The sequence below is a fragment of the Bactrocera oleae genome, chromosome 6, assembly GCF_042242935.1.
Source record: "Bactrocera oleae isolate idBacOlea1 chromosome 6, idBacOlea1, whole genome shotgun sequence".
NCBI lineage: Eukaryota > Metazoa > Arthropoda > Insecta > Diptera > Tephritidae > Bactrocera > Bactrocera oleae.
Genome location: NC_091540.1, coordinates 24,923,823 through 25,068,001, shown reverse-complemented (window position 1 = coordinate 25,068,001; position 144,179 = coordinate 24,923,823). Strand labels below are relative to the sequence as shown.

Sequence of the window (144,179 nt, the reverse complement as noted above, 5' to 3'; positions counted from 1 at the left end):
TACCCTTAAGCGCCTAAACAGTGTGACTTAGAAGAATTAAACTATCTGGTTGCGGTAGATGTATATGTGCACTTTACATAGAGATGTTTACGTCCTAAATGGGTTGAACGCAAGAGTGACAATCGGTAACCCAAAGAACCCAAAATACCTAGCAATTTCCGGCTTTGTTTTTCCGGCTAATAAAGTATGTGGGCCTAAAAAACAATATGGATCGCCCAGACGGCAACTCGGGCATTCATAATCATAATCATATAACCCCCTACCACAAACAGGAACGGGGCAATTGGTAAAAAACTTTCAATTTCACAAGTTACCCTTTAGCACCTAAACAGTGTGACTTAGAATAATTAAACTATCTGATTACGCTGGATGCATATGTGAACATTACATAGAGATGTTAACGTTCTTAATGGGTTGAACGCAAGAGTGACAATCGGAAACCCAAAAACCTCAAAATACCTAGCAACTTCCGGCTTTGTTTTTCCGGCTAATAACGTATGTGGGCCTAAAAGACAACATGAATCGCCTAGACGACAACACGGGCATTCATAAACAACATCATATACCCGCCTACCACAAACAGGAACGGGGAAATTGGCAAACAACTTTCGATTTCACAAGTTACCTTTAGCGCCTAAACAGTGTGATTTAGAAGAATTAAACGATCTGATTACGGTAGATGCATATGTGCACTTTACATAGAGATGTTTACGTCCTAAATGGGGTGAACGCAAGAGTGACAATCGAAAACCCAAAAACCTCAAAATATCTAGCAACTTCCGGCTTTGTTTTTCCGGCTAATAACGTATGTGGGCCTAAAAGACAACATAAATCGCCTAGACGACAGCTAGGGCATTCATAAACAACATCATATACCCGCCTACCACAAACAGGAACGGGGCAATTGGCAAAAAACTTTCAATTTTACAAGTTACCCTTTAGCGCCTAAAAGTGACTTAGAAGAATTAAACTATCTGATTACGGTAGATGCATATGTGCACTTTACATAGAAATGTTTACGTCCTAAATAATTTGAACGCAAGAGTGACAATCCGTAACCCAAAGAACCCAAAATACCTAGCACCTTCCGGTTTTGTTTTTGAGGCTAATAAAGTATGTGGGCCTAAAAAGCAATATGAATCGCCTAGACGACAACTCGGGCATTCATAAACATCATCATATACCCGCCTACCACAAAGAGCAGCGTGGCAATTGGCAAAAAACTTTCAATTTCACAAGTTACCCTTAAGCGCCTTAACAGTGGGACTTAAAAGAATTAAACGATCTGATTACGGTAGATGCATATGTGCACTTTACATAGAGATGTTTACGTCCTAAATGGGTTGAACGCAAGAGTGACAATCGGTAACCCAAAGAACCCAAAATACCTAGCACCTTCCGGTTTTGTTTTTGCGGCTAATAAAGTATGTGGGCCTTTAAAACAATACGAGTCACCTAGACGACAACGCGGGCATTCATAATCATAATCATATAACCGCATACCACAAACAGGAACGTGGCAATTGGCAAAAAACTTTCAATTTCACAAGTTACCCTTTAGCGCCTAAACAGTGTGACTTTGAAGAATAAAACTATCTGATTCCGGTAGATGCATATGTGCACATTACATAGAGCTGTTTACGTCCTAAATAGGTTGAACGCAAGAGTGACAATCGAAAACCCAAAGAACTCAAAATACCTACCACCTTCCGGTTTTTTTTTTGCGGCTAATAAAGTATGTGGGCCTAAAAAGCAATATGGATCGCCCAGACGGCAACTCGGGCATTCATAAACAACATCATATACCCACCTACCACAAACAGGAACGGGGCAAAATAGATGCATATGTGCACTTTACATAGAGATGTTTACGTCCTAAATGGGTTGAACGCAAGAGTGACAATCGGTAACCCAAAGAACCCAAAATACCTAGCACCTTCCGGTTTTGTTTTTGCGGCTAATAAAGTATGTGGGCCTTTAAAACAATACGAGTCGCCTAGACGACAACTCGGGCATTCATAATCATAATCATATAACCCCCTACCACAAACAGGAACGTGGCAATTGGCAAAAACTTTCAATTTCCTTTAGCGCCTAAAGAGAGTGACTTTGAAGAATTAAACTATCTGATTACGGTAGATGCATATGTGCACTTTACATAGAGATGTTAACGTCCTAAATGGGTTGAACGCAAAAGTGACAATCGAAAACCCAAAGAACTCAAAATACCCAGCAATTTCCGGCTTTGTTTTTCCGGCTAATAAAGTATGTGGGCCTAAAAAGCAATATGGATCGCCCAGACGGCAACTCGGGCATTCATAAACAACATCATATACCCACCTACCACAAACAGGAACGGGGCAATTGGTAAAAAACTTTCAATTTTACAAGTTACCCTTAAGCGCCTAAACAGTGTGACTTAGAAGAATTAAACTATCTGGTTGCGGTAGATGTATATGTGCACTTTACATAGAGATGTTTACGTCCTAAATGGGTTGAACGCAAGAGTGACAATCGGTAACCCAAAGAACCCAAAATACCTAGCAATTTCCGGCTTTGTTTTTCCGGCTAATAAAGTATGTGGGCCTAAAAAACAATATGGATCGCCCAGACGGCAACTCGGGCATTCATAATCATAATCATATAACCCCCTACCACAAACAGGAACGGGGCAATTGGTAAAAAACTTTCAATTTCACAAGTTACCCTTTAGCACCTAAACAGTGTGACTTAGAATAATTAAACTATCTGATTACGCTGGATGCATATGTGAACATTACATAGAGATGTTAACGTTCTTAATGGGTTGAACGCAAGAGTGACAATCGGAAACCCAAAAACCTCAAAATACCTAGCAACTTCCGGCTTTGTTTTTCCGGCTAATAACGTATGTGGGCCTAAAAGACAACATGAATCGCCTAGACGACAACACGGGCATTCATAAACAACATCATATACCCGCCTACCACAAACAGGAACGGGGAAATTGGCAAACAACTTTCGATTTCACAAGTTACCTTTAGCGCCTAAACAGTGTGATTTAGAAGAATTAAACGATCTGATTACGGTAGATGCATATGTGCACTTTACATAGAGATGTTTACGTCCTAAATGGGGTGAACGCAAGAGTGACAATCGGTAACCCAAAGAACCCAAAATACCTAGCACCTTCCGGTTTTGTTTTTGCGGCTAATAAAGTATGTGGGCCTAAAAAGCAATATTAATCGCCTAGACGACAACTCGGGCATTCATAAACAACATCATATACCCGCCTACCACAAACAGCAACGTGGCAATTGGCAAAAAACTTTCAATTTCACAAGTTACCCTTAAGCGCCTTAACAGTGGGACTTAAAAGAATTAAACGATCTGATTACGGTAGATGCATATGTGCACTTTACATAGAGATGTTTACGTCCTAAATGGGTTGAACGCAAGAGTGACAATCGGTAACCCAAAGAACCCAAAATACCTAGCACCTTCCGGTTTTGTTTTTGCGGCTAATAACGTATGTGGGCCTAAAAGACAACATGAATCGCCTAGACGACAACACGGGCATTCATAAACAACATCATATACCCGCCTACCACAAACAGGAACGGGGAAATTGGCAAACAACTTTCGATTTCACAAGTTACCTTTAGCGCCTAAACAGTGTGATTTAGAAGAATTAAACGATCTGATTACGGTAGATGCATATGTGCACTTTACATAGAGATGTTTACGTCCTAAATGGGGTGAACGCAAGAGTGACAATCGGTAACCCAAAGAACCCAAAATACCTAGCACCTTCCGGTTTTGTTTTTGCGGCTAATAACGTATGTGGGCCTAAAAGACAACATGAATCGCCTAGACGACAACACGGGCATTCATAAACAACATCATATACCCGCCTACCACAAACAGGAACGGGGAAATTGGCAAACAACTTTCGATTTCACAAGTTACCTTTAGCGCCTAAACAGTGTGATTTAGAAGAATTAAACGATCTGATTACGGTAGATGCATATGTGCACTTTACATAGAGATGTTTACGTCCTAAATGGGGTGAACGCAAGAGTGACAATCGGTAACCCAAAGAACCCAAAATACCTAGCACCTTCCGGTTTTGTTTTTGCGGCTAATAAAGTATGTGGGCCTAAAAAGCAATATTAATCGCCTAGACGACAGCTAGGGCATTCATAAACAACATCATATACCCGCCTACCACAAACAGGAACGGGGCAATTGGCAAAAAACTTTCAATTTTACAAGTTACCCTTTAGCGCCTAAAAGTGACTTAGAAGAATTAAACTATCTGATTACGGTAGATGCATATGTGCACTTTACATAGAAATGTTTACGTCCTAAATAATTTGAACGCAAGAGTGACAATCCGTAACCCAAAGAACCCAAAATACCTAGCACCTTCCGGTTTTGTTTTTGAGGCTAATAAAGTATGTGGGCCTAAAAAGCAATATGAATCGCCTAGACGACAACTCGGGCATTCATAAACATCATCATATACCCGCCTACCACAAAGAGCAGCGTGGCAATTGGCAAAAAACTTTCAATTTCACAAGTTACCCTTAAGCGCCTTAACAGTGGGACTTAAAAGAATTAAACGATCTGATTACGGTAGATGCATATGTGCACTTTACATAGAGATGTTTACGTCCTAAATGGGTTGAACGCAAGAGTGACAATCGGTAACCCAAAGAACCCAAAATACCTAGCACCTTCCGGTTTTGTTTTTGCGGCTAATAAAGTATGTGGGCCTAAAAAGCAATATTAATCGCCTAGACGACAACTCGGGCATTCATAAACAACATCATATACCCGCCTACCACAAACAGCAACGTGGCAATTGGCAAAAAACTTTCAATTTCACAAGTTACCCTTAAGCGCCTTAACAGTGGGACTTAAAAGAATTAAACGATCTGATTACGGTAGATGCATATGTGCACTTTACATAGAGATGTTAACGTCTTAAATGGGTTGAACGCAAGAATGACAATCGAAAACCCAAAGAACTCAAAATACCTAGCACCTTCTGGTTTTGTTTTTTCGGCTAATAAAGTATGTGGGCCTTTAAAACAATACGAGTCACCTAGACGACAACGCGGGCATTCATAATCATAATCATATAACCGCATACCACAAACAGGAACGTGGCAATTGGCAAAAAACTTTCAATTTCACAAGTTACCCTTTAGCGCCTAAACAGTGTGACTTTGAAGAATAAAACTATCTGATTCCGGTAGATGCATATGTGCACATTACATAGAGCTGTTTACGTCCTAAATAGGTTGAACGCAAGAGTGACAATCGAAAACCCAAAGAACTCAAAATACCTACCACCTTCCGGTTTTTTTTTTGCGGCTAATAAAGTATGTGGGCCTATAAAACAATATGAGTCGCCTAGACGACAACTCGGGCATTCATAATCATAATCATATAACCCCCTACCACAAACAGGAACGTGGCAATTGGCAAAAACTTTCAATTTCCTTTAGCGCCTAAAGAGAGTGACTTTGAAGAATTAAACTATCTGATTACGGTAGATGCATATGTGCACTTTACATAGAGATGTTAACGTCCTAAATGGGTTGAACGCAAAAGTGACAATCGAAAACCCAAACAACTCAAAATACCCAGCAATTTCCGGCTTTGTTTTTCCGGCTAATAAAGTATGTGGGCCTAAAAAGCAATATGGATCGCCCAGACGGCAACTCGGGCATTCATAAACAACATCATATACCCACCTACCACAAACAGGAACGGGGCAATTGGTAAAAAACTTTCAATTTTACAAGTTACCCTTGAGCGCCTAAACAGTGTGACTTAGAAGAATTAAACTATCTGGTTGCGGTAGATGTATATGTGCACTTTACATAGAGATGTTTACGTCCTAAATGGGTTGAACGCAAGAGTGACAATCGGTAACCCAAAGAACCCAAAATACCTAGCAATTTCCGGCTTTGTTTTTCCGGCTAATAAAGTATGTGGGCCTAAAAAACAATATGGATCGCCCAGACGGCAACTCGGGCATTCATAAACAACATCATATACCCACATTCCACAAACAGGAACGGGGCAATTGGTAAAAAACATTCAATTTTACAAGTTACCCTTAAGCGCCTTAACAGTGGGACTTAAAAGAATTAAACGATCTGATTACGGTAGATGCATATGTGCACTTTACATAGAGATGTTAACGTCTTAAATGGGTTGAACGCAAGAATGACAATCGAAAACCCAAAGAACTCAAAATACCTAGCACCTTCCGGTTTTGTTTTTGCGGCTAATAAAGTATGTGGGCCTTTAAAACAATATGAGTCACCTAGACGACAACGCGGGCATTCATAATCATAATCATATAACCGCATACCACAAACAGGAACGTGGCAATTGGCAAAAAACTTTCAATTTCACAAGTTACCCTTTAGCGCCTTAACAGTGTGACTTTGAAGAATAAAACTATCTGATTCCGGTAGATGCATATGTGCACTTTACATAGAGCTGTTTACGTCCTAAATAGGTTGAACGCAAGAGTGATAATCGAAAACCCAAAGAACTCAAAATACCTACTACCTTCCGGTTTTGTTTTTGCGGCTAATAAAGTATGTGGGCCTATAAAACCATATGAGTCGCCTAGACGACAACTCGGGCATTCATAATCATAATCATATAACCCCCTACCACAAACAGGAACGTGGCAATTGGCAAAAACTTTCAATTTCCTTTAGCGCCTAAAGAGAGTGACTTTGAAGAATTAAACTATCTGATTACGGTAGATGCATATGTGCACTTTACATAGAGATGTTAACGTCCTAAATGGGTTGAACGCAAAAGTGACAATCGAAAACCCAAAGAACTCAAAATACCCAGCAATTTCCGGCTTTGTTTTTCCGGCTAATAAAGTATGTGGGCCTAAAAAACAATATGGATCGCCAAGACGGCAACTCGGGCATTCATAAACAACATCATATACCCACCTACCACAAACAGGAACGGGGCAATTGGCAAACAACTTTCAATTTCACAAGTTACCTTTAGCGCCTAAAGAGTGTGACTTTGAAGAATTAAACTATCTGATTACGGTAGATGCATATGTGCACTTTACATAGAGATGTTTACGTCCTAAATGGGTTGAACGCAAGAGTGACAATCGGTAAGCCAAAGAACCCAGAATACCTAGCACCTTCCGGTTTTGTTTTTGAGGCTAATAAAGTATGTGGGCCTAAAAAGCAATATGAATCGCCTAGACGACAACACGGGCATTCATAAACAACATCATATACCCGCCTACCACAAACAGGAACGGGGAAATTGGCAAACAACTTTCAATTTCACAAGTTACCTTTAGCGCCTAAACAGTGTGATTTAGAAGAATTAAACGATCTGATTACGGTAGATGCATATGTGCACTTTACATAGAGATGTTTACGTCCTAAATGGGTTGAACGCAAGAGTGACAATCGAAAACCCAAAGAACTCAAAATACCTAGCACCTTCCGGTTTTGTTTTTGCGGCTAATAAAGTATGTGGGTCAATAAAACAATATGAGTCGCCTAGACGACAACTCGGGTATTCATAATCATAACCATATAACCCCCTACCACAGACAGGAACGTGGCAATTGGCAAAAAACTTTCAATTTCCTTTAGCGCCTAAAGAGTGTGAATTTGAAGAATTAAACTATCTGATTACGGTGGATGCATATGTGCACATTACATAGAGATGTTTACGTCCTAAATAGGTTGAACGCAAGAGTGACAATCCGTAACCCAAAGAACCCAAAATACCTAGCACCTTCCGGTTTTGTTTTTGAGGCTAATAAAGTATGTGGGCCTAAAAAGCAATATGAATCGCCTAGACGACAACTCGGGCATTCATAAACATCATCATATACCCGCCTACCACAAACAGCAACGTGGCAATTGGCAAAAAACTTTCAATTTCACAAGTTACCCTTAAGCGCCTTAACAGTGGGACTTAAAAGAATTAAACGATCTGATTACGGTAGATGCATATGTGCACTTTACATAGAGATGTTTACGTCCTAAATGGGTTGAACGCAAGAGTGACAATCGGTAACCCAAAGAACCCAAAATACCTAGCACCTTCCGGTTTTGTTTTTGCGGCTAATAAAGTATTTGGGCCTAAAAAGCAATATTAATCGCCTAGACGACAACTCGGGCATTCATAAACAACATCATATACCCGCCTACCACAAACAGCAACGTGACAATTGGCAAAAAACTTTCAATTTCACAAGTTACCCTTAAGCGCCTTAACAGTGGGACTTAAAAGAATTAAACGATCTGATTACGGTAGATGCATATGTGCACTTTACATAGAGATGTTAACGTCTTAAATGGGTTGAACGCAAGAATGACAATCGAAAACCCAAAGAACTCAAAATACCTAGCACCTTCCGGTTTTGTTTTTGCGGCTAATAAAGTATGTGGGCCTTTAAAACAATATGAGTCACCTAGACATAGACGGGCATTCATAAACATAATCATATAACCGCATACCACAAACAGGAACGTGGCAATTGGCAAAAAACTTTCAATTTCACAAGTTACCCTTTAGCGCCTAAACAGTGTGACTTTGAAGAATAAAACTATCTGATTCCGGTAGATGCATATGTGCACATTACATAGAGCTGTTTACGTCCTAAATAGGTTGAACGCAAGAGTGACAATCGAAAACCCAAAGAACTCAAAATACCTACCACCTTCCGGTTTTGTTTTTGCGGCTAATAAAGTATGTGGGCCTATAAAACAATATGAGTCGCCTAGACGACAACTCGGGCATTCATAATCATAATCATATAACCCCCTACCACAAACAGGAACGTGGCACTTGGCAAAAACTTTCAATTTCCTTTAGCGCCTAAAGAGAGTGACTTTGAAGAATTAAACTATCTGATTACGGTAGATGCATATGTGCACTTTACATAGAGATGTTAACGTCCTAAATGGGTTGAACGCAAAAGTGGCAATCGAAAACCCAAAGAACTCAAAATACCTAGCAATTTCCGGCTTTGTTTTTCCGGCTAATAAAGTATGTGGGCCTAAAAAAATATAGGGATCGCCCAGACGGCAACTCGGGCATTCATAAACAACATTATATACCCACCTACCACAAACAGGAACGGGGCAATTGGTAAAAAACTTTCAATTTTACAAGTTACCCTTTAGCGCCTAAACAGTGTGACTTAGAAGAATTAAACTCTCTGGTTGCGGTAGATGCATATGTGCACTTTACATAGAGATGTTTACGTCCTAAATGGGTTGAACGCAAGAGTGACTATCGGTAACCCAAAGAACCCAAAATACCTAGCAATTTCCGGCTTTGTTTTTCCGGCTAATAAAGTATGTGGGCCTAAAAAACAATATGGATCGCCCAGACGGCAACTCGGGCATTCATAAACAACATCATATACCCACCTACCACAAACAGGAACGGGGCAATTGGTAAAAAACTTTCAATTTTACAAGTTACCCTTTAGCGCCTAAAAGTGACTTAGAAGAATTAAACTATCTGATTACGGTAGATGCATATGTGCACTTTACATAGGGTTGTTTACGTCCTAAATGGGGTGAACGCAAGAGTGACAATCGAAAACCCAAAAACCTCAAAATATCTAGCAACTTCCGGCTTTGTTTTTCCGGCTAATAAGGTATGTGGGCCTAAAAAACAATATGAATCGCCTAGACGACAAGTCGGGCATCCATAAACAACATCATATAACCCCCTACCACAAACAGGAACGGGGCAGTTGGCAAAAAACTTTCAATTTCAAAAGTTACCCTTTAGCGCCTAAAGAGTGTGACTTTGAAGAATTAAACTATCTGTTGTGGTAGATGCATATGTGCACTTTACATAGAGATGTTAACGTCTTAAATGGATTGAACGCAAAAGTGACAATCGAAAACCCAAAGAACTCAAAATACCTAGCACCTTCCGGTTTTGTTTTTGCGGCTAATAAAGTATGTGGGCCTATAAAACAATATGAGTCGCCTAGACGACAACTCGGGCATTCATAATCATAATCATATAACCCCCTACCACAAACAGGAACGGGGCAATTGGTAAAAAACTTTCAATTTCACAAGTTACCCTTTAGCACCTAAACAGTGTGACTTAGAATAATTAAACTATCTGATTACGCTGGATGCATATGTGAACATTACATAGAGATGTTAACGTTCTTAATGGGTTGAACGCAAGAGTGACAATCGGAAACCCAAAAACCTCAAAATACCTAGCAACTTCCGGCTTTGTTTTTCCGGCTAATAACGTATGTGGGCCTAAAAGACAACATGAATCGCCTAGACGACAACACGGGCATTCATAAACAACATCATATACCCGCCTACCACAAACAGGAACGGGGCAATTGGCAAAAAACTTTCAATTTTACAAGTTACCTTTAGCGCCTAAACAGTGTGATTTAGAAGAATTAAACGATCTGATTACGGTAGATGCATATGTGCACTTTACATAGAGATGTTTACGTCCTAAATGGGGTGAACGCAAAAGTGACAATCGAAAACCCAAAAACCTCAAAATATCTAGAACTTCCGGCTTTGTTTTTCCGGCTAATAACGTATGTGGGCCTAAAAGACAACATGAATCGCCTAGACGACAACACGGGCATTCATAAACAACATCATATACCCGCCTACCACAAACAGGAACGGGGAAATTGGCAAACAACTTTCGATTTCACAAGTTACCTTTAGCGCCTAAACAGTGTGATTTAGAAGAATTAAACGATCTGATTACGGTAGATGCATATGTGCACTTTACATAGAGATGTTTACGTCCTAAATGGGGTGAACGCAAGAGTGACAATCGAAAACCCAAAAACCTCAAAATATCTAGAACTTCCGGCTTTGTTTTTCCGGCTAATAACGTATGTGGGCCTAAAAGACAACATGAATCGCCTAGACGACAGCTAGGGCATTCATAAACAACATCATATACCCGCCTACCACAAACAGGAACGGGGCAATTGGCAAAAAACTTTCAATTTTACAAGTTACCCTTTAGCGCCTAAAAGTGACTTAGAAGAATTAAACTATCTGATTACGGTAGATGCATATGTGCACTTTACATAGAAATGTTTACGTCCTAAATAATTTGAACGCAAGAGTGACAATCCGTAACCCAAAGAACCCAAAATACCTAGCACCTTCCGGTTTTGTTTTTGAGGCTAATAAAGTATGTGGGCCTAAAAAGCAATATGAATCGCCTAGACGACAACTCGGGCATTCATAAACATCATCATATACCCGCCTACCACAAACAGCAACGTGGCAATTGGCAAAAAACTTTCAATTTCACAAGTTACCCTTAAGCGCCTTAACAGTGGGACTTAAAAGAATTAAACGATCTGATTACGGTAGATGCATATGTGCACTTTACATAGAGATGTTTACATCCTAAATGGGTTGAACGCAAGAGTGACAATCGGTAACCCAAAGAACCCAAAATACCTAGCACCTTCCGGTTTTGTTTTTGCGGCTAATAAAGTATGTGGGCCTAAAAAGCAATATTAATCGCCTAGACGACAACTCGGGCATTCATAAACAACATCATATACCCGCCTACCACAAACAGCAACGTGGCAATTGGCAAAAAACTTTCAATTTCACAAGTTACCCTTAAGCGCCTTAACAGTGGGACTTAAAAGAATTAAACGATCTGATTACGGTAGATGCATATGTGCACTTTACATAGAGATGTTAACGTCTTAAATGGGTTGAACGCAAGAATGACAATCGAAAACCCAAAGAACTCAAAATACCTAGCACCTTCTGGTTTTGTTTTTGCGGCTAATAAAGTATGTGGGCCTTTAAAACAATACGAGTCACCTAGACGACAACGCGGGCATTCATAATCATAATCATATAACCGCATACCACAAACAGGAACGTGGCAATTGGCAAAAAACTTTCAATTTCACAAGTTACCCTTTAGCGCCTAAACAGTGTGACTTTGAAGAATAAAACTATCTGATTCCGGTAGATGCATATGTGCACATTACATAGAGCTGTTTACGTCCTAAATAGGTTGAACGCAAGAGTGACAATCGAAAACCCAAAGAACTCAAAATACCTACCACCTTCCGGTTTTGTTTTTGCGGCCAATAAAGTATGTGGGTCAATAAAACAATATGAGTCGCCTAGACGACAACTCGGGTATTCATAATCATAACCATATAACCCCCTACCACAGACAGGAACGTGGCAATTGGCAAAAAACTTTCAATTTCCTTTAGCGCCTAAAGAGTGTGAATTTGAAGAATTAAACTATCTGATTACGGTGGATGCATATGTGCACATTACATAGAGATGTTTACGTCCTAAATAGGTTGAACGCAAGAGTGACAATCCGTAACCCAAAGAACCCAAAATACCTAGCACCTTCCGGTTTTGTTTTTGAGGATAATAAAGTATGTGGGCCTAAAAAGCAATATGAATCGCCTAGACGACAACTCGGGCATTCATAAACATCATCATATACCCGCCTACCACAAACAGCAACGTGGCAATTGGCAAAAAACTTTCAATTTCACAAGTTACCCTTAAGCGCCTTAACAGTGGGACTTAAAAGAATTAAACGATCTGATTACGGTAGATGCATATGTGCACTTTACATAGAGATGTTTACGTCCTAAATGGGTTGAACGCAAGAGTGACAATCGGTAACCCAAAGAACCCAAAATACCTAGCACCTTCCGGTTTTGTTTTTGCGGCTAATATAGTATTTGGGCCTAAAAAGCAATATTAATCGCCTAGACGACAACTCGGGCATTCATAAACAACATCATATACCCGCCTACCACAAACAGCAACGTGACAATTGGCAAAAAACTTTCAATTTCACAAGTTACCCTTAAGCGCCTTAACAGTGGGACTTAAAAGAATTAAACGATCTGATTACGGTAGATGCATATGTGCACTTTACATAGAGATGTTAACGTCTTAAATGGGTTGAACGCAAGAATGACAATCGAAAACCCAAAGAACCCAAAATACCTAGCATCTTCCGGTTTTGTTTTTGCGGCTAATAAAGTATGTGGGCCTAAAAAGCAATATTAATCGCCTAGACGACAACTCGGGCATTCATAAACAACATCATATACCCGCCTACCACAAACAGCAACGTGGCAATTGGCAAAAAACTTTCAATTTCACAAGTTACCCTTAAGCGCCTTAACAGTGGGACTTAAAAGAATTAAACGATCTGATTACGGTAGATGCATATGTGCACTTTACATAGAGATGTTAACGTCTTAAATGGGTTGAACGCAAGAATGACAATCGAAAACCCAAAGAACTCAAAATACCTAGCACCTTCCGGTTTTGTTTTTGCGGCTAATAAAGTATGTGGGCCTTTAAAACAATATGAGTCACCTAGACGACAACGCGGGCATTCATAATCATAATCATATAACCGCATACCACAAACAGGAACGTGGCAATTGGCAAAAAACTTTCAATTTCACAAGTTACCCTTTGGCGCCTAAACAGTGTGACTTTGAAGAATAAAACTATCTGATTCCGGTAGATGCATATGTGCACTTTACATAGAGCTGTTTACGTCCTAAATAGGTTGAACGCAAGAGTGACAATCGAAAACCCAAAGAACTCAAAATACCTAGCAATTTCCGGCTTTGTTTTTCCGGCTAGTAAAGTATGTGGGCCTAAAAAAATATAGGGATCGCCCAGACGGCAACTCGGGCATTCATAAACAACATCATATACCCACCTACCACAAACAGGAACGGGGCAATTGGTAAAAAACTTTCAATTTTACAAGTTACCCATTAGCGCCTAAACAGTGTGACTTAGAAGAATAAAACTATCTGATTCCGGGAGATGCATATGTGCACTTTACACAGAGATGTTAACGTCCTAAATGGGTTGAACGCAAGAGTGACAATCGAAAACCCAAAAACCTCAAAATACCTAGCAACTTCCGGCTTTGTTTTTCCTGCTAATATAGTATGTGGGCCTAAAAAGCAATATGAATCGCCTAGACGACAAGTCGGGCATCCATAAACAACATCATATAACCCCCTACCACAAACAGGAACGGGGCAATTGGCAAAAAACTTTCAATTTCAAAAGTTACCCTTTAGCGCCTAAAGAGTGTGACTTTGAAGAATTAAACTATCTGTTGTGGTAGATGCATATGTGCACTTTACATAGAGATGTTAACGTCTTAAATGGGTTGAACGCAAAAGTGACAATCGAAAACCCAAAGAACTCAAAATACCTAGCACCTTCCGGTTTTGTTTTTGCGGCTAATAAAGTATGTGGGCCTATAAAACAATATGAGTCGCCTCGACGACAACTCGGGCATCCATAAACAACATCCTATACCCGCCTACCACAAACAGGAACGGGGCAATTGGCAAAAAGCTTTCAATTTCACAAGTTACCCTTTAGCGCCTAAACAGTGTGACTTAGAATAATTAATCTTTCTGATTGTGGTAGATGCATATGTGCACTTTACACAGAGATGTTAACGTCCTAAATGGGTTGAACGCAAGAGTGACAATCGAAGACCCAAAGAACTCAAAATACCTAGCACCTTCCGGTTTTGTTTTTGCGGCTAATAAAGTATGTGGGCCTATAAAACAATATGAGTCGCCTAGACGACAACTCGGGCATTCATAATCATAATCATATAACCCCCTACCACAAACAGGAACGGGGCAATTGGTAAAAAACTTTCAATTTCACAAGTTACCCTTTAGCGCCTAAACAGTGTGACTTAGAATAATTAAACTATCTGATTACGCTGGATGCATATGTGAACATTACATAGAGATCTTAACGTTCTTAATGGGTTGAACGCAAGAGTGACAATCGGAAACCCAAAAACCTCAAAATACCTAGCAACTTCCGGCTTTGTTTTTCCGGCTAATAACGTATGTGGGCCTAAAAGACAACATGAATCGCCTAGACGACAGCTAGGGCATTCATAAACAACATCATATACCCGCCTACCACAAACAGGAACGGGGCAATTGGCAAAAAACTTTCAATTTTACAAGTTACCCTTTAGCGCCTAAAAGTGACTTAGAAGAATTAAACTATCTGATTACGGTAGATGCATATGTGCACTTTACATAGGGTTGTTTACGTCCTAAATGGATTGAACGCAAAAGTGACAATCGAAAACCCAAAGAACCCAAAATACCTAGCATCTTCCGGTTTTGTTTTTGAGGCTAATAAAGTATGTGGGCCTAAAAAGCAATATGAATCGCCTAGACGACAACACGGGCATTCATAAACAACATCATATACCCGCCTACCACAAACAGGAACGGGGAAATTGGCAAAAAACTTTCAATTTCAAAAGTTACCCTTTAGCGCCTAAAGAGTGTGATTTAGAAGAATTAAACGATCTGATTACGGTAGATGCATATGTGCACTTTACATAGAGATGTTAACGTCCTAAATGGATTGAACGCAAAAGTGACAATCGAAAACCCAAAGAACTCAAAATACCTAGCACCTTCCGGTTTTGTTTTTGCGGCTAATAAAGTATGTGGGTCAATAAAACAATATGAGTCGCCTAGACGACAACTCGGGTATTCATAATCATAACCATATAACCCCCTACCACAGACAGGAACGTGGCAATTGGCAAAAAACTTTCAATTTCCTTTAGCGCCTAAAGAGTGTGACTTTGAAGAATTAAACTATCTGTTGTGGTAGATGCATATGTGCACTTTACATAGAGATGTTAACGTCTTAAATGGGTTGAACGCAAAAGTGACAATCGAAAACCCAAAGAACTCAAAATACCTAGCACCTTCCGGTTTTGTTTTTGCGGCTAATAAAGTATGTGGGTCAATAAAACAATATGAGTCGCCTAGACGACAACTCGGGTATTCATAATCATAACCATATAACCCCCTACCACAGACAGGAACGTGGCAATTGGCAAAAAACTTTCAATTTCCTTTAGCGCCTAGAGAGTGTGAATTTGAAGAATTAAACTATCTGATTACGGTAGATGCATATGTGCACTTTACATAGGGTTGTTTACGTCCTAAATGGATTGAACGCAAAAGTGACAATCGAAAACCCAAAGAACTCAAAATACCTAGCACCTTCCGGTTTTGTTTTTGAGGCTAATAAAGTATGTGGGCCTAAAAAGCAATATGAATCGCCTAGACGACAACACGGGCATTCATAAACAACATCATATACCCGCCTACCACAAACAGGAACGGGGAAATTGGCAAAAAACTTTCAATTTCAAAAGTTACCCTTTAGCGCCTAAAGAGTGTGACTTTGAAGAATTAAACTATCTGTTGTGGTAGATGCATATGTGCACTTTACATAGAGATGTTAACGTCCTAAATGGATTGAACGCAAAAGTGACAATCGAAAACCCAAAGAACCCAAAATACCTAGCATCTTCCGGTTTTGTTTTTGAGGCTAATAAAGTATGTGGGCCTAAAAAGCAATATGAATCGCCTAGACGACAACACGGGCATTCATAAACAACATCATATACCCGCCTACCACAAACAGGAACGGGGCAATTGGCAAAAAACTTTCAATTTTACAAGTTACCCTTTAGCGCCTAAAAGTGACTTAGAAGAATTAAACTATCTGATTACGGTAGATGCATATGTGCACTTTACATAGGGTTGTTTACGTCCTAAATGGATTGAACGCAAAAGTGACAATCGAAAACCCAAAGAACCCAAAATACCTAGCATCTTCCGGTTTTGTTTTTGAGGCTAATAAGGTATGTGGGCCTAAAAAACAATATGAATCGCCTAGACGACAAGTCGGGCATCCATAAACAACATCATATAACCCCCTACCACAAACAGGAACGAGGCAATTGGCAAAAACTTTCAATTTCCTTTAGCGCCTAAACAGTGTGACTTAGAAGAATTAAACTATCTGATTTCGGTAGATGTACATGTGCACATTACATAGAGATGTTAACGTCCTAAATAGGTTGAACGCAAGAGTGACAATCGGTAACCCAAAAACCTCAAAATACTTAGCAACTTCCGGCTTTGTTTTTGCGGCTAATAACGTATGTGGGCCTATAAAACAATATGGATCACCTAGACGACAACTCGGGCATTCACAAGCAACATCATATACCCGCCTACCACAAACAGGAACGGGGCAGTTGGTAAAAAACTTTCAATTTAACAAGTTACCCTTTAGCGCCTAAACAGTGTGACTTAGAAGAATTAAGCTATCTGATTACGGTAGATGCATATGTGCACATTACATAGAGATGTTTACGTCTTAAATGGATTGAACGCAAAAGTGACAATCGAAAACCCAAAGAACTCAAAATACCTAGCACCTTCCGGTTTTGTTTTTGCGGCTAATAAAGTATGTGGGTCAATAAAACAATATGAGTCGCCTAGACGACAACTCGGGTATTCATAATCATAACCATATAACCCCCTACCACAGACAGGAACGTGGCAATTGGCAAAAAACTTTCAATTTCCTTTAGCGCCTCAAGAGTGTGAATTTGAAGAATTAAACTATCTGATTACGGTGGATGCATATGTGCACTTTACATAGAGATGTTTACGTCCTAAATGGGTTGAACGCAAGAGTGACAATCGAAAACCCAAAGAACTCAAAATACCTAGCACCTTCCGGTTTTGTTTTTGAGGCTAATAAAGTATGTGGGCCTAAAAAGCAATATGAATCGCCTAGACGACAACACGGGCATTCATAAACAACATCATATACCCGCCTACCACAAACAGGAACGGGGAAATTGGCAAACAACTTTCAATTTCACAAGTTACCTTTAGCGCCTAAACAGTGTGATTTAGAAGAATTAAACGATCTGATTACGGTAGATGCATATGTGCACTTTACATAGAGATGTTTACGTCCTAAATGGGTTGAACGCAAGAGTGACAATCGAAAACCCAAAGAACTCAAAATACCTAGCACCTTCTGGTTTTGTTTTTGCGGCTAATAAAGTATGTGAGTCAATAAAACAATATGAGTCGCCTAGACGACAACTCGGGTATTCATAATCATAACCATATAACCCCCTACCACAGACAGGAACGTGGCAATTGGCAAAAAACTTTCAATTTCCTTTAGCGCCTAAAGAGTGTGAATTTGAAGAATTAAACTATCTGATTACGGTGGATGCATATGTGCACATTACATAGAGATGTTTACGTCCTAAATAGGTTGAACGCAAGAGTGACAATCCGTAACCCAAAGAACCCAAAATACCTAGCACCTTCCGGTTTTGTTTTTGAGGATAATAAAGTATGTGGGCCTAAAAAGCAATATGAATCGCCTAGACGACAACTCGGGCATTCATAAACATCATCATATACCCGCCTACCACAAACAGCAACGTGGCAATTGGCAAAAAACTTTCAATTTCACAAGTTACCCTTAAGCGCCTTAACAGTGGGACTTAAAAGAATTAAACGATCTGATTACGGTAGATGCATATGTGCACTTTACATAGAGATGTTTACGTCCTAAATGGGTTGAACGCAAGAGTGACAATCGGTAACCCAAAGAACCCAAAATACCTAGCACCTTCCGGTTTTGTTTTTGCGGCTAATAAAGTATTTGGGCCTAAAAAGCAATATTAATCGCCTAGACGACAACTCGGGCATTCATAAACAACATCATATACCCGCCTACCACAAACAGCAACGTGACAATTGGCAAAAAACTTTCAATTTCACAAGTTACCCTTAAGCGCCTTAACAGTGGGACTTAAAAGAATTAAACGATCTGATTACGGTAGATGCATATGTGCACTTTACATAGAGATGTTAACGTCTTAAATGGGTTGAACGCAAGAATGACAATCGAAAACCCAAAGAACCCAAAATACCTAGCATCTTCCGGTTTTGTTTTTGCGGCTAATAAAGCATGTGGGCCTAAAAAGCAATATTAATCGCCTAGACGACAACTCGGGCATTCATAAACAACATCATATACCCGCCTACCACAAACAGCAACGTGGCAATTGGCAAAAAACTTTCAATTTCACAAGTTACCCTTAAGCGCCTTAACAGTGGGACTTAAAAGAATTAAACGATCTGATTACGGTAGATGCATATGTGCACTTTACATAGAGATGTTAACGTCTTAAATGGGTTGAACGCAAGAATGACAATCGAAAACCCAAAGAACTCAAAATACCTAGCACCTTCCGGTTTTGTTTTTGCGGCTAATAAAGTATGTGGGCCTTTAAAACAATATGAGTCACCTAGACGACAACGCGGGCATTCATAATCATAATCATATAACCGCATACCACAAACAGGAACGTGGCAATTGGCAAAAAACTTTCAATTTCACAAGTTACCCTTTGGCGCCTAAACAGTGTGACTTTGAAGAATAAAACTATCTGATTCCGGTAGATGCATATGTGCACTTTACATAGAGCTGTTTACGTCCTAAATAGGTTGAACGCAAGAGTGACAATCGAAAACCCAAAGAACTCAAAATACCTAGCAATTTCCGGCTTTGTTTTTCCGGCTAGTAAAGTATGTGGGCCTAAAAAAATATAGGGATCGCCCAGACGGCAACTCGGGCATTCATAAACAACATCATATACCCACCTACCACAAACAGGAACGGGGCAATTGGTAAAAAACTTTCAATTTTACAAGTTACCCTTTAGCGCCTAAACAGTGTGACTTAGAAGAATAAAACTATCTGAATCCGGGAGATGCATATGTGCACTTTACACAGAGATGTTAACGTCCTAAATGGGTTGAACGCAAGAGTGACAATCGAAAACCCAAAAACCTCAAAATACCTAGCAACTTCCGGCTTTGTTTTTCCTGCTAATATAGTATGTGGGCCTAAAAAGCAATATGAATCGCCTAGACGACAAGTCGGGCATCCATAAACAACATCATATAACCCCCTACCACAAACAGGAACGGGGCAATTGGCAAAAAACTTTCAATTTCAAAAGTTACCCTTTAGCGCCTAAAGAGTGTGACTTTGAAGAATTAAACTATCTGTTGTGGTAGATGCATATGTGCACTTTACATAGAGATGTTAACGTCTTAAATGGGTTGAACGCAAAAGTGACAATCGAAAACCCAAAGAACTCAAAATACCTAGCACCTTCCGGTTTTGTTTTTGCGGCTAATAAAGTATGTGGGCCTATAAAACAATATGAGTCGCCTCGACGACAACTCGGGCATCCATAAACAGCATCCTATACCCGCCTACCACAAACAGGAACGGGGCAATTGGCAAAAAACTTTCAATTTCACAAGTTACCCTTTAGCGCCTAAACAGTGTGACTTAGAATAATTAATCTTTCTGATTGTGGTAGATGCATATGTGCACTTTACACAGAGATGTTAACGTCCTAAATGGGTTGAACGCAAGAGTGACAATCGAAGACCCAAAGAACTCAAAATACCTAGCACCTTCCGGTTTTGTTTTTGCGGCTAATAAAGTATGTGGGCCTATAAAACAATATGAGTCGCCTAGACGACAACTCGGGCATTCATAATCATAATCATATAACCCCCTACCACAAACAGGAACGGGGCAATTGGTAAAAAACTTTCAATTTCACAAGTTACCCTTTAGCGCCTAAACAGTGTGACTTAGAATAATTAAACTATCTGATTACGCTGGATGCATATGTGAACATTACATAGAGATGTTAACGTTCTTAATGGGTTGAACGCAAGAGTGACAATCGGAAACCCAAAAACCTCAAAATACCTAGCAACTTCCGGCTTTGTTTTTCCGGCTAATAACGTATGTGGGCCTAAAAGACAACATGAATCGCCTAGACGACAGCTAGGGCATTCATAAACAACATCATATACCCGCCTACCACAAACAGGAACGGGGCAATTGGCAAAAAACTTTCAATTTTACAAGTTACCCTTTAGCGCCTAAAAGTGACTTAGAAGAATTAAACTATCTGATTACGGTAGATGCATATGTGCACTTTACATAGGGTTGTTTACGTCCTAAATGGGGTGAACGCAAGAGTGACAATCGAAAACCCAAAAACCTCAAAATATCTAGCAACTTCCGGCTTTGTTTTTCCGGCTAATAAGGTATGTGGGCCTAAAAAACAATATGAATCGCCTAGACGACAAGTCGGGCATCCATAAACAACATCATATAACCCCCTACCACAAACAGGAACGGGGCAATTGGCAAAAAACTTTCAATTTCAAAAGTTACCCTTTAGCGCCTAAAGAGTGTGACTTTGAAGAATTAAACTATCTGTTGTGGTAGATGCATATGTGCACTTTACATAGAGATGTTAACGTCTTAAATGGATTGAACGCAAAAGTGACAATCGAAAACCCAAAGAACTCAAAATACCTAGCACCTTCCGGTTTTGTTTTTGCGGCTAATAAAGTATGTGGGCCTATAAAACAATATGAGTCGCCTAGACGACAACTCGGGCATTCATAATCATAATCATATAACCCCCTACCACAAACAGGAACGGGGCAATTGGTAAAAAACTTTCAATTTCACAAGTTACCCTTTAGCACCTAAACAGTGTGACTTAGAATAATTAAACTATCTGATTACGCTGGATGCATATGTGAACATTACATAGAGATGTTAAAGTTCTTAATGGGTTGAACGCAAGAGTGACAATCGGAAACCCAAAAACCTCAAAATACCTAGCAACTTCCGGCTTTGTTTTTCCGGCTAATAACGTATGTGGGCCTAAAAGACAACATGAATCGCCTAGACGACAACACGGGCATTCATAAACAACATCATATACCCGCCTACCACAAACAGGAACGGGGAAATTGGCAAACAACTTTCGATTTCACAAGTTACCTTTAGCGCCTAAACAGTGTGATTTAGAAGAATTAAACGATCTGATTACGGTAGATGCATATGTGCACTTTACATAGAGATGTTTACGTCCTAAATGGGGTGAACGCAAGAGTGACAATCGAAAACCCAAAAACCTCAAAATATCTAGCAACTTCCGGCTTTGTTTTTCCGGCTAATAACGTATGTGGGCCTAAAAGACAACATGAATCGCCTAGACGACAGCTAGGGCATTCATAAACAACATCATATACCCGCCTACCACAAACAGGAACGGGGCAATTGGCAAAAAACTTTCAATTTTACAAGTTACACTTTAGCGCCTAAAAGTGACTTAGAAGAATTAAACTATCTGATTACGGTAGATGCATATGTGCACTTTACATAGAAATGTTTACGTCCTAAATAATTTGAACGCAAGAGTGACAATCCGTAACCCAAAGAACCCAAAATACCTAGCACCTTCCGGTTTTGTTTTTGAGGCTAATAAAGTATGTGGGCCTAAAAAGCAATATGAATCGCCTAGACGACAACTCGGGCATTCATAAACATCATCATATACCCGCCTACCACAAACAGCAACGTGGCAATTGGCAAAAAACTTTCAATTTCACAAGTTACCCTTAAGCGCCTTAACAGTGGGACTTAAAAGAATTAAACAATCTGATTACGGTAGATGCATATGTGCACTTTACATAGAGATGTTTACGTCATAAATGGGTTGAACGCAAGAGTGACAATCGGTAACCCAAAGAACCCAAAATACCTAGCACCTTCCGGTTTTGTTTTTGCGGCTAATAAAGTATGTGGGCCTAAAAAGCAATATTAATCGCCTAGACGACAACTCGGGCATTCATAAACAACATCATAGACCCGCCTACCACAAACAGCAACGTGGCAATTGGCAAAAAACTTTCAATTTCACAAGTTACCCTTAAGCGCCTTAACAGTGGGACTTAAAAGAATTAAACGATCTGATTACGGTAGATGCATATGTGCACTTTACATAGAGATGTTAACGTCTTAAATGGGTTGAACGCAAGAATGACAATCGAAAACCCAAAGAACTCAAAATACCTAGCACCTTCTGGTTTTGTTTCTGCGGCTAATAAAGTATGTGGGCCTTTAAAACAATACGAGTCACCTAGACGACAACGCGGGCATTCATAATCATAATCATATAACCGCATACCACAAACAGGAACGTGGCAATTGGCAAAAAACTTTCAATTTCACAAGTTACCCTTTAGCGCCTAAACAGTGTGACTTTGAAGAATAAAACTATCTGATTCCGGTAGATGCATATGTGCACATTACATAGAGCTGTTTACGTCCTAAATAGGTTGAACGCAAGAGTGACAATCGAAAACCCAAAGAACTCAAAATACCTACCACCTTCCGGTTTTGTTTTTGCGGCTAATAAAGTATGTGGGCCTATAAAACAATATGAGTCGCCTAGACGACAACTCGGGCATTCATAATCATAATCATATAACCCCCTACCACAAACAGGAACGTGGCAATTGGCAAAAACTTTCAATTTCCTTTAGCGCCTAAAGAGAGTGACTTTGAAGAATTAAACTATCTGATTACGGTAGATGCATATGTGCACTTTACATAGAGATGTTAACGTCCTAAATGGGTTGAACACAAAAGTGACAATCGAAAACCCAAAGAACTCAAAATACCCAGCAATTTCCGGCTTTGTTTTTCCGGCTAATAAAGTATGTGGGCCTAAAAAGCAATATGGATCGCCCAGACGGCAACTCGGGCATTCATAAACAACATCATATACCCACCTACCACAAACAGGAACGGGGCAATTGGTAAAAAACTTTCAATTTTACAAGTTACCCTTAAGCGCCTAAATAGTGTGACTTAGAAGAATTAAACTATCTGGTTGCGGTAGATGTATATGTGCACTTTACATAGAGATGTTTACGTCCTAAATGGGTTGAACGCAAGAGTGACAATCGGTAACCCAAAGAACCCAAAATACCTAGCAATTTCCGGCTTTGTTTTTCCGGCTAATAAAGTATGTGGGCCTAAAAAACAATATGGATCGCCCAGACGGCAACTCGGGCATTCATAAACAACATCATATACCCACATTCCACAAACAGGAACGGGGCAATTGGTAAAAAACTTTCAATTTTACAAGTTACCCTTAAGCGCCTTAACAGTGGGACTTAAAAGAATTAAACGATCTGATTACGGTAGATGCATATGTGCACTTTACATAGAGATGTTAACGTCTTAAATGGGTTGAACGCAAGAATGACAATCGAAAACCCAAAGAACTCAAAATACCTAGCACCTTCCGGTTTTGTTTTTGCGGCTAATAAAGTATGTGGGCCTTTAAAACAATATGAGTCACCTAGACGACAACGCGGGCATTCATAATCATAATCATATAACCGCATACCACAAACAGGAACGTGGCAATTGGCAAAAAACTTTCAATTTCACAAGTTACCCTTTAGCGCCTAAACAGTGTGACTTTGAAGAATAAAACTATCTGATTCCGGTAGATGCATATGTGCACTTTACATAGAGCTGTTTACGTCCTAAATAGGTTGAACGCAAGAGTGATAATCGAAAACCCAAAGAACTCAAAATACCTACTACCTTCCGGTTTTGTTTTTGCGGCTAATAAAGTATGTGGGCCTATAAAACCATATGAGTCGCCTAGACGACAACTCGGGCATTCATAATCATAATCATATAACCCCCTACCACAAACAGGAACGTGGCAATTGGCAAAAACTTTCAATTTCCTTTAGCGCCTAAAGAGAGTGACTCTGAAGAATTAAACTATCTGATTACGGTAGATGCATATGTGCACTTTACATAGAGATGTTAACGTCCTAAATGGGTTGAACGCAAAAGTGACAATCGAAAACCCAAAGAACTCAAAATACCCAGCAATTTCCGGCTTTGTTTTTCCGGCTAATAAAGTATGTGGGCCTAAAAAACAATATGGATCGCCAAGACGGCAACTCGGGCATTCATAAACAACATCATATACCCACCTACCACAAACAGGAACGGGGCAATTGGCAAACAACTTTCAATTTCACAAGTTACCTTTAGCGCCTAAAGAGTGTGACTTTGAAGAATTAAACTATCTGATTACGGTAGATGCATATGTGCACTTTACATAGAGATGTTTACGTCCTAAATGGGTTGAACGCAAGAGTGACAATCGGTAAGCCAAAGAACCCAGAATACCTAGCACCTTCCGGTTTTGTTTTTGAGGCTAATAAAGTATGTGGGCCTAAAAAGCAATATGAATCGCCTAGACGACAACACGGGCATTCATAAACAACATCATATACCCGCCTACCACAAACAGGAACGGGGAAATTGGCAAACAACTTTCAATTTCACAAGTTACCTTTAGCGCCTAAACAGTGTGATTTAGAAGAATTAGACGATCTGATTACGGTAGATGCATATGTGCACTTTACATAGAGATGTTTACGTCCTAAATGGGTTGAACGCAAGAGTGACAATCGAAAACCCAAAGAACTCAAAATACCTAGCACCTTCCGGTTTTGTTTTTGCGGCTAATAAAGTATGTGGGTCAATAAAACAATATGAGTCGCCTAGACGACAACTCGGGTATTCATAATCATAACCATATAACCCCCTACCACAGACAGGAACGTGGCAATTGGCAAAAAACTTTCAATTTCCTTTAGCGCCTAAAGAGTGTGAATTTGAATAATTAAACTATCTGATTACGGTGGATGCATATGTGCACATTACATAGAGATGTTTACGTCCTAAATAGGTTGAACGCAAGAGTGACAATCCGTAACCCAAAGAACCCAAAATACCTAGCACCTTCCGGTTTTGTTTTTGAGGCTAATAAAGTATGTGGGCCTAAAAAGCAATATTAATCGCCTAGACGACAACTCGGGCATTCATAAACAACATCATATACCCGCCTACCGCAAACAGCAACGTGACAATTGGCAAAAAACTTTCAATTTCACAAGTTACCCTTAAGCGCCTTAACAGTGGGACTTAAAAGAATTAAACGATCTGATTACGGTAGATGCATATGTGCACTTTACATAGAGATGTTAACGTCTTAAATGGGTTGAACGCAAGAATGACAATCGAAAACCCAAAGAACTCAAAATACCTAGCACCTTCCGGTTTTGTTTTTGCGGCTAATAAAGTATGTGGGCCTAAAAAGCAATATGAATCGCCTAGACGACAACTCGGGCATTCATAAACATCATCATATACCCGCCTACCACAAACAGCAACGTGGCAATTGGCAAAAAACTTTCAATTTCACAAGTTACCCTTAAGCGCCTTAACAGTGGGACTTAAAAGAATTAAACGATCTGATTACGGTAGATGCATATGTGCACTTTACATAGAGATGTTTACGTCCTAAATGGGTTGAACGCAAGAGTGGCAATCGGTAACCCAAAGAACCCAAAATACCTAGCACCTTCCGGTTTTGTTTTTGCGGCTAATAAAGTATTTGGGCCTAAGAAGCAATATTAATCGCCTAGACGACAACTCGGGCATTCATAAACAACATCATATACCCGCCTACCACAAACAGCAACGTGACAATTGGCAAAAAACTTTCAATTTCACAAGTTACCCTTAAGCGCCTTAACAGTGGGACTTAAAAGAATAAAACTATCTGATTCCGGTAGATGCATATGTGCACATTACATAGAGCTGTTTACGTCCTAAATAGGTTGAACGCAAGAGTGACAATCGAAAACCCAAAGAACTCAAAATACCTACCACCTTCCGGTTTTGTTTTTGCGGCTAATAAAGTATGTGGGCCTATAAAACAATATGAGTCGCCTAGACGACAACTCGGGCATTCATAATCATAATCATATAACCCCCTACCACAAACAGGAACGTGGCACTTGGCAAAAACTTTCAATTTCCTTTAGCGCCTAAAGAGAGTGACTTTGAAGAATTAAACTATCTGATTACGGTAGATGCATATGTGCACTTTACATAGAGATGTTAACGTCCTAAATGGGTTGAACGCAAAAGTGGCAATCGAAAACCCAAAGAACTCAAAGTACCTAGCAATTTCCGGCTTTGTTTTTCCGGCTAATAAAGTATGTGGGCCTAAAAAAATATAGGGATCGCCCAGACGGCAACTCGGGCATTCATAAACAACATCATATATCCACCTACCGCAAACAGGAACGGGCAATTGGTAAAAAACTTTCAATTTTACAAGTTACCCTTTAGCGCCTAAACAGTGTGACTTAGAAGAATTAAACTATCTGGTTGCGGTAGATGCATATGTGCACTTTACATAGAGATGTTTACGTCCTAAATGGGTTGAACGCAAGAGTGACAATCGGTAACCCAAAGAACCCAAAATACCTAGCAATTTCCGGCTTTGTTTTTCCGGCTAATAAAGTATGTGGGCCTAAAAATAAATATGGATCGCCCAGACGGCAACTCGGGCATTCATAAACAACATCATATACCCACCTACCACAAACAGGAACGGGGCAATTGGTAAAAAACTTTCAATTTTACAAGTTACCCTTAAGCGCCTTAACAGTGGGACTTAAAAGAATTAAACGATCTGATTACGGTAGATGCATATGTGCACTTTACATAGAGATGTTAACGTCTTAAATGGGTTGAACGCAAGAATGACAATCGAAAACCCAAAGAACTCAAAATACCTAGCACCTTCCGGTTTTGTTTTTGCGGCTAATAAAGTATGTGGGCCTTTAAAACAATATGAGTCACCTAGACGACAACGCGGGCATTCATAATCATAATCATATAACCGCATACCACAAACAGGAACGTGGCAATTGGCAAAAAACTTTCAATTTCACAAGTTACCCTTTAGCGCCTAAAAGTGACTTAGAAGAATTAAACTATCTGGTTGCGGTAGATGCATATGTGCACTTTACATAGAGATGTTTACGTCCTAAATGGGTTGAACGCAAGAGTGACAATCGGTAACCCAAAGAACCCAAAATACCTAGCAATTTCCGGCTTTGTTTTTCCGGCTAATAAAGTATGTGGGCCTAAAAAACAATATGGATCGCCCAGACGGCAACTCGGGCATTCATAAACAACATCATATACCCACCTACCACAAACAGGAACGGGGCAATTGGTAAAAAACTTTCAATTTTACAAGTTACCCTTAAGCGCCTTAACAGTGGGACTTAAAAGAATTAAACGATCTGATTACGGTAGATGCATATGTGCACTTTACATAGAGATGTTAACGTCTTAAATGGGTTGAACGCAAGAATGACAATCGAAAACCCAAAGAACTCAAAATACCTAGCACCTTCCGGTTTTGTTTTTGCGGCTAATAAAGTATGTGGGCCTTTAAAACAATATGAGTCACCTAGACGACAACGCGGGCATTCATAATCATAATCATATAACCGCATACCACAAACAGGAACGTGGCAATTGGCAAAAAACTTTCAATTTTACAAGTTACCCTTAAGCGCCTTAACAGTGGGACTTAAAAGAATTAAACGATCTGATTACGGTAGATGCATATGTGCACTTTACATAGAGATGTTTACGTCCTAAATGGGTTGAACGCAAGAGTGACAATCGGTAACCCAAAGAACCCAAAATACCTAGCATCTTCCGGTTTTGTTTTTGCGGCTAATAAAGTATGTGGGCCTAAAAAGCAATATTAATCGCCTAGACGACAACTCGGGCATTCATAAACAACATCATATACCCGCCTACCACAAACAGCAACGTGGCAATTGGCAAAAAGCTTTCAATTTCACAAGTTACCCTTAAGCGCCTTAACAGTGGGACTTAAAAGAATTAAACTATCTGGTTGCGGTAGATGCATATGTGCGCATTACACAGAGATGTTAACGTCTTAAATGGGTTGAACGCAAGAGCGACAATCGAAAACCCAAAAACCTCAAAATACCTAGCAACTTCCGGCTTTGTTTTTCCGGCTAATAAAGTATGTGGGCCTAAAAAACAATATGAATCGCCTAGACGACAACTCGGGCATTCATAAACAACATCATATACCCACCTACCACAAACAGGAACGGGGCGATTGGCAAAAAACTTTCAATTTCACAAGTTACCATTTAGCGCCTAAACAGTGTGACTTAGAATAATTAAACTATCTGATCCTCACAATACCTAGCAACTTCCGGCTTTGTTTTTCCTGCTAATAAAGTATGTTGGCCTAAAAAGCAATGTGAATCGCCTAGACCACAACTCGGGCATTCATAATCATAATCATATACCCGCCTACCACAAACAGGAACGGGGCAATTGGTAAAAAACTTTCAATTTCACATGTTACCCTTTAGCGCCTAAACAGTGTGACTTAGAAGAATTAAACTATCTGATTTCGGTAGATGTACATGTGCACATTACATAGAGATGTTAACGTCCTAAATAGGTTGAACGCAAGAGTGACAATCGAAAACCCAAAAACCTTAAAATACCTAGCAACTTCCGGCTTTGTTTTTGCGGCTAATAAAGTATGTGGGCCTATAAAACAATATGGATCACCTAGACGACAACTCGGGCATTCACAAGCAACATCATATACCCGCCTACCACAAACAGGAACGGGGCAGTTGGTAAAAAACTTTCAATTTCACAAGTTACCCTTTAGCGCCTAAACAGTGTAACTTAGAAGAATTAAGCTACCTGAATACGGTAGATGCATATGTGCACTTTACATAGAGATGTTTACGTCCTAAATGGGTTGAACGCAAGAGTGACAATCGAAAACCCAAAAACCTCAAAATACCTAGCAACTTCCGGCTTATTTTTTGCGGCTAATAAAGTATGTGGGCCTATAAAACAATATGGATCACCTAGACGACAACTCGGGCATTCATAAACAACATCATATACCCGCCTACATCAAACAGGAACTGGCCAATTGCAAAAAACTTTCAATTTCACAAGTTACCCTTTAGCGCCTAAACAGTGTGACTTAGAATAATTAAACTCTCTGATCCTCACAATACCTAGCAACTTCCGGCTTTGTTTTTCCTGCTAATAAAGTATGTGGGCCTAAAAAGCAATGTGAATCGCCTAGACCACAACTCGGGCATTCATAAACAACATCATATACCCGCCTACATCAAACAGGAACGGGCCAATTGGCAAAAAACTTTCAATTTCACAAGTTACCCTTTAGCGCCTAAACAGTGTGACTTAGAATAATTAAACTCTCTGATCCTCACAATACCTAGCAACTTCCGGCTTTGTTTTTCCTGCTAATAAAGTATGTGGGCCTAAAAAGCAATGTGAATCGCCTAGACCACAACTCGGGCATTCATAATCATAATCATATACCCGCCTACCACAAACAGGAACGGGGCAATTGGTAAAAAACTTTCAATTTCACAAGTTACCCTTTAGCGCCTAAACAGTGTGACTTAGAAGAATTAAACTATCTGATTTCGGTAGATGTACATGTGCACATTACATAGAGATGTTAACGTCCTAAATAGGTTTAACGCAAGAGTGACAATCGAAAACCCAAAAACCTCAAAATACCTAGCAACTTCCGGCTTTGTTTTTGCGGCTAATAAAGTATGTGGGCCTATAAAACAATATGGATCACCTAGACGACAACTCGGGCATTCACAAGCAACATCATATACCCGCCTACCACAAACAGGAACGGGGCAGTTGGTAAAAAACTTTCAATTTCACAAGTTACCCTTTAGCGCCTAAACAGTGTGACTTAGAAGAATTAAGCTATCTGATTACGGTAGATGCATATGTGCACTTTACATAGAGATGTTTACGTCCTAAATGGGTTGAACGCAAGAGTGACAATCGAAAACCCAAAAACCTCAAAATACCTAGCAACTTCCGGCTTTTTTTTTGCGGCTAATAAAGTATGTGGGCCTATAAAACAATATGAGTCGCCTAGACGACAACTCGGGCATTCATAATCATAATCATATAACCCCCTACCACAAACAGGAACGTGGCAATTGGCAAAAAACTTTCAATTTTACAAGTTACCCTTTAGCGCCTAAGCAGTGTGACTTAGAAGAATTAAACTATCTGATTCCGGTAGATGCATATGTGCACTTTACATAGAGCTGTTTACGTCCTAAATAGGTTGAACGCAAGAGTGACAATCGAAAACCCAAAGAACTCAAAATACCTACCACCTTCCGGTTTTGTTTTTGCGGCTAATAAAGTATGTGGGCCTATAAAACAATATGAGTCACCTAGACGACAACTCGGGCATTCATAATCATAATCATATAACCCCCTACCACAAACAGGAACGTGGCAATTGGCAAAAACTTTCAATTTCCTTTAGCGCCTAAACAGTGTGACTTAGAAGAATTAAACTATCTGATTTCGGTAGATGTACATGTGCACATTACATAGAGATGTTAACGTCCTAAATAGGTTGAACGCAAGAGTGACAATCGGTAACCCAAAAACCTCAAAATACTTAGCAACTTCCGGCTTTGTTTTTGCGGCTAATAACGTATGTGGGCCTATAAAACAATATGGATCACCTAGACGACAACTCGGGCATTCACAAGCAACATCATATACCCGCCTACCACAAACAGGAACGGGGCAGTTGGTAAAAAACTTTCAATTTAACAAGTTACCCTTTAGCGCCTAAACAGTGTGACTTAGAAGAATTAAGCTATCTGATTACGGTAGATGCATATGTGCACTTTACATAGAGATGTTTACGTACTAAATGGGTTGAACGCAAGAGTGACAATCGAAGACCCAAAAACCTCAAAATACCTAGCAACTTCCGGCTTTGTTTTTGCGGCTAATAAAGTATGTGGGCCTATAAAACAATATGAGTCGCCTAGACGACAACTCGGGCATTCATAATCATAATCATATAACCCCCTACCACAAACAGGAACGTGGCAATTGGCAAAAAACTTTCAATTTTACAAGTTACCCTTTAGCGCCTAAACAGTGTGACTTAGAAGAATTAAACTATCTGATTCCGGTAGATGCATATGTGCACTTTACATAGAGCTGTTTACGTCCTAAATAGGTTGAACGCAAGAGTGACAATCGAAAACCCAAAGAACTCAAAATACCTACCACCTTCCGGTTTTGTTTTTGCGGCTAATAAAGTATGTGGGCCTATAAAACAATATGAGTCGCCTAGACGACAACTCGGGCATTCATAATCATAATCATATAACCCCCTACCACAAACAGGAACGTGGCAATTGGCAAAAACTTTCAATTTTCTTTAGCGCCTAAACAGTGTCACTTAGAAGAATTAAACTATCTGGTTGCGGTAGATGCATATGTGCACTTTACATAGAGATGTTTACGTCCTAAATGGGTTGAACGCAAGAGTGACAATCGGTAACCCAAAGAACCCAAAATACCTAGCAATTTCCGGCTTTGTTTTTCCGGCTAATAAAGTATGTGGGCCTAAAAAACAATATGGATCGCCCAGACGGCAACTCGGGCATTCATAACAACATCATATACCCACCTACCACAAACAGGAACGTGGCAATTGGCAAAAACTTTCAATTTCCTTTAGCGCCTTAACAGTGGGACTTAAAAGAATTAAACGATCTGATTACGGTAGATGCATATGTGCACTTTACATAGAGATGTTAACGTCTTAAATGGGTTGAACGCAAGAATGACAATCGAAAACCCAAAGAACTCAAAATACCTAGCACCTTCCGGTTTTGTTTTTGCGGCTAATAAAGTATGTGGGCCTTTAAAACAATATGAGTCACCTAGACGACAACGCGGGCATTCATAATCATAATCATATAACCGCATACCACAAACAGGAACGTGGCAATTGGCAAAAAACTTTCAATTTCACAAGTTACCCTTTAGCGCCTAAACAGTGTGACTTTGAAGAATAAAACTATCTGATTCCGGTAGATGCATATGTGCACTTTACATAGAGCTGTTTACGTCCTAAATAGGTTGAACGCAAGAGTGACAATCGAAAACCCAAAGAACTCAAAATACCTACCACCTTCCGGTTTTGTTTCTGCGGCTAATAAAGTATGTGGGCCTATAAAACAATATGAGTCGCCTAGACGACAACTCGGGCATTCATAATCATAATCATATAACCCCCTACCACAAACAGGAACGTGGCAATTGGCAAAAAACTTTCAATTTTACAAGTTACCCTTTAGCGCCTAAAAGTGACTTAGAAGAATTAAACTATCTGATTACGGTAGATGCATATGTGCACTTTACATAGAGATGTTTACGTCCTAAATGGATTGAACGCAAGAGTGACAATCGGTAACCCAAAGAACCCAAAATACCTAGCAATTTCCGGCTTTGTTTTTCCGGCTAATAAAGTATGTGGGCCTAAAAAACAATATGGATTGCCCAGACGGTAACTCGGGCATTCATAAACAACATCATATACCCACCTACCACAAACAGGAACGTGGCAATTGGTAAAAAACTTTCAATTTTACAAGTTACCCTTTAGCGCCTAAACAGTGTGACTTAGAAGAATTAAACTATCTGATTCCGGTAGATGCATATGTGCACTTTACATAGAGCTGTTTACGTCCTAAATAGGTTGAACGCAAGAGTGACAATCGAAAACCCAAAGAACTCAAAATACCTACCACCTTCCGGTTTTGTTTTTGCGGTTAATAAAGTATGTGGGCCTATAAAACAATATGAGTCGCCTAGACGACAACTCGGGCATTCATAATCATAATCATATAACCCCCTACCACAAACAGGAACGTGGCAATTGGCAAAAACTTTCAATTTCCTTTAGCGCCTAAACAGTGTGACTTAGAAGAATTAAACTATCTGGTTGCGGTAGATGCATATGTGCACTTTACATAGAGATGTTTACGTCCTAAATGGGTTGAACGCAAGAGTGACAATCGGTAACCCAAAATACCTAGCAATTTCCGGCTTTGTTTTTCCGGCTAATAAAGTATGTGGGCCTAAAAAACAATATGGATCGCCCAGACGGCAACTCGGGCATTCATAAACAACATCATATACCCACCTACCACAAACAGGAACTGGGCAATTGGTAAAAAACTTTCAATTTTACAAGTTACCCTTTAGCGCCTAAACAGTGTGACTTAGAAGAATTAAACTATCTGGTTGCGGTAGATGCATATGTGCGCATTACACAGAGATGTTAACGTCTTAAATGGGTTGAACGCAAGAGTGACAATCGAAAACCCAAAAACCTCAAAATACCTAGCAACTTCCGGCTTTGTTTTTCCGGCTAATAAAGTATGTGGGCCTAAAAAACAATATGAATCGCCTAGACGACAACTCGGGCATTCATAAACAACATCATATACCCACCTACCACAAACAGGAACGGGGCGATTGGCAAAAAACTTTCAATTTCACAAGTTACCCTTTAGCGCCTAAACAGTGTGACTTAGAATAATTAAACTATCTGATCCTCACAATACCTAGCAACTTCCGGCTTTGTTTTTCCTGCTAATAAAGTATGTGGGCCTAAAAAGCAATGTGAATCGCCTAGACCACAACTCGGGCATTCATAATCATAATCATATACCCGCCTACCACAAACAGGAACGGGGCAATTGGTAAAAAACTTTCAATTTCACAAGTTACCCTTTAGCGCCTAAACAGTGTGACTTAGAAGAATTAAACTATCTGATTTCGGTAGATGTACATGTGCACATTACATAGAGATGTTAACGTCCTAAATAGGTTGGACGCAAGAGTGACAATCGAAAACCCAAAAACCTCAAAATACCTAGCAACTTCCGGCTTTGTTTTTGCGGTTAATAAAGTATGTGGGCCTATAAAACAATATGGATCACCTAGACGACAACTCGGGCATTCACAAGCAACATCATATACCCGCCTACCACAAACAGGAACGGGGCAGTTGGTAAAAAACTTTCAATTTCACAAGTTACCCTTTAGCGCCTAAACAGTGTGACTTAGAATAATTAAACTATCTGATCCTCACAATACCTAGCAACTTCCGGCTTTGTTTTTCCTGCTAATAAAGTATGTGGGCCTAAAAAGCAATATGAATCGCCTAGACGACAACTAGGGCATTCATAAACAACATCATATACCCGCCTACATCAAACAGGAACTGGCCAATTGGCAAAAATCTTTCAATTTCACAAGTTACCCTTTAGCGCCTAAACAGTGTGACTTAGAATAATTAAACTCTCTGATCCTCACAATACCTAGCAACTTCCGGCTTTGTTTTTCCTGCTAATAAAGTATGTGGGCCTAAAAAGCAATGTGAATCGCCTAGACCACAACTCGGGCATTCATAATCATAATCATATACCCGCCTACATCAAACAGGAACGGGCTAATTGGCAAAAAACTTTCAATTTCACAAGTTACCCTTTAGCGCCTAAACAGTGTGACTTAGAAGAATTAAACTATCTGAATGTGGTAGATGCAAATGTGCACTTTACATAGAGATGTTTACGTCCTAAATGGGTTGAACGCAAGAGTGACAATCGAAAACCCAAAAACCTCAAAATACCTAGCAACTTCCGGCTTTGTTTTTGCGGTTAATAAAGTATGTGGGCCTATAAAACAATATGGATCACCTAGACGACAACTCGGGCATTCACAAGCAACATCATATACCCGCCTACCACAAACAGGAACGGGGCAGTTGGTAAAAAACTTTCAATTTCACAAGTTACCCTTTAGCGCCTAAACAGTGTGACTTAGAATAATTAAACTATCTGATCCTCACAATACCTAGCAACTTCCGGCTTTGTTTTTCCTGCTAATAAAGTATGTGGGCCTAAAAAGCAATATGAATCGCCTAGACGACAACTAGGGCATTCATAAACAACATCATATACCCGCCTACCACAAACAGGAACGGGGCAATTGGTAAAAAACTTTCAATTTCACAAGTTACCCTTTAGCGCCTAAACAGTGTGACTTAGAAGAATTAAACTATCTGATTTCGGTAGATGTACATGTGCACATTACATAGAGATGTTAACGTCCTAAATAGGTTGGACGCAAGAGTGACAATCGAAAACCCAAAAACCTCAAAATACCTAGCAACTTCCGGCTTTGTTTTTGCGGTTAATAAAGTATGTGGGCCTATAAAACAATATGGATCACCTAGACGACAACTCGGGCATTCATAAACAACATCATATACCCACCTACCACAAACAGGAACGGGGCGATTGGCAAAAAACTTTCAATTTCACAAGTTACCCTTTAGCGCCTAAACAGTGTGACTTAGAATAATTAAACTATCTGATCCTCACAATACCTAGCAACTTCCGGCTTTGTTTTTCCTGCTAATAAAGTATGTGGGCCTAAAAAGCAATATGAATCGCCTAGACGACAACTAGGGCATTCATAAACAACATCATATACCCGCCTACATCAAACAGGAACTGGCCAATTGGCAAAAATCTTTCAATTTCACAAGTTACCCTTTAGCGCCTAAACAGTGTGACTTAGAATAATTAAACTCTCTGATCCTCACAATACCTAGCAACTTCCGGCTTTGTTTTTCCTGCTAATAAAGTATGTGGGCCTAAAAAGCAATGTGAATCGCCTAGACCACAACTCGGGCATTCATAATCATAATCATATACCCGCCTACATCAAACAGGAACGGGCTAATTGGCAAAAAACTTTCAATTTCACAAGTTACCCTTTAGCGCCTAAACAGTGTGACTTAGAAGAATTAAACTATCTGAATGTGGTAGATGCAAATGTGCACTTTACATAGAGATGTTTACGTCCTAAATGGGTTGAACGCAAGAGTGACAATCGAAAACCCAAAAACCTCAAAATACCTAGCAACTTCCGGCTTTGTTTTTGCGGCTAATAAAGTATGTGGGCCTATAAAACAATATGGATCACCTAGACGACAACTCGGGCATTCACAAGCAACATCATATACCCGCCTACCACAAACAGGAACGGGGCAGTTGGTAAAAAACTTTCAATTTCACAAGTTACCCTTTAGCGCCTAAACAGTGTGACTTAGAAGAATTAAGCTATCTGATTACGGTAGATGCATATGTGCACTTTACATAGAGATGTTTACGTCCTAAATGGGTTGAACGCAAGAGTGACAATCGAAAACCCAAAAACCTCAAAATACCTAGCAACTTCCGGCTTTGTTTTTGCGGCTAATAAAGTATGTGGGCCTATAAAACAATATGGATCACCTAGACGACAACTCGGGCATTCATAAACAACATCATATACCCACCTACCACAAACAGGAACGGGGCAATTGGCAAAAAACTTTCAATTTCACAAGTTACCTTGTAGCGCCTAAACAGTGTGACTTAGAAGAATTAAACGATCTGATTACGGTAGATGCATATGTGCCCTTTACATAGAGATGTTTACGTCCTAAATGGGTTGAACGCAAGAGTGACAATCGAAAACCCAGAAACCTCAAAATACATAGCGATTTTTTAAGTTTTTTCGGTAATATTAATTTGTTAATACTATAATAACATGAAACTTTCACTTAAGCGCAAATCAGTAAAAGTGATGTTTTTCGCAAATCAGTAATTGTTTATATAATTTTGTTAATGACTTAATAACATAAACAATTTACGTTAGTGCAAATCGCTAAAATGCATGTTTTTTACATCAACTTTCACTTAAGCGCATATCAGTAAAATTGATGTTTTTCGCAAGTCAGTAAAATTGTTGTTTTTCAGTTTAAGTTAAAATCTAAGAGAGTGCTATATTTTCCAAATGCACTGGTTATATGAATTTGTTAATACTGTAATAACATGAAAATTTTACTTACCGCAAGTCAGCAAAATTGATATTTTTCAGTACAAGTCCAAATCTAAGAAAGTGCCATTTTTTCAAAATGCGCGGGTTATAAAAATTTGTTAATACTGCAATAACATTAAAATTTGACTTTAGCGCAAATCAGAAGAAGTAATTTTTTTCAGTATAAGCGGTACCTTTTTCGAGATAATAATATACAATTTACAAGAAAATCAACTTTGAGCCTAAATCTAAGAATTTAGAGACTAACAACAAAGTAGTCACTTCGTAAATACTCACTGCTAAAAACAAACGGTTTGACACATACATCCCGTTTAGAGACAAAACTGAAACCATTTTGACGAAACAGAACTGCTGGTGGCTATTAACTGATATTGAAAACTAATTCACTCCATGACACATCTGGTCTGATTTCTTGTTCTTCTTTTAACCCTTTTATATTATAAAATCGTCTATGCGTCGTTTTTTTACTTTTTCCTTGCAAACAAATATAATACAAATATATGCTATATATCTACTAAGTTAATATATAAATAATATAATTAGTTAATAAAATGTTACTAATTATTGATAGCGGAGTACATAAGAATCATCTGAAATCAAAAAATAAATAGATTCTGTTAGTTTATGAAAAGATTTTGTCGTTGATCGAAGAAATTAGTTAGGAAAATTTCACTTTTTCCCAAAATGGCACCTTCTTAAGAAATAAATAATAATTTTCGTTTGCGTACCTCATTCAAATTGAAAAATAAAATTTTGTCATGTTTTATATGCGAAAAATTGTTAATTGTAAAACAATTTGTTTGTTTTATTTCTTATTTGTATGCTTGGGATTAAAAATTTTCATTTTTATTTTTCAATCCGATAGTATTTTTATTTTCTAATCCTGTTTATGTGATAACAAAATAAAAAAAAAATTTATTCATTTAATTCAATTATTTTCTAATGCCATACATGTCTAAGTCCAGAATATCAGGAGTTTAGGCGCACCCGTAGATAAAACAGTAAAATGATCTTATGTTATGCATTTCTATAATTCCTTTCCTTTTGAACTAGTAAGTCTTGAGCCCCACCAAGGATGTTTGACAATGAACGTGGTCCCTAGTTTGTAATATTCTAGTTGTTTTATAGTAAATCGTGGTGGGAAATATAATATACTGCGTAAACAGTTATATTATAAGATTCGCATTTAACTTTAACACAGGTTGCTTGAAGTTGAGGTCTTAGAATTCCTTCTTCAATTTTGTATTTTATGGTTGACCTTATTAAGATACCTGCTCCCCCATGAGCTTTACCCTCAAGATGATCGCTATTAATAAGATCATAACCTTTAATATGAGATCGTGATGTAAAATGTGTTTCTGAATTTAGTATAGCGTCAATATTGTACTTTGAAAGAAATGTTCCTAACTCAGGGATATGGTTTACTAAACCATTTGCGTTCCATAGTGCAAGTTGTAGATTTATTTTCATGTTTATTAAATTATGTGTCATTTCTAATTGCTTACTAAATATCATTTCAATTTTGTGCAAAGCAGAATTTAGCAAATGCCGAAAATCCTCTTGTTGCATTATAAATAGTACTTTGACCAGAATGAATGAAATTCTGTTGAGTAAATGAACTTATAATTTATGATTGAGGCTATTACTTTGATTTAAATTTTTCTGTCTAATAAGTTTTTGGTGTACATTAAAGCCTCTATATATCGCTGGATGATTTTCAAGACAACACATTTTGCAGGTGAGTCTATGCTTTTAGGACATTAACGACTAGGATGATCAAGTCCACACTTAACGCAGTTGAATGGCTTTATACAATAAGTGGCGATAACATTGCACAATGCATTCGACTTAATAGGTGGCTCAACAAATACCAGCGTTTTAAATCAGTATTGTTTTGTTCTTATTATTGGGTTCAATAATTGCAAAAACAATTGGCAATATTTTTTTATGTCCTAGTATTTCCAACTGAGTTTTAATATCTCTATTATCAGTTTAATGGTGTAAATTTTTAATTACGATTCAGTAAGCTCTTTCTAGCACGAAAATTGGTGGATATTTTATGGCTACTTCTCTTTTAAAGGCTGTCTCATCACTTTCACCTTGATTGTAGTTTACTGCTTCTAACTCAGCAAATTCGTTATCATTTGATGTCATACTTACCTGAGTTGTCGTTTAGTATTTGTATATTATTTTTCTCCGATAGTTCAGTGACGATCTTCTTACATTAAGACCTATAGGTCAATATTTAAATAGCAAATATGTTTACTTAATTCTTTTCGAACGTTTCTTATTAAATAATTTACCAAAATCGATGTAAATGTTGTGAAATATTTTTCAAATGTATAGTTTAGTCGATTTATTCAATAATTCTATTTTTTTTTTTTGTTGTTGAATTTTTTGAAAAATTTATTCTAACAAAACAATTTAAAAATAAACACACTGCACATCTTCTTTCGCGTCAAACTCCATTCTGCATGTGCGGCTTCCTTTTCGCACACATAAGAATTATGGACGCCCCAGTGTTGGATCGACCAAAGGTCCCCAGTGCAGGAAGGCGTTCCACGCGAATGAATTATGAACACCCCGATGTTGGATCCACTAGTGTTATTTCTTTGAAGCGCGGCCGAAGGCTGCCAGTTTAGTATGGATGTGTGAAGTAATTTAAAATAAACTTCATTTCTTATAAAATGCACTATAAATCCGTATTTGAACATATTCTAATGTATACATTGTTATTAAGTTAAGTAAAAAATGTGTTCAAAGTGTTTTAAATATATTCATATATACAGATAAATATATAGAAATTATTGAAAAAATTTACTTTCCGATCACAGATTTGTCATCTTCACGTCAAAATAAGCCGATTTAAAAAAAATTCTAATTTTCACGGACTCCTTCGTTGGGGGCTAATTCCATACATTTACCAAATATTTTTTAAGAATTTACGTTGTCTATTAATGTATTACTAGGCATGATTAAAATAATACATAAAATTGTAACGAAGCATGACTATATTAAATTCTCTTCGATATGTTAATTATTTTATATTTCATTTTTTGATTTGTGTTAAAAGTTTGCGCAATGCTGCAAATACTCGAAAAATTCCCCACAAGATAGTTAAAAATAAGCTAACCGATAGGTTATCAGTAATTAATACATTTGTTATCCGAGAGGTTACTTTTGTTCTAGCCTAGAGAAAAAAGTAAAGGCCCATTCGCATACAACTTTCATCGTTTTGCGTGACATTTCACACTGAAACAACGAAGCGCAGAAATCAAAAGGTATGCCACAACGAACGATTTGATTTTACTGTTTCTTTCTAATAAAAATGGCGGTTGCTAGGCAAAACGTAAAAAGATGAGAGTTGCTTAAAATAGTTTGTTTGGTTATTGCTATGGTTACCTATAAGTTACAGAAAACTTGTGCATCGGTTACCTTGTAATTTGCTATGGGTTATTTCGTTGGCTATCTTGTCCTCATTTGAAACTTTTATTATATTTTTATTTATTTTTTGTATTTACATGTTTATACAATTATAGTTCTATTTTTAAAAACTTTTTGTAAATATTTTAGATTAGCTTTTAAATATTAGCATTTTTATATACATATATACATTACAATCTGAATTCCTTCTTATAACCTTTTAGTAAGTATTTTACACTTGCTTTTATAAAAAAGATATATTATTATATACTCGTACAAATACACCTTACACAATAAATTTCCCTTACATATACAGTATATTATCATTATTTTTTTGTTAACAGTTTATTTATGGTTTATAGATAGGTAATATTAATTGTACGCTAATTAATCAATAATATTCTAAATTAATTAATTTAGTACTTAATACCAAAAGGTAAATTAATTTTTTAAATCTAAACTAACGAAAATGGTGATATTGTAGTCCAGCTTAAGAACTTCCCATCGAAATTTGCAAATGTCTAAAATGAGTAAATAAGAATTTAAAAATATTTTTTTTTGTATATGTTAAAATATATACATATATTATCTTTTAAAAGTAAATGCATGCAATTTGTCTACAATTCTTTTAAAAAGTTACAATATTTAATATGCTTCTTACCGTAGATATGTTATCTATATGTTATCTACGGTGGCTTTCATGTTAAAAAACGTCAAATATTGTACTGAAATTTTGACTTAGAATTTTTCGTTTGGTTCCCGTAACCAAACAAATCTTAAGGTAACCAAACAAAGGAATAAGGTTAGTTATGTTAATGTAATGAAACAAAAAAATTCAGTTGTTAACAATTACTAACAAAACAAAAGATTTTAGATTAAAATGAAGAAATCTTCCACATTAAATTTTGTGTTAAATTGAACCAGAAGAAGAATTTTAAATAACAATTTCAATATATAAAATATATACCTACTTAACATAAAAATAGACAATATTGGCCACTTATGATTATATTATTTGTAATTATATATTATTATAATGTCAAAATATGTCCTCAATTATATATAACATCTAAAAACAGTTACATAATTTACTTACTTGTGTTCAGGAGCCGTCCACTATTTGATTGATCCAGATTTTTTGTTAACAAATCAATCTCACCCATAAACCATACGAGCGCCTTGGCCGACAGACGGCTCTCCTCCGCTGCATACTTCGTGGTCAGCCTAAAGCGCACTAAGTACTGAAACAGCAATGTGGCAATTTCAGTTTGCATACGGGGCTTGTTAAAGGTAAAATAAAGTGGTGTGCGCTCTCAATATATGAAATACAAAATTAATCATGGTTCTGCGAGCCTAAACGAAAGGCACCATAATTTTAGGTCCTAGAAATAAAATTAAAGAAGTGGAGTGAAAAACAAAGAAAGTGTAGTGACTCGACAAATACATGCACACATACATATACATATGTAGTCAAAATATAACTTTCAGTAAAATTACCAAAAAATAAGTAAAAACTAAAAAAGAGCAATAGCACTAAAGAAAAGCAAGAACAAAAAGTTTAAATTGTGAAAACAAATACAAAATTGCACAAACCCACTATTATATGTTACATGCATATGGATATAATAAAAAAAACCCACACAAGCGGGCGCAGAACCTAAAAAAAACCAAAACAAAAATATATAAACAATAAACTAAAAACATACATAAATTGGGCGCGAAACTGAAACACCTTAAAACAAAACCTAAACAAAAACAAATATTCGCGCACGAACAAATTTAGCCACAAAAATACAAACAATAAACACCAGAGGCGTCGAGAAGGCTAGAATGTACTGTGTCGTCAACACTACAATTTATTTAACAGAGGACTGTCATCTCGAAAGACCAATAATACGTAAATGTCTACTATGAGGTGAGGATAAAAAATTCGTAAATGTCTTCTATGAGATGCCCGATTTCAATCTAATACCCATTTCGCTAAGGTTGCTGCGTATCGAATTGAAATATTCCAAGTTTTGGGCATTGAGACTGTGCGTGAATCGGTTGTGACCTAATTACAGCTTACTGAATACAAGTAAGTAAATTATATAACTATTCTAGATGTTATATATAACTGAGGCCATATATTGGCATTATAATAATATATAAGTATGAATAATGTTTTCATAATAATATTAGAAATTGTTTATTCTGCTTCATTTTAACACAAAATTGAAATTAGAAACTTTCTTCATATTTACCTAAAATTTTTTGTTTGGTTAAAAAATGTCATCAGCTGAGAATTTAACATTTTGTTAGTCAATCGTTTGTTCCAAAACAATGTTAAGGTAACCAAAGGAAATGTTAAGTACCATATTAAATATTTTAGCCCTCAACCTTTTATATGAGTTGTGTATAAACATATATTTATTTTTATTTTTAAAATATAATATAGATACTTTACTTTAACAAATACAAAAGAAAATAATTTAAAATTATTTGTTATTTATTTTATATATTTGCAAATTTCGATGGAAAGTTCTCAAGCTGGACTTCAATATCAATATCACCATTTTAGTTTTTAAAATATAAAATTTAAGTTATCCATTAGTATTAAGTACTAAATTAATTATTTAAAATATTATTAGGGTGCATGTACGTGACTAATGTGCGAATATTAACAATTAGTGAATTAATGTTACTATTATTGTAAACTATAAAAGTTAAACAAACAATATAACATATCTATAAACCATATATAAGGTTTTTTCCAAGCAAAATAATTATAATGTAGTATATACATGTTTGCCCAAAAAATTATTGTAAGAAGGAATATTTAGTTTGTTGTGTATATACGTATAAATGTATAATTGCTATATTTGAAATCTTATCTAAATTAATTACTAAAATTTGTTTAAAAATTATTATAAGAAAATTTGGTCTGTAATGTAATATGCTATTAATTAAGAGCTAAACTAAAATGATTACTAAAAGTTTGTAAAAATAGAGAGGAAAAATATAACATAATGTATAAACATGTAAACTAAAATAATTTTATAAATAAAAATTAAATAAGAATTTCAATTGTTTTATTTATAAGGAAAATGGTAATCGATACGTTTGGCAGTGGTAACCAATGAATAACCAAAAAAAATAACCCATGGAAGCCGTCAAGGTAACCGATCAACCTGTTTTCTATAACCAATGGATAACCAAACAAATTACATATGAACCAGTTTTCTGTAACTTATAGATAACCATAGCAATTACCAAACAAACTATTTTCAGTAACAGATGGCTAACCAAACACATAGTCAATGAATTTAGAATTAGAATTTGTATGCGGCTTGTACCGCGACCTAGGGTTTATTGTGCCCTCTCCTCCATCACATGTATTCCCAAAGGCCCAGCACCCTGACGAACTCCTAAAACCTGCTGGGTGCTATTGAGGTGATGTGATCCTTGTTCATATAAATGGAACCGAGGGCCTTGAGCCTGCGTCTACAAATTGCTTTGCAATCTAGAATCTAGAATGTTTTGGGGTTTCCGGCTCCATGTCGCAGAAACAGCAGTTTCCATAGAATCCTGCAGTGCCCAGTGTAGAGCGCAACAAGGAGCCGGAATTTGTCTCTGGGGAAGTTGAATATAGCTTTGAACCTAACTAGGTGCTACCCTTCCTATAGCCGCTTAGCATGAGATCGCATTTAGCGCCGCTTGGCTTAGCCGCTGATTGAAGATTAATTACTGCACACTGACTTATAGCATGAGTATGGAAAGCTTGGTATGCGATCCTGCAATGCCTGTTCCAATGCCCTCCGGTGTTTTTGAGGCGTCAGTGTACCACTGAATCGTGCTGCCTCTCAACAGTGGGTCGGGTGTGGAATCACTCCAGTCCGCCTTACTGCAGAGAGGAACTTTAATAATTTTCGTTAATTCTACCCTTTTTGTAACGCCGTCTCTAAGAAGAAGGGCCAGTGGTGTATTTTCCTCTAGGGCCCTCATTTCTTCTTTTCCATACCCCTCTGCTGTCATGAGCAGCATAGTATGCTTCGCAATATGTTTAATCACTAGATGGAGCGATGTGAGCGCTAGCATGACCTCAAGTGCTGCGGTGGGGCAAGTGCGCATTGCAGGTAAGTCTTTGAAGCTTCTATAGTTAGACATATCAAAGTCCGCAATGCTTTCGAAGCCGAGACCACCGAGTTTTTAACGGGTTGATTTTAACCCTACCGTATCGCACCATCCCTTTGCTAGGCTTAAGCCCCTTTGAACTATATCGCAGAGAGTGTTCTCAAATTCTCCTCTTGCCATTAGACAATGTCGTCGGCGTACCCTTGACATCGAATTCCATTGTTCGTAAGCATCTCTCGTTGGGAGTTTTGATAGTATTTGTTCTTTTCGTCGTTGTTGGTCGCTGTTTTGGTCTTGTTGTATTTGTTATTTCGTGATCAATCTGGTTCTTATGACCCTTAGCTCAGCATGGGGAGCTTCCAGGTCTTGTCTATGTCAGGGGGAACACAAAGAACCTCCGCAGCCTTTTTTATCGTAACAAATGTTAGGTGTTAAATACCCTAAAATGAGGGCTATTTCTGATCTGGCAACAATGCAAAATGTCGCTTTCATGCCTGAAACACAATGTTATGGACAGAAATTTATCCCTGGTTTTGGAGTTTCGGCAGCCGTGACGGGTAAATTTTAGAATAGCATCTCGCGAATTCGGGGTTAAAATGTGTTTTTTTTACTTTTGTTCAATACTTTTTATTCACACAATAACAAAAGAGTTGCAGTCTAACAAATAATCAGTGTTACCTTATCAACATATTTTACGAAGAAACCAAAAGAAATAAAGAAAACAGATAACCCCAGTGCAGGAAATAAATAACACATTATTAGTTTTTCATCCAACAACTTAACACTAACAACTTAATGCCCAGTTATGAATACATAGCATTGCACTACCATACATGAGAACGATCTCATAAAGAATCTGTTTAATAGGTTTTTCATGTATTTGATTACCAGGGGCATGGGCATGACAGAGAAATCTATTGAATCTTGATTTCTGTGCTGTTTGAAATTTTTAGATAAACCATCGCTGCTCTCATTTTCTCTTTTCGCTCATCGCGAGCCGTTGATTGAGGAAGTGCGGGCATGCGACATTTTGTATAACAAAACGTGTCTCTGATACCGGTTGCCGGATAAAATGAAGGCTGCATGGGCAAACATCGCCCGAAAGCTAGAAGCAAAATTGGTAAAATTATATATATTTATGTGTTGTTATAATTGTTTACATTGTGTTTTTACTAGAAGAGCAATGTGTAAAGCATTGGCAGTCCCTACGTGAAAGATTTACTAGGAAAATACGAAAGCTTGAGGCCCTTTCTGGCCACTGCTGAAAAATATGGACTTCTTATAACCGTTTGTTAAGACTAGACCGTAAGTTCATATCTATTTACATGTAATGTATTAAATACATATTTATTATTTTATAGAAATCGCTGCACGTCAAATATATTTGATATCCAAAACTCTGTCGGCATCAACTCCAGTATGGCGGAAACGAAGAAGAGCAAGCAGCGACGATGACGGCAGTTTAAATAAGCCGTTGAATTGTACAAAGAAGCGTGTAAGGAGCGGGCTTCTCAATAAGGCGGTGAGATGGTGCAGGCATTCGGAAAAATGTTGGTGTCAATAATGACTGATATGAGCTAAGGTAAGCGGAAGAAAGTCATACAGGTGCTTGCCAAGAATTTAATGGCCATAAAAGCGGAAACAGAGAAATTTAAATTTAGCCATGTCTGATCGTCTGTTTTTTTTTAGTCTGTTGACATTTTACCGAATGCTTGCACTGTCTCGCTACCTATTCATATTTTTCATTTTTTTTGTTCCTATGTAATTGTACCTGCATATATATAGTAACTGAATTACTTTGTTCATATGTACCTGCAGAGCAGGCAATAGCTTGAAGAATTTGTTATTGAAATTATACTTATGTATATATATAGACGGAATTACTCTGTTCCTATATACTTGTATCTACATATACATATATAATATATTTGCATATATATTGATTGAATTATTTTGTTCATATTTATGTAGAGCAGGTATGTACATTTATTCATTTTTATACTCTCGCAACTTGTTGCTACAGAGTATAATAGTTTTGTTCACCTAACGGTTGTTTGTATCACCTAAAACTAACCGAGTTAGATATAGGGTTTTATATAATATATATAAATGATCAGGATGAAGAGACAAGTTGATTTCCAGGTGACGGTCTGTCCGTCTGTCCGTCCGAACGGGCAAGCTGTAAGTAAAAATTGCGATATCTATATGAAACTTGGTACACATGTTTCTTGGTACCGTAAGACGATTGGTAGTGCAGATGGGCATAATTAGACCACTGCCACGCCCCAGAAGGGCTTGACCAAACGTAGATTGCTGGAAAACTCTTTGAAATAAAATTAAAATAAGTAAATATTAAAATGTTTTAAGTCATTTAGTGTTACCTCCGTCACTTTGTCCGCCATAGCTACCAATGCTGGCAGATGTAAACGTAGTCGGCTCGCTAAGGTATTGTATATCTGCGACAAATTTGACCAAAGTATTTCGCACGTTTCAAGTACGATATTCCGCACTGTTATAATTTATGCATAGAGGCAACACCTTCAAAAGGAGTTCCGTGAGCGAAGTATCTGAAACAAAAATTAAAAATATATATGAATAAAAAAATATATATGTATATCAACATTTGTTTTACTTACAAAAATGTAATTGCCAGTCGCTCCTTCACAATAATTTAATGTTTTGATTTTTTTAAAACGGACTTACAATATTTAATAGGTGTATAATAACCGGCCAGTTCATTCTTGTTAACAGGACAACAAATCTTGGAATAAATTATCCATGTTGTGCACAAAATATCAACTAAAAATCAAATAAAATAAAAATGCAATTTCAAATTTGCGTGTTCTCACAAAAATAAAAAAATAAAAATCTGACTTCTATGCGCTGTGCGAATTACAACTGCGGCTAAGTTTCACATGCAATGTTTGTCTATGAAGTGCTGTGCTATGTATGCATAACTGAGCCTTAATTGCTTATAGCTCAACTGCTCTTTACACGGCAGCACTCTAATTAGAACTGTGTTTGTCCACAATCTAGCAGCCCTTTTATAGTACATATTTAACGTTCGCCACCAGAACATTCTGGCAACTATGCATTCGCTGTGTGTTGCTTCTGGCAATTTATCGTCGGTTCGATTTTGTTCTATCAGCCCTGCTCGTCACAATACGTTAAATCATTTGTTACTTTTGTTTAGAAAGTAGGAAAAAAGTAACACATCGCCATTTGATGTTCAATGGTTTTCTCGCTCTATATAATTGCAATTATGGCATGCTGTTCTCCCGTTTGTTAGCAAATCAGTTACCAATGTGTTACCCAAACATATACCAGAGAATGTAGATTATAAGAAGGTTCACAGTGCGGCCATTATCAAAATATTATATTTCACTTTTCGCAGGGGAACTGAAACGATGAGCGTGTTTCACCAAATGGCCACAATTAACATCAGGGGACTGAAAAATAGCAGAATTGAGCATTTTTAATGTTAATTGAGAAAAGTAATACTAATTTAAATGTTAGGAATGTACGCTTACAGATTCGTATATTTACAATGCGCAAACGACTTTGCATATAATTTGAAGATATTCTGCCTATACAGGGTGGCTAACGAATCGTGCTACAAAATTAAACCGTAATAAGTTTCTTTTTAGTCAATGCATTATATTTATTTTTTTTATTGCATAGAAAATTTTATTTTACTCAAACAATTAATTATTCTTCCATGCTCAACCACGCATATGCGACACCTAATTCGGGATTGCCTCAATTATCTATTGAATGGACTGCTCGAGTTCAGTCAGATCTCTGGGTTTGATTTTGTACACCTCTTGCTTGACATAACCCCATAATAAAAGACCAAGCGGTCCCAAATATTCTTATACACAATATATGTATAATTATGTATGTTTGTAAACAAATATGAAAGTACCCATTATAATTGTTAGAAAATCCAAATTGTGCCGAAAAAAAATTAACGAACGGCCGCCAGGTGTCACCGCTTTCCTTGCCGCCCTAACAGCTTTGCCTACAAACTATCGTAAATATGTATGTTTATATATGAGCATGCATACATGTTGACGGAGATTTTTGTCATGGAAAATTTTTTTAAAATTGAAAAATATTTTAAAGTTTTAAAATATTAAAAATCCACAAAAGCTTTGTTGCCGGTTTTGTCAACTTTTTCTGTATTTTGTGGGTTTGCGGGGTTGCGGGGTTGCAACTTTTCCCTGCTAGAGGGAATATCATAAATTTGTTCAATTTATGATTATTAGCTTTTGCCATCGTCGCGAAAAGAAGCTTGTAGGCAAACGCATGCTCGGGGAGATGAGAGGCTGTCTGTTTTTATGAATGAAGCGAGGTTGCTTGTCGAAAGTACGCCTGCGGTCATGAATGAAAATTTTGTTGTTGTGTGATTTACTATTTGGCTGACATATTGTGTTGTGACTATTGTTGTTTTTGTAGAACAATTTTTCTAGTTTTTGCGGGTGACATATTTACATGTGTACAGATATTCATATAAATGTAGGTTGGTTTGTGTTTGCATTATTTGTTCGGCAATGTTATATGTACATACATATATATGTGGACATATAAATCAATGCGCGCACATATAGTGTATTAATAAGTGATAAAATTGAGAAATGCGAACTTCTGAGCATAATTTTCATTGAATGCTCAGCTCTGTTGGACCTTCTCTATAGTTGGACCTTCTCTATATTTTACATTCTCTGCATATACATTTGTTAGCGAATAGGTTACCTATGTGTTATGCTTCAGACAGTCACCGACGCAAAGTGGTAGACCGAATCAACGGATACGACCTATCATATGAGTGCGAAATGTAAATGATTTGCCTCGATGTGTTAGCTTATTTGTTACCCATTATTACTTCTAACTAATGCATATGTGAGCGTATCGGTTGTCTTTTTGTTACTACAACAAATTCCAATTCTTTTAAATAATATACTATATTTTTTCTATTATTTCGATTTATTTAATTAAAAAACGTATTAACTTAAACGTAGTAAAAAACATATTATATAATTACACTTCTATATGCATATAAAATATGGTTTGGTCCTTTCATCCCGATAGTGCACCACATTAGTTGTGCGCGGGTGTTTTTGCCAAAAGCTCTACCACAAATGATTTAAGCTCCTGTTTCATATGTGTATCACGTTCTTCTTTAAAATGCTACATATAAACCATTACAGCATAGAAAATAATATCGGTGTGACGATTAACTTATGTCATTTCGGCTCATTTTATGCTCACAGTTTGAACGCTCGCATTCTTTGCGTTTTTTCCATTGGTCCCTTTTGTGTTGAGAAAATGTCAGCAAAACTGTTAAGGCCGCCTCTTGAATAAAAAATACATATGCATATGTAACTAAACATAGACTAACTTTCGTTAGGTATTTCCTATAGATAGATAAACAGATATAAGTCCAAGAATGGTATCCAGTCCTATTTATGCTGAGCACCAAATAGTGGTCCAATAGCAATAAAAATTATTTCGACGCGCCCAATACTTTCCGATAGCGGTGTTGTTTTTGACGATCGACGCTCCGTAAATTGTTCTTCGTTATTTGTCAACGGTGGTATGAGAATGAAGCAAAATTTTTCTAATTTAACCAATCAAAATACTTGTATCGTCTTGAAACCTGCAACAGAATTGTGTTGAAATTACACTATTAGTTGTTTTTATATTAAAATTATAATATGGTATATATTATTATTATCAGTTATGATTAAATTATTAATAATTATATATTATTATAATGCCGATATATGGCCTCAATTATACTTGTATATAACATCTAGAAGAGTTATATAATTGACTTACTTGTATTCATTAAGCTGTCATTCCTCATAAAATTAGGCCAAATGACAATAGTTCACGTACAAGCAGAGAACGTATATCATAGAGAAGGTTCATGGTGTGCCGATTGTCAAAATGTTCCTCTTGACGGAGGGTTACTCGCCAACTTAAGAGGATCTCACCACAAACAAAAATATTAGCTGATTTAACCAGAGTTTTACCTCTGCGGAGCGCAAAATAGCAGAATTGAGCATTTTGAATGTTAAATGAGAAAAATAATGCTAAATTCAATGTTAAGAAATGTACGCTTACAGATTCGTATATTTACAATGCGCAAACGACTTTCCATATAATTTTAAGATATTCTGCATATACAGGGCGGCTCACGAATCGTGCTACAAAAATTAACCGTAATAAGTTTCTTTTTATCAATCTTTTTAGTATTGTATAAAAAATTTTAATTTTATTTTATACAATTAATTATTCCTCCATGCTCAGCCATGCATATTGGACACCTAATTAGAAAATTAATGCGGGCTGGAGGGTTCAAGTCGGGATTGCCTCAAATATCTACTTAATGAACTGCTTCAGTTCAGTCAGATTTCTGGGTTTGATTTTGTACTCCTCTTGCTTGACATAACCCCATAAGAAAAGACCAAGCGGTCTTCTTATACATATATATATGTAAGTATATGTATAATTATGTGTGCATGTAAACAAATATGAAAGTACCCATTATAATTGTTAATTTGTCTATATGGAACGTATGTATGTAAATTAGTACACTCATTGTTTCATGGGAAATCAGAACCATACACACTTTTACAAACATACATCATATTCTTTGACAAATACAGTCAATCCCGGTTAAGTGCCAAAACCAAAGATGCAGATTTTTTGTGCTTTGTGGTACATAAGCGATTGTGGTACTTAAGGAGTGGTACCAAAAAAATAATTTCTATGTATTTAATAAAAAAATATAACCGTTTTCCTTAAAAAATTAAAAAAAAAACTGAGATGCAGCAAGACACAGGCAGATAAGAGGGATTGGAGGATTGATACTTAACCGGGGCTTACTGTATACATAAATCAGAGGAATATTGAATATTTTCTTTAAAAAGTTTCTTGAATTGTAAATCGACAAATATACTATGTTGTCACTTTTATTCTAAAATATTTTAATACTCATATTTGCGGGGTTGTCACTTTTCCCTTCTAGAGGGAATATCAGAAATTTGTTCAATTTATGATTTTTAGCTTTTGCCATCGTCGTGAAAAGACGCTTGTAGGCAAAATCATGCTCGGGGGGATGTAAGGGTATCTGTTTTTATGAATGAAGCGAGGTTGCTTGTCGAAAGTACGCCTTCGTTCATGAATGAAAATGTTGTTGTTGTGTGATTTACTATATATTTTAGCTTCGGCTATTTGGCTGACATATTGACTTGTGACGATTGTTGTTTTTGCAGAACAATGTTTGTATATATACATATACATATTTATATATATGTTGACATATAAATCAATGTGCGCACATATAGCAGAGAATGTTAATATATGAATATTGATATATTTATTAACATTCTCTGCATATAGTGTATTGATAAGTGATAAAATTATGATTTGAATTTCTGAATGCGTACATAAATGCGCATGTTCAGATAAATGTACATATGACTATATAATATTAATATGATAAAAGATATACAATTATATAGCAATGCATATTATGTAAAAACTATATAATATTATTAAATGCCCAAATTGACTATAAATATTATTTCGAAATTCCATAATTTAATAGATCTTATCAGTTTTGCATTCATTCATAAAAATTCGCAAAATGATATTCATTTCAATAAATATGATTGCATATAAATAAAAATATAAGCCAAAAGAGTAACATGTGGCTGTAAAATCAACGCAAGTCTCTGAGCATAATTTTTATTCAATGCTCAGCTCTGTTCACTCTCCACTGTTAAAATTTCTCCTTCCGAGTCAGATGTGGTGAAGTCCACTATTAAAATCTTGTTAGGTTTTGACAATTCACACGCTGGTCCGCAATTGAACCTTCTCTATAATCTACGTTCTCTGGTACAAGCCTGTAAAGCTGCTGCACAGCATTCATTTCCTTCTCAACCAATTTACGCACAACCCCTACACATGAAATATTTCAATTCAACATGCATCAACTAGGCAAAATGCTTGTTGGATTGAAAGATGCATATAAATAGCAGTGTTGGCCGTTACGTTTCGCAAGGTGGGGTACTTCAAACGACACAGCACATCTAGCCTTATCGACGCCACACACTCAATGTTGCGTTATTTTACGACACACCAATAAAATATAAAGAGTTAGGTATCATCTAAAAACGCTTATTGATGTGGAAAATCTACCACTAGATTACCAGCTCCGACAGCGCATTGAGAATTTTTCTCCGTCCACTGCAATTATATACTAATTAAATATATATCTTTACAAACAACATAAAATTCAAATACTTACCTCCTTTATAAACGCCTTTTGACGTTAAAAAAAAAAATTATATAAAATTATATTTAAAAAGCAAACCGGACATAGCGCAAAACTCAAAATTTTTTTACAAATAATGCCGGCCATTGTTGATGAAAAGTTAAACAGCTTTAAGTGCATCTCTTTCTAAAGCTTTCAGAACGTACGTATCATGAATGTTGAATTTAAAAACAAAAAGTTAGCTTTGAATATGTAGTGGTGTAATAGGTAAAACTGTACAAATGTAGAATTGAATTAGTTAACTCCGTTTTGTAAGGTATAATCCTTATTTGTTATTTATTTGTATTCGTTTGCAAAATATGGTAAAACTTTTATTATTTTTTGCATGCAACCCTTTTGTTAGTGTAAGTGTAAAATTCATTATAAATCAAAGAAAGGGAAAATGGTTTGGGTCCCCCAATAAAGACGGCAGCGAAAAATATAATTTTTTTTAAATCGTCTTATTTTGTCGCGAAGATTACAACTCGTGAGCGGAAAATAAATTTTTCCAATAATTTATGTATACTTTTTTATAAAAATATAAAAAACCCACTTTGCAGATATTTTTCAAATAATTTAGTTGTTGTGGAATTCAGATCATTTAGCTGCAATTACACGTTCAACGAGTTAAACATATTCTTGTGAAAAAAAATGCTGAAGAAATTTTACAGTTTTGGACCGACCAGGGTTACTTTTTTTAAGCGCCAACAACGGCCGCAGGTGCAGAAAGAACTTACCACGCGAAAGAACATGTGCAAAGTCTGTAATTTTTTGAATTAATTGTAAAATTTGATTAAAAAAAATTAAATGTAAATAGAATTATTGAAAAAGTTTGCTTTGCGGATTTGTAATTTTCGCGCAAAATAAAGTGATTGAAATACAAAAAAAATTATTTACGAGGCCTCCTTCGTTGGGGACCTAAAATATACATTAACCAAAGAAACACCCACTTCAAATAGTTGAATTTTTGAACTTTAACTGCAAATATTTCAAAAACCATAAATCAGCGCCAACTATAAATATATTTTTATTCTGAATCTGAAGAACGTAGACCAACCGTACATATTCATTTTAACCCCAAATTTGAGGCATGCTATTCCAAATTCCAGCCGCGGCGACTTGCTGCTGGCTTAAACGTATGCACAATTGTACTATAACTAATCAATTATATGTTTGCTAATAGTTTTACAGGATAATTATCTATACAGACAGACTGTTGCCAATCGTTTGCAATAAATAGCCTTTATTGACTCTGACGACATCAATAACGCTATCTAGCCAACAATTGTTGTTAGCGGAGATGATCCGTCATGCAAATCGATTCATTTTGATTAAAAATGTCAGCGGGAGGATACTGCGAGGACTTTCTAGTGTTCCAGGTAATTTATTTACAAGTACATGTTATGGTTATTTCATTGATGAAATATACTTAAAGGAAAGCATAAAACAAATGCGAGCAGTGGACGACAATATAATATATATGTTAAACACATCACTGCCAACTGAGTCTTTCAAAGGTCAGGTTAATTGCGAAAAAGTATGTACAAACTTACTTAACCAGCTGCAACAAGTCCACAAGGCGCGAGAGAAAAAAATTAATGATTGCATACTTTCGTCTGCGGAAACGTTGAAGAAATTGCGTGAGTTACGTGAAAATAACCGCGATGATGTCGAAATTGATAAAAGATTCAAATCGGAGCAGCGTAAGGTTAGTAGTAAGGCAAGAGGCTAAACTACTGTGAAAGAATGCTACTAGTAGTCGCAGTTTGTCTCTCGAAAGGTTTGTAATTATTCTTTAAACCTTGTACGGTTGTAACCTCCAAATATCAGCTTCATCTGGCGCATGCCTGTAAATTACTGACAGTGCTTTCGATGTCCACATCATTCTCAACTATTGGCTAGCAGCGCCAGGATTGCCAGCACACAAATAATGGTTTTGCGTCTCTAAATTAGTTTCTCATGCTTGTTCCATTGAAGTGGGGAATCCAGTGCGGGGACCAGATATTTGGTCTCATTAGTCATTACTAAATCCTAGAGTTGCAACGGATATCCGGACCCTGTTTGAAGGAAAGTTAAAAGTCAACTGTCATCGAAGTCTCTTCACGGTAAGCTCAGGAAACGAGCTGTTTCGATGGGTTCGGACCATAGGAAGATAGAGTTTTAATGAGTAGGATTCGTAGGTCATGCAAAGGGTTATTAGTGTCGTGCGGGGACTGGTATGCGACCTGTATGCAAAAATTCAAGTTTTCAAACTTATCTTTTTATACTCTCGCAACCTGTTGCTACAGAGTATAATAGTTTTGTACACCTAACGGTTGTTTGTATCACCTAAAACTAATCGAGTTAGATATAGGGTTATATATATATAAATGATCAGGATCCGTCCGAACGGGCAAGCTGTAAGTAAAAATTGCGATATCTATATGAAACTTGGTACCGTAAGACGATTGGTAGTGCAGATGGGCATAATTAGACAATTGCCACGCCCACAAAACACCATTAATCAAAAACAAATAAATTGCCATAACTAAGCTCCGCAATAAGATACAAGAATGTTATTTAGTACACAGGATCACATTAGGGAGGGGCATCTGCAGTTAAAATTTTTTTTTTAAAGTGGGCGTGGTCCCGCCTCATAGGTTTAATGTGCATATCTCCTAAACCGCTAATGCTATAATAACAAAATTCACTGGAAGCAAATGTTTTTAGAACCTCTACCTACAGTGTGAAAATAGTTGAAATCGGGTGGCAACTCCGCCCACTCCCCATATAACGGTACTGTTAAAAACTACTAAAAGCGCGATAAATCAAGCACTAAACATGTCAGGGGTATTAAATTTTAGCTCTGGGATGGTATGAGATGACTTTATAAGAACCGCGTTCAAAATTAGATAGTGGGAGTGGCACCGCCCACTTTTAGGTGAAAACCACCTATATCATGGGATCAGCTTAACCGATTTCAACCAAATTCGGTGCATAACGTTCTTTTCATATTTCTATGTTATATTGCGAAAATGGGCTAAATCGGACTACAACCACGCCTATTTCCTATATAACACAATTTTCAATTCCATCTGATTCTTTCACTTTCCACTATGTATATCAAGCAACAATGATTATATCGGGGTAAAACTTTGCGTGAATAATATGTTTAATGTATGCCACCTTGTGACCAAAAATTGTCTAAATCGAACCAAAACTGTTCAAGCCCCTAAGTACTGAAAATGTGGACCCCAGTGCCTATAGTTGACCTTCTACCGAAAATATCAGCCAATCCACAAAGAAATCTCAAACGAGTATACCATTTGACTTTGCGAGTGTATAAAATGTTCGGTTAGATCCGAACTTAGCCCTTCCTTACTTGTTTAATATAACAATGTCGTCAGGGTAATCTTGAAATCGAATCGCATTGTTAGTTAGTAGTTGAAAGAGCTCGTCTACTATCAACACTACAATGCGGGCATTAATATGGGCGTGAAGACTGGTTTATCGAATACGTTCAGTATAATTTATACCTTGTTTTTTAAAACTTGAATTGTACAAAATACAGTCTAATGTACCATATTTTATATAAATATTGTTTTTATTTTCAATTTCAGCTTCGTCTTTTAAAGTCTGAAGTAAACGTGGAAGATATTGTAAATCAGAGGTCATTAAAAGCATTCAAAGAACGATGTCGAACATACATCCATATCGGTGCATCATAATAGATTGTTTAAAATATTTATAAAAAAATATAAAAAATTTTAATTTCTAATTCACATTGTTCAGTTTTTTAATGTAATTGAAATAAATTTATTAAGATCAAGTTTTTGTGGACAAAAATTTACAATTTATTTTAAGTGTACATATACGACATACTTACATGTGATCGATATTTACGCAATTGAGATTTAATCGTGTATGGGCTTATGTGCATATAAATTCATCTTGGCGAAAGTTTTCGTTTTACGATCGGTGTGCACGCAAATATGTCGTGTATGGGCTTGTGTGCACACAATTGCTAATTTGGAAAAAAGTAACCAAATTAAAGTAAAAAATAAATGTTAGGATAGTTTAAATAAAGTCAAATACTCTTACACAAAAATGCTACAATTTAATAATGCGCTTGATTCTAGGCCATGTTTACCCACTGAAGGTCGAACATAAAATGGATCTGTACGTCGAGTTTGGCGAAAAGATTTCATACCGATCGAAAATATAAATGTGTCGTGTATGGCTTTTTTTCCGCTTTCAGCGCTTAAAATTAAGAGCATGACATTTTGGATATATATAGGGTGCGTTTGAGCTACGTAGTATCTGCAGCAGTACAGCTACTGTGTTGCATATTTGTGGATACTTTGCTGATGGTGCAGAACGTGATACTTTGACAAATTTGCAACACTGCTGTCGTGATTGCCATCTCGAACGCACCCATACTCCTGCAAACCACCTATCGGTTAAATCAACGAGTAAGAACCAATTAAGAATCCTAAGAAAAACTCTTGTGTACGAGTGATCGGTTATCACTTCCTGATGCAAATAGGAATTTTTTTCCTCTTGGGACATTGGTCCATCACTTTGTGAAATAAGGAAATTTTCTCAGTCCAATAAATGAACAGGGTTTTTTCATTATCGCCACAATTATATTCAGTCGCAGCGTTGCTAAATAGTTTCTTGACTGTTCTCCAAGTTATCGAGTCTGGTAGCACTGAAACGATGTGAAGTTTGGGACAAGTTCAGTGTTGCCAACTCCAAATTTATATTCAAAATAATTTTTTTTTTATAAATAATAAAATACTTGATCCTATTTATCTTTTGCTATGCATATTTACATTATATTCATACTATTTTATACTTTTAATATGTTTAGTGAAAATATATTAAAATTTAGCTCATAAGCCTGAAGAATATCTAATATTTATTGTATTTTGTTATATACATACATATGTGTATAAAGTGATACTAAATGCAATATGTGTAAAATGTACGTATACTCGTGTACCTAAAAGATGTACTCAATTAAAAATGTGAAATATTTCAAGTGAAGTAAAAACTAATTAAATGTGAACCTTTATTTTTAATTTTTGCTTATATATCGTCTAACAATAAGTAATAAAATCTGAACTCTAATTAAAACTAAGCAAGCTTAAGATTCTAACTAGTTGAGCCTGTTTGGTGAATCATTGTTCTTTAGAAGGCTGGTAGTTCTTTCCTTTTAAAGCAGGTTTGATTACAAGACTGTAGCAAGACCTTAAAAATAAAAAAACCAAACAGCTTGGAAAGCTAGGTGATAGAAGTGAAACTTCGTGGATCTCTATGGGTACTTGAAATGAAAATACTCACCTTAGCTAGCAGGTTTTATGAGATAGAAATATTTCCCCGATAACAGAAGCCAATATTCATTATTCTGGAATTTTTAAGGGTGTTAAGTTAATGAAAAAAGAGAGTTGACGTTTTCGCCTCCATTTATAAAACATCTATTTATTTACTTCCATACTTCCATGTTCAAGAAAAGATACAATTGTTTTGTGGTATGAAAAATATGATATGAAAACTCGTGATTCTTTGGGATTATTATTCATTTTAAATAAAATTTACTTACTAAAAATTGTACAAGTAGTTGAGCTTCTTCCAAGGCAAAATTGACATCAAAATCATCGCTTAAAATCATTGGCATAGTATGCAAATTTTCTCCTAATTCTGCTGCACTAGAATTTTATTATATCGTTAATTCTCTGGTTCGGAGTGATGTAGAGAACAATCATTGTCACACTCTGTTCGCTTTCTATGACATATTCGGCCGAACAAATATCTCCAACTGCAGCAGCATTCACAGCTAACCAGTTAATTTGTTGTAATTTCATATCCATATGTGGAGTGACAATATTTATTCTGTCAATGGAGTTATTGTAAACAGCTACCCCAATAACTCTTACATTGGGACGTTTGAAATTGACGACACAATCGAAGTTCGGCATATCCAAAGCTTCTTCATTAATTATCCATGTTTCCGACAGTAATAAAATATTCGCTCGTTGGGCTACTGTGTCCGTCAAGTCCAGTATGAGCCCGTAAACTTTGGCAATTTAGAGCGAATAATTAACATTAACAGTATCATTAACATTAACATGAACAGTAACATTAACATTAACATAAGTATTAACCTTAACATTAACCTTACCATTAATATTATCCCTAACATTAACATTAATCCGAATCTCTCACGTTTTCGTTTCTCTCCCATTTCTCCTTCAGCCCGACTGCCCCACCACGAGCGCCATCCCCCCCTTTTCCTGTCGCTTTTTCGTTACATTCGATACTGGAATTACAGCCCAACGAGCGCAAAGAAGTTTCACTTCAAAAAAAAAATAAAAAAAAAATTAAAATTAAATTAATAACTTGAATGTAGTTTTTGTCAATTTTTACTCAATTTGGTCCAGAAAAACAAAGTCCAACGGCAACCATCGTTGCACCGAGCAAGTGCGTAGCCATAACTCGGTCAAGTTTGCCAGAACTTAACTGAGAGATATTGCTTATCAGATATTGAGAAAACCATTTTTCAACATGTTGCCTAAAGTTCTGGTTAAGCGCTTATTCATATATTGATAAACGGCCCTTCAAATGACTTTTTAGCTAGAACAGTGGGTTTTAGTTTAATTTTTTCTGCAACTATTTTTCAAAGATTGCAAGTTTTGCGCATTTTTTCGCAACAACCACGACTTTCAATTTGGCGTTAACCATATATAACAATAATATAAATAGGTTTAGGAGGGATGTCTTAGGTAGGTAGGTAGGTAGGTAAAGTGGCTGTCACTCGACACACTTAGGCCTTTAGGAGGCCCATCGTCAAGAAACCCACGACCGATGGTTGCGATTCTTTTCCTATATAGTGCTGCACAATCGTATAGAAGATGTTTAATGGTCTCCTCCTCTTCTACTTCCTGACAGCTTCTACAATAGTCGTTATATGGCGTGCCAAGTCTACTTGCATGTCTGCCTATTAGACAGTGGCCTGTTAGTACTCCTACGAGAGTTCTTATATCATTCCTCTTGAATTTTAACAGTTGGCATGTGCGGCTCATATTCCATTCTTGCCACGTTTGCCTGCTAGTTGAGCAGGTAAGGGATTGATTCCACTGACACTCGGCTATATTAATGACATGTTTGTCGATTAGGTATCTACAAGTAGCCAGAGGCATATTTATGTCCTCCTTACCAGGGTCTAGTTGTAGGGTGGTGCCTGTTCTTGCTAGTTCATCTGCTACGCAGTTCCCAGTGATGTCACTGTGTCCTGGGTCCCATTGCAGATTTACCGTGAAATAGGATGACAGATCCGCTAGAAGATCATGGCAATCTTTCACTGTCTTCGACGAAATCCTATGAGACATCAGAGATTTCAAAGCCGCCTGGCTGTCTGTAAATATACTTCTTGTTGTGATTACACTTTTTGTTAGTACAAGAAGGCTTTCTTTAATTGCAGTGACCTCTGCTTGGAAGACACTGCAGTGGTCTGGTAACCGAAAGGCGATTTTGGTATCTAGTTTAGCCGAGAAGACACCGCCGCCTACTCGGTTATCCAGTTTGGAACCATCCGTATAGAAGCTTATCCCTGCTTCCTTGTCCACTACGTCCCTTTCACACTCCTCTCTGGAAGGGAAGGCAATATTGAGGGCCGGATTTAGGTTCAGCTCCATACGATCGCGAAAATCCGTAGTTATGGGAAGAAACGGGAACTTTCTAAGTATCATAGAATGCCCCTTGTTGCTGGCGACTAGTAGGGAGGATTCATCAGTCTCAGTGCTGACTTCGCTGCCATTTGCTTGCAATATAAATCTGTTGGCAGCAAGTGTAAAATTATGTTGAGTGTCTGGCTTGGCTTCTAATCGCATATTTCTTTTCTGTGATTGGCCACCATACTACTATACCGTAGGTCATGATCGGCCTTACAATTGCTGTGTAGAGCCAGTGAGCCACCCGAGGTGTCAGTCCCCACCTGGGCCCCACCATTCTTTTACATGTGTAAAGCGCTGTAGCTGCTTTCTTTACCCTCGCTTCCAAGTTTTGTTTCCAAGAAAGCTTCCTGTCCAAAATTAGTCCCAAGTAGCTTGCTTTATCTCCTACCGTTAGCCTGGTGCCATTTAAAAATGGCGGCGTGATTTCTGGAGTACTGTGTTTCTTAGTGAGCAATACTAGTTCTGTCTTGCTAGCATTTAAATTCAGTCCGCATGATACGGCCCATCGATTAATATCGTTTAATATTGTCTGCGTAAGGCTAGCGAGGGTGTTCGGGAACTTGCCCCTAACCGAGACTGCCACATCATCAGCGTAGGCCACAACATGTACCCCCCTCTTTTCTAGATCCACCAGCCTTTTATTCATTGTCAGGATCCAGAGAAGTGGGGATAACACGCCTCCTTGGGGTGTACCCCTTCGGATAGATCTGTGCATCGTTGAAGCTCCCAGCGTTGAAATAATTGACCTGCCCAAGAGCATCTGTTCAATTAATTTCCGGACAATATGGCCTTCGGCTGGATGTTGTTGAAGGCACCTTCTATGTCTAGGAAGGCTACGAGGTTGTATTCTTTTATTTCCAGAGACTTTTCAATCTCTGCTACCACTGAGCTTAATGCCGTTTCTGTGGATCTACCCTTCGAGTACGCATGCTGCGAAACTGCCATGTTTCTTGGGTTTAGTATGTCCTTTATATGTATTTCTATTAGTCTCTCCAGCGTTTTTAATAGAAATGATGAAAGGCTAATTGGTCTAAAATCCTTTGGATTAATGTATGAGCTTTTGCCAGCCTTTGGTATATATTATATATCACCTTAACTTCCCTCCATATCGAGGGGATATAGTTTAATTTCAGCGCCCCTCTAAACATGGTTGTTAACCAGTTTATTGTGTAGCTCAGGGACTGCTGTAACTGAACCGGGAATAAACCATCTAGTCCCGGCATTTTCTAAGGCTTGAAGCTGCCTATTGCCCAATAAACCATGCCATCTGACACTATGTCTAGCGGAGGGGACTCTGAGCCTACTTCACTCTCCATTATATTCTCCCCTATGAGGTTCTCGGAACTGTCTGGGAAGTGAGTATCCATTAGTAGGCCCAAAGTCTCTTTACTGGATACCGTCCAGCTGTGATCTGGCTTCTGAAGGTATCCGATTCTATGTTTCGACTGTGTCATTATCTTTTTCAGTCGAGACACTTCTGCCGTATTTTTAATGTCATTACAAAAAGATTTCCACGAATTTCTTTTTGCTTTTCTTACCTCCTTTTTGTATGTCCGAAGGTGGTTATGATAGTTATCCCACTTTGTATCTTCTTGGGAAAATTTGGCAAAATTGAATTGCTTCCTCCAATTTTTCTGCATGTATTGGAGACCATCAAAGAGGTATAATTCGTTCCCTACTGTACGTTAATGGACAAGCTACCTCTAGTGCTTGACGACAAGAATATGTGAATCGTTTAACGAGGATGTCTAGGTCCTCTTTCTTTTCCGGTTGAAATGGTGGAATCATAGGAATACGCTTTTTTAGCTCCTGCATGTGCATCTGCCAGTTCGTTTTCCTATGATTCCCAAATTTCTCTTCCCTAACTACATTTTCTTCAATTATACACTCAATGTAGCGGTGATCTGAGAAGGAGTGTTCCTCCAATACCTTCCAATGTGTTATTTTATCCACCAGTTCTTCCGATACCAGTGTTATATCTAATACTTCCTGTCGGTTTCTGGTTATAAAATTTGGCGTACTACTTTTGTTACATAACAAAAGCTTACTTCCTATTAAATAATTAAAGAGCAACTCACCCCTTTCATTAATATCCGTGCTTCCCCATAGTGTATGGTGCGCATTGGAGTCGCTCCCAAGTATAATCGAACACTTGGATGCTTCGGTGTCTCGTACCAGCTCTTTGAACAGCTGCGATGCTACTGCTACCTCGTCGTACGGCATGTAGCATGATGCCAGCCGGTATTTCTTCCTACCCGTCTCCCAGCTTACCACTGTAGTTTCGTTACTACTGTAACTATGTAATAAAAAGACATTAAGCTTTTTGCTAGCCAATATACATGTCCTAGGCTTACCTACACAACCATTCGCGTATAGATTATATCCTGGTGTCCTCAGACCGCAAATACGCCCTCCATTAACCCATGGCTCCTGAATGAGGACAAAGTCAGGCCGTTCTTCTGCCATGCGGTTACCTAGGGCTAGAGACGCTAGTTTGCTGTGGTGTAGATTAATTTGGAGAAGACGCATTACCTACTGAGCTGCATTATTTGGTCCGGCTGCGATGGTGTAGCCGGGATCCATACCCTTGCCCTCGGTCGGGATGGGATATCTTTCCTGTCTACCGCTACTGATTTGGCTCCGGGGTAGACCTCCCCTACCTTAGCTATTGCTGCCTTATATAGCTGGACCGATCTCTCGTCGTCACACGCTATCATCTTTATCTGCCCTTGATACCATCCAGCATCCGCACATGACGGGGGTGGCCCTGGATTGCTTAGTAGCACTTCCAAAGCCACATTCGTCAGTGCGGCTTGCATCCATTTCCATTGGGCTCTGGGGATTTTTCCTTCGGGGTCACCCTCATCCAGTACTCCAATGACAATGCGGTTTCGGGCCACATCAGCAAAAGATCTTGCGGGCGTCACGCGCTTAGTTTTCGGTTTCTTAGCTGACGGCTTAGTCTCTTCAGCGGACCTTTGTCTGTTAGCTGCCCTACTGGCGCTTCTAGCTTGAAGTTAGGTAGAACAGCTCTCGCGCAATCAATGGATTATTGGAGCTCCTTTGTGAGCTCTTATTGGTTGGCGGTTGCAGCTCCACCTTCTTCAGCAGGTATGCAGCGCGTCGCCTCTCTGCATACTTTGCTTTTGCTGGGTCGTCAATCCTAAAGGAAGGGCACTCTCTGGCTGACCCACTTGGCTACAGGGGTTGGTATGGGCTGCCTCCAGCGCTGCTGCTTTCATGGCGCCAGTCTTGGCTTCTGCCCACTTAGCATTTGCCTTTGCTCCAAGACCAAGCTTCGCTCCTGTTCTCGCTTTGGCTGTCGAGCTCGTGCCAAACGCTGCTCTTCTCTGGGAACAACTCGCTCCCTCCGGTCTTTTTGAAGGAGGTCCGGACTCCTTTTTGTTTTTGTTGTTTGTGTTTTTGAAATTTTGGCTCATAATTTTGGACCCACGAGTGTAGGGGAGAGTAGCCCCCGCTACGCAAGTAAGGCTACCTTATTACGGAGGACGCCAGGTATAACTAAGCTCCGTGCGAGACTGGGCTATTTAAGGGCCCCCAGCTAGGTTGATAATCGACACGGGTCGCATGACACCCTTTATATACCTCCTACCATGGTAAGACCTCCTATCTGGATGCTGCACTATTGAAGAGTACCGTCTTAGATATAACTATATGTAATAAAAGTGCGGAAAGTTAATATCGAAGGCCTAGAGCTTCCGATGTGCAGGAATAGGTCCCAAACAAACTTTAAAACATATGTGACCGAACTGGGTTCCTTCACAGGTTCACTTTCAGTACCTGACGCATTAAGTTCTGTGTCGGATATAGACTTACCAGTAGAAAAAGTCACATAATACATTATTGGTGCCTCTGAAACATCAAGCCCCTTCCGAAGGGAAAAACCATGGATTAATGGGAAACTAAATATCCTTGGACGGATCTCTCGCAGGGCCCTTAACAGGACTATGCGATTCAATAATTACGAATGTTGGGATGCATATCAGACTGCATTCGTGGTAAAAGAAAAACAGGTAAAAAAATTTCAAAAGTCAGGTGTCTTATGGTCTACCGAGCTGTCAAAACCAGAGAACAGAAACATACTTAGTGTACAGAAAAACTCTCTCTATCGGCAATCTGATTAAATATAAAAAAACCAATGCAGTGTCTCGAAAATATTTTTAAAAAACTAAGAGGGCTTGCATATAAAAATTTATGGAAGCTATCACCCCGTTAACAAATCCCAAGATACTATGGGCAGACATAAAAATGCTCTCCGGATCCGAATGACCCAATTTTCAACTCAAAAGATATAGCTAATAACTTCGGCTCTGTATGGTCCGATTACCCGCGCGACTCAAATTTTCATTCCTCGTTTGTAACAAATAAAAACAAGCTTCTCAGTAGAAGATACAACTCACCTGCATATATTACTGAATAAGGCATAACCATCGCTGAAATCGATTACACAATATCAGCAAAATGTCAGCCAAAACAAACAAAAAGAAAACAAGGGTCTTAAGAAAATGATAGAAATTTTGTTCTGCGCACTGACAAAATTTTTTCAGCTATGACTGTCATGTTACCCATCAGATGACCGTCACTGTTCTTGTAGGGTACATAACAAATGTAAACAAATAGATGTGTGAACTGTCAATGAAAACTCATCGAAAACACACAATGTTGGTCAGAACGACTTTGGTTCCACAATCCACAAACTGTGTTTTCAAGAGGATTTCAATTCGGTGCGAACATAGTATAAGTGCGTATGTAAATATTCGAAATTTTTGTACACACATCTGCCCGTATATATGCACATGACTTGTTGACTTTGTTTCCATTTACTCATGCCACGTTGTATATGAATAAGGGTTGATTTTGCACTTGCCATATGCGATGTATGTTTGTAAGAGTGTGTATGGTTCTGATTTCCCAAGAAACAATGAGTGTACATATTTACATATATAGTTGCATGTAGACAAATTAACAATTATAATGGGTACTTTCATATTTGCTTACATGCACACATAATTATACATACTAATATATATGTATAAGAATATTTGCGACCGCTTGGTCTTTTCTTATCGGGTTATGTCAAGCAAGAGGTGAACAAAATCAAACCCAGAAATCTGACTGAACTGAAGCAGTCCATTAAATACATATTTGAAGCAATAACGACTTCAACCCTTCAGCCCGCATACATTTTCTAATTAGGTGTCGCATGTGCGTGGCTGAGCATGGAGGAATAATTAATTGCATAAAATAAAATTAAAATTTTTTATACAATACAAAAAAAATTGATAAGAAAAGAAACTTATTACGGTTTATTTTTGTAGCACGATTCGTGAGCCGCCCTGTATATGCAGAATTTCTTAAAATTATTTGTAAATTCGTTTGCGCATTGTAAATATACGAATCTGTAAGCGTACATTTCTTAACATTGAATTTAGCATTATTTTTCTCATTTAACATTCAAAATGCTCAATTCTGCTATTTTGCGCTCCGCAGAGGTAAAACTCTGGTTAAATCAGCTAATATTTTTGTTTGTGGTGAGATCCTCTTAAGTTGGCGAGTAACCCTCCGTCAAGAGGAACATTTTGACAATCGGCTCACCATGAACCTTCTCTATAATATACGTTCTCTGCATCTACTAGATAAATGGCCCTACTTCAAAACAGCAAGGAACTGTATCTTACAGAATTCTTATTTCGTACAAAGATAAAAAATGTATTTAATACAATTCTCCATGTTCTTAATTAATTTATAACATATTATTTTTATTGTATAAAAACATATTGTATATGAAGGATATAATTTTTATTATTTAAGACCCTTATAATTCAAGCCGCGAGCTAAAAGCCTCTGAAGCTTATGCTCCTTTTAATTTGTATAGCAATAATTGAAATATTATTTCACATATAATAAACAAAATTAATAAATAAATGATAGTTCCAATGTTAAGGAATTAAGATTACATATTCGTTTATTTACTATGCAAACGACTCTGCATATAACACAGGAAAACAAAATTAAACTTTTTTAATTTATAAAGTTTATAAACTGTTTCTTACTAATTTGACGTCGCTGATTTCAAATCTACCCTCAGTTTCTAGTAGGACTAGTTTTAGTGATACACCTTACTTCTTAAAATACCGTTACTCCGCTTACTTGAATTAAATTTTAGGGCAAAAAATTACTCAATTTCATCAATAAACCGCTATGTCTACGAGTGCGTTTGAGATGGCAATCACGACAGCAATATTGGAAATTTGTCAAAGTATCACGTTATGCGTAAGTTTCTGACAACACTTGCAACAGCATTACGTTCTACTGTCACTTTTTGCGCACAATTTATGCAAATTTGGACTACTTTGGGAAATTAAAATAAATAGAACATAACTGGTTAATACGCGTCGATCTTAAAATGATAATCTTTTGGATCAGAAAGGAGGATATACCAAATACACCTGTTATAGATACTTATGGTATAGCCGAGCCAAAACCGAACATTGGACTAAAAAGTTTAGCCTTTGAGAGGGAATTTAATACCGGGTAGTATGGACGTGATGAATGCCCCTCTAGTAGGCAAAGAACACATTATACAATATTACCCCCTCTTCATGTTAGGTAACTGTTTTATCAAGTTTGTAAAAGCTCTAAAAAAATTTTAAACAATGAAGCTGGTATTATTAGTGTAGAGTGCACTAAAAAGAACTTATTTAAATGATCAAGTTTTTAATTCTATAAAAAGGGCCTATTTGAACTACTTTGGGAAATTAAAATACATAGAACATAACTGGTTAATACGCGTCGATCTTAAAATGGTAATATTTTGGGTCAGAAAGGAGGATATACCAAGTACACCTGTTATAGATACTTATGGTATTGCCGAGCCAAAACCGAACATTGGACTAAAAAGTTTAGCCTTTGAGAGGGAATTTAAGTAGTATGACCGTGATGAAGGCCCCTCTAGTAGGCAGAGACCGCATAATCAAGTTTGTTTTATCAAGTTTGTTAAAGCTCTAAAAAATTTTAAACAATGAAGCTGATATTTTTAGCGATCCTCTAATGGGGGAACTAATAGAGGACCAACATTTTACTAATTTTGCACCTGTCCTTTTCTCAATAAGAAGCTGCTCATTTGTCGGAGCGGCCGATATCGGACCACTAAAGCATATAGCTGCCATACAAACTGAACAATCGGAATCATGTATTTGTATGGGAAACTTTTTTATTTGACGAGATTTCTTCACGAAATATGGGTTATTGTCTAAGGCAACAATGTAATCTTCGAAAAACTGTTCAGATCGGATCAATATAATATATAGCTGCCATACAAACTGAACGATCGGAGTCAAGTGCTTGCATAGAAAACTTTTTCATTTGACGAGGTTCTTCACGAAATTTGGAATGGATTATTATTTAAGGCAATAATCCAATCTCCGAAGAAATTGAATAGATCGAATGACTATAGCATATAGCTGCCATATTAACTGAACAATCGGAGTAAAGTGCTTGCATGGAAAACTTTCTAATTTGACGAGGTATCAATGTATTCTCCGCAGAAATTGTTCAGATCAAAATACTATATCATATAGCTGCCATACAAATGATCGGAATCAAGTTCTTGTAAGGAACCTTTGTATTTGTGAATGGTATTGAAGCTTAAAAATTGTAGTATTTTTGACTAAAAACGTAATATGTTCATATTTCGAAAACTAGAGATGCTAGAGAACTGACAACAGATTTGGAATCAGTATGGCAAAATCATACAAAATAGTGTAAAAAACTTATAAAACATAACTACTGTTTCCCAGTGTTATTTATAGAAAATCAGTATATATTTGGTATCAAAGCACATACTTAAGTATATATGTTTGTTAAAATTTACATATTTCCATGTTTGTATTATTACCCTAACTGTTCATATATTTATACGTTTATTTGTTTTGGTTATTAAAAGTTTTGATATCTTAACTGACTAAGCGGTCGCACATATGGACATAGGTATGTATATCATTGTGTGCGTGTTATAAAATATGAAAGGACGATAGCTATAATGTTTGTAAATTTGGCTACATGCAACATACATATATATATAGTAAATAGCTGCACAATTCGATTTTCAATGTGTTTGTTCATGTACAGACTCTTTTGTAACCCAAATCGGTTTATTGTGAGCGAGGGGACGAGGAGGAAACACGAAGGGACCGTGCCACGTTGAGTTGCTGGACTCGTTTGGCTCGTGTGAACGCATAGAGCGACACCAAATAAGAATTTGAATTAAAGAGTCCCCATGTACACACAGCATTTCAAGTAATTCGTTCGTTTAACATAACTATGGTCGCCAGTGGACGAAATTCGACCAATAGAAAATACAATTTTTTAAGAGCATTTAAATTTTATTGAAGAAAATCTAAAAAAAGTAGGAGAAAACAATTTACAAAAAGAAAACAATTTAAAAAAAAAAAATAAACTGAACTAAATCTAACATTTGAATAATGCATAATAATATTTCTATATTTTATGTTACAAAGTTCTCAAAACTTCGTAAACACCCTTTCATCATTAGCCAAATGACCTTCTCCACCATGTCCTATGTAGCAAATGCTTTGATGAGGCCATGTATACACCTGCAAAATAATTAGTATATCATTCCTTGAATAATTATATTAACATATGCATTTACAACTTATACAGAACAGTGACGAAATGTACTTCTGTATACGACTGTGTTAAGTGTGACGTGAAAAGGAGAAATAACATGGACCAAAGCGCTTGTAGTTGTTGTAGTAGCTAAATTTGCGCCAACGCATTTTTATCTGTGTTCCCGTTGACGTACAACGTAACGTTGTGCAACGGCAACACTATCAAAAAGGGAGCAGGTGAGAATCTGCTATGTTTTGTTCTCAACGAGCAATTCAATGAGCACATGCAAACAAATTCTGATCTTCAATGGTGTCGCAGAATCTGAGTGGATTTTGGTCTTTTCAAACCTATGCTAAACCAATATTTGAAATTTACTAATCTAACAAAACTTGCAAATGAGTAAATTTGGAAGTGTTTGATAAATTTAAATTACTGAATAAAGTCTATTAAAGTTTACAATGAGTTCCGCTATTTTAGCTCTTATTTTATTAGAGGATATTAAAATATAATTTAAAAGAAAGATATTAAAAGATCACAGTAGTCCACTTGATGTACCAGGGGAAATTTGACTTTAATTTACTTGTATGCTTGTATACATGCTTACTTTACAGATTTATATCACATTATCGACTAAATAAAGACGCATTTGAGGGTTATATTACGTTTTTCAAATCCTCCTCAAAAATCTGAGTGTGTTCCACAAACTTAATAATTATGACATTTTGTGTTTTATTCCTATGTTTTTATATAATATAAATTAATTTCTTAACTTACATCTCAAATCTGTCTGCGACTATCCTCCTGCTTTGTTTCTGACAACAAAACCAATAAAATTTCTGTTTCGAACGTCAAACCCATAATATCTGAATCATGACACCTACTAAATTTTTTTTATCGGTTTCAATTCTGATTCCGACACCTATCAGATTCTACAACACCCCTGTATAAGTTTTAAATGATGAAAGGTAGGATTTATTTAAATTACTATTGTAATATATCGTGACGAACACAGATGATAGAACCAAATCGAATCGACGATAAATTGCCATAATCAACTAGGCAGAAAATTAGTAGTTGCTAGAATGTTCTAGAGGTGAAGTTTTGTTAAATATTGTAACGGATTTCTCGATAAATCGTCTACCTGTAACTCACTCTTCAGTTCGATCACTGGATTGTTAAATAAAAGTCCCAATTTAATGGCTACACACTTATCTTTATTTCTAATTCCAACAACTTAACACTTATTGCTCGTTATTCGAGCTTACAACTTCTTGCTTATGTCTCAATTGTTCTTATCACGACAACACTCTAACTAGAACTGTGTTTGCTGCACAATCCGGCAGCCCTTATATAGTAAATCTGTAACAAAACATTGCTTCTAGAACAATCTGGCAACTACGAATTCACTAACTAGCAACTGGCAGTTTATCGTTGATTAGATTTTGTTCTATCATCCGTGTTCGTCACACTGCCCTCCACCTAAGTCTGATCGCCTCGATTAGACATATTTGCGATACCAAACACAAAGCTTTTATGTCCCCTATCTCGTCTTCTAGGCTGGTGCTGACATCGTTAGGCGTCCTTCTCTTCTTGGAGTTAATTCCATCCGTTTTCCGGATACTCAGTTTCTGGTACATCCCTTGACTTAAAGCTGACTCGATATTCCATTCTTGATCAGAACGTAACTCCATTGGAACACCCAATCTCGTTACCCACTTGTTGATGAATGCCTCCGCCACTGGTTCAGTCTCTTGGTTATAAAGTGTGTATACTTGTGGCCATTCGTTGAAATGGTCCTTGACTACCAAAACATGACTATTTCCTAATTTATTGAGGGGGAATGGACCATCTTCACACACGCCTATTTTCTCAACTGGCGCACGCGAATTGTGCTGTTTCATCTGCCCATGATTCCTGGACCATGATCCTTTAGCTACAATGTTCTCAGCATATTTCGCAATCCTTTCTATAGCTAATTGACAACCAGTCCAATAAAATCTTTGCTTCAAATTCTCCAAGGATTTCATGTCTCTCAGGTGCCCTCCTCTTGGACATATGTACTGCACGTTAAGAACATCAGGAGTTCCAACCCTTGGAACAACCATAAGTACTCGGAAGGTTTGCCCATTTTCGCTTTTCCATACTCGATGCAAGCAGCCATACACTAACTTTAAACTGTGCCGTTCTGCCCAATATGATTTTGTGACTGGCCTTCCTGTAGTTATTTCTCCAATCGTTGTACATTGGTTCAACTCCACTTCATGTAATGCACCTTTCAATTCTGGATCTTCTTGCAAAGATTCATCCATTTCAGGTTCAATTTTATTCTGATCTTCCACCTGTGATGGTATACACGCTTCCTGCTCTTCCAACTGTAAGGACACTTGTGCTGGTATCCAAGCTTCTTGCTCTTCTAACTGTGAGGAACCTTTTACTGGTCCACACGCTTCCTCCTCTTACAACTGTGAGAACACCTGCCCTGACATACGCAGTTCCAGCTCTTTCGACTGTGGGGACCCTTGTACTGGTACACACGTTTCCTTCTCTTCCGACTGCGAGAACACCTGCGCTGACATGCACCCGTTCAGTTCTTCCGACTGCGCGGACACTTGTGCTGGTATACAAGCTTCTTGCTCTTCATACTGTGAAGACCCCGGTTCACACGCTTCCTCCACTTCCAACTGTGAGTTGTGTGCTGATATACGTGCATCTTGCGCTGCGAACTGCTCTTCCAACCGCGTTTCTAACGAGGACAATTGGGATTGTTGTGTCAACATTTGTGATGACACCTCTGCTATTTGTTGGGTTATACGTGCATCCTGCTCTTTAAATTGTGTCGACATTTGCGATATTGCAGCAAAAACCATGTTTATGTCCACAATCTTTGACAAGCATTGAGCCTCTTCCTTTTCTTCTATCTTTGTTGTCTCTTCTTCTAATTCCATGTGAAAGATATATTCCTCAACATTAATGTTTTTCGCCTTCATGGCCTCTCTCAACCGTGATTGTAATTCAGTTTTTAATTCATTTGTCGCCAAACCACGTTGCTCCAGCTCCTTTTTCAACGGGATAAAATTAAAACTGAAATGGATGAATTAAAAGATCGTCTCCGCGAGCTACAATTAAATCGGCCAATTGTGTAAACAGCTTTTGCCAAGGTAAAATCTCCATCCTTTGATGGCACTGTTCCGTTCCACGTTTTTAAGCTTCAATTCCAAAATACGGCATCTTCAAATTATTGGAATGCTGAGGATAAAGTAGCTGCATTATTCGTTATATTAAAACGATGTGCACGGGAGATATTGCAGACATTCCAAACTGCGAGGCGAGTAGTTATGAAACGTTGATGGGTGCATTAGAAAGACGGTATGGTAGTGAGCACAGGAAGCAGATCTTTCAAATGGAGTTGAGAAATCGCCGCCAGAAGGCCAATGAGTCGTGGCAGGAGTTTGCTACAGAGCTTAAGAGGTTAGCTCACTTAGTTTATGCACATAAGTCCATGGAATACATCGAGGACACGAAAATTCAAATGTCCAAAATTAACGTTTGCAGAAACAGTTTCTTATGCTCTGACACAGGAAACTGCATCTCTACTTTGCAATCAAACAATTAAAGCTCACAAAGTAGAAATAGAGGAACTCTTGGGTGAACCAATTACTTAAAAAAAATGACAACATGCAATGAAATGTTGGTGTGCTTAAATGCTTCAACTGCGGAAAAAGTGGCCATATTGCACGCAACTGTAACAAGCCCAATAACCCTGTTGGACGAAAACGAAAAACTGAGGCCAAAGAAGACATTAAGATGTCCGATTAATGACTATAATATCAGACTGGGATCCGGAGAAGCTGTGGAAATGTCAGCAAGAGGATTCAGATTTGAAAAGTGTAATACATGGATTGGAGATGAATAAACGTCCAACGAGAGAAGAAATAGCTGCAGAAAGCCCAGTCGCAAAGGCTTATTGGGCACAATGGAATAGTTTGAAATTAGTGTCTGGCTGCTTGCATCGGGTATGGGAAAGCGAAGATGGGCAAAGTTCATGAGTTTTGATGATTGTTCCAAAAGTAAGAATTCCCGAAGTTCTCAACAAGCTGCACAACGGTCCAAGTGGAGGACACATGGGTATCACTAAAACCTTGGAGAAATTAAAACAAAGATTTTATTGGGTTGGTTGTCGTCAATCAGTTACGGAGTGGATCGATTGATTTAAAATTTGGAATTAACTCCAACGGAGGAAGGAATGCTAAGGAATTCAATAGCATCGTAGAAGATGAGATGAGGGATATACATGCTATGGTGAGACAGCACACCAAAATTATGAGCGATAAAATTAATGCAAAATACGACAAGGCAATGAACTCTGAAGGTTTTATTGAAGGCGATTGGGTATTGTTATGTAACCCATAACGAAAGAAAGGGTTATATCCCAAATTACAGTGCAATTGGGAACGAGCATACTAGGTTATTAAACAACTCAACGATGTAGTGTATCGCATACAGACCATTGGAAGAGCAAGGAATAAAATGAAGGTGGTTCATCTAGAACGGCTTGCAGCGTTTGGTACGGCAAATATGTCTAAATCCATTACAAATTATCAAACATAAGAAATATTAAAAAATGAGGTCTTATTTTCACATGGACTACAAATATTGTTTTGAAATAGTATATTAGTTAAAATGTAATCAATTATGGATATTATCATAGATATTTACAAAACGAATTTCATATCAATATTCGTACATATGATTGCATATAAATATATAAAAAAAATTTAGCCAAAAGCTAACATAAATACGCTGTAATGGCAATGAATATTTCGGAGCATATTTTTCATTCAATGCTCAGCTCTGTTCACGCGCCACTATTAAAATTTTTCCTTCCGAGCTAGCTACGGTAAGACACGCTCATCGAGTTGCCCTGAAATATTTTTACGTTCTCTGCATCGTGAAGCTTCTCTATAATATACGTTCTCTGCATGCGAACTTGTTTTTTAGTTTCCTTAGATCTAAGCATTCCTCGACAACTTTCTATGGGAATTAAATCTGAAGTATTCCGTAGTTTCAGGTATTTGGACGTAGGACTTAGGTATATCCCATATTTTCCTTAATATAAAATACAGGCCCCACGCCAGACCAGAAAGAACACCCCCATACCACGATTTCCATCATTACAGGTTTTTCGGTATTAAAAGGAAATTGTTTTGGACCATTTACAAACTTCTTTATACATTATTTGTGATATTTTAATGAAATTTAGCAAGTTTTTTGACCACAATGTGGTTTAGCGTCAACTTCTCAGTAAGCTTACACATTTCCTTTACATTTATATTATCATGAATAATATTTCATCACTCCCATTCATGAATGTGAAATAGTATTGTCTCTGATGTGACTTGTAAAACTAAGAAAAATATACATTGGTATAATCATTTAATACATTTTTATCGAACCTTCTGCGTCTCTGTTTTAACGAAAACCGATTTAAATGACGATCTTATGAAGACGAAAATTTGGCAACCTATTAATGGCGGATAACCATTCAAATCTACATTTGTTATAATTCATCCAAGTAAAGTTTTCAATGTTTTATGTTAAATTAATATAAGTTAAGAGTGTCTGCTTATACAATACTTACCTAATATTAGTAAATTAAACAGATGAAAATTAATTTTTATATCTATAAAAACGGCAATACTAATATATTTGCGAGATAATTAATAAGTAAATTTAATCGATTACATCGATGCTATTATCAAAAAATTTAATTAACTTATAACAATCATTTAGTTTTCTCCTGTCGCCAAGCTTTTCTAGAGTTTTGGCAGCTTCTGCTAACATTCCAACTCGTTCTCCGGGAGAACAAATTAACGCATTAGGTAAATACTTACATGCAATATAAATTGCAGTCGCTCTTTCACGTTGAAATCCTACACAGTTATTGCTTTTATCTTTTCCTCCACATATAACGGATGATCTAAGAGTTCTATGCCGCAAACTGCGATCCAAAAGTTGTTGTGTAGGTCCAGGTGCCACTCCGGCCATAAGACGACATACAGCTTCATACAGGTAAATTCGTTGATGACCAATCTAAAAAGAAATATATATATATATATATAGATATATATATAATATATGATAAATTTGTTGTGTTTGTATCTATGTGATACTATGCCCTTAAGTCTAATCAGTGTTATAAATAAATACAAGCTCGTAGTATGACTGTATACTAATGTAGCAGAAGAGGTATTATCCTATCTTTGGCCTGCAAATAGCCAATAACAAATTTAGCAACACCTCGAAAGCAACAGCAGTGAAATTCTATAAATATATATGTTGTAACGGCCTACGAGAAATGAACTAAGAAAAGCAAAAAACATCATATATTTATTTCACAAAAAATAATTTGTAGTACAATATTTATAACAGTTTCTGAATCAAATCGTTCTTCAACCATTCCAATAACCATGGTGATTATTCCTCTTTGAAGTTAGTGGATGAAAATTTATCCATGTGTAACTTAAAATATAGAGGACTTTAAGCTGAGTATTGCTTTTTTTGGACTTTATTGTCTTCGGTGTCCATATAGCTTGTACGAAAATTAACAAATCAATTAAGCTCTTGTAAAAAGTAGGGGTAAATTTGCGATATCAGAAGTACTTTTTATCAAAAGGCACAAATATTTTGAATGACATCAGCACAAATAATTCGCTAATCCAAATACGATATATAAGAAGCCATTTTTTCATTTCAGTAAATATACTATTATATTTTAAATTATAGAATTAATTTAAAGAAATATGAATAAGAAACGTTATATGGACATTTTGCGAACAGAAAACTCGAACTTCTACTTGTGTTTCGGTAGCATACTGCGCATATAGTTCAGAAGCTGCTGCTTTATCATGTCCACAATCAATTTAAAATACCGCCACAATCAGTAGATATGAACCCCATAGATAATTTGTATCAAATTGAATTAATAATAAATATAGAGGTGAATCAACAGATTTCTATTATCTTATATATTTTATCGATCGGGTAATGTGGGCACAAAACTACTACGTTTACCTGTTTGGTTTAAATTCGCTTAACGGTTGTTAAACGGTATTATTATGATTATTTCCATTCTGTGATTGTGTGTCTATTAAACTTGAATATAGTAAATGTACTGCTTTTGAGTAAAAATGCATCAGAGCATGTTAATAAAATATCCCGCATCAGTAATTTGCCTCAGTAATCGACTGAAGAACTGTTTTTTTTTTAATAGATATATCATACCTAATCTATATACTAGACCTTCACTTATTTACATAGTAAAGATTCCAAACCTTGAAAAAGCATATTATCAAAACATGATATTAAAACCAGTTAACAAAAAAATAAAAGGATCCAATTAGATGAAAAATAAATATTCATGTTAAACATAAAATAGTATGGATTATCAAGATATTCTAATATATTAATATTATTAAAGTATGTAATCAATACCAAATTTTAACATTAAGCGAACAAACTGTTCCAATGTTAGTCAAAGGCCATAAGTCAGAAAGTAAATTCCATCCTCTCTGGGAATCCTTGGATACACTGAACATCAATTACACAAGACTGCTACAACACATAAGGTTGAAGCCACAGCTAATTGGGTTACCCTTATTTCTTTTTTTTATAAGCTGCACTATACACGCTTGCAAGTGGAAGAAGTAGTCTTACAAGTGACGCTAATTCCAAAAACAAGCGATATGAACTTGAGCAGAATAACGGTTGTAAAAAAGACGTCTGCTTGAGTGATCCTGATCTAGCGTTGTACGATTTCCGTATAAATGCAATAACCGTTTTTGCCGAATTTCACATTGTTTCGCGCTCTCCCGTGGTCGTTGTATTTTCAGAGGCCGAGAGCACTGCGGGCGGATCGTCGACCGATCCGTCTCGGTCATGAGCGGTTATTTGAGGTGGATGGTGTCGGATATGAGGCTGTTGCGGAATCCGCACTTCTAGAAAGGAGTCTGAATCAGAATATCCTTCAAATTAATACCCAGCACGAAAAAGCGTAATCCGACAATGGCTTGATTCGTCTGAAGTCTAAGAGCCGTGGGTGAGTAGTCACAGTATCCGTGGGCTAAGGACAAGAGGTAATAAAGGAGCTGGCAGCCAGCAATTCAGGTAGAATAAGAGCGTGGTTGCGAGTCAGAAATTAACTTAATATTTTTATATTACCTAATTTTAGTAAGAAGTATTTTATCATTGAAAGGCTAGAGTACAGCGTCGGAGAACTTTGGTTGGTTTCAGCCAGCCTGGCGGACAACAACTACTATAAACAAAGGAGAACCATCATTTAATTTGATTGCTATTCTGGAGACATACTTTTAAGATCAATTCTTAATTTGATTTGTAGCGAAGATTTATTTATATGTAGTAGGGAGGCGGTTCTTTACCCCTGCAACCTTGATTATAGAGTGGTGGGCGGGTTCTTAGTGACCGCTTTTTCTCCGATCATAGACATACTAGTTTTAACTTGAACGATTGATAAGTTTGTCAGGGCATAGTAAATAAGGCATGCTGCAGTTTGGACCCCATTTACGTGAGTTTTGTCAGATTGTGGGATATTACTGAGGCTTAGAAACAGGTTATGAGTACGTTGATCCTGAAAGCTCTCATGTTATTGCTAAGACCTTCGAGCCTATAAGCCTCTGTCTCCTTTTTTTGAAAACGATGGAGAAGCTAATGGACCCGTACGTTATGGAGAAAATTCCGAGTTCCATGTCTGGAAGGAGATATTGTATACAAGAAATATGCGGTAGGTTGTAGATAATAGCCGCCTCAAAAATATTGTGACATGCTCTAAGCGCTTTTTCGACGTTTGAAGCTGTCTAAGTGCGATCCTTCGTGACTCCTATCTTAAGATCGCTGTATCTCCCAGTAATTTCCTTTTGATTGGTTGATGTTACATCAGATTTTGTCATATTACTTACATTCAAATCTTCTATGACATAACGCATCGAATTAAGATCCTTTTGAAATTTTTCCAAATAATCGCTTGGAACTTGTTTGCACAGAATTTGATCAGCGTTCACGTATTCCGTCTCCCATAGCTGTGTTCTTGTTTCGAGGACCCAATCACAAGTTAGTAATTGAAACAACTGTAATAAAAATGAAGATATAGTTAATCAATTATGTTGTCAAAGTATAATATATCCGTTTGAAAAAAAACTCAAATTATTGTAATACCTAAAACTAATCAAAATAGATTTAGAGTTATATTTATCAAAATGATCAGAATGAGACGCGTTGAATTCCAGGGGATTATCTGTCTGTACGTCCGACCGTACAAGCGATAATATGAGTAGAAATTAAGATATATTGATGAAACTTGACACCCTTCCTTGGCAATTTGCGGAGGTTGGTATTGCAGATGGATGCCGCGCCCACAAAATGTCGTTAATAGAATTTCTATAAAGTGCTATAACTAATATTTAAATAACAAAACAAAAATGTAATTTTGTACGGAAAACTACAGTGAAGAGGGACATCTATAGATTGACAATTTTTGAATATTGGGTGTGGCCCCGCATCCTAATAAGTTTAATGTAGAAATTTGACTAACCGCTAAAACTATATCAGCCAAACTCGGCCTTATTACCGTTGTCGTATTAATTGTCGTTTCCAAGTTGTTGTCGTTGTTACCGTCACTACGTTTTTAAATTTGTATTATCCAAGTATAGGGAAAACTTTAGTTTAGCCTCCCACGATTTCAGGGTTAAGAGGGGTATGGTTGGATAGAGGAGATTCGCCAGATCTCGAATATATATAATTATTGCCGCCGGAAACTTATAGTTTTCGAGATATTTGCATTTTAAGTTGAAATATTCACAAATTTCATTTTACAATTTCTCGATTTATGGTTATCTTTTCTTTTATATTATGCACTTATTACACAGTAACACTTCACTACAATGTTTCTACATATTTATTTTATATTAAATATTTAAGTATTTGCTTTAAATAAGCATTTAATTTTTAAACAATTTTCGTAATATGAACAATAACAAATGGGTTCCATGTTGTCAGATAATAAGTGTTGCCATATCCAAACGGATGAAAGCAATGAAAATAAATAAAAAACCCAATCACCCTCTACAAAATATTATGAACTTAATTTTCCATTTTAATAAAAGAAAAAGGTTTTATGGCGTATGTTTTATTGCATCTGATAATTTCACAAATGGATCATGATGCTGATTTACTATATTTTTACGCCATATGTATTCATATATCAAATTTTCAAAATCTTCACTATTATTATAATTATCCTTAATAAAAATTGAAGTTTATAGAGAGTGATATATTCTCTTTAACATTGCTTTTTTTTGTAAAGATTTTTTATTTGCACTGGCGTCCAACACCGGGGTGTTCATAATTCAATCGCGTCAAACTTCTTTCTGCACTGGCGGCCTTCGGCCGCGCTTCAAAAAAATAACCCTGGTCGGTCCAACACCGGGGTGTTGATAATTCAATCGCGTCAAACTCTTTTCTGCACTGGCGGCCTTCGGCCGCGCTTCAAAAAAATAACCCTGGTTGGTCCAACACCGGGGTGTTCATAATTTAATCGCGTCAAACTTCTTTCCGCACTGGCGGCCTTCGGCCGCGCTTTAAAAAAATAACCCTGGCCAATCCAATACCATAATTTATCAATAGAAGGGAATGAACAAAATAATAGTTCATGTATTTGGGGTATAATCCTCTTTTATTGTTCATTTTAATTCGCTTTCAAAATATATATTTATATATATATATATATATATATAATAGATATGGCAACACTTATTATCTGACAACATGGAACCTATTTGTTATTGTTCATATTACGAAAATTGTGCAAAAATTAAATGCTTATTTAAAGCAAATACTTAAATATTTAATATAAAATAAATATGTAGAAACACTGAAGTGAAAAGTTTGTGTATAATAAGTGCATAGTATAAAAGAAAATATAACCATAATCGAGAAATTGTAAAATGAATTTTGTGAAATTTTCAACTTAAAATGCAAATATCTCGAAAACTATAAGTTTCCGGCGGCAATAATTATATATATTCGTGATCTGGAATCTCCTCTATCCAACCATACCCCTCTTAACCCTGAAATCGTGGGATGCTAAACTAAAGCCCACCCCAAGTATATTGTAACGTCAAAAAAAAGTTATCGAAGTTTTAAATTAAATTAATCTAATTTTTTCTGACGTTAATAATTGTTTTTCAGAATTTGTTTTTACTATTTTATGAATTCAAAACTAATAAATAAGGCAATAATAATAATAACTCCTCCTCATGTTGCTCTAGCTTCGGATGTATTATGTTCAACTTTTCTTTATTTTGAATTTCAAGTCCTTTCATACCTTAAATATATACATACATACATAAATTTTAAACAACTTCATAGATACAAAAATCCAATATTAAAAATATTATTTACTTCATGCAACCGTCTCCCCCGCCGACATGAAGGTGCAAATGAATTAAATTTCTTCGAAATATCAGTCCAAAAGATCTCGAAATTTAATCGTTTTATCCTCTTTCTTAAACCTTTGTCATACGCAAGATTTTGTTTCCATTTCGGACACTAGCATTTCAAACAGCTTCGTGTTAGTAATTTTTATGTTCACTTCAAATAATCGGGCGCGTTACTATCTCGCTTTCAATGACTACAACGAAAAGGAATGACTGTTACCATGTCGTTACCATATTCGTTTCAAAATGGCGAATACGAATTTATTTTCGATAAATGTCGATAACGCCAACAGAATGGCACATAGCTATTCTTATTTCGCTTTTATTTGACAATATACAATTTAACTTCACGAAACTTGGAATGAATAATTATTTTAGATTATGCTACAATCTCTGAACATATAGTACAGATCGTACTACTATAGCATATGGCTGTAAACTAACCGATCAAAACCGATATATAATATATATACAGTATAAAGTCAACCAGAAGCTTGAAAGTTGCTATTATTGATATATGGGTGCTATAAGAATTGTAAACCAATTATATTTATTTTTATCATCATATCAGATTGCTAAAATACCAACTAAATTTCATTAAAATATGTAGTTAGTAAGCCCTGATGTCCTTATGTTCGGTATCTGGAAGCTTGAAAATTTATATTCCGAATTCGAATATTTTTAGATGATAGGTGCCGCAACTTAAAGGCACTATATTATTGTGAAAAGTTGCATTCCAATAAATTTGCTGTTGCTTGATTTGGCTATTGTTATTTGGAAGAAATGGAGTTTAATATTATGCTATACCAGGGATAAGCATGGTTGTACCCTGGTTTCGTGGGCGATGTCACGGCCTGTGTCCCAATCCGAAAATATGCGCCCCTGCTGTATTATCTTCACGGTTAATATATCAGACGTTTGTCTTTAGACAGTTATCGCAATCGCAGTAGTTTTAAACATAACATTTCTATGGGGATGGACGTGGATAGCAAAATCCGATTTAACCCATGTTCACACTGTAGTATGAGATATGTACTTTAAACCTATTACCTACTATGATTCTCTGTACCATAAAGTTTTGTAGCTTATCTTGATCATAACATGCTTAACTGTCGTAATACTTCATATTTTTTCGATCAACAACATTTTTTGGGCGAGCGTTTCGCCATTTTACATTAACTGCGAAGTATAGTTGCATAAAGTTTTAGATTAGAGATAACGTATTTAAACGATGACTACACCTAAAAAGGTGCATTACAAAGCATAAAAAATTGTGTGCATAAGTACTACAAATATATAATTTTTAATGACAGCTTTTTTACGTCTGCCAGCTAAAAGTGGTTAAAAAACTAGTCAAATCCTAGGTTTTTAAACCTTCCAAACTGGTGAACGCGCCATAGGCAGCGGGACACTTTTCACCACTTTCTCTTCTCACTTACGCATACATATTTTAATGCATCCCTTCGTACATTCAGCAGTGTCATACAAAAAAACATATAGCGGAACTGCTCTAATTTCCGTTATCGCCAGCTGACCTAGGGTTGAAGTTATTTATTTATTACACATATTTTATTTTACATACTTTTACTATTGGTTATAATTCTAAAGTGAACATAAAATTATTATTATGCTTTTATTCGCAATATAATATAACATAAAACAATAAACAAACTTAACTTAGAAAGATGTCGCAGTTAATTTTAATAGCCATATCACAGCACATGAGACCGAAAATGTTTTATCACGTACATCATATGTCACTAGAATATTATTATATATATTATATATGGGTTCCCATTTGTAGCCCAGCAAAGATTGGATTCCTTTAAATTTCAAACAAAACGTATAATACGCAAGTTTTAAATGAAAATTCATCTATTGGTGTTCCATCAATCACATCCATCCATCCATTGATAGGACATCCAGTACGAGTCATTTATGTTTATTGTTTTGTTAGAAAAAGTATAATGTAATAAAAAAAATTAATTAAATAAATTACACAAAATGTTGTCAACTTACCTTTTCCCTTTGAAGACGAATGACTCCCATTTTTCACTTGTATTTTAATTTCCCTTTTTGGGATTTTTCTATTGGCACTATTGAGAAATATGTCTACTCATTCACACTCAATAAGATCAAGATCAAGAAAATAGAAAGCAAGTTTTGTTTGTTTGGAAAATTGGTTCAAAAATGTGTAATTGTGCTGGAACTTTTGGGGAACGTGGTTAGCCGTGGCTGGCAGGGCAATACACAGTTTTCTTTTTAATACTCACACAGATGAAGATAATATGTATATATGGATTATGTATATTTATAATATAAGAAAAGCATACTGCATTGGAAATAAGTATTTGCCTTCATGGAATAAAAGGAAAAAAATTGTGTCGAATACTGGGAACATGACTATAATCGATGTAACGCCTTCATAGACACACATTGGAATTACGCAAAAGAAATGCAAACAGGAATGAACAAAAGTGTTAGGTATACTATGGCAATAAATGTTGACATGTGAAATGGAGCAAATATGCACATGCAAATAGGTGGCAATATAAATTATTAGTCGAGTTAAGTCTAACTCGAGTTAAGTTTAATTCTGGTCTCTTTTCTAATGCACTTTTTTTCAATCCGTTTTCAGACGCTCCGTTTTTAGAAAGTTATCATTGTTTATTTCGACTTCGATATTTTTTTATCATATTTCCTACGACTTATTACATTCAGCGATTTTTTTATCTGCATATACACGAATGTACATTAAGAATTTTCTCCGAATATCTGAAGATGATCCGGTAAAAAGTTTCGGAGATATGAGTGTATTTGTAAGAATTTTTTTCTGAGTAAAATCGGCTCCAAAAAAACAACTGATGGACCGATCGACATGAAATTTTCACACGACTTTCTTAGACATATTTGAAAGATGTTGATAGAAAAAAAGATTTTTGATCATAATACCAATTTTTCAAGCCACATTTTTTCACAAAAATTAACGACTTTTTTGGGGAAGCCGTCATTTTTTTTATATCAAAATTTTAATTAGTCTTTCGATCATTACCTATATTTACCCTTACTAATAATATACTTTTTGGGTTTTTAGATTTGAAACAATTTTACGCAGAATAATCTTGCACGCCGCCAGACATTGAGATTCAAGAAACGATTTCTTTATTAACGAATAAATAATAAAATATATTGAAACCAATTATAGGTAAGCTTTTCTATAAACTTTATGCAAAACGTATTGCATATTTTTTCACTTTGAAATGAATGAAATGAAGGAAAAATCTTGTAAATTATATAATCGTTTTTAAAAGAATATAAAAAAAAGCTTGTTGTAAATTAATATAACTTCACATGTATATTCTGTCTAATTTGATCGGATAAGATATTTAATCTTAGCTCTATTAACTTGTTTTATAAAAAAGCACATTATCAAGTGGTTGTTTTAAAATTATTCACAAAATACACATACACTTTTTTTATTTGAGTCCATTATAGTCCGATCAAATTAGACAGAATATACATGTGAAGTTATATTAATTTACAACAAGCTGAAAGTTAGTGAATATGTTCAAGACATGATTAAAAATAACATACTAAAACTCCTCATCGAGGTCAGATGTCAAACATTTTAGACAAAAATTTCCTAATAAAAACAATTGTTCCTAAGACCTACCGCTTCCGCTATAACAATTCAAACAGCTGTAAAAAAACTTACCAATTTAATTTTTTTCACAGTTGTAATTTTATTAAATGTTAAAGATTCTTGAAGACAGTTACTCGATCGATTGCAGACATCTATAATACACTGTGAATCACGTTTGTAAAAGCCTCCACTATACCTGCAAAATAAAGAATATTGTATTATTTGTATACAACACTACAATTTAAGCCCAATATAACGAAATATTACTAAAAAACAATATTGTGTTATTTCACTGATGACGTTATTGTTGTTTCAGAATGCGAACAGTGAGTTTATTAAACATATTTCAGTGAATATTTGATACGTGAAAGCTGCAATAACATTGTTCTTATTTTTTCCTACCCACTCAATAACTATAAAATTATCTTTTAACCTAAGTAAGAAATATATGTGTTACAGCATAATAAACTCCCAATATTTTACAATTCACCTGAATTCCATTTAGCATTTTGTTTGATGTATTGTATAAATACATTTGTAAGCAATATGGTAGATTCTGACCGATTAATTGACATTGGCCATTTATGCAGATTCTTTTTTCGCACGATATCAGGTTTTTTTTTAACTCAACATGTACATCTGTCAAAATTCCTTAAATTGTGATGATTACTTACTAGAGCGTACGATGATGATAGATCAGAAAATTTAATGCTAACAGATAGGTTTAGCTGCACAGCTAGTGTGACTAGAAAGATTTGGATTTGTTTTTAGGAAAACTACTGTATAAACGTTTTAAAATTTAATTAAACGAACTAAGTAGAAACAAGTAAGGATGTTCTAAGTTCGGGTGTAACCGAACATTTTATACTCTCGCAACTTGCAAGGATCAAAGCCGGGAAATTACTTTAGGTGTTGTCAAAATTTTATATTAAAGGAAGTATTGAACCGATTCAACCCATTTTTGACACAAAACATACTATTATCGAAGGTTTCATTTATTTATTTTATCATATAAAATATATATTCTTCACATTGACCGATATTTTCGGTAAAAAGTTATATAGGCACTGGGGTCCACATATTCAGTACCTAGCGGCTTGAACAGTTTTGGTTCGATTTAAACAATTTTTAGAAGTTTTATCCCGATACAATCATTGTTGCTTGATTTGCATTGGGAAAGTGAAAGAATGAGATGGAATTGAAAATGGTGTTATATGGGAAATAGGCGTGGTTGTAATCCGATTTCGCCCATTTTCGCACTATAACATAGAAATATGAGAAGATTGTTATGTACCAAATTTAATTAAAATCGGTTAAGCAGATCCCAAGATATAGTTTTCACCTAAAAGTGGGCGGTGCCACTCCCACTGTCTAATTTTGAAGTCCATTCCTATAAAGTCATCTCATACCATCCCAGAGTTAAATTTAATGTATCTGGCGTGTTTAGTGCTTGATTTATCGCGCTTTTAGTAGTTTTTAACAGTACCGTAATATTAGGAGTGGGCGCCGTTGTCACTCGATTTCACCCATTTTCACATAGAGGTGCAAAAGGATTTGTTCCCAGGGAATTTAGTTATTATAGCTTTAGCGGTTTAGGAGATATGCACATTAGACCTATTAGGGGGCGGGACCACGCCCACTTATTAAAAAAAACACAGAGGCCTCTTCCTAATGTGATCCTGTGTATCAAATAACAGTCTTGTATCTTATTGTGTAGCATAGGTATGGCAATTTATTTGTTTTTGATTAATGGTGTTTTGTGGGCGTGGAAGTGGTCCGATTACGCCCATCTGCAATACCAGTCGTCTTACGGTACCAAGAAACATGTGTACCAAGTTTCATAAAGATATCGCAATTTTTACTTAAGTTACGGCTTGCACGGACGGACGGGCGGACGGACAGACTGATCATTTATATATAGATAACCCTATATCTAACTCGATTAGTTTTAGGTGAAACAAACAACCGTTAGAAATAACATTATCTAATCACTGAACGAAAGAATTTTTTATTAAACTAATTTTTTCGAGCAAATACATGGCGGAAATTCGACCAAAGAATTTTTTTTTGTTCAAAATTCAAATTTAAATTGTTTTTCCTTAATCCATTAACGAGTTTTATCCATGTATGAACTAAATATTTTTTTATTATTTTTATTTAAGATGAACCAATAATGAGTTATGCTGTCCACGGCAAGAACGCTTGTCTTTGTGTTTAAAGACGTCAAGGGAGATGAGGTACCCAACGGCTAATTTTTCGGAGTTTTTGAATAAAAATTTTACTGTTTACATATATATGTATATATTTGATATTCTGAATTGTTTAAATTAAATACATATACGACTGTATATATAATATTAAAAAAAAGGGAAAATAATTATGCATGCTTGACCTTTAGTTGTGTATCGGAGGTGATACAATTTATGTGCATGAGATAATTGCGGATGGGCTTATGTAAACGGCTTTAAACATGTCCCGGAAGGACGGCCATTGTTCATAACCACTGTCACATGCGGGCACCTTGAGATGGATGCTTTTACTTGCCTCCTGAATTTGCATTTCTGGCAACTTTACTCCGATGTGAAGTAGGTGCAATTGATTTATGTAGTTTTAAATTTTCAGAAATCATAGATTTTTCTTCGAAGCTATGTTCGTATTTGGTACTTTTTTACTTGTTAAGAAGTCTTCGTGGAGGATTTTACACTCACCATATGACATGAGTATAGGTTTTCTGAGGAGCTTAGTCTCGCAGACCACTCTTATGATAAATAATGAATGATTTATTTTCTATAACCTAATTCTTGGGTTATAGTAAGTGAGCGTTCAACACACTTATTAAGTCTTCCGCGCAACCTTTCTGACTGTTTTGACTTAATTTGGTAATATTTAATCACATATTAGCCATTCAGTATAAATTTTATAAAAATTTTACATATACAAGTATTCCTTCAGTATTCTTCTCTTTACTTACTGCAGTGATAAAAATTTTGCTTCCAATGCTAAGTGTAAAGCCTGTGGTAGTTTGTCATTACTTGTCTCTAGTTCCTTCGGTAAAACTTTCGCACGTTGATATGATGTTTCGGCTTTTGTATCTTCGCCCAATAGCCAATAAACAGAAACTTCAAGGATGTTAACCCACCACTCAATATTTTCATTACTGTAGTCAGAGGAAAAGGAATCCCGCAGTAAAGAAACAAAAGTCAATGCATTACTAGCCACAGTATTATCTCCTATATCATATGCCTTAAGATTTGTTCTATTTTTATTAGAAATTTGGATGGATCCAACCAGACATCGAATAGCTTGATGAATCAAATATTCTTGATAATGCTGTAAATGGTAGAAAAATAAAAATAAACCAGAAATGGAAGTCATATAATTTTAATGTTATACCTTTAATAAATACGTTAGAGGATTCGCACTGTTCGACAATTGTATAAACATATTATTTGATTGCAAGTTGTTGTTTAAATCAAATTCATGATCAATTACAAATTGCGTTCCGAATGGAGTAAATATCCACTTATATTGACTCGATTTTCGCGCAGACTTAAACCATTCTTGTTTCCCCTTTTTAATACAATATCGTACAAATAACTTCAATGATCTGGGATAGTTTTGTTTTACCAGTAAAGCCGTTATTAAGTATATGTCAACCAACTCTTCATTTGTGAGGGTATCGTGAGATAACTGGGCCATATCTAATGCATATAATGATAACGTCAGACCATGTTGGGGATTGCTTTCAGTTGTTAAATGCAACTGATTCAGCCTGTTGAAGAAAATGGCCAAGTTCTTCGCCGTTGTACTATTTGAATGACTGTGTTCATTTTTGCGTAATATTGAAACATATTTTTTATATTTGTAGTTAATCTTTAGATAACAAATAAATATGCGGATAAATTGCCAGGTTGTCAAGATAATAAAGTCAAACGTGGTCGTCGGCAACGTTACTCCAAGACTTTTAAAGCAAGACATGTACTCCAAATAAGCATCGTCCATATAGCCCTAAGTTTAAGAATGTTATTACCATATGATCAAATTTGACCCGGACTAGTCTATTTAAACTACGCGCACAAACCGAATATATAATTTTTTTTTAAGATTGTCATTTAGTATGTGTACAGTTTGCCTTTTTACCATGAAAAATTAAACGAGTTTGCTTAAAATTTTGTGTATAAAATGGAATCAGGTCTGCGGAATCATTGAAAATGTTGCAGAAGGCGTCTGCACGAATACAAGCATTTACGTGGCACAAATAATTCAGTTCAGGCCATCGAAAACTTGCCTCACGCGAGTCGTCCATGCATCTTAATGACGATAATATTGAAAAAAATGCTTGAAAATCGTCGTGGCATCAGAGATATAGCAGAGAATCTCAACATCTTTTACCGATCAACTCAACAAATGTAGATATCGAAAAGCGATGTTTGACAGCGTAGCTGAGGACCCTACATTCATCAAACGCATCATTGCTGGTGACAAGACATGGGTTTGACGTCGAAACTGTTCAACAATCTAGCGAAAAGACTTTAAAAATGAGCTGAAACCGAAAAAACCAAAATTCGCTAAAGTTACTGAAGGTCATTCCAGCCGAAGCTTATAATAAGTGTATGGAAAATTTGACTCAGCGATGGTATATTTGTATTGGCTCAGGATCCTACTTTGAAGGTGATAAAAAGGCTTAATAAAATTAGCGAAAACGTAGTTATTTGTCCGGGTCAAATTTGATCAGAATGTATATAAACTATTTATTTCCATATTCTACCTTTTTAAAAAGTTTATCTCCACATTCCTTTCGCATTTTGAATTCCACAGAAGTCGTATTTCCTAATGGATCCACATAACTAATCAATTTTACGAAGCAGACCAACATGACCATCAAGTTAATAATCCAGAGGAATAAAGGGCTCCAAAAGGTTTTCCAAATAAAATCATTATTTGAATCTGCGTAAAAAATAAGAAATAAATTATATTATAGTAAACATTATAAACTACAAGATATGTTATTATTCAAAAGAAATATATATAATTCTCATGACCGGCTATTTATATGCGATTACACATAATGTAGTGTTTTTTTTTTGAGGTATAGAGCTTTAAATAATAATCAAACAACGATGGATTATTCGATTAACTTGAATTTTATTTATCCGAAAGATAATCTTGTGGCATTACATTTTAAATATGATTTCTGGCACATGAGCACCACGGCTGGTTCGGATGTAGTCCAATCTGGAAGTCCAATTTTCGATGAGTTTTCCAACATTTGTGGACGTATATCGGCAATAACACGGCGAACCCCACAGAAAGTAGTATAGCGGTGTTAAATCACAAGATCTTGGAGGCCAAATCACAGTACCAAAACGTGAAATTAGGCGGTCATCAAACGTGTCTTTCAATAAATCGATTGTGGCACGAGCTGTGTGACATGTTGCGCCGAATTGTTGGAACTACAGCTCCTGGACATCATGGTTGTTCAATTCAGGAATGAAAAAGTTAGTAATCATGGCTCTATACCGATCACCATTGGCTGATGTTCCTCCAGCCCATAAAGCACATCAAACAGTCAGTTTTTCTGGATGTAACGGTGTTTCGACATACAGTTTTGTTTGTTGACGTAGCCATTCAACCGGAAGTGCGCTCGACGATAAAATGAATGTAGTGCGCGATACGTATTCCGCACAGAACCATTATTAAACTCTCGCAACTTGTTGCTACAGAGTATAATAGTTTTGTTCACCTAACGGTTGTTTGTATCACCTAAAACTAATCGAGTTAGATATAGGGTTATGTATATATAAATGATTAGGATGATGAGACGAGTTGAAATCCGAGTGACTGTCTGTCCGTCCGTCCGCCCGTGCAAGCTGTAACTTGAGTAAAAAGTGAGATATCTTTATGAAACTTGGTGCACATATTTCTTGGTACCGTAAGACGGTTGGTAATCGGATCACTGCTACGCCCACAAAACGCCATTAATCAAAAACAAATAAATTGCCATAATTAAGCTCCACAATAAGATACAAGACTCTTATTTGGTATACAGGATCACATTAGAGAGGGTCATCTGCAGTTAAATTTTTTTTTTTTAAGTGGGCGTGGTCCCACCTTCTAATAAGCTTAATGTGCATATCTCCTATACCACTAAAGCTATAATAACAAAGTTCACTGGGAACAAATGTTTTTAGCATCTCTAACGACGGTGTGAAAATGGGTGAAATTGGGTGACAACCCCATCCACTCCCCATATAACGGTACTGGTAAAAATTACTAAAATCGCGATAAATCAAGCACTAAACATGTCAGGGGTATTAAATTTTAGCTCTGCGATGATATGAGATGACTTTATAGGAACCACGTTCAAAATTAAATAGTGGGCGTGGCACCGCCCACTTTTAAGTGCAAACCCATATCTTGGGATCTGCTTAACCGAATTAAACCAAATTCGGTACATAATGTTCTTCTCCTATTTTTATCTTACAGTTATAAAATGGGGGAAATCGGATTACAACCACGCCTATTTCCCATATAACAGCTTTTTAAATTCCATCTGATGTTTGCACTTTCCAGTATGCAAATCAAGCAACAATTATTATATCGGCGTAAAACTTTGCGTGAATAATACGTTTAAAGTATGCCACCTTGTGACCAAAAATTAGGGGGGTACTGAATATATGGACCCCAGTGACTATAGTTGACTCTTTACCGAAAATATCGGTCAACAAAGAACAAGGCGGTAAGATCCACAAAGAAATCTAAAACGAGTTGACTTTGCGAGAGTATAAAATGTTTGGTTACATCCGAACTTAGCGCTTGCTTACTTGTTTTCGAAATAAAATTGCACTATTTGCAAGCGTTGTTCAGGCGTGAGTCTATTCATCAGAGATAAAGAGATGTCCAGTTCATCTCTCACTGGAATCGAAAGCGCAACAGCTAAACGTCAAAACCTCCTGAACTCAGGCAACTGTCAAAGTTCAGGAGGTCTGACGTTTAGCAATTGGAAAAATAGGGACGGCCAGATTGAAAACCTACAGAAAAATATGTGAACAGAGAGTTTTGTTGCTGCTATTGAAGATCACTAACAAAAATTGGAAAACAATGAAAGTAAAAGAAAACGCGAAATTGAAATGTCTGTGATGAATTCTTTTGTAATGCCATGCTTAGTTGTATTAATTTTCGATTGAAAATTATAAAAATCATTTATTAATTGAGAGTTAATATTTTGATAAAGTATTAAAAGTTAAAAAATCAATTGTTGTAATATATTACAAAATACCAAAAAAAGGGTTTATATAATTGCTGCATATGTTTAACGGATACATGTATAATAATATTTAATCTTAATAAATGTTGGATATTTTAATTTAAATTCCCAAAAATTATTATTGTGTCCGATCTGGCTACAATGGAAAATGTTATAAAAAACGCTTGAGGCGCTCTCACACTGGAAAGAGTTGGGCATCCCATTATCCCTGCTATTCATGATGAATTGCCAAACCAAACTGAGAATAAATCAATTGACAGCTGTTAAATCGGTCGCCACCTTCAACAGTAATGCCAACTTAAAGTTCTATACCTCGAATATAACACCCGTTATATGGTGTCTAGATCATTGTCATTTGGCATTAAACTAAAGTATGCCGATATACTCGGCATATAGTCCACTTGAATACCGACAATCATTATATGTATCTAGTTTTCCAATAGGAATGATTTGATTTCTAAGTGTCGTTTCAGCCATATTTAATGTCTGTAATTTTTATTCATTGTATTCAGTACTGTTTACAATTTAATTGTAGAAATATATACGCAAAAACAACGTTTAGGATTTGGAATTGCATTCGTATAAAATTGTTCTCACTCAAGAACTAAAGCCATTAGACCACCGTAAACGTCGTGAATTTGCTGATTTTGCCTTAGAACTTGAAAACGATAACGATTTTTTTAAAAAACCATCTTCTCCGATGAAGCTCACTTTCATCTGAGTGGTGCGTTAAATAAACTGTCAATTATGGTGCGAAGAAAATCGACAAATTATTCATGAACAACCATTACATTCACCTAAATTGACAACTTGGTGTGGTTTTTGCTCTGGTGGAACTATCGATCCATACTTCTTTCGAAATGAAGCTGGTGACGCCGTTACTGTCAATGGAGAGGGGTATAGATCAATGATAACCAACTTTTTATGGCCGCAATTGGAAAAAGTTGATCTTGACAACATCCAACAAGACTGGGCTACTTGTCACAGCACGTGCAACAACCGAATAATTGTAAAAGTTTGGAGATTCGATAATTCCATTATCCTTTCTTGGCAAATCGGGCACATTATAGTAAAAGTTAGTTCGTTAAGGTATATTTCGTTCTACAAAGTTGTAAGGTTCTAGTTTATTTCACCGTAGTTATTATCTGATTTCCCCATTTCCACAATGTATAATCAAGTTCAGGAATGTAGTTTTCTGCAAGTTTTGTTAATATAGATTTAGATTTTAGGAGCAGACCGGTCGTCCCATTTCTTTTTTTTACACTCTTGCAACATGTTGCTACAAACTATAACAGTATTGCTTACCTAACGGTTGTTTGTACAACGTAAAACTAATGATATAGGGTCAATATATATATAAATGATCAGAATGCCGAGAGGAGTTAAAATCCGGGTGGCTGTCTGCCTGTCCGCCCATGCAAGCGATAACTTGAGAAAAAAATTGAGATCTTGATTAAACTTAGTACACGTGTGCCCTCTTTGAACCTAATTTGGGTTGGTATTCCAGATAGGTGGAAAAAGTTCATGCCGCGCTCACAAAATGCCGTTAAGCGAAAACATATAAAAGATTATAAGTAATCTCCAAATTCAGATACAAACCCGTTATTTTGTACAAAGCATCGTGGTGGAAAGGGGCATCTGTGGGCTGAAAATTACTAAGCGGGCGTGGCTCGGCGGTGTCGAATCAAAATCCTACTAAAACTGCTCAAGCCCCCTGTACCGAATATTGCGAACTTTTTACTGAAAACACCGGACAATCTGTGAGATCTCTTATAGAAATTCGGAAAGAATTCTTTTCTGATAATAGTATGCCTGTATGTAAAAATGTGTTGAATCGGATCAATAATTCCCTTAGCCCCCATGTACCTAATAGAAAAATTTTCAAACTATCGGCTGACTTTATTCCGCATATATCGGCAAATGTGTCAGTTATATTAATCAAATTGAGAGAGGAGTGTGTTTTTCCCCTAACTATCTTTGTGCCTAAAATGGATAAAATCGGGTGAAAACTCGCGCAATCTCCCATATAACTTATATCAAGATTTTCAAACACCCGGTTGACTTTACTCCATATATATTATTGATGGTATGTGAGATAACTCAATGAAACTCAGAGAGTATCTGTTTTTGCAAGCAATATGTACTAATGTCAAAAATAGATATAATGGGGTTAATTAATACTGCCCCTTTCTCCCATATACGATTTTCAAACTTCCGTTTGGCTTTATACTGTATATATCGGTAAATAAATGAGATATATTAGCAAAATTAACTGAATGTATAATACTGAGTCTTCTTTAGTTTAATGTTGAAAATATATGAAATTTGTACAAAAACAATTCAAAGCGCCTATTACGGTTTCCAACGCAACTCCATTTGGGTTGATGTTCTGAAATTTGTGAATATCAATATCAAATCAATCTGCCAAAAAAAATTTCGTTGAAGTATTGCCAATTTCGACTTTTTGTTCTCTTTATGTTCAACATATTTTCCAATTTGTTGTAACCTTGTTTTGCACACATTTTTTTCCCCCAAGAAGCTGCTCCTTTGTCAGAACCGCCGATGTCGAACCACTAAAGTATATAGCTGCCATCCATACTAACAAAAATAAGTTCTTGTAAGGAAAACTTTTTAATTTAACAAGGTTTCTTAAATCGGACTACTATAGCTACGTATATAGATTTGCAGAAAATAACTGATCAAAAATAGTTTAAAAATATTGTAAATATCTTATTTATCCGCTTACCATTTTCTATTAATATTTTCGTGGAATAATCTACACTAATGTACAATTTGTTTTTTGATATTCTGGTCAATCGCACTACCACAGTTGTTAACAGTAATATAACAAACAAGTTGAGTTTCTTCAATACTTTCATTTAACGGATTGAGTTGATATCGATGATGAATTTCAAAACTTCAACTGAAATGCAATTATGTTCAAAACAGTAATAGGAGCTATAGTTTCCGAACTAAAATCTATATAATAGGTCTAATAGGTAAAAAGAAAGCCATTATTTTCACATGAAACTAATGATTTTATTTAGCATAGTTAGAATAATCCAATTTGGGTCGAATATGCGCCGTTTTGTTTTATGAGTTGTTGCAAAAAAGATTCTCTTGAGCCGACTCATTTACCCGCGAAATCATTCGCCATAGACAAGATCAGGTAGTAATCATTGGTGCCAAGTCTGGATTATATGGATGCATAAGGAACTTCTGGCAAGCGACTATCGATATATGCGACGTGGTGGAACACAATTTCTTTCTTATTGTAGACCTTATGTGTAGATGAGCCACGATCCAACAGTTTTTAATTGATATTGTCGTAATTGATTCATCACCAGGAACCATCCGCTTCAGAATGAGAGTAGCACCCATACATTCTTTTAATTGTAACCAGCCTTCTTTCAATGGTTTCAACCTGTTTAGCTCCTGGGCAATCGAAATAATGCTTACACTAATTGGACTCGCCGATTTACATTATTTTTTCGATATTGTCGACAACTGACATAGCGTGGTTTGATATTAAAATTATCACAGCATCAGGACCCTAAAAACGATTCACATTTTTAGATGCCTGGCTTGCACTCTCGCCAAAAATTGTCAAAAATTTCAAAACTCTAGAATTATATTTTTCATGTTCAATTAAAGACATAATTAAATTTTTAGAACTATAGTTCTTGAATCAGTGACCCTCCGAAAAAGTAATCAAATTAAAAAAAAAATGCTTAATCTAATTAATAACTAACTGTCATATACTTACTATCATCGTTGAAATTTAGAATACGGCGCTGATGAGTATCATCAATACTTTTATAATTTCCGAGAGTGCCAATAGTCTCAGTAGGTCGGAATAAAAATATCTTAAATGGATTTATTGTGATAAAAGCCAACATAAATATGCATAACGTTAATCGTGATTGAGACATATCACGAATAGCAGTTGAAACATTTTTCATTTTATATGAATTAAAGCTTTTAACAGACCCGTTGACTGGGGAACACGGTAAAGAAATATCAGAGTGTGTTGGAGATTGTGAGGCATTTGACTCGTCACTACATGGAGGCGTAATAATCCTTTGTTTTTGTGAGAACTCATTTGTTATTAATGCCTTATTTCTATTATCAACTTTATTTATTTTGGTTGAGTGGAGTAGATTTTTAACATTGCAACTGCTTCGATTTACAAGCTCGTTTTGAAGTCTCAGTATCTCGTCACGCATCTCAGAATTTTGCTTTTGAAGATCACGTATTTTATCAATTGACTTGCGCAAAACTGCAGATTTGTTGAGTTTTGCAGATTCTCCTATTATAAGATTTTTTAATTCTGAAATTTTGTCATTTATTGAAGTACGATAACGGCGCTCTATAGCATTATGAGCAGACCTTTTGACTTCTTTTTTTTTTGGTTGGATTCGAGTAATTGGCACTTTATTCTCAACTGATAAAGTGTTTCCCACTTTGGCTAAATTGCACGAAGCGTTTACAGTTGGTTCAAATATAACAGGTATTTGTGATATAATTGGAGGACCAGTAGCAAAGGACGCGGAAGGGGTAGGTGGAGAGGTATACATAATCGTTGGACTTCTTTGTATCAAAACATGTTGAGCTATTTGTATTTCCTTCAAATCCTGCATAGGTATATTCGCTTGGCTTATCTGAAAGAATATAATAAAGTTAAATTTACAAAATATATAAAAACAAGTAAGGTGGAGATAAGTTCGGATGCAGACGAACATTTTATACTCTCGCCATTTGCAATAATGCAAGGTGGGGGAATATTTTCAGACGTTGGCAAAACTTTATATTAAGAAAAACGTGAACCTCGGTTGCACCGAAGCTGTAATACCATTCACAGGCGCATTTCTTTTAGCAACTACATATATGGCATGTATAACTACATCTGGACGGCCAACGGAAAACGTTTTACTGGTTCCTTCTAGCCACGTTGTTTGATATAAATAATCTTTAAGTCGAATTAAGACCTGTTTATGAAGATCTTTACCTTGATTTTGGTCGGTCAGTTTGAAAGAAACTTAATATAATATATTATGTTCAGGGTGTAAAAATGTTGTCAATAGATAAAATATTCGTTATTCAACGATGCCGGAACGGCTTACAATTTCATTTGGTATAATATTAATTTATAAATACTGTTCAAATATAAATATTTACGTTGGTGCCAAGGGGCGCCACTTAGTTGGTGCGCCGCAGAATAAATAATATTTATTAGTTTAAGTGTTAATCCTAACCATCATACAATCCACTAATTTTAAATAATTACCTCGGCAATATGTTCAAATATCCTTAAACATGTTTATCGTCGACAATGCCGAGACAAAATATATAAACATAAACAAACACAAAAGAAATTTTGATACACTATCGAAAGATATCTTAATCTCACATTCCATTGTTGTGTTCAAACTATTTGGTGCCCTCAATGATACTACTTATCTCTGTTCTACTTTTTGTAGATAGACATTTGAAGTTTGGTAACTGATGGATTCCAAAAGTTCGACGTTTGATTTGTGTTAGAGCTGGGCACTCACAGTTTAGTCTGTATATACTTTGGCTTTGAGAATTATTTATAGACATGGCGAAACATAAACCAATGGGAAACTGTAGGCTTCTGAAGACTAGTCTGCTGCAAAATTACGTTTTTGCCACAAGGATCAACGAAAATTTTATAGTTACCGCTTAAATCATGAATTGTTCTGTGCAATGCTTTGATGGATTTTTTATCGGCATATAATATTCTTTTTTTTTAATTTTGAACATATGCCTGTTTAGAAACACACACATATGTATACTTGTTTTATTATGTTATAATTCGCATATTTAATATTTAGTCGCACTGCCTGTCGCCTTAATTACCGCTTTAATACGTCTCGGCATTGATGTAAACAGGTTTTGCATTAGTTCTTTCGAAATACCGTTGTACCAAGTGTCCATTATAATGTTTTCCAGATCAGTTTTGTTCTTCGGCTTTTTTCAGCTACCCGCTTCTTTACAACGGTTCAAAGGTTCTCAATTGGGTTTAGGTCGGGGCCGGGTAATAGGCCATTCCAATTGGACAATACCGTTTTTATCCAGAAATTCTTTTACCTGCAACAAATGAGGAATAAATGATTGGTTTTAGGATTTAAAATTTAAACAAAACACTTTTGAGATTTATAACAAAGACATAACTTACCTTGTGAGATCGGTGACATGGCGCAGAACCATCCTGAAACATAACGTGCATTCTTAAACAATACTGCTCTTCGATAACGGATAGTAAATGCATCTTTAAAATTGAAATGTAGACCTCTCCGTTCCCCCGACCATAAATATGAGTCAATTCTTTCGTATCGTCATAGGTGAAGCAGCCCCATACCATTCTACCAACTAACTGTCTTACAGTAGGCAGTATGCATTCAGTTTTGTCCCTTCGCCAGATCTGCCTCTCCCATGGTGGATACTATCCGATCCAAAGAGATTGACATTCGCTTCATCCGAAAAGATAACATTCTTCCAGTGCTCGACAGTCCAGTTTTCATAAATTTTTGCCCATCGGTATCGTTTTTAACGCATTTTTGCATTCATAAACGGTTTTTTTGCGGGATGTTTTCCTACAAGTCCGGCATTTATCTATTTCCTATGCACAAAAGATTAGTTTATTTCCTCCTCCTCCTCCTTCCGGATGTCTGCCGAAGATTTAATTCGGTCCTGACTACACATCCGCTTAACCATCCGGTCTTCAGCAGGCGTCGCTTTTATCGCTCCGTTGGCTCTTTTTTGCTACTTTCTTTAAAAAATTGGCAACAGATAATTTTCTGAATCCTAATTTATCAGCAATTTGACGTACGGACAATTTCTGCTGCGATAAAGCGACAATTTTTCCCTTAACGACATCACCCATTTGCTTCGAGCTTGACAAATTTTTTATTTAAACACTTGTCACGAGTCAACTATATCACTTATTGATTTAATGATGGTACAAATATATTCAAAACTGTTCTATTTATACACAAAAAAAGCCCCTCGTCGTTAAGAAGATTCACACTCAAGTTATAGAACTTTAAATAAGGATAATTACTATCCGGTTTTTTTGCAGACTACAAATACATATTTTTTTTATCTAAATTGAGATACAAACTATTCCATCTTTTAAGTTTGATCGCACAGGACACAGTGTTCCATTTCACTAAAATCGGTTCAGTAGTTTAGGAGTTTACCCCGACCAAACCAATATGACACGTAAATGTGAAATACATGCATAGATAATAAAGAATGGTAGTAATATGTAGTAAACAAAAACGGGCGCTTGGTTTTGCTATAAGGTAGTATCCTCACACAATAGGGGTGTTGATTATAATGTGCCGTGCTGCCAAAACTGAATACAATCAAGTCAATATTTTGCATAGCCACCACGGACTTATACCGTATGTTCATACCAAATGAACACATCCCTGTTCTCCAAACTCGTGTAAATACAAATTAGAGGACAAGGCAAAAGGCTCAACAGCACCAACATAGCTCATCAATCTAATAAGAACGAATCAACAGGCAGAAATATACATATCAGCGGACGGACACAAAAAGGCACTAAACCAGATCGTCCTAGCAGCACAACAACAACAGCAGCATCCCTAAAACCTACGCGGGAATATCAACGCACATCAGGTTATATTAAATTTATATTTATATTTAAATATATACTTACAAATAACATACAAATTGAATTATATACAAGTATATTAACCCTAACAAACACACTCACAAATACTTAATTGTACAACTAACCCACAAAATTGTATTCATTTACAACCGACACACCCAAATACATTGAAGGTTAATTTTGTTGAATTTAATTAACATTTCATTTTATTTGGCACACCGGCAAACTCAACGGCGAGTACCCCGACATTTTGGTCCTTCGACCCGGATGGTGCCTGATAAAATAGAACCCACCCAATTAACCACCGTTTGGATAATCATTAGTTATACATATTTGCCCACCCAATTAACCACTGGATTCTCAGGATTTATATATTTCGTTTAGCACATTGCTTATTATAAATACATAGGTACGTACGTACAATATGTAATATATATTTTTTGAGAGCATTCGTGCTAATTAAATTTAAATCAAGAAAAATTACTTCAAATTTATTATTTGTTTCATTTCAATTTTATAAATTGTTACGGCCCGATTATGGACAACCTTTGTATCCCATCGAGTTGCCACAATCGCAGAAATGGTTGGAACCGAAAATTGGCGTCACATCGAAAGCCAGGACAATCCGGCAGATCTGGATAGTCGCGGATGCACACCTCTGGAAATGGTTAACAATGACCTCTGTTGACACGGACCTCAATGGCTAAAACTCGACCCGAAACATTGGCCAATTACCCGAAAATCAATCGATACCACACTGGAACTGCGGCCAATCAAGACATTCGTCAACACGGCACAAGAAGATATACTAAATCGATTTTCATCACTACCCAAAGCCATTCGAGTCATAGCATATTTATTCAGATTCTGCTCGAATTCGTCACCCAACTGATCACAACATAACTCCAGACGAGTTCAAAACTACCCGCACGAAGTTAATTATTTTAACCCAAAGAAAGCACTTTCAGGAGTATGAAGCTTTAACCCAATAAACCAGCATACACAAAAAAAGTAAAATTTTGACCCTAAACCCTCGATCCCAAAGGAATAATGCGAGTTAATCCTCGGTTGAGCAATTCACCCGCATTATCATATATCGAGCGTCATCCGATTATACTACCCTATAGCAGTCGATTAACAAAACTACTCACCCAATTTACCCTCTAAATTACGCTACATGGTGGCAACCAGCTAGTTTTACGACTCATGCACACGGAATTTTGGATACCGAAGCTTAAAACCCTCATCGAGTCCATCATCCATCAGTACAAAACTTGCGTCTTACACAAGAGAGAAACTACTCTAATCATGGCAGTTCTTCCAGCGGAACGTACCACCCTAGCCCGCCCATTCGCAGCAAAAGGAATCAATTTCGTCGGTCCGTATGACATAAAAAATTACACCGGCACAGTGGAAGCATCTGAACTTTTAATCAAAGACCGAGGAGAATTCATAAAATCACTAAACACACAAGTAACAAGTGAAGCACACCAAAACATCGACTGGCACTTTAATCCTCCAGGAGCTCCACACATGAGTGGACTTTGGGAAGCAGGAGTAAAAAGTTTAAAGAGCCCCTTAAAAAAGGTGTCGCAGTAAACGTAGCAATAAATTATGGTGTTTGGCGGATCAACATGGATATATTAAAAAATTTCATATAGAAAGAAATAAAGCTTTGAAAAGTATTAAGGTAAAAAGTCTCGGAGAAAGAGCTCGAAATATATTATATAAAAAGTAAAAGAAATAAAGATAGATAGATAATAAACGAGGTTTGCCCCGCGTTACCTAGCACCCGCTTGGGTGACAAGTTCTAGTTTGGTTGTCGTCGAGGTCATCTAACGGGAGGCCCAGGAAACGAGCAGTTTCGACAGGGTCGGACCATAGGGAAATGGGTGTTAGTTGAGTGGGGCTTGTTGGGCATCCAAAGAGGTGGTTAGTGTCATGCAGAGGCTCATTGCACGCATGACATATATTTGGTATGTCTATTCTGGATAAGTAGGAGTTTAACCTGCTACAATATGCAGAACGCAGTTGCGCAAGGATTACTCTGGATTCGCGAGGCAGTTCGAGCTCTACGTCTGCGATGGGTTGTGGTTTGACTTCATGTACGCCATTCACTGAGAGGGAGTCGGTGAAGGTGTTGATGGCTCCACTGTAAATGGCGGTCAGTACATGTCTGAAGTTCGTTGCGTCCGAAGTCTGGTAGGCGTACTTTCCAATGTCGTCGAAGTAATCAAGGAAGGACCTCTTGATGTTCTTAGGAGGCGGTTCCGCTTCCAGCAGAAGGCAGAGGTGATTTCTACGAAAACATCCCAGCAGAAACTTGGAGAAGAGCTCGCCGGAAGTATACGGGCCTCACTATGTAGGTGTTCTATTAGGGACATCAAGAGGCATCCCGTGATAGTCCGAAGTGCAGTGTTTTGACAAGTATGAAGCTTCTTCGTCTGCGTTGCACCACATCCAGGCCACCATATTTGAGCATCATAGTTTAAGACTTCCCGGACGATTGCATTGTAAGTTGCCAGCAACGTTTCTTTGTCTTTTCCCCAAGAGCTACCGGCAAGCGATTTGAGGATTTTGTTGCGGCTCTGTACTTTGGCAGTTATCGCGTTCGTATGAGGAGTGAAGGAGCACAAGTTTTCGAATGTAACATCTAAAATTTTAGAGTTGTTGCCCGACTGAAATTTTTAGATCCAGTCTGTACTCCTTCGTCCAGTTTGAAAAATTGGTCGCTGTGGATTTGAGGGGGAGAGTGTTAGGCTCCTTGCAGAGAAGAAGCAAGAAAGATCGGAGAGATCTATATGCTCAGGTAGTTCATAGTCCACCGCTTCAGCCCTGGAGGGAGCGTGGATTGTTGTGATCCATTTTGGCAGCGGTCAAGTCAGGTGGCTTTGCTCGAACTCCGAGTTTTTTCATTACTATTTTGTACCAAAGTCCCCAGGGGTTTTTGTTAACATCCTCGCGTAGTTCCTCTTATTTTCTTTTTTTACTGTCATCGATGACTTGCCGTTTGCGAGAGTACAGCGTCAGCAACCTGCATATTGGCCTGTAGAATATTCATTTATTGTGATAGTTCCTATATATGTCATACATTTTCCGGAGCCCGGGATATGGTCCACTTTTTCGTGCTTGATCTCTTCGCAGAGGCAGCATTTGAAGGGTTTTGTGCACTCTTTTAACTTGGTTGGCCGCATTTTATGCAAGTACCTTGCCCTTTCCTGTCGGACCTTTGCAATTCCAGGTCAAGTGCCCTGGTCCAAAGCAGCGGTAGCAACTTTTGGCGTTTTCTTTAAGTCGCAACCTGCAGTTAACCCAGGCAACTTGAATGCGAGTCTTTCGCATCAGTGTGTCAGATATATCCTGAAGAAGCGTTATATACGCCCTTACCTGCTCTCTTGTGTTATGTGCCGTCGTCAAGTCTTCGATGGGGTCCTATAACACTTCTTTTACAGCCTCTGCGACTTCCTTTTTTGTTGTAAGTGAATCGAGATCTCTAACGTCTCTAGTAGTCTTTAGTTTAAGGTTGGCCACAGTTGCGGATTTTTAAAGGGTGTGCTTAAGTGCCTCATAGAAATTGACTTTTGCAGTCTGTCCCTTCTCCAGCTCTAATGGTAGCGCCCCGGCTCTTGTTTTGCGGACCCCTTTAATCTTAACATCTGCTTCTTTTAGTGTTACCTTGCTACGGATGTTCTTAAGGACCTCGGCGTAGCTGTTGCCTCTGATTGTCGCTTGGGCCTATTATATGCTCTTTGACTTGCAGCTATATTCTTTTCTTGTTACCTCTCTTCTGTGGTTTTGAGTGGTCCCACCACCTTGCCTACTTCTACATGGGTCTTCTTCGTCCGTTTAGGCAAAACTGTTTTCCACTGGCCCTCCTCTTCGTTTCGTGGTCTCACTGTTTCTCGAGGCTCCACATAGCTTGTCACGCGCCGCTTCGAAGTTATTGGCTCGGTGGTCGCGATTCGCCTGCTTAAATCCACGTCTTTTCTCGATTTCAGCGATAAGCCGATTTCTATGGTAACTTTTGATTACATCAAAGAGTTCGTCTCGCTGTGCTGCTCCATTCTTAACGTCCATGCTGACATTCTTCTGTTTGGCCATCGCCATCTTCATTATTTGCACGATGCTCTTGCACTTTTCTAAGGATTCCTCTTCTGCCTGTCTAATTTGGGTTACTCTTGTTTCAGTGAGTTTTGAATGGCCCGAGATTCTTCTTTGATGGCAGCTGGGGTGCTTTCCCTTCTCCTTGTTTTGCAGATCCTGTTTGCGCAACCGGGGTTTCTCTTGGTGCTGTCTTTACTCTGTCTTTGTCCGGTTGTTTTGGAGTGGTGGAAAGTTTGTCCATCTTTATTTTGTTGTATTTTTTTGTTGTTCTTTTTGTTGCTATTGCGGTGTGGTTCATTTTGTTCTGATGAGTCTCCGCTTCAAGCTCTATTCAACCACTATCTCCGCACGTTGTAAATGTTGCCCTATATGAGCCCCGTGGTTATCTATGCAAGCAGGGAGACCACGCGAGGGTTGACACAAGCCCTTATAGGAGCTTATGTTCAGAGCCAGGTTCGGGCACGAATCAGGAGCTCGTCTCAACTGAACCTGTACGGCCAAGAAAATATGGCGACGTGCATTGGACGTACTTGAAGACTTTCCAGGGTTGTAACGAGACGGAGATGAGAACAGCATTAGATTGCCAGCCATTTCGGTGAGATGTCACACTTACCTACTGTGGTGGTAGAATGCTGCTCTCACCAGCCTTTTGTCGAACTAATCCGTTCCGGGTTTCCAAAATACCATAATCAGACTCTTACTGGCCTCGATTCTGATAGGCGCTTGCCCAGGGTTTTCGTCGGCATCCGTACACATTATTTGCTGATCGCTGTATTGATCCCTCTTCGCTTTGTTGTCTTCCTCTCGTGGGTAGGATCTCCCTCGGTGCCGTCCCGGTGGGGGTTGTGGACGTTTATTTAAAAGCGGCATCTGTTCGCCTTATCGCCGGAGGTACATTGGGCGCTCCTCTCCTGCAGCTCTTGGTCGGGGGCTGGGTATTACAATTCGCAGCTAACCTGTGACCCCAGTAGTCAGCCTGAGCTCGGCCCTACCTTATTATTGTTTCGATATATAAAATTTGACGTAAAGGTTAAAACAAAAAGAACTGGTTCTACTGTTAGTATTGTACAACGAAATACTGATAATTTTGTTTAAAAAATAAGTAACTAATATTTACAACTGAAAATACAGTTCATAAATAATTACTCAGAAAACATAATATAAAATGCTCGGGTGTTCGAAAATAACAAAATCAGCCGAAATGCGTTAAATATTTATTTAGATATTTTCAGCCAAATTTTGCAACGATGAACCTTACTTTCTTTCCGATTCTCATTTTGTACTTAATTTTGTTTGATGCCCTTCATCTGGCACCTTTTAAAGTCTGTTGTAGCTTTTGCAAGCAGGCTCATGCGATCATTCTCGCCGGCACCGCGCTTCGGCTCCACAACACGCTGCTCGGTGAGCAGAAAGTTCATGATTTGCAAAATTGTAGACGGTGTGAATTGCGTTAAGCGCTGCAACAGCTCGAAGAAGAAGAACGTGTGTAGGCGCTACGCTTTTTGGTAAATAGCCGCAAGTGCTCGGCAAGTAGTTTTTGCAAACCGACAGCGCGCTTATATGTTGCGCTGCTGACAATACGCTTAAACAAATCCAGTAAGAGCGCGCGACTGGGCATCACTTCGTCGACTATCATAATGTGATTCAACATGAGCAGCGATGTGGCATTTATGAAGGTTTCCAAACGCTTTGTTAGTACGTCGTCGCTGGCGTTATTGGCGTATATTGATTCGATCAGTTCCTGGAAAATAGTCACCACCAATTAACCCTGGTGTCCTCAGTCCGCAAATACGCTCTCCATTAGGCCATGGCTAATGTATCAGATGAAGTCAGTCTCCCATGTGGTTAACTTAGCTAAAGAAGCTGTTGTTGTTGTCACTCTGAATGGCGGTCAGTGCTTGTCTGAAAAGCTCACTCAGTTTATAGCTTAGAGAGTCTGTCTGCAAGCTCAGACCACGAAGTACACTCACTTTGTTCAGTGTTTCCTACGTCACTCGAGAACTCCATTAAAACTTCCTCGCCTTCATCTTTGTGAATCCGTAGCTATATTCCCCGCCACTTTTCGCAAGCAGTTCTATAGATTCCTTTGTTAACAACAGCAGAATCTGTATTGTGGCTCGTTTCGTCTCCACACCATATTCCGTTGAGGGGTCGTCGAAGGCCTTGACGAATATCCATTACCCAGTTGGCAGATTCGGATTACAGGCTCTGATGAGCTGCAGTATCTGGTCCGGCTGCGATGGCAGTAGGAGTTTAACCTGCTACAGTATCCAGAACGAAGTTGCGCAAGGGTCACACTAGAGTCGCGTGGCAACTCGAGCTCTACGTCTGCGATGGGTGGTGGTTTGACTCCAAGTACGTTATTCACTGAGAGGGAGTTGGTGAAGGTGTTGATGGCTCCACTGTGAATGGCGGTCAGTGCATGTCTAAAGTTTATTGCTTTCGAAATTTGGTTGGCGTACTGTCTGATGTCGTCGACGTAATCAAGGAAGGACCTCTTGATGTTCCTAGGAGGCGGTTCCGCTGCAAGCAGACGACTGCAGGGGTGATTTCTACGAAAACATCCCAGCAGAAACTGCTTGGAGAGAAGCCCGTATGTTCCTTGACCGAAAGCATACGGGCCTCACTATGTAGGTGTTCGATTAAGGACATCAAGAGGTCTCTCGTTATAGTCCGGAGTGCAGTGTTTTGACATGTATGAAGCTTCGTCCTCTACGTTGCACTACAACCAGGCGACCATAATGGTGCAGCGTAGTTTAGAACGCTTGTAAGTTGCCAACAACGTTTCTTTGTATTTTCCTCAAGAGCTGCCGGCAAGCGATTTGAGGATTTTGTTGCGGCTCTGTACTTTGGCAGTTATCGCGGTCGTGTGAGGAGTGAGGGAATACAGGCTGTCGAATGTAACGCCTAAAATTTTATGGTTGTTGAATGTCGGAATTTTAATGCTATCGACTGATATGTCTAGATCCAGTCTGCACTCCTTCGTCCAATTTGTAAAGATGGTTTCGCGAGAAAGGTCGGGAAGATAGCCGTTTACTTTTGAGCACATGCCATCGATTGCACTACGAGGTCAAGGAAATTCCCTCTTGTGGCTGGGGGAGTTTCGAAATACAGAAATTAAACAGTAGCGGGGAGAGCACACCGCCATGCGGAACCCCCCGTAAATTTCTTCTAAGTTTGGAGTTTACACCTCGAAATAGTACGGATGAATGTCGACCGCTCAAGTAGTTCATAGTCCACCGCTTCAGTCCTGGAGGGAGCGTAGATTGTTCTATGTCCTCAAGTAGCGTTGTGTGGTTGACTTTGTCAAAAGCTTTCGACAAGTCCAACGCTACGAGGATCGTCCTCTCGCAGGGTGGCTTTTGGTTTAGGCCAAGAACTACTTAAGCGTTTATGACACTAAGTGCTGTGATGGAGCTGTGCACTATTCGGAAGACATGCTGACGGTCTGCTAGACTCAGGTGATGACTGAATGTTGGGAGTAGCAAGGCCTCAGGTATCTTCACTACTGGCGAGAGGAGAGTTATCGGACGATAGACTACCCTATTTAAATTTAAATTTAATTTAAATTTTTTTATCTGGTAAAAATCCTCAGACAAACTTTTCGGTTCATAAAAAACCTGCTACCAAACATACCAATTGGCACTTGGAGATCAAAGGTCGGCTTTAGTATACCATCCCACCATTGTAGGATTAAAAGGGGTATGGTTTGATAGAGGAGATTCTCCACATTAAGAATATATTTATAGCCGCCGTTAACTTATAGTTTTCGAGATATTTGCATTTTAAGTTGAAAATTTGACAAATTATATCTTTCAATTTTCTCAATTTGTAATTAATTTTTCATTTATATTATATTATAATATACTTAATATACACTTACACTTCACTACATGTTTTCTACATATTTATTTTATATCAATTATTTTAATATTTGCTTTAAATAAGCTTTTTATTTTTTACACAATTTTTGTTATATGCACAAAAACAAAAGGCTATGCAACCCCTGACCCCCCTGATGACAAATAATAAGTGTTACCATATCTTTATATTTCTCAAACGAATTAAAATGAATAAAAAAAAAGAAGATTATACCCCAAATATTGTACATGAACCATAATTATTTTCGTTATTCGCAATTTTTCAAATTTTTCTATGCTTATTCAGATCGTGATTATTTATTTAAAAAAATTAGTACAAGTTTAAAAGGTATGTTATTATTTATTTATTTCAATAACAAACGCCGATCGGCTATATACATATCGATAGATATTACTTAACGTAGTAATTGCTGAGACGGTTATAAGTCCGCGTATAAATACGTTCAGATAATTATTGCACTATAATAGTGACAAAAATAAATAAGTTAATACCGTATTTTAATGATGAATTATATAAGGAAACATTAGTTGTTAGCAGTGATATAGTGAATTACATAAATGAGCTATGGTTATTTATTCATTAACAATTCGTTGATCTTTGAGTTGAAAGTAGACAGCGAGTCATCCTGGAAGTTGATGTTGGAGCAGTGCTCATTGACTAGGTTGATGATTCTATTTCTAGGCCCATGGTAGACATAGCTTTTAATTGTTCTGGATGCGGTTAACAGTCTAGCAATTCTTAGCCCTGGTCTATGTGCAGTAAACTGGAATTGTTCAAGAACCTCAGGCGACATTTTTAATCCGTTAATTACTTTATAGAAAAATGTCAGATCAGCAGCTTGTCTACGGTTAAGTAGATTGACGATGTTAAATTGCTTGTAGACATCTCCTATGCTCATCAGCGAACCCCGGGTGTACATGTAGTATGCAATAAATTTACAGAATTTTCTTTGAATTTTTTCCACCCTGTCGACTAGTATCTGGGTGTGAGGTGACCATATGATGCTGCAGTATTCCAGGATCGGACGAACGAGGGAATTGAAAAAATATAGAATTGTATGTACATCGCTGAACTCTGTACCTGTTCTTAGTATAAATCCAAGCGTTTTAAAAGCTTTTGTTGTTGTTTTGCTTATATGCTCAATAAAATTGAGCTTATTATCGACTATCACACCTAGATCCTTCCCAGAAGAAACCTCTGTTAGGTGGTGTAGACCAAGGCTGTATGCTGGCAGATGCTGAGAGTGTGAGCGAGAGAGGCTCAGTGTAACACATTTACTTTTATTTAGTTTTAATTTATTTAAATTGCACCAATTGTTAAGTTCCTCAATATTACGCTGGAGACTGACCGTATCTTCGATGCTGTTTATCCTTCTGAATATTTTTAGATCGTCTGCATACATAAGATATTCAGAACTGAAATTATCACCAATATCATTAATATATATAATGAAGAGAATGGGTCCTAGGTGAGAGCCTTGAGGAACACCAGACGTTACTTCATATTCACTTGAGATATAACCGTTTACGAGGACCTGTAGGGTTCTACCTGATAGATAAGACCGTATCCAGTCTAAAGCTTTAGCTCTAACTCCGTACCAATTTTGTTTATTAATTCAGGTCTCGTGGTCTACTGTATCAACGGCTTTGGAGAAGTCAGTGTAGATAGTGTGAGTACTGAGACCATGGTTCATTACATCCAGAACGTAGATTGTATATAAGTAGAGATTGGTAGTGGTGGATCGACCACAGATGAATCCATGTTGCCTGGAAGATATTATATTATATTCTGAAATGCTGTGGTGATCTGAGTTAGAACCATTTTTTCAAATAGTTTAGACAACGACGATTGGATACAGATGGGCCTGTAGTTGGATACATCACATCTGGATCCGGACTTATGTATAGGACTAATAAATGAGATCTTCCAAATCATATCAATGGCATCAACGGCGTTCGCTCGTGAGACGAGATTTTTCGCGAAATACCATTGAATTATGGTCAAAAGTGCTGTGAAAACTTGACAGTGACATTGTACAATTGAATTGAAGTGGACATTTGCAATAGTTTGCACGTAAACTCAATTAAAAGAAATTTTCAAATACGCAAAAAGACTACGTTTTTCTTTTTTTTCGTCTCTCTTTATAACATTATTCTTCGTTGTCGAATTGTCAAATGTCGTCGTACTTTGCATTCGGTTCGAAACTGTGCTACGTATGTGAATTTCGGTTTTGAACGAGTATAATCGTATGTGTAGAAAATAGTACACTAAGCAAAGACCGCAATAAAGAGGTGTTAAGAAGAGTACACAAAGCGTGCGAATCGGATTTTGAACTGTGTGAAACTCGGCGAATAGACGTTACTCTATAATGGCGCCGAAATCCAGAAAGAAGAAGGCACATGATGTATCTGACCTTGATCTTGATGAAGTATCAGCTCTAAAAATGGAAAATGAACTACTAAGACAGTTAAATTTAGAGCTACAGGAACGAAATAAATTACTGAACAACCTGGTGGAAAAAGGGAATTTATTAAGTGATGTAAGAATTTCATATGCTGACATTGCTAAAGGACATACTAATATTAATGAAAGAGTACCTAAAATATTAGTTAAAGCTAAAAATAATGATAATGGTGAAACTCTGAAAAAAGTAAAAATGAAATTAACAAGTGATCTAACAATACCAATCAACAACGTTCGTAAAAATAATGATGGGCTTGTTTCTGTTAAATGTAAAAACACAAATGATATACAAAGAGTTAAATCGGTCTTAAGGGAAAAACTGGGTGGTGATTATTGTGTTGACTTGGAGCATCTTAATTTTCCTAAAATAAAGGTTACTAATGTGGAAAATTAATTAAACAAAGAAGAATTATGCGAGGATATATGTAATAGGAATTTCCCAGATATTGATGGCGCTTTCAACATCATCGCGGACTACAGGAACAAAGCTGGAATCCGGTCATTGATACTCGAGCTAACCTCTGAGTCATACCTACATCTAAAAAATTGCGGATTTAAATTATACATTGGTTATCAATGCTGCCAAGTATATGATTTTTTTAATTTTAATTTATGCTATAAATGCGGAAGATCAAACCACAAACAAAAAAATTGTAAGAATGAGGTTAAATGTCTTAGGTGTGCGGGTGATCATTTAACTAACACCTGTAAAAGTACTAACATAAACTGTCTCAACTGCGTGTACTATAATGAAAAATATCGGAAAAACCGCCCAACTAATCATTGTGCTATGGATACACGTTGTAAATATATCTCTAATAGTCTAAATAAAATAATAAACAATACTGATTATCCGGTGAAACCATCGATACCAAAGTCACTATGTAAAATTGGAAATTGGTCTTTACAAACAACCGATGATTGATAAAGAAGAAATGCAGATTGAAGAAATTTTTACTGATTTATATAATTTAAATAATACGTTACCTAATAACAATTTCTTTATGGTTCACCTAAATGTTAGAAGTCTAAATACAAATTTCAACAAATTAGAGTTATTTATTGAACATCTTGTAATAAAACCAGATATTATTGTCTGTACGGAGACTTGGCTCCTTTCTTGTTATATTTTTTTGAAATGAATGATTATAATATTTTCTATAATAGTAGCAATAATAATAGAGCTGATGGCGTTGTATTATATATTAAAAAAATTTTTAAAACATGATGTTGAGATAGATGTAATTGATAACGTGAAAATTATCTCAACGATAATAAAATTGAAGGGTAATAAAAATCTTAAAATATCGGGTATATATAGATGTCAAGACATTCCTAAAGAAAACTTTATAGATGCAATAACTAAATTTTTAGACATAAACAAGCATGGGAACAATCATTTTCTAGTTGGGGATTTTAACATCAATTTATTAAATTCTGATATTGCTACAAATGAATATTTAAATAATCTATTAGATCGTGGCTATATACCATATTTCAATGGTGTAACCAGACCTAATGACTTAGGGGGTACTTGTATCGATAACATTTTTGTTATATCAAATATTGAGAAATCAGATCCTTTACTTATGCCAATGTTTTTACAGATCATTATCCTATTTTTGTTGCTCTTGATTTGTTCCCTATAAAGTCTATGCTTAAAGAAACCTATTTCATAAACCACAATCTTATAAAAGTAAATAGTAGTTTACATGATTGGTCTCATATGCTCGATATAAAAGATCCAGAAGTTTTTTTTAAGCTTCTGATTGAAAATATAAAGAATATTATTGATGTTTTAAGATCCAAAGTAAATAAAACTAAAAACAATAACAAACCGAGGAGTAAATGGATAACTAAAGGTATTATAAAATCATGTAAAACAAAAGAAACTTTATACAGACTATGGAACTATGGATAGAAATAATGTAAAATTAAAATCTGAATATAACGCGTACTGTAAAATACTAAAGAGAGTTATAACACTTGCCAAAAATAACTACGAAAGTAAATATGTTAAAAAAATATCCAAGGATAGTAAAAAAATGTGGCAATACGTTAACACGAAAATAGGTAAAAAAAACTAAAGCAACGCCTGTACTGGATTATCTAGTATGTAATGATGAAATCATATCCGATAACCAGGTTATTGCTGATGAGTTTATAACTTTCTTTAGTAATATTGGAGTTGAATTAGCTAATAAAATTGATAAACTATCGATTGACACAAATAAAAATGTTAAGCATAACCCCAATAGTATGTTTCTTACTCCAACTAGTTATACTGAAATTGAAAAAATCATAAAAGAAATGAAAGATAAATCGGGTGGTGTAGACGGCATTAGCAGTAAGATTTTAAAAATTATAGCCAAAGATATTAGTATACCTTTAGAGCATATTTTCAATATATGTATAAATAAAGCTATTTGGCTCTCTGTATTTAAAAAAGCTGATATTATACCTATACATAAATCCGGGGACAAACACTTAGCAAACAACTATCAGCCTATTTCTCTAATATCAAACCTTGCCAAAATATTCGAGAAAATAATATATATCCGATTTTATGATTTCTGTAGGAAAAATAGTTTAATTTCTCCGAACCAATTTGGATTTATAAAAAGTAGAGGTACCAGTGATGCTTTAACTCTTACATCAGATTTTATTTATAAAAATATTGATAAAAATGTACCATCTGTCCTAGTCTTTCTAGACCTAGCTAAAGCGTTCGATACTGTAAATCACGAAATACTACTAGATAAGATCTGGAGGCTTGGGATTAGAGGAATACCTCACCAATTACTTAAAAACTACCTTTACGAAAGGGAACAATGTGTAAAAATTAATAATTGTATTAGTACAAAAACTAATGTAAAAGTTGGTTTGCCACAAGGCACAATATTGGGTCCTTTGCTGTTTATCATGTATATAAATGACATCTTCAATACTCTACCGGAAATGGCTCTCGTAGCCTATGCTGATGATACTGCAGTGCTTTGCTCTGGTAAAAATTGGAATGAAGTTAAAACACGACTGAATAGGTTGGAGATAATAAATAAATGGCTACGAAGTAATCAATTATCTCTTAACATAGACAAGTCAACACAAATCACTTTTGGCAGTTATTGTGATAGTATACCTGTCAATTATATACTAAATATAAACAACAGAGAACTCACAAGAGTAGATCACAGCAAATATCTGGGTCTGTACTTTGATACACATATGAAATGGAATTTTCATGTGAACGAGCAGGCCAAAAAAAGTCAGATACTTTGCTTTCCTCTTTTTCAAATTGAGTAAATGGGTTGACATAAAAATCTTAAAAACTATATACTATGGACTTTTCGAAAGTGTAATCAATTACGGAATAATTGCCTGGGGTGGAGCCTACAAAAATGCTCTGCAGCCTATAACAAATATGCAAAACCGTTTATTAAAGTTCTTTGAAAACAATTATGAAACTAATTTGCCACTTGACATCAAGAAAACTTTTATTGTTAAGGCTATAATATTACAATACTATGAAAAGTGTAAATCAAAATATCTTACTAAACAAGTACTAAACAGGTACAAACTAGAGCTAACGCTCTAACATTACCAAAAATTAAAAAGTCAATTAGCATTAAAAATGCATATTATATAGCAATTAAGTTCTTTAACATGCTTCCTAATAAATTGAAGATTCTAACATGTAATAAAAAATCTCTTAACAAAAATCTAAAATCCTGGATAAATAACTTATCAATATAGTAAATTTTAGCTATATATTAAGTGATTAATTTTTGCTCTTACTTGGTATAATTTATAATTTATATGTATAACTTTGTCACGCAATATTTAGTATAATATACTATTATCCATGCTAGAATATTTATAATATTAGGAAATAAGTTGTTAAATATATTGTATTTGTAATGCCCTGGTTCTATGCACAGATGTTAAACATCTCTATAGACTTGTACCAGATGAAATAAATAAATAAATGCTGATGGGAACATGCCTGATTCCAATGACACACTAAATAGGTGGCTCTGCGAGTCCAGCTGCGCAGTTTCTCAAGAACTGATTAGGCAGTTTATCAGGACCGGCGCCTTTTTTGGAATCAAGTTTCCTCAATTGTTTGTACACGTCATTGTATGATACAGTTAATTTAGAAAGATTTACGTCATGTCTTGAGGTACGACTAGGACTTGTTGAAGTCTGGTTGTTGTTGATGTCGTGAAGATAAGTGCTTTTGAAGAAGGAGGCAATCAAATCGCTGACTTTCTGTCAGCAGTAACGTCGTTCCAGTGAACTGTAGATGGGATGTCAGTGTCACTTATTCTTCTGTTCTTGACGAAGCTCCAAAAACTGCTGGCAATTTTTTTTATCATATGTTCAGTTTTAGTTAAGTAGACTTTGTAACACTTTTCATTAATGTTTTTACACTCACGCCGAAGTCTGCGAAAAACGTTGTAGTTATAACGAGATTTAGTTTTTTTATATCTAGTGTGTGCTGCTTTTTTTTTTTGATTTTATAAATCAATTCATTTGAAAACCACGTGGGATAATTATTAGACTTTTTGTAGCGGGTAGGGACGTATAGCTCGATCACTTCATTTAATTTTTCATAAAACCAGGTAATTTTAACATCCAAGGCTGTAATTTGATACAATTCTATCCAGTTGCTGGACATAAAAAATTCATTCAACCCAATGTAGTCTGCTTCGTTGAATATCAGTCTGAGAGAAGTATTTTTCTTGAGATTAGCTTGGATATCAGCATGTATTTCCAATGCTGGATGATGATAGTCTTCATTGATGAGTGGGTCTGCTCTGCTGACTATAACATTAGTATCGCTAAAACAAAGATCAAGAATTTTTTTATTGCTGTTGTAGTTTGAATTAAATTGTTGACAATTAACCAGAGACATTTCGTTATACAATACATTTTCGCAGAGTGCTTGAGGATAACTGCTGGGCAAATTAAAATCACCAACCGAGAGTAATTTACAATTAGGATACTTATATTTTAAGAACGATACTGTATTTGTATGGCTGATATAGGAATCAAGTGGCGATAGGGGCGGTAGATAGGTGCACCCGACTATGGGGTCGCTGTTAGTACATTTTACTTTAATGAATAACTGCTCAATTGCATCTTCGCTATGTTCGATTAGTTCAGCTGCGAGGTATTTTTTTACTGCAATTAACAAACCACCACTGCGCTCACTACTTAGTTTATTTCTATCCTTCCGGAAAAGCGTGAAGGTATTGTCTGTAACCTCCCCAGAGGAGATGGAGTCATTTAACCAAGTTTCACTTATGCAAATTATATCACTACTGCAGCAGGCTGATGAGGTTAAGAAGTGTTTAAGTTTAGTTCTTAAACCTCTAGTGTTTTGGTAATAAATATTTAACTTAGTTTTCTTTGTTTTTATTTTTCTCTTTTGATGGACGAAAATTTGGTTTATTGACGATCATAGGTATGCCATTTATATATTTTATGGTTTTATTAGTAATACCACTTTGGGTGATTTGATCTAGTTCTGCACGGACAGTGTTTAAGTGGAGTTGCTGAGCCTGAGTTAAACTAGGCTTAAATTTGATATCAGAGTTATCAGCTGGTTTCGACTTTAGGATAGTTCTTGCAGCTGTGACAGTAGGTGCGTGGAGTAGGACTGGACGAGTTTTACCTTGGGTAGGTTTACCAAGACGTCGTAAATTGATTGCTTATCTGACAATTCTTGATGTATTATCGCCGCAATTTTATCAATATCGTCTTGGCGACGGTCGGCGCCAACTGGTTTTACAGATTCCGGGACGTTGAGTATCACTACCTGGGATTCACGCTTTTTACGCTCATTAATTTCAGCGATAACACTATTAGGATCATCAGGGAAGTTCCTAAGAGATGCAAGTTTGTTTTCAACATCTGTCAATCTCTTATCAAATTTCTTTTGCTGCTGGGCAAAGCTTTTGTTTTGCTCGGAGTATTTATTTAAATCAGTACGGATACCTGTTATACTCTGTTCAATATTCCTCATTTGTTTTGTAAGAGAAGATAAGTATTTGGCAAGAATTTTCTCGAGATAATTTTTGTTGATGGACATTGCGTGGGAATTATTGTCCCCATCAAACGCAGCGTCACCTTCTATAATGCTAGCCTCAAAAACACAGTCAGCACATTTCCAGCTAGTTGAACCTTTTCTCCGGAACTCAGCTAGCTAAACATTATACTCCGAGTCACTTAACTTACTACACATTTTGTGAAACCAATTTTTACACTCACAGCAACCGCTACAACTAGAATTCGCTCTAATTGGTTTAGCACAACTTTCACACATGTGTTTACTTTCCGCCATCTTTATATCATTAAATATATATAATTGTTAAAAATATTATTTAAGACTTTTGAATACATTTTAACGAACCGTCAATCAGCCGTGATGTGGTGAGAACGAATGTTTTTACAGTGTCGGAAATAAAAGAAATGTGGAATATTGGTAAAATACTAAAAAATTTCGACCCTCGCGAATTTCATTTGCGGAAGAGGAAGGTTTAATTTTAAAACGAAAACTATACCGTATCCATACCGTATGACGCTGTCGATATGCGAGAATAGCACGGTTGGAGTTTTCCGATGACGGAAAGGTGCCTTTCGTATACGAACTGCGGTGTCGAGGTCGAACGGTAGATGGTTTGAGAACATCAAAATACCACTGCCTTAAGTGTTCTATTTAATATATGTGTATGCATTACATTAGTCGCATGCGGAGCTCTGATAAAACAGGTTTATCAGGGAGCCGATTTTATTCAGCGCTACCATATGTGACTGGTATAATTACTGCCGCGAAGACGGCATCATCAGGTAACGGTAGGTAAAATTGGCGGCCCTGATAAAATTGTTCAAATAGACAAAAGTCAATTGGGGAAACGTGAATACAACAAAGGTAATAATAAATACATTATTGTTTATTTTTCATACGTAATTATTTTTTCTTGTTCTATTTTAAGACGGAGAGCGGAAGGCCACTGGAAGTGTGTTCCGAAAACGTGGGGTCTACAGAAGTGATACTACCCTTGATAAAGAGACACGTGGCACAAGGTACCATAATATGTACTGATTGCTGGAAGGCGTATGACTTCCTGACCAATCACAGGTATGAGCATGGATGCGTAAATCATAACGAACCAGATCATCCGTTTGTTGCAGAATATGGAGCCCATACTCAACGAATAGAGTCCCAGTGGCGCGTTATTAAACGTTTTATTATTTAAGATAATTATACCAATAGTAAAGATTTTTCTAATTTAATTGATAAATACATATGGAGAAAAAATACTGCAAATCAGCAGCTAGATCTATTTGAAAAATGCAATAAATATTGTTAGATGCAATAAAACATACTTACTTAATAAAACCTTTTTCTTTTATTAAAATTGAAAATTTAGTTCATATTTTGTAGAGGGTATTTGGGTTTTTTTATTTATTTTGATTGCTTTCATTCGTTTGAAAATGTCAACACTTATTGTATTATTTGTCAACATGGGAGTCAAGGGTTGCATACCCTTTTGTTATTGTGACGAGTAAAACGCTTATTAAAAGCAAATTTTAAAAGAATTGATATAAAATAAATATGTAGAAACAATGTAGATAAGTGTTAGTGTATATTAAGTGTATAATTTAAATGAAAAATTAACTATAAATCGAAAAATTGTTAGATAAAATTTGTCAAGTTTTCAACAAATGCAAATATCTCGAAAACTATAAGTTTCCGGCGGCTATAATTATATATATTCTTGATCTTCGGAATCTTCTCTATCTCCAACCGTACCCCTTTTAACGCTGAATCATTGGATGGTATAATAATGTTTCCCCCGAGACCAAACTTCACACGAACATAAAATTATGTACCAATCTAGAAAATAAAATTTTTGGTAAATGTATAGTTTAGGTCCCCCAACGAAAGAGGCCGCGAACATCAAATTTTTTTTAAATCGTCTTATTTTGACGCGAAGATTACAAATCCGTGAGCGGAAAGTCGATTTTTTCAATAATTATATAAATATTTCGGTCGGCTTTAGTATAAGGTCCCAGGCTTTCGGGGATAAAATGGGTATGGGCGGATAGAGGAGATCCTCCAGTTCAAGAATAAACGCGGGAAACTTATAGTTTTCGAGATATTTACGTTTAAAGTTAAACATTTCAACTATTTAAACTACGTATTTTTGCGGAAAAAATAGCTTTATTTCAATATTTAAATCATTCTTCAATTTTATTAATTTTGACAATAACAAAATGGTTGTGAATGTGAGAACACCAGTGTTGCCTTACTAATATATTTTGTAAACGAAGAAAAATAAATTAAACAGAGAGATTATACCTTAGATACAGGAAACAAAGCAAAAAGAATTTCTGCGCGTAAAAACCTTGGTACACCCCGGTGTTGGACCGACCAGGGTTATTTTTTTGAAGCGCGGCCGAAGGCCGCCAGTGCAGAAAGAAGTTTGACGCAATTGAATTATGAACACCCCGGTGTTGGACCGACCGGGGTTATTTTTTTGAAGCGCGGCCGAAGACCGCCTGCATGCAATGAGTCTCCGCCTGACACTAACCACCTCTTTGCATGCCCAACAAACCCCACTCATCTAACACCCCTCTCCCTATGGTCCGACCCCGTCGAAACAGCTCGTTTCCTGGGCCTTCCGTTAAATGACCTCGACGACAACGAATCTACAATTTATCACCCAAACGGGGATTAGATAATCGTTACAACAACAACAACAACCGCCAGTGCAAATAAAAAATCTTTACAAAAAAAAAAGTAATGTTAAAGAGAATATATCACTCTCTATAAACTTCAATTTTTATAAAGGATAATTATAATAACAGTGAAGATTTTGAAAATTTGATATATGAATACATATGGCGTAAAAATATAGTAAATCAGCATCATGATCCATTTGTGAAATTATCAGATGCAATAAAACATACGTTTAAGCCATAAAACCTTTTTCTTTTATTAAAATGGAAAATTAAGTTCATAATATTTTGTAGAGGGTGATTGGGTTTTTTTATTTATTTTGATTGCTTTCATCCGTTTGGATATGGCAACACTTATTATCTGACAACGTGGAACCCATTTGTTATTGTTCATATTACGAAAATTGTTTAAAAATTAAATGCTTATTTAAAGCAAATACTTAAATATTTAATATAAAATAAATATGTAGAAACATTGTAGTGAAGTGTTAGAGTGTAATAAGTGCATAATATAAAAGAAAAGATAACCATAAATCGAGAAATTGCAAAATGAAATTGTGAAATTTTCATCTTAAAATGCAAATATCTCGAAAACTATAAGTTTCCGGCGGCAATAATTATATATATTCGAGATCTGGAGAATCTCCTCTATCCAACCATACTCCTCTTAACCCTGAAATCGTCGAATGCTAAACTAAAGTTTTCCCAAAAGAAGTTCTACAAGAAAAAGAAATATTGTCATAGAGGGTATAACATAATACTTAACATCAATGCTCTGTAATAGTTTATTTCTTTAGGTTTTGGATTCCTGTATTTGCGGTATTATATCTTTTAATTTCTTTCAGTTCAATTACAAAAGATGTCGATAAAGTAACACTGGTTATGCAGAATTTTGGAATTTATCAATATGCTGGGCCTAGATGACACGATATGACTTAGGGGAGGGCACAATAGACCGTAGGTCGCGGTGCATACCTCAAAATTAATCAATCAAAAACACTGGTTATTTGAAATTTTGCAACCCTTTTGTTATTGTCAGAATTAATAGAATTTAACAATAATTTAATTATTGAATTTAACTATTTTTGCACTATATAATGTAAAATAAATGTGTACAAACGAATAAGTGAAGTGTTAGTGGATATAAAAGTGGAAAATATAAGAGTATAATTCATTTAAAATCAAAAAAATTGGTACTTTAAATAATTTCAATTTTCAACTTTGAACGTAATATCTCGAAAACTATAAGTTTTCCGCGGCTATATCTATATATATTCTTGATCTGGAGGATCTCCTCTATCCGCCCATCCCATTTTATCCCCGAAAGCCTGGGACGGTATACTAAAGTTTTCCCAAATATTTTTTTTTTCATAAAAAAAATAAAGTTTTACAAAAAAAACACACTTTGCACATGTGAACTTATATTTACTAATTGAGGCTTCTTTCCTTTGGGGACCTAAACTATACATTTACCAAATATTTATCGATTCGGTTTGCGCGCGCAGTTTAAATGGATAATTTTATACATAGCAAAACTACATGTACGCGTGCAATGCTACAATCATGAGCTACACTGACTGAAGTACTACGTCAACTTTGTATTATTTGACTTTTTTAAATAAAATTTTTACATACCTTTTCATTGTCATAAATGCCTTTTTTTAACAAATCATTGCTGAAGTCAACAGATTGTATATGACTCTGAACATTTTCCAATACATTGGATTTGTAACAGTCATTTTTTGAAAAATCGGGTTTATCTTCCTGTACAGGATTAACATTGCAAAACTCTCTCGATTTATCAACAACTTTATTACTTCTCATTGGATTTTGTTCATTTCCCATTGTCCATTTTGGGTCAAAAGGCAAGATATTTGACGACGAATTGATCTCAACTGCGGGAACTGAAGGTAAAGTAACAACAGGATTTAAATGGCCAGCCATCAAGGGATCTGAAGAACTGTAATTGTTCGTACAATTTTTTCCTCCATTTTTAACTAAATCAGGACTAGATACTCTGGGTGGCAATAATAAATCAGGTCCAATGAAATTTAATGCTTCCACGTTACAATCGTGTAACAAATGATTTGACAGAGCTTCATCAGAGAATTCCATTTGATCAATGTCCTCGAAAAAATTCTGCATTTCTATTTGATAAATGCACGTAATGTGTACCTAATATAAACACTCAAATGTTTTAAAGCTTACCAATAGGCACCATGTCCTTTATAATGTTCAAAGTATCTTCTTCCTTAAAAATATCCAATGAATCAAACGCTGTTCCGTATGAAAAATCCATGTCAGCGGGCTTAGACGAATTATTTTCCTCCATTTTCAATATGTTCAATTGTGTATAAAAACATCGTATGATCTATATATAATACATTTGCATCGATAGTAAAAAATACCGATTACGCTGTAATTCCTTATTAATGACCTAAAAACAAACTGTCCAATTTATTGCCAATTGGTTGGCAATATTACTGTTGCCAGTTTCTTTCCTGACACCATCATTTGCGAAATGGCGTCAGGCCGATATGCTAAAACTAAAGAAGCGACCCCACAAGACGGTAAAAGTTTCCACGATTGTCGGGTCCCCGTAAAGGAAATGGACCCAGATTTTATCCGTCCAAAAACTGTAAGCCCGGCAGAATTCTGCCGCTTTACTCCAACAACAGAATCTGGTAATAGTTAGGTCATCATTAATTAATGCATTTGTTATCCGATAGGTTACTTTTGCTCTAACCTTGGAAACAAATAACATTTCTGCTCTTTCACTACACGACGGTGTGAATATCTAACTCACTCTCTCTAATTACTTCTGCTCAAATGCCTCATATATTTTTCTGCTCTAATTTGCAAACTATTTTGGAAAACTATCTGTTACTTTTTGGCTAACAGTGATCTTTAGATTGGTTCTATTTTTGGCTAGCCATCTGTTACTGATAAGAGGAAATTTGGTTATTGCTAATGTTACCTATAAGTTTCAGAAAACTGGTTCATCGGTTATTTGTTTAATAAGCCATTGGTTACAGAAGACAGAGAACGTATTGCTATATGAGAAGGTTCGTGGCGTGCCCATTGTCAAAATGGTCCGCTTGACGGCGGGTTACTCGCAAACTTAAGAGGATTTCACCTCAAACAAATTATAAGCGGATTTCACCAGAGTTTTACCCCTGCGGAGCGCAAAATAACAGAATTGAGCATTTTGACTGTTAAATGAGAAAATTAATGCGCATTTCAATGTTAAGATATCTACGCTTACAGATTCGTACACTTACAATACGCAAATGACTGTGCATATAATTTTAAGATATGCTGCATATACAGGGTGGAGCACGAATCGTTCTAAGTTTCTAAACCGTAATAATATTCATTTTAGTCAATGCATTACATTTATTTTTTTGTTGTATAAAAAATTTCATACTATTTTATACCATTAATTATACCTTCATGCTCAACCACGCATATGTGACACCTAATTAGAAATTATTAATTGCGGGCTGAAGGTTAAATCGGAATTGCTTCAATTACGTATTTAATTGACTGCTTCAGTTCAGAAAGATTTCTGGGTTTGATTTTGTACGCCTCTTGCTTGACATCACCTCATAAGAAGAGACCAAGCGGTCGCAGATATTTTTATACATATAAATATATATATGTTTAATTATGTGTGAATGTATACAAATATGAAAGTACCCATTATAACTGTTAGTTTGTCTACATCCAACACATGTACATATGTAAATATGTACACTCATTATTTTTTGCGAAATCTCCGTTCTAAGGAACAACAAGTGGCAGATACAGAATTTGTTCCTGGAGTGAATAATTTAGTTCCAACATATTTTTAATATTTATATAACTTCATATATTCTTCTGAATTTAAGTTAATATTATATAAATTTTTCGTCAATATTTTATGTACGGCAACAATTATTTATACCCCCCATGGATCCACCACTGCGGACAACTTATGGCGAATCTCATGTTTTTGTTTTTATGTCAAAGAGTCAATATGTCGAAAAATTGAGGATTGATGCACGACGACAAATCGTCACAACATTGTGTTGTTGGTAGAAAATACGAGCTGTTCCGAAAATAAACAACGAACGGCCGCCGATTGTCCCCGCTTCCCTTGCCGCTCTAACAGCTTTGCCTACAAACCATCGTATATATGTATGTTTACGTATAATCATGCATACATATCGACGCAGTTTTTTACGAGCAACTGAAAAATATTTTAGAATTGTGAAACATTTTAAATCGACAAAACCTTTGTTGCCACTTTTTTCTGTGTTTTTTGGATATGTGGGGTTGCAACTTTTCCTTTCTAGAGGGAAAATGAGAAATTTGTTCAATTTATGATTTTTGGCTTTTACCATCGTCGCGAAAAGACGCTGGCAGCAAACGCTTGCCCGGGGAGATGAGGGGGTGTCTGTTTTTATTAATGAAGCGAGGTTGTTTGTTGAAAGTACGCTTGCTTTCATGTATGAAAATGTTGTTGTTGTGTGATTTACCATAAATTTGGGATTCGGCTATTTTACTGACATATTGACATGTGACGATTGTTGTTTTTGTCGAAAAATGTTTGCAGTTTTTGTGGGTGACATATTTACATGTGCACGGATATACATTTGTATGTATGTTGGTTTGTGTATGCATTATATGTTCGGGAATGTCATATATACATAGATGTGTGTACTTAGTGCCGTTTCACGTTGGGACGCAAAAGAGTCTCATACCAGTTTATTGTGGGTGAGGGGATGACGAGGAAAGACGAAGGGACCGTGCCACTCGTGTTCGGGTGGCACGCTTTGTGTTCTTGTTCGTAACAGCTCGCTGCTACCCTTTTCAGCATTCCTTTTCACTTTCAAATTCTTTGAATGGTTGCAAGAGCGCTCGGTTTCAAATGAATTCGATCGCAAATTTGAGTTCTGTTATCTATTTTTGTATGTAATATGCAAATACGTATGCATAGAATAATAGAAATATTATGACAAATTGTAAATAAGGAGAAAATTAAGATATAGATTATGGAGTAAAGAAATTATGAATTTTTAATACGGAGTAAAGAAATTATGAGTTTTTAATACTTAAAGATTAGGAAATTGCTATTATAAATTTGGCCTTGAAAATATTAGTTGCGGATATTCAATACATTCTTGTGGATTAGGGAATTCCCGTCTTTAGTATTTTTTTGAAACTATTTAGCGGGTAGGTACTTGTACTATGCATATTGTTTTACCATATTCATGGTAATTCATTGCAAGCAAAATGTGTGACCATCATCTCAACATACAAATGAAATACGCAGCACGCAGTGTTGCGCGGTGTTGCGCAGTCGAACCGCACAAATATTTACGAACATTTTGTGAAAAGGAATGCAGAAAAACTAGACTCGAGTTGCTGGACTCTTTTTGACCGTGTGAATGCCCAGAGCGACACCAAAAGAAAATTTGAAAAACATCAGACTCTTTTGCATCCCTGTCTGAAACGGCACATATTGTGGCGAACACGAGTACCAGAACAAATCAGAATTAACGATAAACTACCAGAAGTAACTAGACAGCGAATTCGTAGTTGCCAGAATGTTCTAGTAGCGAACTTTTGTTAAAAATTTACTATATAAGGGCTGCCGGATTGTGCAGCAGACTCAGTTCTAATTAGAGTGTTGCCGTGTATAGAGCAATTAAGCAATAAGTTATAAGTTCGAATAGCGAGCTATAAGTGTTAAGTTGTTGGAATTGGAAATAAAGATAAGTGTATAGCATTAAATTGGGACTTTAATTTAACAATTCAGTGATCGAGCTCAAGATTGAGTTTGGTTTGACGATTTATCGAGAAATCCGTTACAATATAAATCAATGCGCCACATTTATTGTATTGATATGTGATAAAATCATGATTTGAATTTCTGACTGCGTACATTCAAATCCGCATGTGCAGATATACATATGATTATATAAGATTAATATGATAAAAGATGTACATATGTACATATATGTTGTAATAAATTTAATCTCTCTTGGTAACAATTATAATACAACATGTTTATTAATAAAGTATATTATGTAAAAACTAAATAAAATTATTAAATTCCCAAATCTACATTATGTATAAAATATTGTGAACATTCCATAATTTAATTAGTCTTATCAGTTTTGCATGCATTAGCTGTGGTGAAATCCACTAATAGAATCTTGTTAGGTTTTGACAATTCACACGCTTGTCCGCAATTGAAGCTTTTCTATGGTGTTGGTATTTAGTTACTCGTTACTTTTGCTTGTTACCACTTGGATACCACTGCCTAACGTATCGGTTACCTTTATATTTTTAAAAATAAAACAATTTAGATTCTTACTTTTTTTAATTTATTTAATATTTTTTTTGAAATTTACATTTTGATACATTATGGTTCTATTTATTCTTTCTTTTCGTAAGAATTTTTAGTAATTATTTTAGATTAGCTGATATATTAGCATTTATACATATATATATAGATATATAGGTATATATTACAAACTAAATTTTTTGTTGGGTAACATTTATACATAGACGATATTATCATAAGTTTTTTTTACTAATTAATATCACTTGTTAAACCTTATAACATTTACAATAATGATACTAATTTTTTTTAATATTCGCACATAATGAACACACATGTATTTTAAATATACAATAATGTTTTAACTAAATTAATATAGTACTTAACACTAATAGGTAATTTAAATTTTATATTTTAAGAACTAAGACCTTTATTAAAGTCCAGTGAGAGAACTTTCCATCGAAATTTACATATATTTAAAATTTTTGAAGTTTATACAAGAAGATTGTTTTATCATGTATTTGTTAATGAATACAATCGAATTGCTAAGGAGTGCTAAGGAATTCAATAGCATCGTAGAAGATGAGATGAGAGATATACATGCTATGGTGAGACAGCGCACCAAAATTATGAGCGATAAAATGAATGCAAAATACGACAAGGCAATGAACTCTGAATGTTTTATTGAAGGCGATTGGGTATTGTTATGTAACCCATAACGAAAGAATGGGGTTATCTCCCAAATTACAGTGCAATTGGGAAGGAGCATACTAGGTTATTAAACAACTCAACGATGTAGTGTATCGCTTACAGACTATTGGAAGAGCAAGGAATAAAATGAAGGTGGTGCATCTGGAACGGCTTGCAGCGTTTGGTACGGCAAATATGTCCAATCGGGACGATCAGACTTAGCTGTAGGACAGTGTAGCGAATACAGCTAGACAGCGAATTCGTAGTTGCTAGAATTTAGGAGCGAACTTTTGTTAAAGATTTACTATATAAGGGCTGCCGGATTGTGCAGCAGACACAGTTCTAATTAGAGTGTTGCCGTGTAAAGAGCAATTAAGCTATAAGCAATAAGTTGTAAACTCGAATATCGAGGAATAAGTGTTAAGTTGTTGAAATTAGAAATAAAGATAAGTGTATAGCCAAAGAATGTTAATAAATAGAGAAGGCACAAATTTTCACAAGAGCGAACATGAAAAAATACAACTTCGACACTTTTGAAATACACCACGCAATGATCGAAACGGTGAAGAGACTATAAATAGACACAAAGAATGCTCTCAAATGAATTATGCGCATGCTGATTTAAATTTTCATATTACCAAAAATCATAATTTTGGTAATTTAAAATAATCATTCCAATTATATTAGTTAAAGCCGCAGATTTTACAACAAAATAAGTAATTAATAGAAAGCTTCTTCAACACCTTTTTGCGCGTTGCATGAACAATATCTACTAGGCAAAGGATAACAATAAAACAGTGGCTAAGCGACCCCACAAGACGGTAAAAGTTTCCACGATTGTCGGGTCCCCGTAAAGGAAATGGACCCAGATTTTATCCGTCCAAAAACTGTAAGCCCGGCAGAATTCTGCCGCTTTACTCCAACAACAGAATCTGGTAATAGTTAGGTCATCATTAATTAATGCATTTGTTATCCGATAGGTTACTTTTGCTCTAACCTTGGAAACAAATAACATTTCTGCTCTTTCACTACACGACGGTGTGAATATCTAACTCACTCTCTCTAATTACTTCTGCTCAAATGCCTCATATATTTTTCTGCTCTAATTTGCAAACTATTTTGGAAAACTATCTGTTACTTTTTGGCTAACAGTGATCTTTAGATTGGTTCTATTTTTGGCTAGCCATCTGTTACTGATAAGAGGAAATTTGGTTATTGCTAATGTTACCTATAAGTTTCAGAAAACTGGTTCATCGGTTATTTGTTTAATAAGCCATTGGTTACAGAAGACAGAGAACGTATTGCTATATGAGAAGGTTCGTGGCGTGCCCATTGTCAAAATGGTCCGCTTGACGGCGGGTTACTCGCAAACTTAAGAGGATTTCACCTCAAACAAATTATAAGCGGATTTCACCAGAGTTTTACCCCTGCGGAGCGCAAAATAACAGAATTGAGCATTTTGACTGTTAAATGAGAAAATTAATGCGCATTTCAATGTTAAGATATCTACGCTTACAGATTCGTACACTTACAATACGCAAATGACTGTGCATATAATTTTAAGATATGCTGCATATACAGGGTGGAGCACGAATCGTTCTAAGTTTCTAAACCGTAATAATATTCATTTTAGTCAATGCATTACATTTATTTTTTTGTTGTATAAAAAATTTCATACTATTTTATACCATTAATTATACCTTCATGCTCAACCACGCATATGTGACACCTAATTAGAAATTATTAATTGCGGGCTGAAGGTTAAATCGGAATTGCTTCAATTACGTATTTAATTGACTGCTTCAGTTCAGAAAGATTTCTGGGTTTGATTTTGTACGCCTCTTGCTTGACATCACCTCATAAGAAGAGACCAAGCGGTCGCAGATATTTTTATACATATAAATATATATATGTTTAATTATGTGTGAATGTATACAAATATGAAAGTACCCATTATAACTGTTAGTTTGTCTACATCCAACACATGTACATATGTAAATATGTACACTCATTATTTTTTGCGAAATCTCCGTTCTAAGGAACAACAAGTGGCAGATACAGAATTTGTTCCTGGAGTGAATAATTTAGTTCCAACATATTTTTAATATTTATATAACTTCATATATTCTTCTGAATTTAAGTTAATATTATATAAATTTTTCGTCAATATTTTATGTACGGCAACAATTATTTATACCCCCCATGGATCCACCACTGCGGACAACTTATGGCGAATCTCATGTTTTTGTTTTTATGTCAAAGAGTCAATATGTCGAAAAATTGAGGATTGATGCACGACGACAAATCGTCACAACATTGTGTTGTTGGTAGAAAATACGAGCTGTTCCGAAAATAAACAACGAACGGCCGCCGATTGTCCCCGCTTCCCTTGCCGCTCTAACAGCTTTGCCTACAAACCATCGTATATATGTATGTTTACGTATAATCATGCATACATATCGACGCAGTTTTTTACGAGCAACTGAAAAATATTTTAGAATTGTGAAACATTTTAAATCGACAAAACCTTTGTTGCCACTTTTTTCTGTGTTTTTTGGATATGTGGGGTTGCAACTTTTCCTTTCTAGAGGGAAAATGAGAAATTTGTTCAATTTATGATTTTTGGCTTTTACCATCGTCGCGAAAAGACGCTGGCAGCAAACGCTTGCCCGGGGAGATGAGGGGGTGTCTGTTTTTATTAATGAAGCGAGGTTGTTTGTTGAAAGTACGCTTGCTTTCATGTATGAAAATGTTGTTGTTGTGTGATTTACCATAAATTTGGGATTCGGCTATTTTACTGACATATTGACATGTGACGATTGTTGTTTTTGTCGAAAAATGTTTGCAGTTTTTGTGGGTGACATATTTACATGTGCACGGATATACATTTGTATGTATGTTGGTTTGTGTATGCATTATATGTTCGGGAATGTCATATATACATAGATGTGTGTACTTAGTGCCGTTTCACGTTGGGACGCAAAAGAGTCTCATACCAGTTTATTGTGGGTGAGGGGATGACGAGGAAAGACGAAGGGACCGTGCCACTCGTGTTCGGGTGGCACGCTTTGTGTTCTTGTTCGTAACAGCTCGCTGCTACCCTTTTCAGCATTCCTTTTCACTTTCAAATTCTTTGAATGGTTGCAAGAGCGCTCGGTTTCAAATGAATTCGATCGCAAATTTGAGTTCTGTTATCTATTTTTGTATGTAATATGCAAATACGTATGCATAGAATAATAGAAATATTATGACAAATTGTAAATAAGGAGAAAATTAAGATATAGATTATGGAGTAAAGAAATTATGAATTTTTAATACGGAGTAAAGAAATTATGAGTTTTTAATACTTAAAGATTAGGAAATTGCTATTATAAATTTGGCCTTGAAAATATTAGTTGCGGATATTCAATACATTCTTGTGGATTAGGGAATTCCCGTCTTTAGTATTTTTTTGAAACTATTTAGCGGGTAGGTACTTGTACTATGCATATTGTTTTACCATATTCATGGTAATTCATTGCAAGCAAAATGTGTGACCATCATCTCAACATACAAATGAAATACGCAGCACGCAGTGTTGCGCGGTGTTGCGCAGTCGAACCGCACAAATATTTACGAACATTTTGTGAAAAGGAATGCAGAAAAACTAGACTCGAGTTGCTGGACTCTTTTTGACCGTGTGAATGCCCAGAGCGACACCAAAAGAAAATTTGAAAAACATCAGACTCTTTTGCATCCCTGTCTGAAACGGCACATATTGTGGCGAACACGAGTACCAGAACAAATCAGAATTAACGATAAACTACCAGAAGTAACTAGACAGCGAATTCGTAGTTGCCAGAATGTTCTAGTAGCGAACTTTTGTTAAAAATTTACTATATAAGGGCTGCCGGATTGTGCAGCAGACTCAGTTCTAATTAGAGTGTTGCCGTGTATAGAGCAATTAAGCAATAAGTTATAAGTTCGAATAGCGAGCTATAAGTGTTAAGTTGTTGGAATTGGAAATAAAGATAAGTGTATAGCATTAAATTGGGACTTTAATTTAACAATTCAGTGATCGAGCTCAAGATTGAGTTTGGTTTGACGATTTATCGAGAAATCCGTTACAATATAAATCAATGCGCCACATTTATTGTATTGATATGTGATAAAATCATGATTTGAATTTCTGACTGCGTACATTCAAATCCGCATGTGCAGATATACATATGATTATATAAGATTAATATGATAAAAGATGTACATATGTACATATATGTTGTAATAAATTTAATCTCTCTTGGTAACAATTATAATACAACATGTTTATTAATAAAGTATATTATGTAAAAACTAAATAAAATTATTAAATTCCCAAATCTACATTATGTATAAAATATTGTGAACATTCCATAATTTAATTAGTCTTATCAGTTTTGCATGCATTAGCTGTGGTGAAATCCACTAATAGAATCTTGTTAGGTTTTGACAATTCACACGCTTGTCCGCAATTGAAGCTTTTCTATGGTGTTGGTATTTAGTTACTCGTTACTTTTGCTTGTTACCACTTGGATACCACTGCCTAACGTATCGGTTACCTTTATATTTTTAAAAATAAAACAATTTAGATTCTTACTTTTTTTAATTTATTTAATATTTTTTTTGAAATTTACATTTTGATACATTATGGTTCTATTTATTCTTTCTTTTCGTAAGAATTTTTAGTAATTATTTTAGATTAGCTGATATATTAGCATTTATACATATATATATAGATATATAGGTATATATTACAAACTAAATTTTTTGTTGGGTAACATTTATACATAGACGATATTATCATAAGTTTTTTTTACTAATTAATATCACTTGTTAAACCTTATAACATTTACAATAATGATACTAATTTTTTTTAATATTCGCACATAATGAACACACATGTATTTTAAATATACAATAATGTTTTAACTAAATTAATATAGTACTTAACACTAATAGGTAATTTAAATTTTATATTTTAAGAACTAAGACCTTTATTAAAGTCCAGTGAGAGAACTTTCCATCGAAATTTACATATATTTAAAATTTTTGAAGTTTATACAAGAAGATTGTTTTATCATGTATTTGTTAATGAATACAATCGAATTGCTAAGGAGTGCTAAGGAATTCAATAGCATCGTAGAAGATGAGATGAGAGATATACATGCTATGGTGAGACAGCGCACCAAAATTATGAGCGATAAAATGAATGCAAAATACGACAAGGCAATGAACTCTGAATGTTTTATTGAAGGCGATTGGGTATTGTTATGTAACCCATAACGAAAGAATGGGGTTATCTCCCAAATTACAGTGCAATTGGGAAGGAGCATACTAGGTTATTAAACAACTCAACGATGTAGTGTATCGCTTACAGACTATTGGAAGAGCAAGGAATAAAATGAAGGTGGTGCATCTGGAACGGCTTGCAGCGTTTGGTACGGCAAATATGTCCAATCGGGACGATCAGACTTAGCTGTAGGACAGTGTAGCGAATACAGCTAGACAGCGAATTCGTAGTTGCTAGAATTTAGGAGCGAACTTTTGTTAAAGATTTACTATATAAGGGCTGCCGGATTGTGCAGCAGACACAGTTCTAATTAGAGTGTTGCCGTGTAAAGAGCAATTAAGCTATAAGCAATAAGTTGTAAACTCGAATATCGAGGAATAAGTGTTAAGTTGTTGAAATTAGAAATAAAGATAAGTGTATAGCCAAAGAATGTTAATAAATAGAGAAGGCACAAATTTTCACAAGAGCGAACATGAAAAAATACAACTTCGACACTTTTGAAATACACCACGCAATGATCGAAACGGTGAAGAGACTATAAATAGACACAAAGAATGCTCTCAAATGAATTATGCGCATGCTGATTTAAATTTTCATATTACCAAAAATCATAATTTTGGTAATTTAAAATAATCATTCCAATTATATTAGTTAAAGCCGCAGATTTTACAACAAAATAAGTAATTAATAGAAAGCTTCTTCAACACCTTTTTGCGCGTTGCATGAACAATATCTACTAGGCAAAGGATAACAATAAAACAGTGGCTAAGCGGCGGCTCTTTCGCTTTACGGTGGCTCAGGTCGTAAGCGTGAAGAAGTTAAGGTCAATGCGAAAACGAGCATATAAGTTCAAATCCTAAACTTCATGCAGCTTCAATTAAAATTTAATTTTTTATTTTATTAATTGGAATCTTAACATATCTCAATTCAATTACATTAATAGCTTATTTTACTTCCTGAGATAATTAAAATATTTCAGGAAAATATGTTCATATGTTTAGGTTTATTAAATATTCCCTTATTTATGCGTATTTACACAAATGTGACAATCACACATACATTCTTAAACACACGTACGCTGATGCTTGCTTCTTCTTGCCCCGCACAAACAAAGACTTCACTTTTTGCTAGAATGTAGCAAGTTGAACGATCGCAGATAAGGAGGGTCAGGGGCGCACTGCTACATAATTATTTCAGATATTTTTTAATAATCGAATTCATTTTAAAGACGTTTAAATAAGTATGCATTTATGAGTATTTATATTTTTACGTAAATATTATAATATTACGTAACTAAGCCCTAAGATATCATTATTTTTCTATATAAATTTAGCAATAAAATAATATGATACAAATCTTCCGTTGAAACGCCTCTGACTATGATGGCACGCTATGGAAGTAACCGCGAGCTCGCGCGTAGACTGGGGGAGCAAAAAATAGAGTTCTGACAAAACGTTGAAAAAAGCCAAATGACAATTTTGCCGACAAACATTCATACATACGAGCTCGCATACATATTGACGTCGAATTTTGCACATCGTGGCGGAGTTGACAAAATTTGTTTGAATCCACAATTTTGCGACAATGTCGGTCGGCTTTGTTGTCTCGTTTGTCCTTTCTGCAGTGGTTTGATATTGAAAGTTGACTTATGCTCTTTTGAAACGACTACATATTGGTGTGCATTTTCATAGCGTCGTATTTAGATAAAATGGGCTAAATCGAAAATCTATGTAATAATGGTAATAAATAAACATATAAAAGTACTCTATGCAGTGTGCTTAGAATATATAAGTGGAAGTAGTTAAAGACTTCATATGAATGGCAATTTTATATAAATTTTATAACATAATGTCATATATAATGCATAATATGAAATAAATTTAAAAAAAATTTCAAATCGCTAAGAGGTCATGTTGCCAATTCTCCTTTCTGAGCTTGTTGGCAACATACAAAAGAGAGGGGGATGGTAGGATTTTCAGTGATACAAATTGTAAAATTGAAATTTTGCTGATTCTTCAATTTTACTGAAGACATTCAAATCCAATTTCATTAATCTTTATTTAAACTTAATTTTCGCGCATTTGCGGTAGGAATTTCGTATGAAAACCAAATTTGGTTGACCAGGCGCACAGAAAAAAAAGCGCAGTGCAGAATTAAAAACGATCGCGCTTCATGTTGTAGCATACGCGCGTTCCTTATGAATGAATTTGTTGGCGTTGTAATATGAAATATTAAAAAAAATAGAGCGAGCTTGCTTGAATCTTATTGGTCGATGATGGTGCGTCTACGTTTTATTTTTGTCGCTTGTCCGAATGTACATATGTGTATATATATGTAAATATATTAACACATGCGAATGGAGGCAATTTTGGGAATTGATTTACATACCTACATATGTACATATATATGTGTACATATATGAAAATATATTTGGACATGCGAATGGAGGAAAGGCATAGAATATTCACATTTAAATTGATCATTTGAAACTAGTAAACGACAATAGCTGTTTCAGTTCACAGATTAGACACGAAACATTCATTATTATCTGTGGGGCTGCTTGTATAGCTCAGCTCCTTTTTGCAAATTCACATCAAATATATTGCCTGAGTACGAATCCTATCACAGATGTTGTTTTATTCCTTTTTTAATTTTTATAAACCTTTTTTATTAAAATTATTTTAATTTAATTTTAATTTTTCCCTCACAGCTTACATTTGCGCCTTCTATATTTATTAACATTCTCTGGTATAGCCATTAAATTGGGGCTTTTATTTAACAGTCCAGTGATCGAACTCAAGAGTGAGTTATAGTTAGACGATTTATCTAGAAATCCGTTATAGTAATATTGGATTGCTGTCTAATAAGTGAGGCAAATACTGCCAAAAATTTAGCCTAGCAAATAAAAAATGCCTTAACTGAGTGGGGGGTATTTGATAAAATAATATTTACAGTATCTGATAACGCAAACAATATAAAGAGTGCCTTTCATAATGAGCGCAAACTACGCCACTTCCTTTGTTTTGCGCATACGTTAACTATAATTTTTAAAGCAAGTGTAAGTGGTCTTGACGTTAATACTGTTTAAAAAAAAGCAAAACTAATTGTCTTACATTTCAGAAAAAGCACTTCAACAAATGAAAAATGTATTAGTTTTCAACGCAATGCTGGTACTGCCTTTTAAACTAATTCAAAGTGTTGATACTCGCTGGAATTCTACATTTGATATGGTTGAACGTTTTATAAAAATGGAAGATGGCGTTAAAAGTACTGTCCCGCTCATAGATAAGGAATTACCCCAAATTAATCTTAACGAATGATTACTGCTTATAGATTTGGGACTAAAATGCGCATGGGCCGATGGAGAAGATCGTGCAGACCAAGAATATATAGATGTAACCGTTGAAACTTATAGTTTTCGAGATATTTGCGTTTAAAGTTGTAACTGATATAGTGTGTTGCCGAGTTTTGTTTTAAAATTTATAACTTTAAGAAAGTTTTTATTGTATATTCAAATATTTTTCGATTATTAAAATTCATAAAGATGAAATATTCATTTAATGACTATATCCCTTGGAGTTATTTAGAATCTTTTGTAAACTCTTGACACTAATTAGGACATTGTATTATTATTATGTTGTTCATGAATACCTGATTTTTGAAATTTATACAAGAAGATTGTTTTAGCATGTACTTGTTAATGAATACAATTGAATTGTACCTGATTTTATAACTCATTTTGGTTTTTGTTTAAGGTGATTATTTCGGCTTATATTGTTAATGTAATTACTATCCATGAAGTGTACCTGATTATATATAAATATTTTGTTTTTCTAGTTACATTTGTTATGGAAAGTAGATTATAGGCTCCTGGGAAACCAAACACCCAAACAAGATCGGTTACACACCTCCATTGCATCCTCAGAAGTGATCAGCAAAAAACAAAAAAAAAATGCAATAAACTTTTGTTTCGAATATATTTTTGAAAGTTTTGATTAATGTTTTCCATTACAAATACCTGTTATTAAAAAAGTTATTACGCTAATTCTTTTTATTTACATCTCTGTTTAATAAAAGTCAGATATCTATTAGGTGATCTCAGCTGTGTTACACACATAGGAAAACAGCCAATTTTTAGTTACATGTACGATTGTACAATGATAACTTATCTATTAAGAAAAGTAGCAATAGCAATAGCTATAAAAATAACTGATTTAAAAATCGCAATCGCTCTTTGTACTGAAACTGAAAAATCGCTGCTTCGCTCATCACCAATAACCGAACCACACAAATGTTCGCGAAGATTTTGTGAAAAGGAAGACAGAAAAACTCGACTCGAGTTGCTAGACTCTTTTCGCTCGTGTGAACGCATAGAGCCACACCAAAAAAGAATTTGCCCATAATGAATGACATAAGAGTCCCCTTGTGAAGTCCCCTCTGAGCATGCGTATAATAATAATAATAAAATAGCAAATTGCAAGGCAATACAACTTGCAGGCAAGGAAATATAAGTACAAAAATGGTATTTTCATCGTTAAAGCAGAAAATAAGGTAACCTACCTTAGAATCACCATTGGGAGATATCTCACGCAACTCTTAACGATCGCTAAACAATTGATTCCAATCGATTTTTATCTCGGGCAACGCACTAGAAGTATTCCTCCGCCTTATGCAATGATAAGCAAGACAGAGCTAGTATTCTTTAAATGGCACCAGGCTAACGATAGGAGAAAAAACATACTACTTGGGACTAATTTTGGACAGGAAGCTTTCTTGGAACAAAACTTGGAAGCGAGGGTAAGAAAGCAGCTACAGCGCTTTACACGTGTAAAAGAATGGTGGGGCCCAGATGGGGACTGACGCCTCGGGTAGCTCACTGGCTCTACACAGCAATTGTAAGGCCGATCATGACCGACGGTATAGTAGTATGGTGGCCAATCACAGAAAAGAAATATGCGATTAGAAGCATGGAAAGTATACAAAGAGCAGCTAGTATTTGCGTCAGCCGAGCTCTCAGAACTATGCCAAGCCAGGCACTCAACATAATTTTATACTTGTTGCCAACAGATTTGTATTGCAAGCAAATGGCAACGAAGTCAGCTCTGAGACTGATGAATCCTCCCTACTAGTCGCCAGCAACAAGGGGCATTCTATGAAGGGGCAGAAGGGGCATTCTTTCTTAGAAAGTTCCCGTTTCTTCCCATAACTACGGATTTTCGCGATCGTATGGAGCTGAACCTAAATCCGGTCCTCAATATTGCCTTCCCTTCCAGAGAGGAGTGTGAAAGGATGGATAACCGAGTAGGCGGCGGTGTCTTCTCGGCTAAACTAGATACCAAAATCGCCTTTCGGTTACCAGACCACTGCAGTGTCTTCCAAGCAGAGGTCACTGCAATTAAAGAAAGCTTTCTTGTACTAACAAAAAATGTAATCACAACAAGAAGTGTATTTATATATACAGACAGCCAGGCGGCTTTGAAATCTCTGATGTCTCATAGGATTTCGTCGAAGACAGTGAAAGATCTTCTAGCGGATCTGTCATCCTATTTCACGGTAAATCTGCAATGGGACCCAGGACACAGTGACATCCCCGGGAACTGCGTAGCAGATGAACTAGCAAGAACAGGCACCACCCTACAACTAGACCCTGGTAAGGAGGACATAAATATGCCTCTGGCTACTTGTAGATACCTAATCGACAAACATGTCATTAATATAGCCGAGTGTCAGTGGAATCAATCCCTTACCTGCTCAACTAGCAGGCAAACGTGGCAAGAATGGAATATGAGCCGCACATGCCAACTGTTAAAATTCAAGAGGAATGATATAAGAACTCTCGTAGGAGTACTAACAGGCCACTGTCTAATAGGCAGACATGCAAGTAGACTTGGTACGCCATATTACGACCATTGTAGAAGCTGTCAGGAAGTAGAAGAGGAGGTGACCATTAAACATCTTCTATGCGATTGCGCTGAACTATATAGGAAAAGAATCGCAGCCATCGGTCGTGGGTTTCTTGACGACGCCCCGGATAAAACTTGTCTCACTGATGAAGTTCAACAGAAGTACGGGGTGGTTCAGAGAGGAGCCAATAGAGTGAGGGGACCACAGTCCCGGTGGTATCACAATGGGCCTTCTAAAGGCCTAATTTGTAATACTTTTATAACAAAATTTTCCATTTAAAAACAAAAAGTTAGATTTGAAAGTGTAGTGGAGTAAAAGAGGAAATTTATAGGTGTAGGGAATATTTGAGCTCTACCATAGACATGTACTTTGCTAATTATATCACAAAAATATTAACTAAACATATACACACATTAATATTTATGTATTAAATAGGAGTGTAGGAATAAAATAAACGTGTTGAAACATTTAAGTGAAGTGTAAGAAAACTCACTATATGTAAACCGAAAAATTTATGTTTTTGGGTTTTAAATGCGAATTTATAAAGATTTCCCACAAAATTTGATAAGGATTCAACATTTATCATGCGATCCTGAATCCGCTATCCGGATTTCAAAGTATTTAAATACCAGCTCTCCCTTGAATCCCTTAAATAAACATCAAAGATTAATAACAAAAACAAATCTCTAATTTAAGCTTTTTATGCATTTTAGCTTTGTTACATTCTGAAATATTTCGGCAAACCATCATATCTGCCAAAATATTTCTTTTTAAATTTGAAATTTATTTAACAACCAGAAACCAAATTAATTTTAGCACATTCCGTAAAATATGTGAATAAAGTTTCATTGTGTTCGGTTAAGTGAAATTGGTACGAAAGCGTTTTCTCAATACTAATTTATTCATCTTTAACCGCTTAGCTTAGCTGGATGATATATTTAACTAACTCTACTTTTACACACAGATTCTTTTGTAACCCAAACCGGTTTATTGAGGGCGAGGGGACGACGAGGAAAGACGAAGGGACCGTGCCACTCGTGATCGGGTGGCACCCTTTGTGTTCTTGTTCGTAATAGCTCGCTACTACCCTTTTCAGCATTCTTTTTCACTTTCAAATTCTTTAAATGGTTGCAAGAGCGCTCGGTTTAAATAAATTCGTTCACAAATTTTAATTCTGTTATCTATTTTTTGTATGTAATATGCAAATATGTATGCATAGAATAATAGAAATATTTTGAAAAATTGTAAATAAGGAGAAAATTAAGATATAGATTATGGAGTAAAGAAATTATGAATTTTTAATAATTAAAGACTAGGAAATTCCTGTTATAAATTTGGCCTTGAAATAATTAGTAGCGGATATTCAAAACATTCTGGTGGATTAGGGAATTCCCATCTTAAGTATTTCTTTGAAATTATTAAGCGGGTAGGTATTATGCATATTGTTCTACTATATTCATGGTAATTCATTGCAAGCAAAATGTGTGACCAACATCTCAACATACAAATGAAATGCAACACGCTCTAAATGTTGCGCAGTCGAACCTCACAAATATTTACAAAAATTTTGTAAAAAGGAATGCAGAAAAACTATACTCGAGTTGCTGGACTCTTTTTGACGGTGTGAATGTACAGAGCGACACCAAAAGAGAATTTGAAAAATATGAAGGTCAAAAGAGTCCCAATGTAAAAGCCGTCTAACAGAACCGTTTTCACCAAGTCGTGGTAAGGTTTCTTATAGATATTTAGATTATTGAGAATGCGTGGGGAAAACAGTTCACAATACTTGCATTGTAACACCGCAAAACTGTGTAAATGTGCTATGTATGGGCATGTTCAAACGAGGACTTTTTTTGCCGCCCAAATCAGTTTTCTGTAACGATAAGAGGACCAGAAAAGACGAAGAGACCGTATCGTCGGGCTCGGGCTTTACTACTCATTATCCGAATTTACAACTTTTTAATTCTATATCAATTACTCTGAACACGACAACACTCTAACTAGAACTGTCCGTGCTGCACAATCTGGCAGCCCTTGTATAGGAGATATTTAACAAAATATCGCCTCTGGAACATTCTGTCAACTACGAGTTCGCTAACTAGTTGCTTCTGGCAATTTATCTTCGATTCGATTTTGTTCTATCATCTGTGTTCGTCACACTACCCTCCGCCTAAGTCTGATCGTAACGATTTAACATATTTGCGGTAACAAACGCAAAGCTTTTATGTCCACCAATTCGTCTTCTAAGCTGGTGTTAACTTCCGCAGCCCTCCTTTTCTTCTTGGAGTTAATTCCATCCGTTTTCCGAATACCCAGTTTCTGGTACATCCCTTGACTCAAAGCTGACTCGAGATTCCATTCTTGATCAGAACTTAATTCCATTGGAATACCGAATCTCGTTACTCACTTGTTGACAAATGCGTCCGTCACTGGTTTAGCTTCTTGATTAGGAGTTATATTTACTTCTAACCACTCGTTAAAATGATCCTTCACTAGCTACAATGCACTCAGCATATTTCGCAATCCTCTCCATACCTGTATGACGACAACCAGTCCAATAAAACCTTTGCTTCGATTTCTCAAAGGTTTTCGTGATTCCCAAGTGCCCTCCTCTTGGACCTTTGTACTCCACGTTAAGAGCTTCAGGAATTCTAAACTTCGGAAAAACCATAAGTTAGTAAGCTTTGCCCATTTTCGTACTCAATGCAAGCAGCCACACACAAACTTTAAACTGCTCCGCTTTGACCAATATACTTTTGCGACTGAGCTTTATGAAGCTATTTCTTTACTCGTTGTACATTGGTTCAAACCTACTTTATGCATGACACCATCCAATTCTGGACCTTCTTCAAAGTGTCATTTGTTTCAGGATTTATCCTGCTTTTCCTTCTGTGAGGACAACTGAACTGGTATACACGATTCGTGGTCTTCCAACTGTGAGGAATCTTGTGCTGGTATACACGCTTCCTGCTCTTCCAATTGTAAGGGCACTTGTGCTGCTACACAAGCTTCTTGCTCTTCTGACTGTGAGGACCCTTTTACTGGTACACAAGCTTCTTGCTCTTTTGACTGTGAGGACCCTTTTGCTGGTTAACATGCTTCTTCCAACTGTGAAGACAGCTGCTCTGAGATACGCACGTCCAGCTCTCTCGACTGTGAGGACCCTTTACTGGTACACACGCTTCCTCCTCTTCCTACTGCGAGGACACTTGTCCTGGTATACAAGCTTCTTGCTCTTCTGACTGTGAGGACCCTTTTACTGGTACACAACTGACTGTCAGGACCCATTACAGGTTCACACGCTTACTGAATTTTCAACTGTGAGGGCACCTGCACTAACATACGCACGACCAGCTATTCCGACTGTAAGGACTCTTGTTCTGATATACAAGCTTTTTGCTCTTCCAACTGTGAGGACAGCTGCGCTAACCTACTCACGTCCAGATCTTTCGCTGCTGACAACTGTGCTGAAAAAATCTCAAAGAATGATTCTAACACAGCACAAATAACCTCTACTGAACATTGAGTCACTTCCTTTTCTTGTATAATTATTGTCTCTTTCTCTAATTCCAATTGAAAGACATATTCCTCAAAATTAATGTTTTTTGCTTCATGGCTCTTTGTGTTCGCGACTCTTTTTTGAGCTTTACTTCCTTTGTTGCCAAGCTACGTTTCGACAGCTACTTTTTAATTTGTGGAATCTTCAAATCGTTATATATGGTAATTTTCAAACAATTCTCTATTTGGGAGTTTATTTGACAATCCAACTTCTGACACCATTTGTAACGATCACTGGATTGTTAAATAAAAGTCACACAAAAGCTATAAGCCAATCTATATTTCTTATTCCAACAGCTTAATACTTATTGCTCGTTATTTGAACCAGAGAACGTGTATTATAGGGAAGGTTCAATTGCGGACCAGCGTGTGAATTGTCAAAACCTAACAAGATTCTATTAGTGGATTTCACCACGTCTGGCTCGGAAGGAGAAATTTTAACAGTAGAGCGTAAACAGAGCTGAGAATTCAATGAAAATTATGCTCAGAAGTTTGCATTGATATTACAGCCGCATGTTACTCTTTTGGCTTATATTTTTATACGTTTATATGCAATCATATTTATTGATATGAATATCATTTTGCGAATTTTTATGAATGCATGCAAAACTGATGAGATCAAATTATGGAATTTCGAAATAATATTTATAGTCAATTTGGGCATTTAATAATTTTATTTAGTTTGTACCTAATATACATTCCTAATCTTATATAGTCATATATGTATTTGAAGGTACGCATTCAGAAATTCAAATCATGATTTTATCACTTATCAATACACTATATGTGCGCGCATTGATTTATATGTACACGCATATATCTATGTATACAAAAATTGCCGAACAAATAATGCATACACAAACCAACATACATACATATGTATATGCGTACACATGTAAATATGTCACCCGCGAAAACTACAAACATTGTTCTACAAAAACAACAATCGTTACAAGTCAATATGTCAGCCAAATAGGCGAAGCCCAAATTTATAGTAAATTATTCTCACGTTTTTTTGTTCTTAATTTTTAAAGGAAAACGGTAATTTTTCTTTAAATACATAGAAATTATTTTTTTTGATACCACTCGCTTAAGTGCCACAATCGCTTATGTACTACAAAGCACAAAAAATCTGCATCTTTGGTTTTGGCACTTAACCGGGATTGACTGTATTTGTCAAAAAATGGACGTAAGTATGTATGTAAATATTCGAATTTTTTTTACACACATCGGCTCGTATATATGCACACGACTTGTTGACTTTGTATCCATTTCGCATGCCACGTTGTATATGAATAGGGGTTGATTTTGCACTTGCCCATATGCGATGTATGTTTGTAAAAGTGTGTATGGATAGATATTTGCGGCAATCCCGACTTCAACCCTTCAGCCCGCAATAATTTTCTGATTAATAATAATAACCCAACGATTGCCCTCCTCCCGCCCAACCGACGCGAGGGGCGCAATCCGCATACGTGCGGAATTAGCCGAGTCAGAAAAGGCAAGAGAGTTTTTTAAGTGTTGAGATCTAAAACTGCTCAGCTACAGAAACAAAAACTTCAACAGCTAAGATCTAAAGTTACAATATAATAAATTGTTACATTTTCATTTATTAAGAGAAAACAATAAAGTCTTTTTAATTTTGTAAAGTGAGTCAGATAAGTCAAATGTGCTGGAATGAGAATTAAAATCATGACATATACGGCGGAATGGCTCATTTAGTTCAAAATTTGATCTACAGGATTTTAGCAGTAAAGGTCTAAACTGCCTCGAAAGGCGAACCGTGATATTGAATTTAATTTCAGACAGGAGAAAAGAACTGCAAACAGTTCCATTCAAAAGTTTCACTAAGAATGTTATGCCAAGCATTTCCCTACGACTAGAAAGTGTAGATAGATTAATAAGTATTAAACGACTAGTGTATGGAGGTAGACTTACCCTAGCATCCCATCGGAAATGCGCTAAGGCGAAAAATAAAAATTGTTTTTGAACCGACTCTAACTTGTCAGAATGGATTTGGTAGCTAGGGTTCCATACCACAGAGCCATATTCCAATATAGGTCTAACCAAAGTTGTATAAAGTGTTTTAGTAATATACGGATCTCTAAATTCTTTAGACCAACGTTTAACAAAACTGAGGACAGCTTTTGCTTTCAAGACCATGGTATCAATATGAAGACTGAAATTAAGCTTAGGGTCCATATTAACTCCCAAATCAACATAGTTTAAAACTTGCTCTAGAATATGGTGTTTTATTACATAAGAAGAGGGGTGCACAGATCTACCGGAAAAGCACATCGTCTTACATTTATTGAGATTCAATGGCAAATCATTTCTATCACACCATGCAACCAAATTGTTTAAGTCTGTTTGCAACAGACACCTTTCCTCAAGTGTATGATTTAAAAAGCTTTAAATTTAAAAAGCTTTAAATCGTCAGCGTATAATAAAATTTTTGAGAATTCTATTACTGAAGAGATATCGTTAATAAACAACAAGAACAGAATCGGGCCAAGATGACTACCTTGCGGAACACCAGAAGAAACATTAATTGTATCTGAAGGTGTATCCTCAAATATCACTCGTTGTGTTCTATTATAAAGATAGGAAGATACCCATTGAAGGAATCTTGGCTGAAAGCCCAGCAGATCAAGTTTATGTATGAGAATCGAGATATTTACTTTATCGAAAGCTTTGCTAAAGTCTGTGTATATAACATCCGTATGCTTATGTTCCCTAAAACCCAATGATACATGGTTTACAAATTCAAGTAAGTTTGTTATAGTCGAGTTCCCTTTACGAAATCCATGCTGAGATGAGGAAATTAACGGAGAAATCGAAAAGGTTATATGGTCAGTGATGATAGCTTCAAAAAGTTTAGGTATAACTGATAGTTTTGCGATACCTCTATAGTTTTCAATGTTGGATCTAAATCCACTTTTATACAAAGGGATTATAAATGACTGTTTCCATATTGAAGGAAATATACCGTGTTTAAGAGAGGAATTAAATATCCTTGTCAAAGGCAAGTAAATATATTTGGCACTATTTTTTAGGAAGCATGAGGGTATCATGTCTGGGCCATAACTAAAAGATGGTTTTAACTTATTTAAATTAAAAAGGACGTCTTCTTCAGAAATAACTGGAGCGTTAATTAAAGTATTCGAACACAGCACTTGCTGATAAGAAAAAGTTTTGGAAGAATTATTACAGTAGTTTGACTTGAAAAATTCTGCAAACATATTGGTGTTGCGTTTGGAGTT

At 36.3% G+C, this 144,179-nt stretch overlaps 4 protein-coding genes and 5 long non-coding RNA genes across 13 annotated transcripts; 4 read left to right on the top strand and 5 right to left on the bottom strand.

Annotated features, from left to right (window-relative positions):
* Positions 1-45,696: 45,696 nt before the first annotated feature.
* LOC138857664 (uncharacterized) lies at positions 45,697-47,365 on the top strand. Its single transcript, XR_011396858.1, has 3 exons — positions 45,697-46,272; positions 46,329-46,457; positions 46,514-47,365. It is a non-coding gene; the product is annotated as an uncharacterized lncRNA (long non-coding RNA).
* A 7,334-nt stretch (positions 47,366-54,699) lies between these two features.
* On the top strand, positions 54,700-57,286 carry Ccdc58 (Coiled-coil domain-containing 58). The gene is made up of 3 exons (XM_014240521.3): positions 54,700-54,857; positions 54,914-55,186; positions 57,078-57,286. The coding sequence occupies exons 1-3, from the start codon at positions 54,816-54,818 to the stop codon at positions 57,183-57,185; spliced, it is 423 nt and encodes a 140-aa protein (XP_014095996.1). The 5' UTR covers positions 54,700-54,815; the 3' UTR covers positions 57,186-57,286.
* Positions 57,287-58,464: 1,178 nt separating this feature from the next.
* On the bottom strand, positions 58,465-64,190 carry LOC118682542 (uncharacterized). 5 transcript variants are annotated; one of them, XR_011396857.1, is made up of 4 exons: positions 63,548-64,190; positions 63,272-63,489; positions 59,063-59,815; positions 58,465-58,956 (listed from the first exon to the last, which is right to left on the bottom strand). XR_011396857.1 is itself a non-coding variant. In XM_070111144.1 (3 exons), the coding sequence occupies exon 1, from the start codon at positions 61,347-61,349 to the stop codon at positions 60,225-60,227; it is 1,125 nt and encodes a 374-aa protein (XP_069967245.1). In that variant the 5' UTR covers positions 61,350-62,884; the 3' UTR covers positions 58,465-58,743; positions 58,804-58,956; positions 59,063-60,224. The 5 variants fall into 5 exon arrangements, 4 of the variants coding, with proteins under 4 accessions (XP_069967245.1, XP_069967247.1, XP_069967244.1 ...); XM_070111144.1 differs by lacking the exons at positions 63,272-63,489; positions 63,548-64,190 and having other exon boundaries at positions 58,465-58,743; positions 58,804-58,956; positions 59,063-62,884; XM_070111146.1 differs by lacking the exons at positions 63,272-63,489; positions 63,548-64,190 and having other exon boundaries at positions 58,465-58,743; positions 58,804-58,867; positions 59,063-62,884.
* Positions 64,191-75,512: 11,322 nt separating this feature from the next.
* SREBP (Sterol regulatory element binding protein) lies at positions 75,513-121,514 on the bottom strand. Its single transcript, XM_014240523.3, has 9 exons — positions 121,334-121,514; positions 120,761-121,272; positions 96,029-96,923; positions 89,764-89,942; positions 88,389-89,003; positions 87,967-88,325; positions 85,068-85,191; positions 78,818-78,985; positions 75,513-75,935 (listed from the first exon to the last, which is right to left on the bottom strand). Exons 1-9 carry the CDS (start codon positions 121,455-121,457, stop codon positions 75,576-75,578), a joined length of 3,336 nt encoding a protein of 1,111 aa, XP_014095998.3. The 5' UTR covers positions 121,458-121,514; the 3' UTR covers positions 75,513-75,575.
* On the bottom strand, positions 76,211-78,811 carry LOC138857926 (uncharacterized). The gene is made up of 2 exons (XR_011397140.1): positions 78,063-78,811; positions 76,211-77,989 (listed from the first exon to the last, which is right to left on the bottom strand). It is a non-coding gene; the product is annotated as an uncharacterized lncRNA (long non-coding RNA).
* Positions 81,171-82,780, bottom strand: LOC138857927 (uncharacterized). Its single transcript, XR_011397141.1, has 2 exons — positions 81,318-82,780; positions 81,171-81,240 (listed from the first exon to the last, which is right to left on the bottom strand). It is a non-coding gene; the product is annotated as an uncharacterized lncRNA (long non-coding RNA).
* LOC118682541 (uncharacterized) lies at positions 83,582-87,631 on the top strand. Its single transcript, XR_004978361.2, has 3 exons — positions 83,582-84,171; positions 84,447-84,557; positions 87,158-87,631. It is a non-coding gene; the product is annotated as an uncharacterized lncRNA (long non-coding RNA).
* On the bottom strand, positions 114,654-115,832 carry LOC138857691 (uncharacterized; the record flags this gene model as incomplete). Its single annotated transcript, XM_070111297.1, has 1 exon — positions 114,654-115,832. A coding segment is annotated over one exon (1,065 nt), but the record flags the coding sequence as incomplete, so codon positions are not given.
* Positions 116,117-117,782, top strand: LOC118682540 (uncharacterized). The gene is made up of 2 exons (XR_004978360.2): positions 116,117-117,311; positions 117,376-117,782. It is a non-coding gene; the product is annotated as an uncharacterized lncRNA (long non-coding RNA).
* Positions 121,515-144,179: the final 22,665 nt, after the last annotated feature.

Bases quoted from the DNA above. Each gene is read 5' to 3' on its own strand.
- SREBP (XM_014240523.3), bottom strand. From the start codon at position 121,457: ATGGAGGAAAATAATTCGTCTAAGCCCGCTGACATGGATTTTTCATAC. The intron at 89,004-89,763 runs GTAGAATATGGA...TCTTAAACTTAG, and splicing joins GAGATAAACTTTTTAAAAAG to GGCTATATGGACGATGCTTA. The intron at 85,192-87,966 runs GTAAGTAAAGAG...TTTATTTTGCAG, and splicing joins GCAAAATTTTTATCACTGCA to GTATAGTGGAGGCTTTTACA.
- Ccdc58 (XM_014240521.3), top strand. From the start codon at position 54,816: ATGTCAGCGGGAGGATACTGCGAGGACTTTCTAGTGTTCCAG. The intron at 54,858-54,913 runs GTAATTTATTTA...ATATACTTAAAG, and splicing joins AGGACTTTCTAGTGTTCCAG to GAAAGCATAAAACAAATGCG. The intron at 55,187-57,077 runs GTTAGTAGTAAG...TTTCAATTTCAG, and splicing joins TCAAATCGGAGCAGCGTAAG to CTTCGTCTTTTAAAGTCTGA.
- LOC118682542 (XM_070111143.1), bottom strand. From the start codon at position 61,349: ATGCGATTAGAAGCCAAGCCAGACACTCAACATAATTTTACACTTGCT.